This window comes from Taudactylus pleione, unplaced genomic scaffold, assembly GCF_031769625.1.
Source record: "Taudactylus pleione unplaced genomic scaffold, aTauple2 ptg000039l, whole genome shotgun sequence".
NCBI lineage: Eukaryota > Metazoa > Chordata > Amphibia > Anura > Myobatrachidae > Taudactylus > Taudactylus pleione.
Window position 1 is genome coordinate 78075 of NW_028284441.1, and position 144179 is coordinate 222253.

Sequence of the window (144179 nt, forward strand, 5' to 3'; positions counted from 1 at the left end):
TTTCCACTCTCGCAAACAGGACACAAGGTGGCTAAGGACAAACTACAGCCGTGCCAATCCAGAGTAAAATATTTGGGACACTGCCTAACCCAGGAGTTACGACATCTTACAAATGATAGAATCCAGGCCATACAGAACATGACACTGCCGCAGAATCAACAGCAAATACGTACCTTCTTGGGAATGTGTGGATACTGTAGAATGTGGATCCCAGGTTTTTCTATTTTGGCCTTGCCTTTACAGGAATTAGTATCTTCCTCAAAGCCTGATCGTGTCATACACACAGAGGAAACTGTGCAGGCTTTTCTTAATCTTAAGGATTGTCTGAAAAAAGCTCCTGCATACCTGATTATGAAAAACCTTTTGATTTGTATTGTACGGAAGCCGATGGTTGTGCTGCAGGTGTCCTTACACAAAAACATGGTGATGCCAGTAGGCCCGTAGCATACTACAGTGCCCAATTGGACACTGTGGCAAGATCACTCCCCACCTGTTTGAGAAGTGTAGCAGCTACCGCTTTATTGGTGAGTAAAAGTGAGGACGTAGTATTGGGTCATGATATGATTGTCTACACTCCCCATGCTGAATCTGCTCTGTTGAACTCAGCTCAAACCAGACACGTCTCTTTGGCTAGGTTTACCAAATGGGAACTAGCTCTAATCGCACCCGCAAACATCACTGTTAAACGTTGCAGTACGCTGAATCCAGCAACGTATTTACCATATGTACAACATGATGTACAAAGGGTGGAAGGAGGTGAGTTGCTGGCAGGAGGTGAGTTCAGCGGACATAATGATACGCACGATTGTATGGAATATCTGAATCAGACCTTTACTGCTAGACCTGACATACACGACACACCTTTAGAGAATGTGGATGTGACTTTTTATATGGATGGAAGTTGTCATAGACAAACAGACACAGGTGAATTATGTACAGGTTATGCTGTTGTAAATGACACAGACATCATAGAAGCTAAACCTCTTGGTCCTCCTCCCTCAGCCCAGGTGGCAGAGTTAGTAGCACTAACTAGAGCGTGTGAACTGGCAGCAGGCAAATCTGCTAACATTTACACTGACTCGAGGTACGTGTTCGGGGTGGTGCACGATTTTGGGGCTCTACGGCGTCTGAGAAATTTTATGACAGCAGCAGGCACACCAGTTGCACATTCCCGACACATAAAACATCTTTTAGAAGCAATCCAACTGCCCAAAGCGGTGGCAGTAATTAAATGTAAAGCCCATACATGTGAGGATGATCCGGTGTCACTGGGCAACAAAAGAGCTGATGAAGCTGCAAAATGGGCAGCAGAATTAAAAATGTTTTCTCCCACTGAAAAAAATTATGTCTTTCCAAACAATTGATATGCTGAAATTAATTGAGATGCAAAATTTGTGTTCAATTCAGGAAAAGTCCATTTGGAAGTCCAAGGGATGTGGGCAAGAGTCCTCCGGGTTCTGGAGGGACGGACAAGGTAAACCAGTAGCCCCCAAGGTATATTACCCCAGCCTGGCTGAGGCAGCACACTGTCTGGCTCATCTGGGAAAACAAGGTATGTGCAAGTTGATGAGAGCATACTGGTGTGCACCAGGTTTTTCTTCACAAGCAGAAAAGATAGCAATGTCCTGTCTGACCTGCTTGAGGAAGAACATAGGGAAAGCGATCCCTACCGAAACGTCCCACATTCCACCGACTGACGGACCTTTCTAGGTGATACAAATTGATTTCATCCCATTACCACCCTGCAGGAACCTTAAATATGTATTAGTGTGCACTGATGTATTTTCTAATTGGGTTGAGGCCTACCCAGCGGCCACTAATACTGCTGCGTTTACTGCCAACAAAATAGTTCAGGAATTTGTATGCAGGTACGGTATCCCTAAAATCATTGAGCGTGACAGGGGTACTCATTTCACAGGTGATGTTTTTCAAAATATGTATAAGCTGATGGGTATTAATAGCCGACTTCACACCCCCTACCAACCGCAAGCCAGTGCCAAGGTAGAGAGGATGAACGGGACTATTAAATATAAGTTAAGTAAAATCATGGCAGAGACTGGAATAGGATGGCCAGAAGCGTTGCCTTTGGTCCTACATAGCATAAGGACCACTCCTAGACCCCCTCTAAATCTGTCCCCATTTGAAATACTGTTCGGTAGACAACCTCATTTGATTATAAGTCCACAGGAAGACTTGAAGGGTAACAACGAGGTAACTGTAAAGTATCTTATATCAATGAGTAAGCAGTTAAAGCAACAGCAGCTGAAACTGAAATTGTTTCCCATGATATGCCTGAAACTAACTGTCATGATGTTGAACCAGGAGAATATGTTATGATCAAAAATTTCTTGCGTTCAGGTTGTTTGACTGATCGGTGGGAAGGTCCGTACCAAGTGCTGCTGACAAGTACTACATCTTTGAAGGTGGCTGAGAGAGATACTGGGTCCATTCCACTCACTGCATAATGGTCAATCAACCGGTGGAGAAACAAGACAGAGACAAGGCTGATAGCATGGACGTGTCGCTCGCGAGCTTGTTCCGGGAGGATTGAAAAGGTCGTAGTGAGATACCTGAACTAAGAGAAATTTGCAGGTCTTGTTATGACAATGGACAGGCCTGCTGTGTTCATTTTCATATTCTCTTTTAGAGTGTTCACCATCCTGGTTGGTTCGGGAATATCCAGTTTCTGTGATGGGAGACCGATTGAGGAAATGGGAGCTGATGGCAGTACTGATGGAGTGGAGACAGGAGGAGTGCAATGCCAATCAGGGGAGTGTCTGACCAATCTTAGTACTGTTATTGTTAAGAGAGCTGTCATTCCGGATACTCGGGGACGGTGTGGAGGTTTATCGTCTGAAGATTCCTGTATTTGTGAGCTTTGTGGGTCCCTAGTTGATGAGAACTGTATCCAATGGTACCAACCTAAATATAACCCATACTGGGGTGGGTATCATTTAGAGGATTATCATAGCATGGTAGGCAAAGTGTTAAATCAAACTGATTGCTGGGTGTGTTCACATGTGCCACAGGGACAGCATAATGTAGGGTTGGTGCCATTTCCGCTGAATATCACGGAAATTTTAGAATTGCAAAAAGAGAAAACATTGGATGGAAAATTTCTCTCATCCAAACCACCTCATTTCAAACTATATCAATTCCAAGTAGATAGATCACTTTTGTGTTTAAACATAACCAACTCCAATAAACCCGGGAGTTGGGAAGTGATGGGGAATAATCAGACGATGACCTTCTCACAAAGAGCTGATAATGAGTCCATAAAACATGATCTGTTACGCTCAATTAAATCTAGTGGGAAACATTTTAGGTATCGGTACACATTGAGTTCCACCAAAGAAATTATTGGTAAGGTGCCAGATGGTTATTGTTCTAAAATAATACAGCCAGATACTTGCATGTACCAGATGGAAGACCCAGAAATAGCATTGTTTGCAAGGGAAATGTGCTTAAGGATAATTATGCATACCATTCCTTATGTTCTCCCTGATAATGTATATTTTATATGTGGAAGAAAAGCGTATAAGTGGCTCTCCCCGAGTTCCGAAGGTTTGTGTTACCTGGGAAGAGTAGTCCCAGAAGTTATGACCCTCACACATGTTGAAATGCTTGGTATACATAAAAACACACCGTCACCATATCTTCACACACAATATGAACACAGAGGCAAACGAAATATGATACCTGGTGATGAGCACAAAGCTACTCAGTTAATTAGTGAGACAACTGGCTTTCAAGTTTTAGTCGCATTGGATCCCACCAGGATCGCTCGGGGTACATTAAACTTTAGATATATTCAGGAACTTGCTAAATTGATAAATAATATCACCGAGATGTACGATGACACATTCAGGTATACAGGGAGAGAATTGAAAGCGTACAAGAAAGAACTGTTGCAACACAGGCTAGTGTTAAATTATTTAACTGCTGTTACTGAAGGGTATTGCGTAACGTTGGCCACACAATTTGGAGTAAAATGTTGCACCTATGTCACCAATGATACCAGCGACCCCAAGGAGGTGATAGACCGGAAGATGGTTGAAATTCTGCAGCTAAAATGGGATTTTCGTAAGAACCATAACACTTCAGTGGCTGAAGTAAGGGAGAAGATAGAAGGATGGGTTTCATGACTGAACCCAGTGAAATGGTTCTCAGGTCTAGGCGAATAGGTCCAGGAAATGATCGCCAGTATAGGCAAATTCTTAATCCTTATACTGATTGTCATCATAATAATTGGCATACAGTCAGGTGCATAAATATTGGGACATTGACAGAATTTTCATATTTTGGCCTCTATTCACCACCACAATGGCTTTGAAATGAAACAAACAAGATGCGCTTTAACTGCAGACTTTCAGATTTAATTTGAGGGTAATTACATCCAAATCAGGTGAACAGTGTAGGAATTACAATGGTTTCTATATGTGCCTCCCACTTTTTAAGGGGCCAAAAGTAATGGGACTATCAACTCAAAAGCTATTTCATGGACAGGTGTGGGCTATTCCCTCATTATTTCATTATCAATTAAGCAGGTAAAAGGTCTGGAGTTGATTCTAGGTGTGACATTTGCATTTGGAATCAGCTGCTGTCAACTCTCAATATGAGATCCAAAGAGCTGTCACTATCAGTGAAGCAGCCATCATTAGGCTGAAAAATCAAAACAAACCCATCAGAGAGATAGCTAAAACATTAGGTGTAGACAAATCAACTGTTTGGAACATTCTTAAAAAGAAAGAACTCACCGGAGAGCTCAGCAACATCAAAAGACCACGGAAAACAACTGTGGTGGATGACGGAAGAATTATTTCCCTGGTGAAGAAAAACCCCTTCACAACAGTTGGCCAAATCAAGAACACTCTCCAGGAGGTAGGTGTATATGTGTCAAAGTCAACAATCAAGAGAAGACTTCACAAGAGTGAATATAGAGGGTTCAACACAACATGTAAACCATTGGTGAGCCACAAAAACAGGAGACCAGATTAGAGTTTGCCAAACAACATCTAAAAAAGCCATTACAGTTCTGGAACAACATCCTATGGACAGATGAGACAAAGATCAACTTGTACCAGAGTGATGGGAAGAGAAGAGTATGGAGAAGGAAAGGAACTGCTCATGATCCAAAACATACCACCTCCTCAGTGAAGCATGGTGGTGGTAGTGTCATGGCGTGGGCATGTATGGCTGCCAATGGAACTGGTTCCCTTGTATTTATTGATGATGTGACTGCTGACAAAAGCAGCAGAATGAATTCTAAAGTGTTTCGGGCAATATTATATGCTCATATTAAGTCAAATGCTTCAGAACTCATTGGACGGCGCTTCACAGTGCAGATGGACAATGACCCGAAGCATACTGCAAAAGCGACCAAAGAGTTTTTTAAGGCTAAAAAGTGGAATGTTATGCAATGGCCAAGTCAATCCCCTGACCTGAATCCGATTGAGCATGCATTTCACTTGATGAAGACAAAACTGAATGGAAAATGCCCCAAGAACAAGCAGGAACTGAAGACATTTGCAGTAGAGGCCTGGCAGAGCATCACCAGAGATGAAACCCAGCGTCTGGTGATGTCTATGCGTTCCAGACTTCAGGCTGTAATTGCCTGCAACAAAGGATTTGCAACAAAGTATTAAAAAGTGAAAGTTAGATTTAGGATTGTTTAGTATGTCCCATTAATTTTGGCCCCTTAAAAAGTGGGAAACACATATAGAAACCGTTGTAATTCCTACACCATTCACCTGATTTGGATGTAATTACCTCAAATTAAATCTGAAAGTCTGCAGTTAAAGCACATCTTGTTTGTTTCATTTCAAAGCCATTGTGGTGGTGAATAGAGGTCAAAATATGAAAATTCTGTCAATGTCCCAATATTTATGCACCTGTCTGTATGTGTCCGGTGTGTTCCTATTGTGTTGAAGTGTGGAAAATGTAAAAATAGAGTAAAACGAAATAACGAAATTATGATGGTGGTCAGTATGAATACAATACAGAACTGCATTACAACCCTGAACTAGGAAATACCATCATTTAATGTATTATATTTAGACATGCATAGAATGTATTATTGAAATGTTATTTTTAAAAACACCACAGATAATGTAAAGTCTCAATTCCCCTTCAAGACTGCCTTTATAGGACTGGTGTATCCCCACACCTTTCACATGATCTTCCAAGATCTGCGGTGTGCGTATAATAGTAGTTTTATGTCCCCACTTAGAGACACATTATTGATGGATTAAGAACCACCTTGTGCCATCCCATAATAACACTAAATAGTATATAAATGTAAGCCTAAATTATATTTTAAAATCAGATTGTGATGGCATGTTGTTCGCTATCAAAGGGTGGACTGTCGAAGCTGGATTATTGGCTGAGACAAGATCAGTTTAAAATTGAATCGCAGGGACACCATCTTGCGACTGATCGCAAGACGCCATTTTGCGAATGGCCACCTAAGCGCCATTTTAGATAAACTCACACTTTAGTACATGTGGCGATATTACTATTAGCATCATGCGATTGCATCTGTGACCATCGCCATAGGTTACAGCGATTCATCAAAAGCCCATTTCATGACTTTACATAGTTTGGGTGCTCTGGATAAAGTGTATACTATTACAGTATGTCAAAATTGGATTGCATTAGCTAAACAGAGCAAATGGCCACGTGACAACTAGCTTGTGTAGACAAGCTTCCTGGACATAATGTCTGCTCTCACTCCAGGTGGCCCTGCTCGAATACAGCAAGAGGGTCATTTGTAGCACCTTACATTAGCAGGCTTCCTGCAATAAAATACCTTCAAAGCCAAGAGTGTTATCTGAGGTTTGGGTCTTGTAGCTGTTCTAATTTGCATTTACACAAGAACCTGGGAGAACAAAGGACTACACTTTTGAGCCTGGGAAGGGTGGGGGCTGCTGATAGAGGGGGGCGTGTGGAACTATAATGCTCAGCATTCCACATTGCTAGGTGTTCACTTAGTTTAAGTGAACATTTAAGTGCACCATTTCTCATACACACATTAATACGCACAATTGCGCTATTAACTAATCGCATATTAGTTATGCATAAGATCCTGTATGAAAACGCTGTTTATTAGCTTTATGCACACGCATCTGCCCCAAGTTAACTAGCATCTTTACATCACACCCCGCATACTTACACATTACATATTCACATAAAAGGTTTAATAAGCTTAAAGGTATAAGATTCAAGTATGCACATTTACTATAATTGCTATTTCGTAACTAAGGTTTTATACGTGATAAGTAAGCCATGTTTGGAATTGTACTGATGCGTCCTCTCTCAACAGTATTCCGGTACCATCGGTGTGGAGATCGCATCATGCATTCTCAACTTATGGACTGCAGAGACTTCAAGCAACAAAATGTACATTATATGAACAACTGTTAGGATGATTGCATGAGGCAGGAAGCCAGAGACCCTCAGTTGTTAGAGGCTGGGTTGTGTATTGAAATCAACCTGTTAAATGCCTTGTAACATATGCCCTCTCTGTTACGACCAATGGTATTAGCAACAAACTTCTCTATTGTGTTGTTTATTTCTGGGGTTTATAAATATGCTCTGACCCTGGGTTCCCAGTCTTCGTGCTGAATGCTGATTGATGAGGGGTTTCTTGCTGATGCCTAACATCTGGACCAGAGAGCGCTGCGTATGTATAATTGTACTTGGGTCTGTATAATCTCTTTGCACTAAGGTTATATGAGGATCATAGCGTGTAACTGCTGTACTTTTACTTTAAATAATACTTTGTGCTTTGGAACCACATGTTCTAAGTCTGGAGTCTTTATTTACTGGATGACTGCGTACGCAAATTAGAGTCATCCTTAGAGGTTTATAGGAAGCATATTAGAAGGTATAGGCAGGGGTATATAGAGGTTCAAAGGCAGTATCCTTAAACATTACACAAAATATGGGGGGAACTTGTTATTATAATGATTATTTAGTATGTGGAATGTTAGTAGGAGGTTCTACTAGACAATAATTTCTAAAATATACCAATTGGTGAACTGAAAGCTATTTTTAAAAACATTTTTTTAGAACATGTCACCATGAGGTCATTTATTGCAGACAGTTAATTTTTTATTTGAATTACCCAATAAAGCAAATAAGTGTTGAGGATGGATAGATAGATAGATAGATAGATAGATAGATAGATAGATAGATAGATAGATAGATAGATAATTATTGAACGTTAGGGTAAATGGACAAACTTCTCCATCTAGTGGCCAACAAATTGTAGTAATTACTGTCTGGTGTATGGTAAGAAAGTAATCTTTGGTGTGAAATAAACTTTAGCAATTTGGCAATGTATTTATCCATATAAACTAGAAACCAATTTCATCTGCCGTTGTGGTGTGGCCTTGTTTATAAAGTCTAAGGGGCTAATGAGACTAAACACTTATGACATACAATAGATATCTAGTTTTCAAATTAACAATACAACAAGCATCAGTTCACTAAAAACATCAATAATCTATTACAATGATGTATCTAAAAATGGTTTATCTGTATCGAAAGTTTGCATCTCATTAGTCAGTTGTTCACATAATTAGTAGCTTTTTGTAGCTCTGTATTGAATTGTGTCCAAGATCATAGACCAAAGTAACATGCAGCATCCTTAGATCTTATTTATATCAAGGTAAATTCCTTAAGAGGGTCTAGATAGATGCTACCTGCTCCTCTATGGAGTAATGACCGGGTTCCGGGAATTTGTTGTAGCGCTTATAAGATGTATGTAGCGTGTTGATCCAGCTACACTGAGTCCGGATCTCATTGTAGCGTGGTGACAGCTGTCAGATTTTTAGCCGTGCTAGCCTCTGGTCAATGTGTGGATTGCTTCACATTGGAGACCCGCTGGTTAACTAGTGTGCGGCCACGGCTCCGATCCTCCTCACAGTTTAGTCAAGGTTGCAAGGGAAATTGCCACGATAAATCACAGAAAGTCTCACGCTGGAGGGCAATTTGGGTTCAGAAACTTACTAGTTAGTTGAAAGGAGCCTGTGATAAGTAGCCGGTAATGAGTAGAGTAATTAGTCGGGGTGGTAGCAGGACACAGCACAAAACACCGGCAGCAACACATTTCGTCCCTAGCTTGGGACTTTTTCAAGCTTGAAAAAGTCCCAAGCTGGAGATGAAATGCGTTCCTGGCCATGTTCTGCTGCCATCCTGCTAAATACATTAGCGTCTACCTCTGAATCAGGCCCTGTATCTATTGTATCGTTTTCATTCTAGCGCCCTACACCTGTCACAACTCGTGCAGTTCCTTTTTCCTGCCTGGGGTGTCACTCTCTGCTCTGCTGCTTCTAGCATTATAAACCAGTCTTATTAGATAGTTGGCACAGTTTGTCCAGTCACCTTCATTGACAAACTTACAATTATAAGACCTCTGTACTCCCACTAAAGTAAGAAAGAGGGTTTCATTGAAAAAATACATTGGGTTGTTTTACTTCATTCTATATAGTCCATTTGATTATTATCTTCTTGCATAGTAATTTCACCAATTAAAGGACTAGCCTGTTTACCCAACCTTAAATGCAAATAATATCAAGCTATAAAAACGCCTGCTGAAACAGTCTGTTCCTTCTCATACGGGGAAAACTGACATAGTATGCAGTCTTGTAAAAATTATAATTAAAAAGCTGGGTACACAATAAACTATGTGTCTACCCAGCGATGTGCAACACGACATCCCTACCGACTGGCCGACATATCAGGTGGTCTGTACACATTAGGGGATCCGGTGCCCGATCGCCCGATATGCTGGCACCCGCCGCCTAGCGCTGCATGGGATAGTCAGCCACATCGCCTGATTTGACTGCATTTACAAAAGATCAGGGGATGCGGCTGACGACCCCACAGAAGCGCGCAATGCACGATATAGTGCATACACACTGGACGATTTTAACGATTTGTCGTACCGATGCGTGGGAATCGCCTAAAATTGTTAACAAAACCGCCTAGTGTGTAGGGGCCTTTAGATATAGCATGTTGCTGAATTGGGCATAGTTGTATTCCAGATGGAGCAGCGATGCAACCACCCTGACACTGATCATGTCAATTATCCCTACACAGAAAAGCATGTTGTTCCCATGGACAGAAATGAAAATAGCAGGACAATAGAACATGCTGTAATTAAGACTACTCCACTAGGACCACTAGACTCCACTAGACCACTTTCTGCAATGTTTCCACCTCTCTGGGTTTTCAGGTCTCAACTACTCCACTTTCCATACACCATTATGTATGTACATCAGGGATCCATATGCTTGCAGCAGTAACTCTCTCTTGTCCGTAGCTTGCCTGAATCAAGAATGTAAACAATACTATAATGTAATGTGCCCACTTGAGGATTGAACTGCACGGTGATAGGTAGACATGGGAAAACTTTCAAAACAATGCTGTAATATGTTCACTTTGTTCTACATTTGACGGTGACCTTTCCCACATCTGCTAAAATGGAATTTGTTCTTAATTATTGCACACAGATATCCATTTGTCATTACCGTTACATGTGGAATTCTAAGTCTTACATAATCAAGAGAGATTTTATTTAATTATTTTGGTGTAATGGGGCCAGATTCAGCAAGGATCGCAATTGCAAAGATGCACGCAGGCTATAGATCTATGATGTATGCACGCAGGCAGCTTTGCAATTGCGATCCTTGCTATTATGCAAATGCAGCAGGGGGGGGAATAACACCCCCTGCTGCATTTGCAATCCCAGCACTGCGACAAGGCTGGGATCACCATCACGACCATCGGTGTTTGATGGTCGCGATGGTGGATGATGCCAGGCCTCCGGGCCAGCTGAGTAAGCCTCAGCTTACACAGACTGGCCAGCTTGCGAGCCCAGGACACAGCGTTCAACACAGATCCTGGGCTGGCCACTCACGGAAAACGGGGCAAACGCGCCTCTGTTCCGGAACGCTGACTGACCCCGTTCCCGCACCGCCCCTTAAATGCCAGAGGCATTCAAGGGTCTGTGCGCGACTACGCAGGACCCATTCTGCACACTAGCAAAATGGGTCCTGCGCACGCGCAGATTCCCGTTAATCGGGAATCTGCGATCAGCAGTGCATGCAATCAGTCCCTCTTGTCCATTATACTGTGACCACTGGGGTGGCATAGTTACAATTCAACTCTGTGAATGGAAGAAAATTTTTGGACAGTACAGTATATTGAAATACTTTAGACATGCCAGTATGTCTGCTTGGACATGCCCTAATAATCTCACAAACAATTTAAAGTTGGAAAATGAGAGCAAATAGTGTTATTTTCAGGGGTGCAAAATATGGTGATTTATGAAGATGCCCAAGGTATTTTTCTCGCTATGAAAGTCTGTATCAGACATCGGGCTCAGCTCATAGGAGGAATTCAATTCTGCACATTGCATCCATCCACATCACTTGCAATGTCAACAGTACCATAACTGGCCGACATAGGAGCAGCCAAGCAACTTTAATTTAATTCCGCCCATGTGTTCAATGGAAGGCCACTTCGACTTTCCTGGTGCACTTTATATGGGAAGGTGTATTTATAAGAGCAGTCCTACTAGTTTTATATAAACATACAACTGTAGCAACAGGTAATGACATACTTGATGTCCTCTCATTCTAAAACTTAGGACTGTAACAAGTAGTATTTTATGAAAACAATAGAATAGAATAAAAGGGAAGTGGCTACAGGCTGGGCTTTAAAGTGATTTTTATTTTTTACTCTGCAAAATACACATTTCCAGCCAGATCCAAAACCCCTTAGGTGTAGTGTTGAATTCAACTACAGAAAAAGAAGAATATTATTGTGCAGTTTCTAAATGATGAATATAGGGCACATTTCCAGGGGGAAAAAATTATTATAAAGGAAACATTTTAAAATCCTAGCCATCACCCTAGCAGATGTGATTCCTGATGTCACTTGGTATTCAAATTTATTAACAAAGCATCCCTATTTTATTTGCAACAGTGTCACCTGTAGGCTTGAAAAAGGTACTGCACCCAGTAAAAGCAAATTAATTCAGAGAACATTTTTCAAACCAATAGAAAAATACAGAAATGTTTACTTTATCTCCCATGAGATTTACTGATACCACCTCCATAATATCAGTGCCAGTACTTTTAAATAGATGACTAGTCAGGAGAGGTAGGTTCTGTAATGATCGTCAGACTTATCAATGGGATAAGCAAAGAGCCATACTTTTTTCTTTGGTTCTGAATTATCAATGGGAGTGTAGGAAATGATGATGATGAATTGAGTGGGGCAAAAAAACTTCCCTAAAAAATAAATTAGCAATCATTTTCTTCAAACAGCAGGTTTACCCAGACTATCCCATGTAATAGGTGAACAGCTGCATGTCAAAATCTCCATAGAGAAAGTTACGCAGAAGTCATCTCAATTTTCTGACCTAGTTGAGTTTGTTGCAGCCCTCATTAACAAGAAATCCAGAAAATTGGCTCCCCCTCTTTACTCCTAGTTTAATGTTGTACATTAGGGAGATTATTTTCCTAAATCTATGTTCAAAGCTCAAATTGTGGTAATAACCAAAGGCATCCATAACTGTGCAAGGTTTAGGCGCATCTCCCTAATTAACTAATCACGTAAACTATATGCAAAAATCTTACCAGTCTTAATTTAATCCTCCCTAAACTGATGCTCTATGATGAGGTGGAGTTCATTCTGCTATGAAGGGCAGAGCAATACGGAAAGAGCAATAGATCGTATGCAGATTGTAAATTCTGCAGCAACAATTGTCTTTAGATGCCAAAAAAGAATTCAACAGAATTTCTGGGAAATTGATTCTAAAGCTGGGTGGGTACACACTAGACGATGTGTGCACTCAGCGATGGCAGATGCAACGGCAAGATATATCGGACGGTCCGTACAAACATAACGATCTGGTGTACAACCGCCGGATATATCGTTCCCCCGCCGCATCCAGAAGCATGATGTCAGCCACCAGATCCTCTGCATGCACAGCAAATCAGTGGACACACTGGACAATGTGGACAATTCGTCGCTCAAATTCATTCTCAAAACAACAAATTGTCCAATATATCCTCTAGTGTGTACCCACTTTCGATGCGATGTTACTATTGACTACACTCACTGTTCAGAAGTCCCGCCACATGCATACACACCTATACGATCCTACTTGCGATTCCTGTCTACCCAAAATATTGGAAGTAATGATTGCGCAAACTGCACACACTCTCACGCTTTCTGCTAGAGGGGGATCGATAGAACACACTTTACTTTTGGTCCAATACAGCACCATGCTATTGAATGTATCGATAACCAATTAAAACCTCAATACGATCCTGCCTATACCTTCTAAATCCTGCCTATACCTTCTAGAATTGTCGCAATTTAGCGTAATGAGTCGCACAGTAAATAAATGCCTTCAGACTTTGAATGTGTGTCCAAAGCACAAAAAGTTATTATTCAACATAAAAACAGATGGTTACACGCTGTGATCTAAAGACAATTAGCGCAAATAAATTATACAGACCCAAGGTACAGTTGTTACATACGCTCACGCTCTGGGCCCAGATACCGGCATCGGCAAGGAACCTCCGTCAACAGCACAGCAAGAAGACTCCAGATTGGGGACAGAGAGCGCACATATATACTCTTTCCGGGATTGGAAATACAATAGACACATTTGGCATGATTCCATTGGTTCTTCTTAAAGGTGTATTGGGTACAGGATCATTTATTGGACAATTTCAAATGGACACAATGGCCTCCAACCACCCTTTGTATCCTTTTCCCCGATGCATGTAAATCTAAGCTGCTAACATTACAGAGTACATTTTAATGTTTTAACTCTCTATAGTCCATAGTTTGCAGACGTCTGTTCCGATCTTCTCACCGATGGTACCGGAAATCTGTGGAGACACAGTGGATCAGTACAACACCAGACACGGTCTGCTTACCATGTACTAAACCTTATTTGCAGAAAACAGTCATTTCTTTACATGCTGGCATTGTGAATGAATCGCGTAATAATCCTTTTGCGCTACAGAACTATTGCTTTAAGTGTATGTATGCAAGGGAAAACGCTAAATAGCGTTGTGTGTCTGTGGGGTACTTAGCTAGCAGCACTAGGCTGAAAAGGTATCTTTGAGTGTGTGGGACTAAGTCAGTATTGGTTGTGTAGAGATTGTATAAAGTGTTCTGAGTTCAGACGCACAGCACAGTTTAACTATATTACACTCTCTGCGCTATGAGATTTGTGTTAACCTCGCTGCTAGGTGTTTTACTGAGAGTGCAGGGAGAACAGCGTTAACTAGCGCTGTGTAAGTATTGCAGTGTGCTGGAATGTTATCCTTAGGTGTCTGACTACTGACAGTATGATTTTGAGAAGGATTAAAAGTGTTCTAATGCTAATGATTAGCTATTTTGCACCGTTTAACATCGCATGTATGTGTTAATGTGAATGTTTGGGGAAGATTGTTAAAAGTCTTGAATTGCTATTAATTAGCAATTTAGCGTTGTATTTTTTGTACTATGTGGATTTGACAAAATGGTGCTGTGTGACCTATTTCTAAGATGGAGCCTTGTTGCCATTTGCAAGATGGCATCGCGCAAACCCGGTCTGCTAATCATCTGGCTTCGACAGATGAAAATCAAACAGCACATACAGTCAGGTGCATAAATATTGGGCCATTGACAGAATTTTCATATTTTGGCCTCTATTCACCACCACAATGGCTTTGAAATGAAACAAACAAGATGTGCTTTAACTGCAGACTTTCAGATTTAATTTGAGGGTAATTACATCCAAATCAGGTGAACGGTGTAGGAATTACAACGGTTTCTATATGTGTCTCCAACTTTATAAGGGGCCAAAAGTAATGGGACAAACTAAACAATCCTTAATCTAACTTTTTCACTTTTTAATACTTTGTTGCAAATCCTTTGCAGGCAATTACAGCCTGAAGTCTGGAACGCATAGACATCACCAGAGGCTGGGTTTCATCCCTGGTGATGCTCTGCCAGGCCTCTACTGCAAATGTCTTCAGTTCCTGCTTGTTCTTGGGGCATTTTCCCTTCAGTTTTGTCTTCATCAAGTGAAATGCATGCTCAATCGGATTCAGGTCAGGGGATTGACTTGGCCATTGCATAACATTCCACTTTTTAGCCTTAAAAAACTCTTTGGATGCTTTTGCAGTATGCTTCGGGTCATTGTCCATCTGCAATGTGAAACGCCGTCCAATGAGTTGTGAAGCATTTGACTGAGTATGAGCATATAATATTGCCCGAAACACTTCAGAATTCATTCTGCTGCTTTTGTAAGCTGTCATATCAATAAATACAAGGGAACCAGTTCCATTGGCAACCATACATGCCCACTCTATGACACTACCACCACCATGCTTCACTGATGAGGTGATATGTTTTGGATCATGAGCAGTTCCTTTCCTTCTCCATACTCTTCTCTTCCCATCACTCTGGTACAAGTTGATCTTTGTCTCATCTGTCCATAGGATGTTGTTTGGCAAACTCTAATCTGGTCTTCCTGTTTTTGTGGCTCACCAATGGTTTACATCTTGTGGTGAACCCTCTATATTCACTCTAGTGAAGTCTTCTCTTGATTGTTGACTTTGACACATATACACCTACCATCTGGAGAGTGTTCTTGATTTGGCCAACTGTTGTGAAGGTGTTTTTCTTCACCAGGGAAATAATTCTTCTGTCATCCACTACAGTTGTTTTCCGTGGTCTTTTGATGCTGCTGAGCTCTCCAGTGCGTTCTTTCTTTTTAAGAATGTTCCAAACAGTTGATTTGGCCACACCTAATGTTTTTGCTATCTCTCTGATGGGTTTGTTTTGATTTTTCAGCCTAATGATGGCTTGCTTCACTGATAGTGACAACTCTTTGGATCTCATATTGAGAGTCGACAGCAACTGATTCCAAATGCAAATGTCACACCTAGAATCAACTCCAGACCTTTTACCTGCTTAATTGATAATTAAATAACGAGGGAATAGCCCACACCTGTCCATGAAATAGCTTTTGAGTTGATAGTCCCATTACTTTTGGCCCCTTAAAAAGTGGGAGGCACATATAGAAATCGTTGTAATTCCTACACTGTTCACCTGATTTGGATGTAATTATCCTCAAATTAAATCTGAAAGTCTGCAGTTTATTTATTTATTACCAGTTATTTATATAGCGCACACATATTCCGCAGCGCTTCACAGGGAATAGTTGGCCATTCACATCAGTCCCTGCCCCAGTGGAGCTTACAATCTATGTTCCCTACCACATGCTCACACACATACACACTAGGGTTAATTTTTGTTGGGAGCCAATTAACCTACCAGTATATTTTTGGAGTGTGGGAGGAAACCGGAGCACCCGGAGGAAACCCACGCAAGCACAGGGAGAATATACAAACTCCACACAGTTAGGGCCGTGGTGGGAATTGAACCCACGCCCTCAGTGCTGTGAGGCAGTAATGCTACCATTACACCATCTGTGCTGCCCACATCGGGCCAAATGTAATAGGGTGAGAGTTTAGAAAATGTGAGAGTTTAGCAGTAAACTCTCACATTGGTTGAGTTTTATCTTCAAAATGGGAAAACATCTGAATGAGATTTTAAATCGTCAGAAACTCTCACTTTTCTAAACTCTCACCCTATTACATTTGGCCCATATTGTTTGTTTCATTTCAAAGCCATTGTGGTGGTGAATAGAGGCTAAAATATGAAAATTCTGTCAATGTCCCAATATTTATGCACCTGACTGTAAGACGCTATCTTACGACGTGACCAACTGTGACTTGAAAAAATATTTATCAAAGGTACGTACACAATATTGCAATTTTGCATGGAAGGTTCAGGAATCGCAGGAACGACCCGACAATTGTACAGGTGTATATTTTTGGACATTTCTTCAATACTAGATAATTTATATACAATGAAAATATTTTTTCCTTGATGTATTCATATTGCATATGGGGAAAGCTGTAGTAGTGTGCTGCAACAGTAACGTAAAACCCCATAAATGCATTACAGCTCTGGGCTGGCCTTACAAGTTAATTTTTTGCATTTCTGCTCTGCTAAAACAATGGGGGAAGTGTATCAAACTTCCGAAAGAGATTAAAAAAAGAGAAGTTGCCCACATGAATCATTCAGCTTCGAGCTATCATTTATCTAGCAGAGTCTATAAAAGGAGTTATGCTGGGTACATACTTAGCAATGTGTACCCAGCACGACATCGCCGGTGACGGTACCCGGCATGCGGTACCCGTCAGAGACGTGTCATGCTGCATTCTGCAACATGGCATTGGTAGCAACATCCCTAGTCGGCCCTACAGTAGGGCCAACGGGCAATGTTGCTAGTGACCCAAAGGAGCGTGCATATCATACTAGACTATGTACCAGATACATCGCTCAGATCCGCGGAATTGAACGATAGTGTGTACCCAACTTTAGAAGCTGATTGGTTGCTATGCGCACCTTTTCCACTTTATCTCTCTAGAAGTTTTGCTACATCTCTCCGAAAAACAGATCATAAGGCTCATTATATATTTATATTAGGGATGAGCGGGTTCGGATTTCTGAAATCCGAACCCCCCGATCCGAGTCAGGCACGACTTTTCCCGCCTGTCTCGGATCTGAAATCGAGGCAAAACGTCATCTTCCTGCCTTCCGGATCTCGCGGGTTTTGGATTCTATAAAAGGTCCCCGCGTCTGCACCATTTCTCACTCCGGCTGTGGACAGTGAAGGCGGGTGGGAGCTAGGGCTGGCTGGGCTGTATTGTGCTGCTGTTGTCCATAGGGGCTGTGAACACTCAGTCCATAGGGGCTGACTGGGCTATGTTGTGCTGCTGTTGTCCATAGGGGCTGACTGGGCTGTGCTGCTGTCCTACGGGCTTGGTGGGCTGTGTTGTGCAGTCAGTTGTCCATAGGGGCTGTGTCCACTCCAAAGTCTATAGCGGCTGGCTGGACTGTGTTGTGCAGTGTCCCATAAAGGCTGTAGTCCTAGAGGGGTGCTGTAATGTTGTCCAGGGGGTGATCTGTGCATCAGGGGTGCTCCCCCCCCCAAAAAAAAAATTTTCTTCTGTTTGTGAATTGTGTGCACAGTAGCCGCACGTGCATCAACAAAGTAGCATCAAGCGTGCGCCTGTGTCATAAGTAAAGGGCTGGCTTGACCGTTAAAGGGTGCTGTAACCCCCAAAGTGCACTCCGAACAAAATAAAAAATTATTGTCTGTGTTTGTGAATTGTGTGCACTGTGGCTGCACGTGCATCAACAAAGGAGCAGCGCCAAGTGTGCGCCTGTCTCCCATAAGTAAAGGGCCGGCTGGCTCATGTCTTAAAGGGTGGTGTAATCCCCAAAGTGCACTCCAACAAAAATAAAAAATTATTTTCTGTGTTTGTGAATTGTGTGCCTGATTCTGACCCGCTCGCGAGCGGGACGATGGTGCCCAAGTGCACGACGGAGGCGGCTCCGTCGTGCGTATGCACGAGACCCGAATAACGACGGCCAAGCTGTTGATTGACAGCACGCCCCCCTTGGTGGGCGTGGCTGCCCAGACAGAGGCGTTCCCATGGGAACGCCTACTGTCTGGGGCCGGCCCCAATGACATCATGATAGAGCCAAAAGCACTCCTGGGCTTGCGGCAGCGAGACCCTACCACAGGGTCTCGTCGCAACCCCGATGGTCGCGATGGTTTTGACCATCGCTACCATCATTTTGGCGGCTCGCATAAGCTGTGGGTGGTCACCCACAGCTATACGAGCGGCTAGGAGGCCGCTCCAATATTAGGTAGGAGGGCCCCGATTCAGAGCGAGCGCTCTTGTCAGAGTGTCCGGCTCTGAATCAGGCCTTGTGTGCGCTGTAGCCACACGTCCATCAACAAAGGAGCAGCGCCAAGCGTGCGCCTGTGTCATAAGTAAAGGGCCAGTTGGCTCGTCCATTAAAGGGTACTGTAACCCCCAGTGCACCCCAAAAAATATTTTTCTTTTTCTGTGTTTGTGAATTGTGTCACTGTACGTACATCCTCAAAGCAGCAGCGTCAAGCGTGCATCTGTCTGTTAAAGGGTGGTGTAACCCCCAAAGTGCGCTCCACAAAAAAGAAAAAATTCTTTTTTTTCTGTGTTTGTGAATTGTGTGCACTGTAGCTGCACTTGCATCAACACAGTAGCAGCAACAAGCGTGCGCCTGTTTCATAACTCAAGGGCCGGTTTGTACATCTGGTCCGGACTGAAGGACGTGCCAACAATTTCTGACATGTCTACGGTCACTGCATATGATACTGTCACCACTGACAGAATGGTGGAGGATTACATTGGTGACAGCATCCAAGTAGGGATGTCAGACAGTCCGTACCTGTACTGGCAGGAAAAAGAGGCAATTTGGAGGCCCCTGTACAAACTGGCTCTATTTTACCTGAGTTGCCCCCCCTCCAGAGTGCACTCCGAAAGAGTGTTTAGTGCAGCCGGGGACCTTGTCAGCGAAAGGCATAGGAGGTTGCTTCCACAAATAGTGGAGAAGATGATGTTCATAAAAATGAATTATTAACTCTTCCAGGGAGACCAGCCTCCAGAACGTACAGAGGGACCTGTGGTGGTGGATTCCAGCGGGGACGAATTAATACTCTGTGAGGATGTACACAACACTGAAGAGGGTGAAGAATCGGTGGATGAGGACGACATCTTGCCTCCGTAGAGCCAGTTTGTGCAGGGACAGAGTCATTGCCAGCTTGTTTTGTGGGGGCCCAAATGAACCAATCATTTCAGCTACAGTCGTGTGGTAGACCCTGGTACTCAAATGATTGGTTTGTTAAAGTATGCATGTCCTGTTTATACAACATAAGGGTGGGTGGGAGGGCCCAAGGACAATTCCATCTTGCACCTCTTTTTTTTCTTTGCATTATGTACTGTTTGGGGCCTAGTTTTTCAAACTGCCATCCTGTCTGCCACTGCAGTGTCACTCCTAGATGGGCCACATGTTTGTGCAGCCCACTCGTGTCGCTTAGCATAGTCATCCAGCTACCTCGGTGCAACCTTTTGGACTAAAAACAATATTGTGAGGTGTTCAGAATAGACTGGAAATGAGTGGAAATTAATGTTATTGAGGTTAATAATATCATAGGAGCAGAAAAACCCAGAAATTCTGTGATTTTAGTTGCTTTTAAGCTTTTTTAAAAAAAAAATACAGATCCAAAACACAAAACCCAAGGCGGAAGGGTGGTTTGGCAAAACCAATCCAGATCCAAAACACAAAGAAAGATCCAGATCCAAAACACGAAAAGTGGCCGGTGCACACCCCTAATATATATATATATATATACACATACTTTCAGATATGCACACATACATACACACACACACAGAAACTGAAAAATGCCATTCCCCCTTTGGGCTTTTCCACGTTTTGCTGTTAAGAACATGCAACATTGATAGAGTTAATTAAAATTTATATCCACTGATTAACACGGTTGATGCTAGATCCAAGTGCGCAGAAGGACTTCCGACATCACAACCATGTGACCTGCGACGGCAGGGGGAGGGACAAGGCTGGTGACCTAGCAATTTTACTATCCACAGAGAGAACAATGGGCCTGATTCAGAGCAGGACGCTATTTGCGCTCGCTCGTCCAGAAAAAGGGGGTGGCTATTTAAATTAACCGTTCGCTCTTTGCGGTCTGTTGACACCTCTATGTCTGAACGAGCGAACAAAACATGCGAACGTAATTTTGAAAAAAACGCCCCTTGGCCGCACGCATGTCATGTCCGCTATTTATTAGATTAATCGAGTACATCGGACGGCGTATGAACTGCTCGCTATTCTTGTGGTTGGTTTTACCTACCACAATCATGCGAGCAGTTCTAACTATAAAACTACCAAGTGACGTGATCGATGACGCTGCTTTAGTAATTATGCACACCCTTAAAACGCACGTTTTGACCTTTAGGCACGCCTGCGTTCTGATCTCCACTCCCCATTTTCAAGCACCTTCCCGTTACCACCCACAAACGCCTCATTCTGTCACTCAAAATAGCAGGCATTCGCTATTTAGCGAGCACAAGATTTTCGGCCGCACTGACTGGTTCGTGCATGCGTATTAAAATCCGTACGCATGCGCAGTTGTGCGAACATCGGTCGGAACGAACGAGCGGCCGCTTACGAGCGGCTCTGAATCAGGCCCAATGTTCCCTCTCTGCCATGCTAACAGGGAAATCCATCTCTAGTGAAGCTCACATAAGTTACCAAGTAAGATGGTACAACACGTACAACATGGTACAAACACGTAAAACAGGACAAGTGAAGACGTTGTCCATAACAACCAATCTGCTTCTTGCTATCATTTTATAGAACGTACTAGATACATTTGATTAGTTGCTATGAGCAACTTATCCACTGGTTCTATTTAGAAGTTTAACTACATCTCCCCACCAGCAAGTAACTTATTTTCTGTTTAAATGACACACAGAAAAGCTGGGAAATGTATATGATTACTAAGGTACTAAATACCTCTGTGTAAATAGCTAATTAACACCCATACTAATGACCCGCATGTCCAAAACCAAGTCAGTTTTCTTCCACCATAACGGTTTGCGTTCCAAATAATGTTGCGCACAATTACTAGCCGTCCTCCATGCTGTGGTTGGCACTGGCACGCATTGGCTCCAGAAGTAGCAAAGGCTTTGCCCTAAAGCATAAACACAGCGCGTTCTCTCATTGATTCATTTTATAGGCGGTCCCACTCCCTGTCACATAGCTCCCTCATTTGATTGGTTATATTAGTTTATGGTTGGCAAGAACCATACCATGATTGGCTGCAAGTCCAGACGCCATAGCGGGATTAATTATTGGCTGCCGACAGGATACGCCCCTTGCTGCGATTCGGTGAGCGCTCCAGTGCCTCTTTCTGATTGGCTGGATCTTTCTTGCTAGCTCATACTGGGTAGCCGCAGTCATCTCAGCCATGAGCTCCGTTACCGTTCGTTCGTCCCCGGTGGTGACCGTGCGGATTAGCAGCAGCCTCAATACCTTCACAGCGGAGAAGAGGCTGGACCGAGGGCTCACTCTTGCAGAGCTAAAGGTTGGAGGAGGAAAGATAGAGGCCCTGGGAGGGAACACGTGACCGTGGTGTGGGTGGGGTCTGCATGGAGTCCGGGGCTCAGCATGATGTTCCAATACAATAACTGTACTGTGGGTCTATCTATATCTATCTGTTTTAGTTTTGCCACACCCAGTGACACTGATGCAACTGGAAGTCTTCAACTGTTTGTTTAAATATTGGCTGCTGTAATATTTCTGGCTTCCAATGCTTCTGCCTTTTAGTATACTCCTGTTTTTCCGTAGATCATACTTGACGACTTTCTAGCAGCCAGATAGGTCGGCATGGTAGTGGAATGGGGGAGAAGTAATTGCGTTATTATACTGTGCTGAGATCACGAGCAGTGAAGGGGGGGGGGGGGGGGGGGGGGCGCTACGATGCAATTCAGAGTGAATCGCGTCTCACCACCACCTGGTCTGCCCACCTTTGCTCAGTAAGTGGGTGGCTTTGGGAGACTTGCTCACTAGGGATAGCAATTGGTGTGGTTACCATCGATGGCGAATTAGCAAGTGGCCATTGATGGTTACCAACTATGCAATAGATGACCATCGATGGTTTTACCAACTGATAGCCATCCCTGTTCTTTGACTGACTGGCCCGTGGGCCAATCATATCATGGGGTGCGGGGCTTCATGGGTGTCTGGGGCGTTGCTATACTCAGTGTCTCGGCACCTTGCAAAAAATAACCCACTCTGTTATGCTTTACCAACGATGGAAGGAAACCATATGGTTCTCCCCCATTGATGGTAAAAGCATTCAACATCGGCCATAAACCATCAATGATTATGATTTATCGATGGTCGATGACATCCCTATTGCTCAATCTTGCGGGCAGCCAGAAGAACCGCCCAATTTTCAGGAGCCTCCCAGCCGTTTTGGGAAAGTAGGCAAGTGTGTTGTACACTAGCAACACAGACCCTACCCGCTTCACCAGTGTAATTGCCAGGGGGTTAATGATGCAATACAGGGTGCGCTAGAGTTGCACAGTGCTGCAATCATGGCATTGTACTGGGGGAGAGTGGGGGTTTGTCCCCCACTTTCAGATGAGTAGAGCTGGCAGATGGGAGAGAGCAGCCTATCTCCACCATGCCGGTACCTACACACTGGGAAGTACCCTCATTTGAAAAAGGATAGTAGTAGTTCCTTTCAGTACTTTTCTGTTAAAGGGATTGTCTTTTATTGCCATTATTATTTTGCATGATTTAAATTTTTTTATCACGCTATTCTATATGTTTCAATAACATCTTCCCAACAAAACTAACATTTTGATTTGTAGCATTCAAATTTGTCAGACTGACAGACAATTAATCTGAAAGCCTGCATATATCTGAGGCATACATTGTGAGATGTCTCACAGTGTATTGGTCCCGATATATATTTGCTTTCCGCCCCTGTGGAGGAGACCTTTTCCCCTTCCTTCCCTGGGAAGGAACAGGGGAAATGTCTGTCGGCTGCTGCTGGGCATACACTGCCCGATGCGGCCGACATTTAATTTTCAAACTATCTAATCGGACGGGCATGCTGGACCGATCGATATTTAACCCTCAGTCTCCCGCACACACACTACAATTATCCGCAGATATCCGGCAGATCGCCCTGATAATTGTATAGTGTATACCCAGCTTAAGTAATGCTTTCTTAGTACTGTATATATACCAGAGCTTTGAATTGATGGATTGCGCTACGGATGTCTTCGAAAGGATCTTTCTCTCCAATTTTGGTCCACCACAGAAACTCAGGGCCTGATTCAGAGCCGCACGCTCTGACCAGAGCGCTCGCTCTGAATCAGGGCCCTCCTCCATGAAAATGGAGCGGCCTCCTGGCCGCTCGCATAGCTGTGGGTGACCACCCACAGCATATGTGAGCGGCCAAAAAGATGGTTGCGATGGTCTTGACCATCGCGACCATCGGACTTGCGACGGAGACCCTGCGGTAGGGTCTCCCTGCCACAAGCCCTAGAGTGATTTTGGCTCTATCAGACCCAAAATCACCGGCCGGCTTCAGACGGTAGGCGTTCCCATGGGAATGCCTCCGTCTGGCCGCCACGCCCCCGGCACGCCCACCAAAGGGGGCGTGCTGTCAATCAACATCGACACCACGCCCCCTTTGGTGCGAGACCCGGAGCGATGGAAAGCCCGTCGCTCCCCGGGTCTCGCGCATGCGCACGACGGAGCTCCCTCCGTCGTGCGCATGCGCAGTGGGGAACATCGACCCACTTGCGAGCGTACTGCCGCTCTCAAGTGGGTCTGAATGACCCCCTCAGTTAGGTAGGATTAACATCGTACCGCAGTCATTACCAGCAAAGGACCAACATATAACTACACAGCTAATGGGGGAGGAGCCAGGTAGCACAATAGATCAACAGTCAGTTTCTTGCCCCATTAAAGCAACAGATCATTATATGCATTAAAAAAGACCAATAACATGTCCCTTTGATAGCAAAGTACCTGATGGTTCCTAGAATACAACACCTATGTTACAATACAAAAAGCATTAAGAACAGAGATGTGTGTGTGGGGGGGGGTCTTTCTAATGCCCAGAACTCGCCCCATTCTGACATCAATAAGCACAGGGGTCCCCTTCTTTGATGTTCTATCTACATTGTCTAGTTTTCATTATGGTATGCCTTGTTGGTCTAACATATTATTCCTACACATTTCATACGTTTCATTCAAGAACGTAATAAAATGAAAAAGCACAATCATTTTCAAGTGCAGATTGGATTCTGAAAACCTATAAGTAGAACCTGCATTTTTGCGGTTTTGTGAAGGTGCATTAATGCCGAAGTAAGAACCACAAACTATTTCTTGGTGGTGGTCAGAAAAAAAAGATGACACTTCCTGTTAGATCACTCTCTTGCAATTTTAATGAAAAGGAAGAAAAGTATACGTTGAATTTGGCTCATTTCGGTAGACTGATTTTGGCGTGTGATGAAAAATAAGCAAACTAACGCGTTTTCTTTAAATTCAAAGTAAAAAAAAAACAAATAGTATAATTTGTGTGTTGTATAAATTATACTTTACGACTTTTGAAGAATCCCCCGGAGGAGATTCCCAAAGGGGGCAGCCATGTTTGAGGGAAGGGCATCATCATGGCCTCGCCTCCTGTTGTACAAATTTGTGGCATTCTAATGAGGGGACGGTGCAATGACGATGCAATGCAAGTAATGTCCTCATACCCCTTTGCCTTTCTGCTCCACAGGAAGGTTTCTGTCCTCCCTGAGCTCGCCTTAGAACACCTGCGTTATGGTTTGACAGGTGTACCGCCCTAGTCAACCTCCCCACCTCAGCAAAGTTTTTGCATACATTGAAAGTTCTATTATATTTGGGGCCCTGTTCCTGGAGTCCCATTTAGGTTCCAGTCTGTCCTACTATACTGTATTCTTGGATGATGTCTGTCCCACCCACCTCACCTAATAAAGCCCCCATCTGCATTGTATTTGTGGGCACTATTAAATAGTGCAGTTTGATATAAAGATAGAAGATTACGTAGCAGCAGCAAACAGTACCCTTAAATTTGACCAGCAGTTCAGTTCAAAATCTGATCAGGACTGATGGGCAGGTTAACCCTAATTCCAGCATTCATTACTTAAGAACAAGTTTTTATTAAAACAAACTGGCAACAGTTCAGTGCACTCAGAATTGCTATTATGAGGCTAAGCTGCCTTAGCATTGTAGCCATGGGTTAATTTCCAACCAGAACTCTGGTCATGTAGTTTGCATGATTTCCTACAATGCTGCTGTTTTCTCCCACACACCAAAAACATACTGCTAGATTAATTGTCTTTGAAAAACATGAAATCTAGTGTGTGGCATTAAAGTTAAGGTGCGTACACACTGAACGATATCGTTCTATGATAAATCTTTCATATCGTTCATTTTTATGCAGCAAACGACCAACGCTGCGTGTTCCCGCATGGACGATAACTATATCTATTGTCGTCCGTACACCCAATATTGTGCACTACAGAAAGTTCAAGGGAAATCGTTCAGCGATATCGTTGGTTGTGCAGATCGTACCGTGTGTACCCAGCTTTAGACTTTAAGCTTCAATGAGTGATGTGAATAATTTAATATTTTGTAGAAATAATAGGTGGACATAATTCAGGACTCCAGCAACCCTCCCCTCTTCCTCAATGTCCGTTTGACATGTTTTGCAGAAGGCGTTCAAGAGTGACATTATGGTCACTTAGCAATTCTTACAGTCCACTGTTCTAGCAATGTTACATACATGCATTGCTTCATGCATGTATGCATAAGACCTATGCATTGATAGACATAAGATTGAGTCCTAGGGATTTGATAGTGCCAACAAGCATGCCTGGTTCTTTGTGCCACTATGTGATCTTACGTTACTGGTTAATATCTTAACATTAAATTTCATGTTGGTGACCTGAGATTTTGTAGTGAAAGAAGTGAAAACACTACGACACAATGGTGACACTTACATGTTCTTCTTATTGCAGTGTAAACTGGAGCTGGTGGTGGGGTCTCCAGCCTCGTGTATGGACTTGCAGTTATACAGTACGGAAAATAACTTTATCCAGAACCTGGACCAGGATGATGCGCTGTTAGGCTCCTACCCTGTGGATAACGACTGCAGAATACATGTTAGTAAACCTTAACAGTTCCTCAGTGAGGAAATAACCCCTTATGTTATAGTTGTACTTTGGAGTGTATTTAAGATTGTTTTGGAACATTTACAAATCTGAATGAACTAAATGATTGTGTAATTTACCTGCAGGTGATAGATAAGAGTGGTGCCAAGGTTGGGGAGTTTGAGGATCTGTCAAGAGTGGAGAAATATGAAATATCACAGGAAGTCTATGAGAAAAGATCAGGTATGTCCTTTACTCTTGGGGTTAAATTTACTAAAGTGAGCATTTTTATAAATGGAGATGTTGCCCATAGCAACCATTCAGAGGCTACTTAATATTTAACTAGCACCTTCTAGAATAGGGGTGGGCAATAAGCGGCCCTTCAGCTGTTGTAGAACTACACATTCCAGCATGCCCTGCTCCAGTTTTGCTATTTCACCATTCTAAAACTGTTGCAAGGCATGCTGGGATGTGTAGTTCAACAGCTGGAGGGCCACTTATTGCTGACCCCTTTTCTAGAAGTTAATAGTTAGAATCTGATTGGTTGCTATGGGCAACACCTCCACTTCTAAAAACTCTCACTTTGGTAAATATACCTCTTAATCCCTTTTGCTGTCCTGTAAACTGCAATACGCTGAGGAATAAAGAGGGAGCTGACCGGCAGGATGTGAATTCAATTGTTGAAGATCAGCACAATAATGTGACTTCATGTATATACTGTGTTAGTGCTAGATCACATTGATCCTGTATCCTTCAGCATTTAATTCATGGAACTACTGCAGAAAAAAACCCCATATATATGTAGAAAGGGAAAGGCGGCACTCACAGGTCTGATGAAATGAAAGAATCACACTTGACAACTGTGTCTACCTTGTTCAATGTTTCAGTCTCACATGACTTTTATCAAGTTCTATATATTATAAAGTTATGGTCTGTACTCTTGTAAAGGTTTAACATGGTATGTGATATGTCTTTCTGTTGCCGAATCACCCCTGGAGAGAAGTACCTGTGAATGCACTGTTGGGACACCTTGAAACAGTAAGGCTGAGTACACACTAGATGGTATGTCGTCCAATCCCGCGGATCGGGCCATCATATTGGGCACATAGTCTAGTGTGTACCCACATTGCTTGTTCCCATTGGTCGTTCATCGGGATCGATCCATCGGCCTGCATGCACGGTCGATGGAGTACCCAGCTGCCGACGCTGGCAAAGTCAATGGTGCCAGCAAACGATATATCGGGAAGTCATCCACTGGATCATGCAGTGTGTACCCACCGCCCCAATATATCGTTCATCAGCATCAGACATCGCATTGGCGAGTCGCTAAGTGTGTACCCATTTTAAGAAGAAGAAAGTTGATGGACTTGCATTAAACAATGGGAGCTATAAATTCAGTGTTTAAGGGTTACAGTGTTGTAGATAGTTATTATGTTTGCCCCATCTTTTATACAACTTGTTACCTCACAATGGTACATTAGTGGTGCTAAAGATTTTGCCCAGTGGTGGTACCTCCCCTGGAGTCCAGTGTCCTGGTACTTACTGTGACTGGAGAACACTGCTGAATGATGTCTGTAATGATTTGTGAGAACTACTAGAGGTAGGAATCTGATGCACAGGCTGAACTAACACCCGATTCCTGATTGTATGATTGTGACATGTGTGGAGTCAGTAGCCTCAGAATCTTCTCTCCCACGTACATAGTAAACTGCATTCAATCCCCTGAGTCATCCACGGTACATAAAGGAGTTCAGTTTGCCATAGCAAATATTGGGGTAGATGTATTATAGTGGCACGTTAAGTGCCGCTATAAAGCTTCCTACTTCGCCTCTTTACCGAGGCGAAGCAGGAAGCACTACCGGTGAGATGTGTGAACATCTCACCGGCCGGAGAGGAGGAGCGTTAACTCCCCCCTCCGGCGCTACCTGCTACAGACCACATCGCATCAGCCTAGTGCTGATGCGATGTGTGTCAGGCCCGGCCGGCTCCAATGAGCATGCGCGGGATCTCGCAAGTATCGCGAGATCCCCGCGTGCAGCCCTGGAGCCGGTAGCCGCCACAGCAGGGACAGCGCTGTCCCTGCTGTGGGTATAGGCTAACGCCAGGCTGTAGCTGTTGATAACGACAGCTACAGCCGGCCGAACGGTCAGACGATCTGACCGTTCGTACATAGCCCAGGCTGTCGGCGCTGCTATCTTGTAGATAGCAGCGCCGATAATGACGGGCGCATAGCGCCCCTGTCATTTACCGCCCAGACCCCGATCATACATTGGGGAGAAACGGTATCAGCGCACTTAACGTGCGCTGATACCGTTTCTGGGCTTCATACATCTACCCCACTGTTTCATACTGAATCCCCTGACACTGGGCTGATGCAGCAGTATGGGAAAGCACTCTCTCTTTTATAGGGAGCAGCAGTCAATACCATGTAAATCATTTTGGCAGTTACCTGTTGGTATTGGTTAGGGCACCCGTGATTCCTAGTTTTACCAGAACAGACTCTTCAACTCCTGATAACAAATTAACAGGACAGGTGTGGATGGGATTGGACATAGCAGGAACAGTGGAGTGCAAACTTCAGGTCCAATGGGTGTAGCCTTATGTTTTTTCAGTGTTTCTAACTAGACAGTTACACCTATCCTCATTGTCAAAGTCATTGTCGTAGACGTAACATTAAGGATCATTTGCTGTTATCCCATTGAAAGCATTATATTGTTCTTATGGCTCAAATGGGGACATTTCAATGAGAGACGCTACAGATTATGGGCTAAACTTATCAAAGCTTGGAGACAGATAAAATACCAACCAATCGGCTCCCAGCTGTCTCTTTACGGGATGTGTTTGAAAAATGACAGGAGCTGAGTGGTTGGTGCTTTATCTCTCCACTTTATCTCTCTCCAAGCTTTGATAAATCACATTGGGAATCAGTATGATTCACCGCTGGCCGCATGGCTGGCGGTTCAAGTCTCGGCAGCGACAGCCCAACACAGGTGGAAATCCCGAACAAACTAACCTATTGTACCCCCTAACCCTCCCTTAGGGGTGCCTAACCTTAACCTCCCCCTCCCTCCCAAGTGCCTAAACCTAAGTACCCTAGGGAGTTGCCTAACCTCCCCCGGGGGTGCCTAACCCTAATCCCCCAATTCCCTAGCCTGACCCTAACCTCCCGGGGGGATGCCTAACCCTAAGTTCCCCCCGGGAGCCCTAAACCTAACTCAGCCCGCAGGCTGTCCTCGCCGGGCATCCCTTCAATCGTGATGCCGGCGCCAATCTCCAGGCGTAGGTAAAATGACAGGCGTTGAAATTTCGACTCCTGTCATTTAACCCTTGCCGGGATTCAGCAGTCGGGAAGCCGGCGGTCGGTATTGCGTCCGCCAGCTTCCCGACTGTTTCCCATTTCATTGCATGTCTTAATAGTCATTTTTATTTAGCCCACTGGGTGGCACTAGTTATTTTTATTTTGTGAGTAGGTAGTTCAACAGGAGTAGTTTACACTCCTATTCTAAATGTAATCCTATAAATAGAGTTTATTGTGAATAGAACTGCTTGTATTGATGTGTAATAGTGATATAGTTAAAAGCAAATTAAAACCCTGTGCATTCACCTCTCGGCGGGGGTCACCCGTATTGGGAACCGGTTCATGTAATTTACTAAACTAGTGCAAATAACACACAGATCCTATAACCCATATAAACCAATCAGATTGTAACATTCATTAGTGGTGGTGCAAGTTAGGTCATCTAACCCACGGCGCACAGTTTGGGAACCACTGGTCTAACCTAATGATGCATTGCTATGCTTTACTGCTATCTCCCAATTTCCGACTCCACAACATTATAACAGTGATCAGGGTTTTAATGATTGGAACATGGACTTTTTTGTTATTCCTAGTATATGCAGGAATGTTCCCAAAATCATGCTGTCTGTTCCCTGCAGACTCCGTGCGTTCCTTCCTTAAGCGGAATAAGTTGGGGAAGTTTAACCAAGAGGAGGCGGCACAGAATGCTGCAGAACAGCAGCTTAAGCTGGAGGCGGAGAGGTTGGCAGCAGAATCAATCACGCCAGGAGGCCGATGTGAGGTGCGGGTGGTTGGACAGCCTACCAAGCGGGGCGAGGTTATGTATGTAGGTGAGTCCCCGTAATAGAGTGCATTATTCCCCTCATTTCCTTCATGCTGTCAGCCTATGTATTTAAAAAAAAATGTAGATGTCCAGGGTATTTCCATTGAGGCTTTTCTCCATGTCTTGTATGCAGATTTGGTGCTCACCTGTATTTGGGGGCGAACAAAAATCTGCGATGAGGGTGCAATGTGACATCAAGTTCCAGCCTCACTGAATTGATCTCTCTAGATCAGGGGTCTTCAACCTTTGGTCCTCCAGCTGCTGTGGAACTACACATCCCAGCATGCCCTGCCACCGTTTTAATATGACAGAAAGCTAAAACTGGGGCAGGGCATCCTGGGATCTGTAGTGCCACAGCAGCTGGAGGGCCAAAGGTTGAAGACCCATGCTTTAGATTGTATGCAAAGTGACATCATTGTACAACCCCCCTCCCTTGTTGTTTCCTGCTTGTAACTTGTTTTTGTTGTGTATTTTAGGTTTAACAGACTTTAAGCCAGGATACTGGGTTGGTGTGAAGTATGACGAGCCTTTTGGAAAAAACGATGGAAGGTGAGGAGGGATTCTGATGCAGACCTGGGGAGGATGGGGGCTAGCTATTGTTCTGACCTCAGATTGGGTCCTGGTCTGACAGTGTATTGTTCTCTGTAGGGTGACCAAATGACATGAAGGTGGAGATTCAATTAGCTGCAAGGTTCCATCAGAACGTCACTATATATTGCAGGTTTTTGCTTACATTCCTTATACGTGCAAGCAAAACGAGTGATGTTTTCCCACCTGCAGCGTGCTCAGCCATATTGTCTCAGAACCTCATGCATCATTGAATCTGCTCCGAGCACTCAGACTGATGAAACCTCTTCCGTTGTCATGATTCAGTATTGTGTTTTTTTTTTCTTTTCCTCTTTATTTTGTGCAGCGTTGAGGGGAAGCGTTACTTCACATGTACACCAAAGTACGGTGCATTCTTGAAGCCGCAGTATGTGACAGTTGGTAACTTCCCTGAGGAAGACTTCGGTCTAGATGATGAAATGTGACAGCCCTGTGCCATATCCATCCTTCACGCCGCCTCTTCGTTCGATCTCCAACTTTCATCGCTGCGTTCCATTCAGTGTATTAACAATGTGAAAAAGTAGATTTTTATGTTCGTTTTTTTTTTTTTATGCTCCAAATTGATCAAATGCCTCGATGTTCTGCTCTACTTCAAAAACCGTTGTGCTTTGGTTCTGGAGACAATTGGAATCAACAAATTAGACACTTTAATGACTGTCTCCATATACACTGTGGATGTGTCTAACGTATGTATGTTTGCACGTATTATTGGTGATTTATGTAGACCTGACACTGATTTGGTAACCTGGACTTAACACTTCCTTGGAGTCATGTTGTCGACTTAGGGTAGGGGGTAAGGACACCCATTTACTCCCCGGACATTCTAATTCCTAATAGTTCTTGTGACGTTTCTCCAGAATCTCAGTATATAGGAGCTGAGTGAAAGTCCCTTCAGTTATTTTTCCAGGAGAATTAAGGGCTGCACAATCTAATCCAAGCAGAGAATGCAGACATTACGGGGCAGATTTAAGTAGCCGCAAAGGTCTGTCTGCGCGTAGTTCCAGTTACTACAGTTGGAAAACCCTGCTTGTGCTTTTGTTTTTTTATATTTGCTTACACTTTTGTGGGATGTGAGCAAACACTAGTGCGATTTACCTGACAGAATAATCCGTGTAGTATTGGTGTGCAAGATTCTGATAGATCTATTAAATCTGCCCCTTGCACTTGTAGGTGTATATAAGTATACATATGAGTATGTGTCCTTTTTATATATTACATTGTTGAGACGATTTTTCATTTTCTTTGTGACCAAACGTATAATGTGTTAAATAATTTATTTTCATCACTGCAAGTAAAGGCCGTCTTACCACCGAATGACTTTATTTTATTGGCAAGCACGTGCACTTCTGCAATTTTGACTAAACACATTTATTTTTACCTTCGTGCTGCGTATTCCAACCACAATGTTATATCATAAAGCAGGGGTCTTCAAACTTGGCCCTCCAGATGCTGTGGAACTACACATCCCAGCATGCACTGCACATAGTTTTAGCATGCTATTATATCAAAAAGGTGGCAGTGCATGCTGGGATGTGTAGTTCCACAGCAGCTGGAGGGCCAAGTTTGAAGACCCCTGTCATAAAGCATTGTTTTATTTAGTTGCTTAGGGCTACAATGCAAAACAGAATTGAGTCAGTTTGTGGCACAACCAAACATTAAAACAGCCTGATCACATAAAGAAATGATTGAAGAGCACAGAAGCAAGCCAGATGGTAGGAAGCAATGTATTCTGTAAAAGTTGCTGGTGAGAATGTGTAAGCCAATAAGATGAAGTCATTATATGGTGGGTGGGTGGGTTGAATGAGGAGGTGCTCTTTATGCCAGACCTAGACTAAGGGCTGATCTTTTTGAATGTTTTTTTACTTGTGTTTTTAACACCTGTATATGGGTCTCACTGGAAACCATTGTTTCTAGTATTACCATAGCCATCGGCCTTTCACTTGCAGGAGGGTTTTTCAGGATGCTGCTCGTTACTTTTTGTAATTACCGCATATGGGAAATCTCTAAAATGCTTGTAAACACTATTGAGTTTTCACTAGTGTTAAAACCGCAAGTAAAATGTCAGCGAGAATCAGGCCTAATAATCTTTGATGGAGGTTGGCGACCTAGCAAATTATAATGTTTTTTTATTGCTGGGCTGGGTAGGGAGTTAGACTGAGCGTGATATTCTAGTACAGATAGCTCGTTCAGACCGTATTGGTTCCAGCTCTCTTTTTGTTTGTCAAGTACTGTGTATACATTGCGCAAAGTGCTAAATAAATGCATACTGCAGTAATCATCAGCACAATCTGGCTTTACATAATCATTTCAAATGGGGTACGTATGCCAATATCACAGACCAAACACACATTACTAGCCGTGATGCCCTTTAACTGATTTGACCAGTTGATAGTGAATGTGTATAGCAAGCCAAAGTGTTTTCCATATATAAGGTACTTTGATGGTTATTTAACATGGTACAGAATATTCAACATTTTGGATTTTAATGTTTTTATTATCAATAATAGAATAATAGTGCTACAACTGACTATTACAGTGAAAAAAAGTCACATAAACAAGTTATGATTCTTTTAAAAGTGCTTTTATGACATAATTGGAAATAACAATATATTCATGTGTACACAAAACTCAAGAAATAATACATAAATTATAGATATAATTAAAAATATTATTTAACAAAAATATATACAGTATTATCTGTGAATCCTGTTCAAGGTAATAACTAGGAAGGGTGTCTGACTTCGACGCAGGCTTACTAAAAATGTAAGATGGAAAAGTTGTTCTGAAAGCAATAACCATTACTAAAGTTAAAACCTGTTCAATTTTTCCAAATTTTGTCTCTATACTCCTGTTTAGAAGTCAAAATATGTTCCAATACCTGGAGCTTACACTGAGAAATCCTGTGTATTTAAATTCTATTATGTATAATAACCAACAGGTTATTATACATAAACTTCCATGGACATTTGATTGCATTATGGACATGTCACATTTGATTGCATTATGGACATGCCACATTTATAAAATCCTTAAATTGGAAATTTCTGGAAGGTATGAAAATGAGAGGAACTTTCTCCTCTTAAAATTTTGGTTACAATGTAAACAAGGGAAAGTATTAGTGGTATCTTAATTATGTTCTCAAACAGAGCTGTTTCCACTTTTATGTTCATAATTGTAACTGATAACGTCTATTCCTTACCGTTTTAGTCATTACAGGTGTCTATTCATTTTATCCATTTAAATGCATGATTTAGCTACTATTTTTTTTTTCTTTAAATTTGTTTAGTTGATTAGGTGTGAGCTACCAAAGTGGAGGAGCAGTTTACAGTCTCTCTGTTAAACAATGTAACCCAACTGACTCCACATTTCAGCCTGAATATAACGTAACAAAAATAATCATTAGGGCAAAAAATTAAAATGGTATCTAAATAGTAATGGGTCACCCATATAAGCACACAAATATAATCACTTATATGCACCAGCAGGGGATATGTATTGATATCTGAAATTCTATTCAAAGAAAGACAGGAAACAATTTTTAGGCGCGACAGTGGACCCCGTTACTGTTCCCTGCTCTCTCCTGAGGAATTTATTATCAAAAGAAAAAATATTTGATGCAATATTGTACAGCTTTAATAAAAACTGACTGCACTTCAGATTATTTGGAATTAAGATTTATTGCAGGGGTGCTCAACCTGCGGCTCTCCAGCCGTTGAACTACACATCCCAGCATGCCCTGCCACAGTTTTTTTTATTAGGTAATGTTGAAACTGTGGCGGGGCACCCTGTGATGTGCAGTTGCACAACAGCTGGATGCCTGTAAATTGAGCATCCCATGCTCTGTTGTAATGTCAGGTATAGAGGCTGTTGACCTCAAAGGCGATAAAATACTGACCACTAGCTCTATCCAGTCAAGATAATTGAGACAGGAAATCCTATGTATCCAGAAGAGATGTTATCCAAGGAGCTTAAAACTCTCTAAATATGTGGATAATAGTGTCAAAACCAAGTCTATATAAACAACTATATGTCCTACAGTGTTATTACATTTTTTGTGGTTGCTGTGGGAGACCAAACATTGTGTTGTAATGAGAAATTCCTTCAATGTTGTTATAATGAGGCCTGATTCACTGTAATGCTTCAATGTTCTAAAAATAACTGAATCGTAGAGTAAGTTGAAATTTATAAAAGTTCTATTGATAGTATCTGTCTCTTCATAAAAACCGTGCCTTTCTTGTCAGCTGAAGTACAAATCCGTGCCACTCACCATTCTCCCGCGGTTTCTGCCGCCGCTGAGGTTACCCCTCGGCTCCGGCGGCATCGGCATTCACCGCGGGCCAAAACGTACCACATTCAAAGTACTGTTAGCGGTGGGTAATGTGAACCCTGAGGGTTTCTCACATTTATATGACATATGTATTTGTGGAAATTGGTATTGCACTCTGCCATATTTATGCAGTAAGTTCCTGCGGCTTGACAAGCATCAGGACTAGTATTTTGCTTTGCTACTATAATGTGTGTGTATATACTGTGTGTGTGTGTATGTATGTATGTATGTATATATATATATATGTGGTTGCATTGTACCCAGTGCATGCTGTGTGTGATTACCATGCGGTTGGGCCTGCTGGTATGACGTACACCCTGCTGTTCCTCTCTACCTGTTACGAGGCAGGTCCGTGAGAAGATACAGCTAATGCTCCTTCCCTGGTGGTTTACACGGTGTTCACAGTAATGTCTCTCTCTCTACCTTTGTACAGAGACTGACGGCTACCTCCAGTCCATGTTGCAGGGATGGATTTCCCTTAAACCAGCATGGCAGAATCAGCCTTTTCGCCTACTCTTCACTTCGGCGATGTAGTTTCCCGTGTAAGCACACTAGGTAAGCGAAGCTTTTTCGCTTGCGCGATACTTTTTTGCCAAAGCGAAACTTGTATGTGGCAATGGTATTCTGCGGAATTCCCTTCGTCAATGATATCACAGGAATGTTAACTGCAGGTTATCCATTTCCTGTAGTTCATTACATGTCTACTGAGTACTGCACCCTTACCTATGTTCTCTCGAATGCTACGTGTCGCAAAGTGGTACCTTGTTGGAAGTCCATATACTCCCTTACAGGAGGGGGGGGGGCTTCCAGACCAGCTAAGCTGGGTAGCCAGGGAATGGAACGGGGGCAGATGCCTTGGATCCATATTTGTTAATGAGGCAGCCTTGGTTATAGGTCTCCTCACTTCTAGAATTTCTTCGGCAGCAGTGGTGGTGCGCTTCCTGCTGTGGCGCTAATGGAGAGCTGATGCAGACTCCAAGAAGGGGTTGGAATGCTTACCCTTTAATGGTGAGGTCCTCTTTGGCCCTAATCTGGACAAGATTGTGAGCACTTTGGCAGCAGCTAAATCCGCATGTCTACTATCGGCCAGGGTTCCTTCAGGATCTGGGTCCTTATTGGCCCTATTGGGCCCAGGGTAAGTCCAAAGAACAGTCCTTTCCTAGACCGTCAGGGGCCAGGTAGTTTACCAAGCCAAAGAAACAGGCACATCTGCTGGTAAGCCTGACGGGATGGACCTCCCCCTGGGGACCCCAGGGTGGGAGGCCAACTTCGTCAGTTCGCCCAGTGCTGGTATCAGACTACTACAGACACTTAGGTAGGAGAAGTGGTCTCTCATGGGTGCGCCCTCTCCTTCTGCAGAAGGCTTCCCTGCCGATTCTTCACCACAGGCCTTCAGTCAGTCAAGACAAGGCCCTGAAATTCCAGAAAGTAGGGCACTCTATGCTCCAAGTGGGAGTTATAGTGCCTGTTTCGTTGCCTCTGGGAGGAACAGGGTTTCACACAACCCCTTTCTGGTTCTGACACCCAATGGGTCCTACAAGGCCTATTCTCAACCTCAAGTCCCTCAACAAGCCTTTTGAGGGTCCCTTGGTTCAGGATGGAGACCTTGCGTTCCATCATATTGGCTATGGAACCTAGGGATTTTATGGTGTCCTTGGACATGCAGAATGCCTCCCTGCATGTCCCAGTTGTTTTAGCTCACCAGCGGTTGCTTAGGTTTGCAGTGATCAATCCACGTTTCTAGTTTCAGGTACTGCTCTTTGGCCTCTCCAGCACCTCGGGTGTTTACCAGGGTCACGGTAGTTATGGCAGCCCACCTGCGTATGCAGGGAGTCTGCGTGTTACCCTATCTGGATGACCTGCTCTTAGCAGGGTCTAGGGGGGTACTTCAGGGCCATCTGCAACGGACAATATCTGTGTTGCAGAATCACGGCTGGCTGATAACCTGAAAGTGGTTCCTCACACAACAAAGGATCTTTGTGACAGAGGAAAAGATCTCTGTGTTACAGGCAAAGATTTAGATTTGTCTTCAGAGTCGCCGAGTGTTCGTTCACTCGGCAATGAGCAGACCTCTGCAGAAGTTAATCTGATGAAATGCGTTGCCCCGTTGGATAAAGACACTGACAATGGTGCTTTCTCTAGAGGTACGGCTGGCTCTGGCCTGGTGGTTACAGATGTCCCACCTCAACAAGGGACGCCCCTTTTGGATCTCGGACTGGGCACTCAGAATGCCAGTTTCTGAGGTTGGGGGGCTGTGACAGGTTCACACTTTTTTGGGGAAGTGACCGACAACAGAATCTGCTCTTCCAATCAACATATTGGTACTTTGAGCGGTATTCACAGCTCTTCAGCAAGCTAGACTGGTTCTTCATGGAAAATCTGTGCAAGTCCAGTCAGACTACGCCACCACAGTGGCTTACATAATCCTCCAAGGAGAAACCAGAAGTCAGGCGCCCTGACACAGGTGTCCCGCATTCTGGCTTATGCGGAAGGCAATCTCCCAACTGTCTTGGCAGTGTTCATACCAGGAGTCCTCAACTGGGAAGCAGACTTCCTCAGCCATCAGGACATGCATCCAGGGGAATGGTCTCTTCACCAGGAGGTGTTGTTATAATTCCTAGTGAACGAGTGGGGCATTCCAGAGATAAGCCTCATGGTCTCACGGTGTACGGGTCAACAACAAGAAACGAGGAGGCACTTCTGGTGGACGCTCTGTTGGTCCAGTGGACCTTCCAGTTTGCGTACCTCTCCCTCCGTTCTTCCTTGAGTACTTCGGAAGTTCAAGTAAGAAGGAAGCACGCTCCTGTTGATGGCTCCAGCGTGGCCCAGACGTCACTGGTACTCAGATCTTCGGAGTCTCTCCATAGACACTCCGATGCTGTTGCCTCAACGTCCGGACCTATTATCTTAAGGTCCTTGCCATTAACTGGACCTGGGTCGTCTGACTTTGACGGCGTGGCTGTTCAGACAGCCCATTTAAGGTCCAGGGTTTTTTTCTAGCTCTGTGGTTAACACCATGCTCAGAGGTCGGAAGCCGCCTTCTACAAGAACTTAGCACAAAGTGTGGCATACTTTCTTTGAATGGTGTCGCACTAGAGGCTATGATCCTCAGGTGTTTAGCATATTCAGGGTTTTGGCTTTCCTGCAGGCAGGCTTAGATCACAGTCTTCGCCTTGCTTCCCTGAAGGTGCAGGTTTCTGCCCTCTCAGTGTGATTTCAGCGTAGGTTTGCTACTCTTCCTGATGTCCGCACCTTTATGCAAGGTGTACTTCGTATTCAATCTCCCTTTGTTCCACCAGTGGCTTCTTGGGATTTGGCTGTGGTCCTAATGGCTCTCCAAGGACTGTCATTTGAACCACTGGGCTCAGTGGATTTAACATGGCTTACAGCTAAGACTGTGGTTTGTTTCTTCTGGCCATTGCTTCGGCCAGAAGGGTGTCGGATTTGGGGGCTCTCTCATGTCACCCTCCCTTTCTGATTTTTCATAGGGATAGGGCAGTGCTTCGCACTCGCCCTTTCCTGTCTAAGGTGGTATCTGGTTTCCACATTAATGAGGAAATTATAGTATGGGCCTTTAATTCCCCAGACCTCTCAGCTGGTGAGGCCTCCTTGTATGTGGTACGGGCTCTAAGGATTTATGTTGACCATACCAATTCATTTCAGAAGTCCAACTCCTTGTTTGTCCTCTATGGTTTCCGTAAGAAGGGTTGGCCTGCCACTAAGCAAACTTTGGCAGGATGGATTTGCATGGTGATTTGAGGCTTACATTCATGAGGGCCTTCCTGTACCATCCTCTGTTAAAGCTTATTCAACTCTGTCTGTGGGGCCTTCGTGGACAGCTCGCCGTGGTGCCTCGGCTGTTCAGCTTTGCAAGGCAGCCATGTGGTCTTCTGTCCATACCTTTGTGAGGTATTATGCTTTTGATACCTTCGCCTCTCAGGATGCTTCCTTCGGGCAGCGGATTCTCCTTTCAGCACAGAAGCGTCCCCACCCATAAAGGATACTGCTTTGGGACATCCCCACGGTATCCTGTGGATAACCTATGGACCCTAAAGTAGAAAATATGAGATATGGTAAGAACTTATCCTTGTTATCTCTATTTCTACAAAGTCCATAGGGTTCCACAGGACTCCCGCCCTGTCACACCTGCAGATGGGCTTTGTTCTGGTCACCGTTTTTTCCATCTCCTTCTGGTGAGAATATGATTCTTATGTGTTCCAGACTTTCTTCTCTCTCCTCCTCCGGCCTATGGCTTGTTATGTAACAGAGATGCCTTGGCTCAGTGGCGGGGTATAGGAGAGGGACCCCAGTGCATCCTGGAAGGCTGAAAACTTCCTGTGGAACCCTATGGACTTTGTAGAAATAGAGATAACAAGGGTAAGTTCTTACCATATCTCATATTTTTATAAGCTTCATTCATTCGTTATTGATCAATTGTACCCTCCCCTGGCCTTCACGTGTCCACCCCCCTTTTCCCAGTGTGTATACCATTCATCTATTGTTACTATAGTATTTAATTCTATTTTAATAACATTATCTGAACAGTGTATTATACTTGTTTTTAACCTACTACCACTTTGTGGGATTAAATAACCTGTTGCTAACCAATTTCTAGGTTGACCATTACTTATTCTAATCTGCACTTTACATTCATTCCATCTATTGGTTAATGCTGTTTGCCACCCAAGTAAACTATAACAATTAATATAGTCGGTTTCATACTGAAAAAACATAGCATCCTACTGCACATGATTTGAGCGCTCGCTGGTTTAAGCATTTAGATGTTTATCTTTTATATATTTATCCCTCAGGTTAAGTGGTGACCCTAACCAGTAAACTGCTCCCATTGGTACCACCAGGACTGCTTATTAGACCGCACGTAACAATCTTCTTTTCATTGATGTACAAATCAGCAATGGATTTTTTTTTTTTATTTGGCTCGATGTTTAAATACAGTTTCTATATAGACACATATCCATTTAGTATTTATTAGAAAAATTATATGTTTCTGAAAGGAGATAAAAAGGAATATACAAAAGCATACAAAGCGGCTAATTTTGCAAAACATCAATAGATACCAAAGAGATATTAATAATGAATAAATGGAATCTGATTCATGACAAAACTGTCTTCTCTGACTTGACCAATAAGAAGTTGTATATCGCCACCTATAGACTCGTACTGTGGTATACACCTCAGAATACATTTACATGTGCTCATTTCTAAATCCTCCTGAAAGTTCTCCAGATCTCAGTTTCAAAGACATCTTCACCTAAATCTAATTGGTGTGCCAGGTATAACAGAAGTGTAGAAATATATAGTAATTACAACATTTTACATAAAGGGAAAATAAACTATTAAACTAAATTTAACAGGTGCAAATGGTCAGACACCTTAGTAGTATGTATTTAGCAATATGCCCTTTTGCTGAAGTTTGGACACTCACTCTTTAGAGGTATAAGTATGACAGTGGAATATCATGTCCTGCGGTGGTTGCGTGAGCAACATTAAATACATGTAGATGTGTCGAGCTTAGTGTAAGTTCAAAGCTCAAGAGAAAAAGGTGGATAAGGATATAGTGTGTAATGTTTTTCAAATCAATATAGTACATTTGAAACAAATTTTAAACTCACCCTTTGTCTGTTGGGTGAGTCCTTTGGACAATCTCACACCCTTGTCCTGGGGTGATTGTCCAAAAGCATTTGCCAAACTGTCAAAGAGTGAGTTTACAATTTGATTACAATGGGTGAGATAAGCAATATGCATTGATATGATTACACTTTGGAGTAAAAGTACGATACAATATAGGAATAACAATATACCTACACAATCATTAGTTCCATGGCTTGTTCAGCCTGCCTATAAAGTATCAGGTGATGCAGCTATCTAAAGCTGCGTATCTACTAATAGATATAGAAACAAGAGCACGATTACGACATTGTAATCGTGCAGTCGTTTCTATGTCTGTGATGTGCCTACACTGTTCAGTCGTAGGCACATCCATCATCCCTGTATAAGCTGAACCTGACGTGATTGTCAGGATGACCAGCATGTACTGGCGATGATAGATGTAAAAAATGACCAGCGGGCACGCGCATCGCTGGTCATTTTTGACATTTACCTGGCCGATTTGCGGGCGATTAACCGATGTTGATGTGGAATAATCTGTTCCACATATTGTTCATCCTACCCACAAAAAAGTACCAGGCGATACAACCTTATTACGCAGGTAACAATAGGTGGGATAAGCAGTACCTGGAAATGTGATACACACTGGGGGACTATAAGAAATAAGCAGAGTTACTAAAAAAAAAAAAATCGAAATCCGCAGATTGTTCCTCCTACCGACAAATGTACCAGACGAGGCTGCCATCTTTGGAGTACAACAATGTTTACAATGGGAAGGATAAGCAATACATGGAGATGTAATCTATGATGTGGGAATACAAAAAACCCAAAACCTACAAAATACCCACAGAATGAATCAGTCCTACATGTTTTCCATCCTACCAATGAACAACATGACGAGAAGCAATATGTAGAAATGTGATACACAGTGGAGGTAAATAAACCATAACACATATGTCAAAACAGTGGAGAGGGAGGCTGGGCAGCCCAAGTTACAGTAGGGTAAGATGAAGTTGGTCATACTGTGCAACACAGCAGGGGCAGAACTATGGGAGACAATGGAGGTGCTGGCGCCAGCACTAAAGGGGCACCTCCATTGTCACAATATATTTACCCCACTTAGAGCTGTAACTATGTACCTGGAGTGTATCGTCATGGCCGCCCAATACATGGCACCTGAGAAGCCACCATACACTAGTGGAGAACTCCTTGTTAGACCATCAGCTGCCGCCTCCACCTATCTATAGCTTGTCCCTACTCATTGGTGTCGCTTATTATGTCACTGTGACATGTCCGATGCCCCACTCACCCATATCTTCCCACCTCATTCCTCCCTGGCGGCAGCCCTAGCCACAGACCCGTACAGCATTCCCTGCGCACCCCATCACCAAAAACTCCCCAGCCCTAGCCACAGACTCGTGCAGCAGTCCCTGCGCACCCCCTCACCAATAACTTCCCAGCCCTAGCCGCAGACCCGTGCAGCAGTCCCGGTGCCCCCCCTCACCCACAACTCCCTGGCGGCAACTCTAACCACGGAGCCATGCAGAAGAGTCCTGAGTGGCTGGCTCAAGCATAAGTGCGACTGCAGGTCTTCCTGGAGCTGGATGTCAACAGGTATGCACCACACGGAGCTGCGGGTAAGGACATGGGAGGCGGGGGCCTGGGGCACCAGCGACTGAGTCTGGGGGGCAGATCTTTGGTGGAGCAACTTCCTGGCATGTGATGCAGTCGGCAGTAGACTGGGTATTTTGTAATTTGTAGTCCCACCACAGTGGCAGTCTTACAGTATATTGACTTCTTATAAATGTTACATAGCATTAGAATGCGTAACAATTGCACAAAGTTCTAGAATAAAACATGTTGCCATAGAAGGGTACAGGTTACACCAGTGGTTCCCAAACTTTTGTGAATCATGGCGCCCTAGAGTATCAGCATTGTTTTCACGACACCCCTAAGCTAAAAGTTTGTTGTTGAGAAATTCAGAAAAAAATGTGCTTACCTGTCATCCTTAGGCTCAGTTATGTGGTGGTGGACAGGTTTGCGCTTCTGTTTGTCCACATATTTACATTACATTGACCATAAATAATTTGATTTGGTGCTGGACCATCAATCTGAGGCACCCCTGCAAGTGTCCCGAGGCACCCCAGAGTGCCATGGCGCACAGTTTGGGAACCACTGGGTTACACAATGAAATATAAACCAATAGCAAAGAGTGTGCATTGCAGAAGAGAGGGTTCCGGCACTCACCGAGCAGGAGGAAATTGGTGGATCATTAAGAAAAATACGGTTTCGTACCATGAGGTCACACTTAAACTAATGTGGATCTGAGTTTTCATAGAGATAGGAAGAGGGAAGAGATAACTTTCCCATGTATCAAACAAGAGGGCAACCCTCTTCTCATTATCAGAGATCGCCTCCACCCAGCGAAATATGAAATATTTCTCCCTATATAACCGAAAATTGACAGGAGTGGGTTGTGTCCATTCCTGTAAAATGGATTTCTTTTGTATGAGCACTTAACGCCAATAAGAGTTTTCTTCTACCCTTGGTTATTCTTTGCCCCTGGGAATATGCCCAAAATGGCCCATTCTGGGATAAAGGGTACATAGTTTGCAAAATGAGCTTCGGCTTCCCATCTGACCCAACTGCAGAATCCCTGAACCACTGAGCATGCCCAGAGACAATGATAAAGGTCAGCCTCCTCTTGACCACACCTAGGGCAAGCATGGGAATTTGTAAGTCCCATTACGAGTCATCTGTGTGGAGACAGATAGGTTCTATGGTACACATTTAGGAACAATTTATTTGAAGTACTTGATGTGAGAAGGGGACAGGATAGGCCATAAATCAAATCAGATACAGTGAGGTTTGGAAACTTACAACCAGTGGCGTCACAAGAGGGGTGCGGGCCGCACCTGGGTGTCACCCGCGGAGAGGTGATACCAAAGTGTCAACAGGAGCCAGGTGCTGCACTGTAGCATTACGTGCAGCACTCGGCTCTTGGAAACAGACTTGTCCCTGGGGGCAGCCAGCATCTCCCGGACCCCCGTAGTGACTAAAACTGGGGGTGAGGGCCGCAAAGCCATGCCCCCTACCCATGAGGCCATGCCCCTTTTTTGGTGGCATGTGGATTCACAGCGCGCACAACAACCCTGCCCGCCCCTACCCGAACCGGGTGTCACCTCAATGAAGGATACCACTGGCTGCAACCACTGCGTGATTGAGGTCCTTTTCAAGCAGGATGTGCCAACCAGCCTCCAAAAATACCTTCACCAAAGAGCTAATATAATATTGTACTTGGAGCTAAGCAAATGGAAATGCCCATAAAGTTTAACATTTCTCCATAGTCTCTAAAAATGTGAGGGGCCATCTTGCGCGAGAATTGAGATGTTAAGTAAATTCCCCCCACCCTCCATATTGTGAAACGATAGGACACCATGCCATCTTGAAAATCTTTATTACATAAATAGGGAAGATGGATTAATTTGTGAGCATTGATGAAGGCTTTATGTCACAGAATGTGCCACAACTTTCTATTTTTTATTAAGAGGGGATTATTTTTGATCTCAGATGGAACCCTCCTGACCGTGGATATGTAGAAAAAAGAACCATGTAAGGCAGAACTTGTTGTTCCAAGGACGTGTTAGTATATACATCTTGGCCCTGTAAACAAACCACTAAAAATTGCTAGCAGATTAAAAAAAAAAAAAAAATTAGAACAGGTTTGGATAATGGTCCTGCTGGTTGGCAGGTTTATGCAAAACTCAAATGCAAATGACGAGCTTCAAACATATTAGTGTTCTGAGGTTGAATACATTACTTATTATTTACAAATGTAATCGATATGGTTTTTAAAGTAAAAATATAAAATAAAACTAACTTTTAATGTGAATGGTGATTCTCTAACACAATGGGCTATATTTACGAAGCTGTGGCTTGGCGCTGAAAATTTAAAGTGGCCCGCTTCGTACAAATAGCCCTATGATTGAAAACAAAATGCCTATTATTAGTATTAACAAGGAACAGAAATTTCAAACCACAAGCTTGAATCAGGCACTATTGGCATTTGTATCATGGACATGTTCGTGGCCATCAAACCAGTAAATTTGATAGAATTTTTAACTGCTTAAAAAAAATTTGTTTATCTCTACAAATTATGTGAAAAGTGCAGATTCTGTTAGGGTCTGTATAGCACAAGATTATAGCTCTGCATAAGCTATGTGGGCAGTTTATAATGAATGATTTACTTTTCTCTTAAAGGGGCCTATTTATTAACATTATTTTTACTAAAATAAAATGAAAAAGGGTGTTTTTACATTATTTTAGTATCACATAAAAATGGGCAATTGGAGTACAATTTGTAAAATTCGACTCCAAACCCTAATTATCACATATCTTTAGTAAACAGATCACATTTCCCATACTTGTAATGAGAAATGTGATCTGGCCAAAGTTACTAAAAATATATTGAGAAAAAAATACAGCAGAGCCAGCCCCTGTGATCAGCTGTGTGGTCTGAATAGACCACATTACGATCACTGCAATAATAAAACATTTACCTGCATCCAGGGTGATCGGAGCTCAGTGATGTCCTCCGGGGCTCCAGTCAACTGGTCTCCCGGCTCCTGCACTGGGACCCTGGTCAGCTGCTGCATAGAACAGCTGACCGGGGTCACAGTGCAGGATGGGAGACCAGCTGACCGGAGACCCGGAGGACATCACCGAGCACCGCTGAGTATGTATTGCATAGTACCGCTGAGTATGCATTACATATTACAGGTGAGTATGCATACATAGTACAGCTGAGTATGCATTACATATTACAGGTGAGTATGCATGACATACAGTAATACCGCTGAGTATGCATGACATAGTACCGCTGAGTATGCATTACATAGTTGAAAAGGGTAACATACAGGAGTGTAAATAAAATACACAGAAAAAATACAAATACTTTGAGAAATATTATACAAAATAAAGACAATAAAAAGGTAAATGTTCCATGAACAGTATAAAATCTAGTAAAATAATAATGTGACTGGGACACTCAGTAGGTCTTATATAGAAGACTAAGGCCCTCATTCAGAGCCGTTCGCTATTTGCGGTCGTTCGTTCAAAAACAAGGGGTGGCTATTCAAATGATCCGTTCGCACATTGCAGTCTGTTCACACCTCTAAGTCTGAACAAGCGAGCAAAACATACGCTCGTTTATTTGATAAAAACGCCCCCTGGCCGCTCGCACCATACGTCATGTCCGCTATTTATTAGATTAATCAAGTACATCGTACAGCGTATGAACTGCTCGCTATTCTTGTGGTTGGTTTTTTCAACCGCTATTTTGCGAGCAGTTCTGAGTTTAAAAAAACCAAGTGACGTGGTCAATGACGCTGCTGGATTAATTATGCACACCCTTAAAACGTTTTGACCTTTAAGCACGCCTGCGTTCGAATTCCACTCCCCCGTTTTCAAGCACCTTCCCCTGTTACCACCCACATACGTCTCATTCTGTCACTCAAAATAGCAGGCACTCGCTATATAGCGTACAAACGATTTTCGGCCGCACTGACTGGTTCGCGCATGCGTACTAAAAACCGTACGCATGCGCAGATGTGCGAACATCGCTCGGAACGAGCGTACTGCCGCTAACGAGCGGCTCTGAATGAGGGCCTAGGTTATTATTCAGCAGATACTGATACTAAGGGGTAAATTTACTAAGAATCGAGTCTGATCGAGTTTTATATTTTAAACCCGCTTTGCGCCCCCGAGACTCGGGTGATCTTCCTGTTTTTAAACTCACAAATTTACTAAAAAGTGAGTTTAGCTGAGAGTGAGATGGCCGGTTGTGAAGCAGATCGAGATATCTCCCCCAAGTAGCAAGTTTAAATGAGATTACTCACCTGAGATTGTGTTTTTTCTCTGCAAAACTATCCCGAGCAAGCAGCCTGCACATATCAGTGAGATATGTGAAGGCTGCTTCTGTGTTGTACCTGTAAAAAACGGGTTAAATGGCAAAAATAAATGACGTAGGGTTCCCCCCAAAAGCATAACCAGCCCTGGACTGCTCAGCCAGTCCTGGTTCCTAAAATTACGGGGTACAGAACGAGTAGGGTTCCCCCATAATTTAGGACCCAGCAGCAGTGCTGGTTTTAAATATAGGGGGGGGGAAATGCGTAGGGGTCCCCCTATATTTAAAACCAGCTCCGGACCCAAACCGACCAGGGTGTAATGCCACAGCCAGGAGACCCTATCACCGGGGCTCCATGGCCAAAGCATTCACACCCCAAGCCTGTATCCAAGTGTGTAGTAATAAAGAGCTCCCGTGTAGAAGTCTAGGTGAGACAAAGTCGCGGGGATGTAATTCCTTTCAGAAGGGACAGTATTGATCGTCTAGGAAGATCTGTCTGATATAGCAGCAAAAACCCAAAAGCTTTAATGCGTTTCCCCGGGACTTGACTCCCAGTTTATTACTACACACTTGGATACAGAAGCACAGTGGCTGCCGACCACTGACACGCCGACACAGACGCGGGCGCCAGCTCACATAGCCTGGGAGTCTTTAGCGGAGAGACTGTCATCAAGAGCCGACCAAGGCTGAGGTGAGCCACAGGACCGGATGGGTAATTTTCCACGGCACCATCAATTGTCTCTGATTCCGTCAACACTTGTTCACTTTATTCTTCTGCAGCCTACCTTTGAGGCGTAACCACTCAAGCATTACCGCATGCACTGGAATTGACATTCCCAAAAACATTACTGATTAGGTGAGAACATCTATTTGCAGGGATTTGTTACTTTCATTTGTGTATATACACTACCTGGAAAGACTTATCTGAGAGGGATTTTTATGATTAAACCAGGAGTCACATTTGTTTTGATTAGATCTGCAGCTTGCACAAATCTGTGTTTTTTACTATATTCATATTATATTGACCTGACACATTGTGTTTTATATATTTGTCCCATTGCAATATACTATATGTGATATAATAAATTGTTTTTATATTTTGTCAATCAGCGCTGCCTTTTGTTTGTTCATATTTGCCTTTGTATTAGTTGGTTGCAGTTCCCACTTGTGCACCTGTCTCTATTCTTATATCCCTTTGTGGCAGGGCTGAAATGCAAGGGAAATGTTGTTTTTGGGATTAAGGGCTCGATTCAGACCAGCTCGCTAGATGTGTACGCTCGCTGGATACGTATGCAAATTCGGCTAAGTGACAGTAAGGCAGGCGATCGCACGGCAAGGCATAAGCACGCCCACTATGGCTTGGCGTGCGATGGCTCTGTGTATGCAGATGTCCACCAGCCTGTCTTAAGATGCCCACTTGCTCACGCCATCTTCAAGATGTGTATGCAACCATCGGTACCATCGGAAGTGAACGCAGCGCTTGTAGTTGACCATACCCTACTGCAACCACTGCGAGCACTTCAGTGCACTATCCAGCCAGGTGACGTGTACTATGATGCAGCCTCTTAATTATGCACGCCTCTGAAATGGCATTGAGACACTCAGGAACGCCTGCGTTCGGACCTCCACTCCCCCATTTTCAAAGACCAGACCTTTCACCACAGACAAGTGGCTTCTCCTGTCACTCACTTGGCTGAGCATTCTATGCGCAGCGAGCGTATGCTTCCCGATCGCTCGGACTGATTCACGTACGTGCACTGCGTACGCATGCGCACAATGCAAAAATCGTCTGGCTGCATGCGAACGCTTCCTAGCGAGCGGGTCTCAATCGGGCCCTAAGTTCATTGTCATGGCAAAGAGGGACTTTGCAATTAATTGCAATTCATCTGATCACTCTTCATGACATTCTGGAGTATATGCAAATTGCCATCATAATAACTGAAGCAGCAGACTTTGTGAAAACCAATACTTGTGTCTATCTCAAAACTTTTGGCCATGGCTGTACATTAGGGTTAATTTTGTCAGAGGCCAATTAGCCTACCAGTATGTTTTTAGAGTGTGGGAGGAAACCATCATCAGGTTCAGTAGTAACATGTTAGCAGTACAGTCTTCAGTAAGTTCCGATTCCACTCATATTCCCAGTTTGATGTGTGTTGGAGGTTACTTGTTAACTTTGATAAACAAAATGGTAGCTGCCCAATAAATTCATTGGCATGAAACAGGTGCATGTGAAGGAGGGATTAATCTAGACAAAAAAAAGCAACAATACAAGTTCCCCCAGAATACTGCAATAGACCAGTAAAAGAGACATACAGTACATCGTACATGATAATAGTAATGCAGAGATCTCAGTTAGATACATTTGCAAACATATGGTAAGCCACCAACCGTGGCAAGGCGTCCCTGCTCTGGTGGTCCTACACTAGATGATAATGACCCTTACTATGGGTCATATGCTTATGTATTTCTAAACTGAGAACTCAATATATATATCTCAATCCTCTAATTCAGTGACTTTCAACCTTTTTCAACTTGCGGCACACACCGAACAAGATTTTAAATTTGCTAAGGCACACCAAAAAAAGACACACAACTTGGCCCCGCACAGGAAAAAGAACAGACATTGGCCCACACAGAAAAACAAACACACACATTGCCCCCCACAGAAAAAAATACTACACAATGGCCCCCACAGAACAAAAACAAACACATTATGCCCCACAGAAAAAACATAGAACACAATGGCCCCACAGATAATTTTTTTTAAACAAAATGGTTCCCACAGAAAGAAAACACTGGCACCACAGAAAAAAAAACAATCACATTGGTTGGCCAGGGGATGAGGGGCCAGGTATTTAGTGTACTATCCCCAGGGGATGAGGGGCCAGGTATTTAGTGTACTATCCCCAGGGGATGAGGGGCCAGTTATAAAGTGTACTAACCCAAGGGGATGAGGGGCCAGTTATATAGTGGCTGTGACCACAGTGTGGGGGGCTGCCTGACTACTAGAGTGGCTGAGGGCCTAGGTATATAGGACCTCATTCAGAGTCGGTCGTTGAGGCCACACGGTCGTAAGGTAAAAGAGGCCGGATATGCAAATGAAGCGCTTGCAAGTTGCGTCGTTAAGATGGGATGGTTAGCTGGACGAGCGAGGGGAGGATGCAGCCGTAAGACTAAAAATAAGCCCCCTTTTTGTTCGCATTACACGTCATCTCCGGGCATATAAGGATTAATCGAGACCATCGGGAACCATCGGAGCTGCTCGTAGAGCTTAAGGTTGACCATACCCTCTCTTAAGCACTACGATCTAGTCAGTGTAAAAACCTCCCATGTCACATGTGCCATGACACTACTTAGTTAATTATGCACTCCCATAAAACGCTGTTTGCTTAGTCAGGCACGCCTGCGTTCAGATCTCCACTCCCCCGTTCACAAGCACCTTCCCCTGTTACTACCCACAAATGCCTCATCCTGTCACTCAAACTAACGACCTGGCTGTGTTCAAGGAGAGAGCAATTTCTGATTGTAATAGCTAATTTGCGCACGCGCATTGCGAATTTTACACATGCGCAGTTTAGCGAACATCGGTGGCGTACGCCCTAGTGGCTGCAACGACCGACTCTGAATGAGGTCCATAGTGTGGATACTAACCCCAACAGGTGAGGGGCATATATATATATATATATCTATATCACACACACACTCTGGCTACTAAACACAGGTGGCCAGTTATATGTATGGCTACTAACCCCAGAGGATGAGGGGCTAGTAAAATATATAGTGTGAGAGGAAGTAATATATATTTTTTAGTGTGGCTACTAACCCCAGTGGGTGAGTGGCTATATATATTTATGGCTCCTAACCCCAGGGGACTAGTATTTAGGGTGGCTAGGAACCATTGGTAAGTGCACTGATGTTGCACTTTGTAGTTGGCCACGCAATCTCCTGTTGGTGTAGATGTCAGACTGTAGCATGTAACAGTGACGTGACCAAGCTTATAAGACCTATAACAGTTGGCTGAGTCCGTGCCTTCCACACATCGTGCTTATAGGAGACTCACAGATCCTCCTGTAACCGATGCTATCTCTGTGTGAATGCAGCACAAAAGTTTTTATCATAATCCTCTAATGCTACAAATATTTAGCAAGCCTTTTTTTCACCTCAACCCCCCCCCCCCCCCCCCGCAAGTTATTAAATAAGTCTGTGGGCCCAGACTTTTTTTTTTTTTAATCACCTCACTTACCTTATTTACGTTGAGAAGGATCCTGCTTCCTCCACGGTCCCCCAGCACTGCGGACGCGGCTGCTCCTCTTCATCCACGGCTCCGACGTCGACCTCGCCCTCTAGCGGCGCGCCTGGGACATCACACACGCGCACTGTTTTGGAGTCCGACTGTCACTGTAAGCTGGTGGAGGAGCGGGCCCAAGCGGTCCCTGGCTGCCACCTCCAGCTCCCTCCAATGAAGATGTTCCATCCATGTCGGGGGGCAGTAGCAGCGGCAGCCGGGTCCCCGTCTCTTCAAGGGGGTAGTTCAAACTCTGCAGTGGCGGCAGTAGCGGCGGGCGGGCCCCCCCTTGTTCAGCCAGAGGCCAGGCCCGGGACTCCAGTCCCGGCAGTTCACCCCCTGATGGCGGCCCTGTTGGCCCCCACATAAAAAAATAAAATAACCAGCTGAGAAGGCTCAATGTCGTCCCTCTCCTGCCCCTCATTGCCTGGGGTTGCTCAGTCACACTCAGTGACTGAGCACACAGTGCAGAGCTGGGAGCAGTGTGCAGGCGGGCAAGCAACATGGCATATGTGACCTAAGTCCATACTTGCCTACCCTCCCGATTCGGCCGGGAGCCTCCCGAAAATCGGGTGCCGCTCCCAGCCCCCCGGAAAGGTAGGCAAGTCTCCCAGCCCCAGCGACCCACCTGCATAAACCCCGGCAGCGGGGGGGCGATGACGCGATTTGCGCTGAATCGCGTCATCGTAGTCCCGCCCCCTGCATCACAATGCCATTAATATCGGCATTGTGAAGAGGGGGCGGGGCTATGATGACGCGATTGCGCTGTCATGCCCCGCCCCAATGGCGTGTCATCCTCCTGACCACGCCCCCTTATCTCCCGTGACACGCCCCCTTTTTGCCGTGAGACTTTCCCCTGTGATTGCCCGACAGCTCCCTCCCGGAAGGAGGGAGTTAAATGTCGGCAACCCTGCCTAAGTCATGCCACTGCTTCTCCATAGGTCATGGTTCGGGTGTGCCTGAGCCTCCCAGAAGAGCCCAACGCTCACGGCTCAGCAGTGCAAGTAAAGTCAACTCTGACCATGCACCTATTTTCTTTGGTTTCTTCTGACAAGCAGATTTTTTCAGTCAGAAGGTGTGCTTGGGAAATTCATTATTCCTACCTGTTGCTATTCATGACAGTATACACGCTGGTCTGCTGTTACCCAGGAGCATAATTATATGCATGTTGTCGCACCGCTGAGGTTACACCATATTCTGCTCAATAGAGATACTGTATTTATGAGACATGGGGGGGTCCTAGTCGCATCAGAGCCACACTTGGCAGGTCGCAAGCCAACTCCACTGGCCCCCTCATTATTACACATCTCAGTATCTGGAGACCAGCAAGAGTATGCCGGAGGTATCAGGGGATACAATCGCATAGGAGCGTCATCTGGCAGGCCGCAAGCCAGCTCCTTTTGCCCCTTTAATATACCACAGTGGTTGTATACTGGCGGTGAGTGACTGTGTTGGAGCACACGGCAGGTCGCAAACCGGCTCTATCAATCATTTTACTTACATATTTATTAGCAAATACTGCTTTCTGGGTTTTTCTTACATTGCTCTGGACTGAACTTAACAATCATGAGCTCACTATGAATAGATTTTTTATATATTTGCACACAGATTGTTATACACACTGGTTGATGTCATTTTTATGTACACTGTATGTTTACAAATAAGTTCTTGTACAGGATGCTTATGATTATAAGTTGATTAATAGAATATTTTATATATTTCTTTAATAAATTAGGTATTTTACTTATATGTATCTGTGATTAATTTACACCACTATAGCGCTGCTTTTATTTTCCTTGTCAACTCTGACTTAAACTGCGTACACACGGGACGACTTTTGTCAACGATATGAATGATAACGATATCGTTAGATCGTTTATATCGTTATTTTTTGCACTGAACGACCAACGATGCACGTGGCCGTATGGACGATAACGATATCTGAGGCCAACCGTACAGGCTGGCCAATTTGCTCGATATCTATGAATTCTTCATCATTTAAATACCGTCAGAAATCGTTCATCGTTCATAAAATCGTTCATGATCATTGATGAAATCTTTCAATGATATCGTTCAATTTTAAAATAGGAAAAATCGTTCAACGATATCAATAATCGAGCAAGTCGTCCCGTGTGTACGCAGCATTAGCTGACCTTGCGGAACACTTGACAACTGCTTGCCGCACACTAGTATGCCATGGCACAGCGGTTGAAAAATGCTCTACTATATAGACTTGCCATATCATCCCTTTAATTCAGGACACATGTGAATTACACGAGTTCTGTGGCTGCTTAAAACCAGGTGTTGTGGAAACATGAAGTCAGCCAGCCACAGAATCTGTGTAATTCATATGTGTCCCGAATTAAAGGGATGATATGGCAAGCCTATCCAATATAGTACTACAAGTATCAGTGGTATGCAATCGGGAAGCCGACTTCCTAAATACCGGCAGCCGGCTTCCCGACTGTCATATACCGGCAAGGGTGAAGTGCCGGGCGTCTAGATGTAGACACCCGGCATTTCCCCGGCGCCGGGAGACCGGCGACCGGCATCCCGATCGTAGTGATGCCGGGCGTCGCGAGCGGACAGCCGCAGGGGGGAGGGTTAGGTTTAGGGCTCCTGGCTGAGACTTAGGGTTAGGCACCCCCCCGGGAGGGTTAGGGTTAGGCTAGGGGGAGGGAGGGTTAGGGTTAGGCACCCCCGGGGGGGACTTAGGGTTATGCACCCCCCCGGGGGACTTAGGTTTAGGCAGCGGGGAAGGGGGTGGTTAGGGTTAGGCACTTAGAGGGGGGATTAGGGTTAGGCACTTGGCGGGGAGGTTAGAGTTAGGAACCCCTAAGGAGGGTTAGGGTTAGGGGGGTTAGGTTAGATTAGTAGATACTCACCTATCCACGATCATGATTTCCAGCGCTGTCGGGCTTCCGCTGCCGGGATCTCTGCTGATATCGGGCTACCGCTGCCGGGTATTTCATACTGATTCCGTATCAGCACACCCTCCAGCTACTGAGCCCATGCATTATTTTCTGAACAGTGATACACAAATTGGTAGCTGCTCAATCAATTTATAGGCTCTTCTCTGGTGTATGTAAAGGTGCCCATCCACTAGAAGACATGAAAATGACTGCACGATTACGACATTGTAATTGTGCATTCGTTTGTCAGTCTGTGATGTGCCTACACTGAACGAGCAGTCAGGTTGTCCAGCATGTTTGCCCGAAAATAGATGTCTAAACGACCAGCGGGAGCGCGCATCGCTGGTCGTTTTAGACATTTTTGCAAATCATTTGCAAACGATTTATGAACGATAACAATATCGTTATAGTTCAATCGCGCAATTACAATTAAATTGTGTAGTGGATGGGCACCTTACAGGTGCATGTAAGGGAGGGGGGGTCAATCTAGACAAGGAAAAAAAACAAGTTCCCCCAGCACACTGCAAGTAAAAGAGACATACATCTTTCATGATAACAGTAATGCAGATATCTCACTTACATACATTTGCAAACGGTTCCAGGTTCACCGCTCACATCCCAGGTTCACCATTTTTATTAACAGTAATATTTTTGAATATATTATTTTTAATACTATTTAAATAATATTATACAACAGTAAAGTATTTTAACATCTGTTTAATTTGAAACACCACACATTGCCATATTTGACAGTCGAATTTCACAGTTCATGTTCGAGGTCTATAAATCTATCAATTTTAGCTAGAACCTGTTCTACGGGTTTGAGCATCTCTACTGATAACATGACAACTGTGCGTTTGAGCCATGAGTTATCGCTATGCAATCTGATAACAGTCGAGGTAGAAAAGAGGCCACCAGTGATGCGATATTTTACAGAAAAGAAGGACCACAACCTCCTTTGTCACAGGCTAGCACACAGAGGTGATTAAGGCTGGGTACACATTAGACGATATATTGTTTATCTATTGGTTTGAAGCGGATCAGAACAATATATATTGGGCACATCGCCTAATGTGTACCTGCGATTGCAAGCTACTGCGGGTCATCAGCGACGTCATCACATCTGATGTTCTGCACACCAGATGTGATGACCCGGTGCGGAAGGCATGCATTCTAAATGCGGCCGTGAACGATATATCGCTCAGTGTTTATGGACGACCGACGTATAGTTACATCGGTCATCCCGTCAGCCAGGAACCACATCGTTTTGGCGTGTACCCGGCCTCAGGGATTTCATCCTAGACCCCTGTTCCTTTAAGGTCCAGCTGCCACCATTGTGACTCCTGGTGCTACACCATGGAGGATCAGGAATGTGCTATGAGGCCTGGGAGTGCCTACCACACTAAGGATTGAGGTGGCAAGTTAAATGATATTCAAGTCATCCCTTATAAATGTAATAATTATATACAGTATACATTATTTGTATTTATGAAAAGTACATTGTAAATATGTAGTATCACTTTCATCATTGCTTAATTTTTACCCTTCAGATACATCACAAATTGGCGGTATTTTGTTCCTATTATTTCATTTTGTAATGTTGTAATGCACTTTTGTATCAACAATTGTTAAATTGCACTCTACACTCAAATATTTCCCTGTATGTACATACGCTTATGTATATTGCCCTATTACTCAGCCACCTAGTGCCCCATAATCACATTATTTGTAAGGATAAAGTCCAAGCCAGGCCCATGTTGAACTAACAGTGCTTTAGTGTAACCCATATCTATTATACCGTAATCCCATAGGCAAACAGGCAGGGAGTTATTTCCTCTTTCTGAGTCTGTCTGGTAAGTAGACAAATTGTGAACCGGTCACTCTTGTATTGTGGATGTGACTATTGTGAACTGGTCACTCTTGTATTGTGTATGTGACTGTTGGGAAATGGTCACTCTTGTATTGTGTATGTGACTGTTGTGAACCGGTCACTCTTGTATTGTGGATGTAGCTTGTGGGAACCGGTCACTCTAGTATTGATGATGTTGTTGGAAATGCAGTGTGTGTGATTGTGCTTTATGGAAAACTGATGCAGGTCTGTACATGTATACTGATTGTATACTGTGTTTGGTGCAGTTTTTTATTCTCTATAAGTACACTCTCATATTGTATATTAGGGTCTTTAATGTTTGGCTGCTGATGTCTTGATCCCTCAATTGCTAGGGATCCTGTACATACACTATCTGATCACTTTTGCTCTCTCCCACTCTGCATTTACTTTTCTGACTGTTCACTTAGTTAACTATTTATGTGCTGGTTGGCTCTGACTATTATGTGCTTTTTGTACCTAAATACATGCAAATTTGGTATTATTCCCCCAATTGTGCTTGCCTTTATACATTTACAATTTCCTATGTCTGCTATACTGTACTGTGTATTTCAATTTTTTTTGTATAATTGATGATGCAGATGTTAGATTGATGACATCATATCATTGCTTAATTAGCAAGTAACGCCTGTGATCTGTTACTCTGGTAGTTTGAGAAAGGGCACCTGGCTGCAGGAAACGCTGCTGTTTATTTCAAATGCTGTAAATAAACACTTTGGTGTGTGAATCACAACTTGTAGTGCTCTTTTTCATCTCCTAGTACAATACTGTGGCACCCTTGATAAAACATTGGAAACTGGTGTATTCATTTCCTCTATACGGATAGATAGATAGATAGATAGATAGATAGATAGATAGATAGATAGATAGATAGATAGATATTGCATTTGATATGTTCAATAGAAGCAATTGTACTTTGCATGTGGTATTTAAAAATATATATTTATCAAAATATAAAAGGGACAAATCTTTAACTATGGAATGGTCACTGTAAAATATGGCAGTTGGTGACAGTCACTTACTAACACTAGACTATCTCCTAGTAAATTTAGCAAGTGTTCACTTAAGATGACTGAAAGGAACACTATTGGGTATATTTACTAAAGGTCGATTTTGATTGGTTTAAAATCGATCAACATCAATGTTGTGTTTCTGGGGCTAAATTACACATTTGCAAACAGACTTTTTTTTTTTTAAGTATTAGTAAATGTGTGATTAAGCCCCAGAAACACAACATCGTTTTGTATCAATTTTAAATCAATTAAAATTTATTAAAATTTGCCTGCAGGGTGTGTGATGCACACGGACCCCTGGGTTCAGGGGGGGGCATGCCGCACACACTGCACCCATATAGTGTTATACTTACCTGTCCATAATCTCCAGAGTGCACCAGGCCGGCGCTGCAGAGTAGCAAAAATATCTGAGAAAATGGCAGCAGCCATTTTCCTGGTGACTAGCATATGCACAGTACTTATGTCCCCGGGACTAAGGCGTGGGGTGCCATTTTCCCAGAGACCCGCACATGGCATGCACAGTAGATTTTGGCATCAAGCCATAATCTACTGTGCCATTAGAGAGGAGGAGGCCCACACTAAGCTGCACACGCTCGCTATGGACGATTATCGCATGTTTGCACATACGTATGTGTCAAAGTACGCATGTACAAACCAGTCACTGCGGCCGGGAATCGTGCGCTCGTAGTACACAGACTGGCCGCTAACTTTGAGTGACAGATAGCGCCGTTTTATGGGTGGTAACAGGGGAAGGTGCTTGTGAACGGGGTAGTGGTGGTGCGAACGCAGGCGTGTCTGGCCATCAAAATGGAGTTTTATGGGTGTGCATAATTAGCAAAGATGCGTCGTTGTACATGTGGCTTGAGACTACGATTTAGTTTACAGTAAATATGGCTCCGGTGTATTTCTACCATCGCCCATTCTACGCGACCATGTGAACACTCAGAAGTTGGATGTTCGACTGATGTGCGTCCAATGGTTGCGTCCTCGTGCACAAGCGGTGAATCTGAGACACCGACTGTGGGCGTCTCGGTAAAAATCCTGGAGGTTACATTTGCACATCTGCTGCATACAGGATCACAGCTGCGACTGTCTCTGAATCATCCCTAATGACATTGTCCACAACATTTTTATATTATTACAGTGCTAGTAATAGTAACCACTGTATTTGTATCATCTGTTGGTATTTGTGACACTGACCATAGCATCTGCAGATTATATTTGTGTTAGTGACACTGACCACAGCATTTGTAATGTATGTGAGTGGTATTGACACTGGCCCAGTGGCGTCCCTCCTCGTAGTGTCACCTGGTGCAGGGAGGGATGCTGTGCAGATGGAAAGGGGGCGTGTGCAGGGGGTGGGCCATGTTGGAAGGGATGGGGCCTCTGGGCCCGAACCCCCATGGTTACAGTATAATTAAATGCAGACAGTGGGGCAAGGGGGGTGCGGAGTGACTGCCCTGTGTGCAGTGCCGGCTCCCTCACAGTGTCAGGAGCCGAGTGTTGCACTTAATTATACAGTGCAGCACCCGCCTCCTGTCACTGACGGGGAGTCTGCACCTTGATGTCACCCCTCGGCGGGTGACACCCAGGTTCGGCCTGCACCCCCCTTGTGACGCCACTGCGCTAGCCGCAGCATTTGCGATCAGTGTGAGAGCAAGTGACACTGACCATGTAAGCGGTATTGTGTATGAATGAATAAAACACTTCTGAATGGAGCATTTACTGTACATGGCATGGAAACAGTGTAACCCTCCATTTAACCCCTAAAGGGACACCCGGTTACGTTACGATTATCCTAGGATGTATCTACCATTCACAGCCTATTAGGTGAGGTACCCTTATATCAGTGCCTCCACCCAGATTTATATTTTATGAAAATATTTAGGCCAACCTGGGAAAGCCCATACAGAGTAATGACAAGTTGTGGGGTGTTAGTGTATATAGTATTCATATAATACAATTTTCAATATTTGACAAACCCAATCGATTATTTTCTTTCAGGTCCTGGTTCTAAACAGCTCGTCGACACTACTTCAGGTAAGTGACTCACAAATTGTAAATGGTTTTCTAATATACTATTTATAAAAGAAATCGACATACAGTTACAAATTCAGCATATGCTGGTCAATGTAATCCAAGGTTATTTCATATATCTATAACACATATTATTCTACAATATCATCTTAAACAGTTACTCTAAGCCTGGATTGTGCTGAATAAACTCCCGTATATCAATTAGTTCAGGATTTACATAACTCTGCCAATGTGTGAAAGTCCCGGATAAAGTCTCCTGGCAGCGGAAGCAAATAGTCTATCCCTTATTAATAACTAACTGACTCCTCCACATGAACGGGACGAAGATTGTTGCTCAATGGAGCAATTTCACCTTCTCCTAAACTGAATAAATATACAATCCTCAATAGAGTGGCAGAAGTCACAGTGAGAGATTATAGTTGATATGCTGTATTCCCCTCACAGCCTTCTATTTCACTAGGTTAATTCTTTGTGTTCCTATCTGTAGCTTGTTTCTATTCACGTGATAATCTGTTACAATGTTGCAGCCTATAATCCCCTGGAGGCTGAATTGGTAAGAATTATAAAGTATACTCTACTACAGACGCTTATAAAGTTCCCTGTGAGCCTTAGCCCACACTGCTATCCGTCTTTATCCCTGCACCACTTTCTCTTTCAATATTCTGACTCCTTAGTTAAATGTATATATATATATATATATATATATATATATATATATATATATATATATATATATATATATATATATATTTAGATAGTATACTCTATAGGGCAGCAAGGTATAAAATCAGCCTTATATATGAGGGACAGCATTGTTAATCATTAATCTGGCCTTTGATCCTTCTTCTGTATTAAGCAAAGACGAAGTCTGTTTATGTGAGGTGCATTGGAATGACTCTACTCACTCCATAGGTACAGCGCTCCTGCTGTGCCTCTGCAGGTCCGTTAATGCCAGCAAAGGGAAGAAACAATTGCGGCTCCAACTTCATTCCCCGCGGTTAGCGCGAGACTGAAGTTCGGTATCTGCTGGGCTGGCTATAATACACAGCTTCTCCCCCGATCCCGAGCTCTGCTGCTACCGCTACCTGACCCGGACGCCGCAGTCTCTCTGATCTCCGCCTTCCTCTGTACAGCCATCCACTATGATGCAGCCTATGCCGGACACCTTTCTCTCTCCAACCACTGCTTATCTTCCGAAGTGGGATGCCTCTTCAGCAACTATATTGCCCCTCACTAGTTAGCACGCCTCCGACTCCCAGCAGCAGTCTTCTAGCTCTCAACGCTGCACTCTGAGACCGCACTGGAGAGAGGAACCACAGACCATCCGCACCTCTGCTGTCTCTCTCCTCTCCAACTGACACTTGCCAAGTGCCCACCAACCCCCGCTTCTCCTCCACCTATGGCTCGAGCCTTCAGATCCCCTCGTTCCCCTTCTAGTATTTTCTAAGACACAGACCCTTACCCTGAGTGCTTGTGTTCTTACCATGACTTCTACCACCCTGTACAGCATATACATATCTTAACTATCATCAGTTTACATATATACACATAGTAACTATCATCAGTTTACATATATACACATAGTATTTAATCTCCAATTAATTTACAAAGACTAAAAAATTAAATATATGATGCGCATATATATATATATATATATATATATTGTGATAGGATCACTGGTAAAGTGGTCTGTGGCAGGTACATTTGTCCCAGATTCCTGTCTTTGGTGTTTTAAACCCCCAGGAGAAAGTCTGCAGTGTAGCAGGCTTGAGTTTCGGCTTTTTGAAAAGCCGGTTTGGGACCTGGGGGTTGTGGGTGAGAGGAGAGGGAGGGCTCCACCCACGGCCTCTCCAGGTTTTGGTTCTCGCAGCCTGGTAACAGGCTTGTTAGTTTTTCACCTGAGAGTGGCCAATATAAGCCTAGTGTGTTTAGGGCTGATTGTCTCACCTGGGAGAGCAGACAGGGAGTTTGCTCAGAGACACTTGGATACCTAACTGTGAGTGTTGTGCTGTACATTTGTTGCTGGCGAGGGCATTAGGCCCTGCCAGGTTCTGGTAGTGAGGGAACTACCTGTGAAGTTAGTGCCCCGACAGGGCTAGGATTTATATTTATGTTTTCTTTATATTTCTGACATTGTACAATAAAGACTGGCGCCGACCAGCTTGTACTTACATCCAGACTGGTGTGCTGCTTCCCTGCTGCTGTGTGTGTGTGTGTGTGTGTGTGTGTGTGTGTGTGTGTGTGTGTGTGTGTGTGTAAGGAAGGAGTCCTCTACCCAGGAGAGGGACCCCCTAACCTAACTGTGTCACAATATATATATATATATATATATATATATATATGATCCTATGACACATAGGCACTACCTCCACACTGGCTACAACAGTGGTAAAGTTGACAGAAATATATGTAATATAAGTAAGCTAGCAATGATGACCTCTATTTGTAGTGTATGTTAGCTGTAGTGAGAGCTTTTGTAGTGCATTGTATGTAAGTACTATTGATACTGGTACTAGTGTTGCTAACTGCAATACTTATATATGATCAGTAGTTATAATAATATACATAACATTGTATTTTACCTAGAGCAAGTCTAACACTTAGGTGAAATCTCATGCCAAACAGCCTGGTTTAGCAACTCCTACCAGCTACTGAGGTTTGTCAGAGCAACTGTCAGATGGCCACCTAGATGCCTCATTTGTTGGGGCTTTGGGCCTCATTCAGACCCGCTCGCAAGTGGGTCGATGGTGGGGCATTGCGCATGCGCGGCATGCGCGAGCCCCGGAGCGAGTGAGAAATTCACTCACTCCGGGGGGTCGCTACAAACGGGGCGGCTGTCGATGTTGATCGACAGCTCGCCCCATTTTGTAGGCGGGGAGGGGGGGGGTGGCTGGACAAACTGAGGCGTTCCTGAAGGAACGCCTGCCATTTGTGGGTGGCCCTACTGACATCACTCATGATGTCAGTAGTGAGCATCCTGCTCTATTATAGCAGGAAGCTCACTGGGGCTTGTGGTAGTGTCTCATCGCAAGCCCGATGGTCGCAACCATCACCTGGCCGCTCGCAAAAGCTGTGGGTGGTCACCCACAGCTTAGTGAGCGGCCAGGAGGCCGGGTAAAAAAAAAAGCGGCCGCCCTGATTCAGAGCGAGCGCTCGCTTTTTGTGAGCGCCTCTGAATCTGGCCCTTTGCGCATATTAAAGAAAATCTCCTGGACTTATTTTGCTACTTGCTCTGACCATAAAGAACATTATGTGGGACAGTGAGAATCCTATAAAAAAAGCCATGCAATACAGACATCATCCTAGTGGCTGCCATACAATACACAGAGCATACTAGTGACCATTATACAATACACAGAGCAGCAAATGATTATCATACAATACAGAGAGCAACTTAATGACCACCATTTGATATAGAGAGCACCCCAGCAACTGTTATACAGTTCAGAGAGAATCCCAGTGACTGCCATACAATACAGAGAGCATTCCAGTGAGAGCCATGCTGATCATCTTCCTGTATAGCTGCAACATGTTGCAACTATAGTGTAAGTAGAAGCTCAGTTCTATTTAAAAAAAAAAAAAGATCAGATTGAATAAAAAAAGAAAAAGAAAAACATCTTGTGACCTCCAGGTGGCCTTATGAGCCTATGGACAATCTGCCTTTGTCTCTGAATTTGTCTCTTCATCTTACAGTGAGCTGTTGTGCTGTTACTTTATCTATGTGCACTGTTCTCACAATTTGAGAACTTAAGAACGTTTGCACAATTTAGAAGGATCATAGTTCTCCACCTGAAAAGTATTCTACCTTCAGTATTCACTGTGTCTAAGCTTTCTATAAAAATACCTTTATCCTGCTCTGTGTTAGGGAATTGCAAGAATAACTGTAATATTACAATTCATTACAACTGTGTAACAGACTGTGTAGCTAATATTGTACTTCTAGATCGTAAGCTCTGAAGAGCAGGGTCCTCCTCCCTACTATCTCACAGCCCTCTTCTCTAGCACTTCAATGACAGCCTTCACCTTCCCAGCTGGATTGTGTACTGAGAATTGTTTTGCTAATTGTTACTTGTGCTCTGTTTATGTACTGGTTACTGTATAGTAATGTTCTGTGTACCCTGTACTGTCCTACTGTTGAAGGATGTACGGCGCTGCGGACCACTTGTGGCGCCCTATAAATAAAATGTAATAATAATAATATTCATCTCTTTAATTAGCTGCCATCTGGTGGCGTAATATACCATGCCAAACTTCAGTGAATCCTGTTAGGAGGCGAGTTGGGTTATTTTGGTTGGTGCATAGAACTGAGCTCTGGTTGCAGTAATGTGCCCAAGGTACTGTTCATTCAGTTCTAACTGCCAAGTAAAAGAAAATCGCAAAACCATGCAGGGATACCAGATAAAAAGAAGACAATAAGTCTTTGGAAATACTTCAATAAATTATTAATAAAGAGTATCAGGGCCATAGATCAATAATTAATCAACATTCATTTTAGTGTAAAAGCAGTCATCTGATCGAGTAATATACGTAGAAGGACCTCAAAAAGTTTCTGTATAGACAGCAATGAGGTCAAGCTGTAGCAGTTAGTTAAGTAATAATTCCCAGAGAACAGTTTAATAATTGCTCAAATGCGTAAACATTAGCAATGCGTCCATCTTGAATCAGGCCCCATATTTGTACTGCTGCGATGGAGAGGTTAAAGAGAACTTGTCTACGTCTGTAAAATCTAAGTACTTATTATTTGGTGCATTGTGCACTACACATAAGTACAAAAACAACCAAACAAAACTACAGAATAAAATAACCCGGGTTACTCCACAATGTGAAAGGGCCCAGTTGAAATAACCCGGGTCGACCCAAAATTTCAATCTGGGTAATGAGCAGGGTTGAACCCGGCTCACGGTGCGGTGTGAACAGGTAACTCGGGTCGAGGCGACCCAGGCCACGTTCACTGCACAGGGAGAGCTGGCGCTCGGAGATGATCTCATCTCCAAGAGCCGGCTCAGCAGCGATGGTTGTGACGTCATCAACCCAGCATTATTGCCCGGTCGGGCTGCCAGTCTGAAAGGGGTCTCGGAAAGGTCGCACCAGGTATCGACGCATGTACAAATCCCGGGTGCGACCCGCCAATAGCGATCTGAATTGGGTATAAGCTCCACGCTGCAGTTATTCTACAGTGTGATTGCATGCTGTGCAAGGGAACCGTACTTAGGAAGCCAAGAAAGGCACTCGGTTACAGTATGCTCTATGTTTTACTCTCTGCCAGGCATATACAGTAGGAGTTATGTTTTCCCCAGTATCTAGTATTCAAGGCACCTTGTAAAAAGTATGTTTTACAACATCCAAAAAAAGAACTAATGAAATGTCATGGGATGGTGCACTGAATTCAGGAGATACATCTATCCTGTGCGACTGGAATACCAGTATCTATGTTTTACAACATGACATATTCTCGTAAGAGAGATAGCTATGATTTATTAATATGTAGTCAAGGGAAGAGGTCATCACCTCCTTAATAATCCCCCGATTTACGTGAACAGGAAGATGTAAACCCAGGCAACGCCGGGCACTTCAGCTAGTCATTATATACATATGTATTCTTCTGTTTGCTTGACAACTGCTATGTAGGCCTGTACTTAATATGGCGCCCATTTATCTATAAACGCATACTCAATGCAATGTGGGTGCAATATTAGAGCCCATAATCACTTTGCAGTATGTAATATGGAATATATTAAATTGCACATGCAGGGAGAAGGGGTTCCTGCGATGTGCTCGGAGTGAAGTGACCACATCAGCGGTGTCTTTATTCCTCTCTTGGGACTATTGCACATGAGCGGTCTACTGAACATGCCTAGGCAGTGGCCCTCTCCCGGTTAGTTTTGCGAAGTGTAGCCCACTTGGTAATCCAAGCAGTCGGGGCTTGGTAAATCCGACAGCATTGCATCGCCCATAGAAACCTATTGGGATTGTGGCTTCTGTCGGAAATGGAGGGACCGCAGCAGATACCAACCAATCAGCTTCTACCTATCATTTTATAGAATGTACTTTATAAATGCTAGCTAGAAGCTGATTGTTAGGCAACTTCTCCACTTCATTCTTTAAAAGGTTAAATACATATCCCCCAAATTGTCATATGTCGTCTTATATTTACTGTGTTAAACATCATTATTACTTAAATTTAGATTTACTAAAGCTTCTGAAAAGGCAGAGGTGTAAAGGGGCCTATCCTCTAGGCGACCTGAAAGACTGAACATCTAGCGTTCAGACCTTCAGGTCCCCGAGGTGCGGTTCTGAACGTCATTCAGTGCAGGAGTCCGACCTCCTATTTCTGAACATGCCGAACCTGACCAGCGTTGTCAGGTTGATGGGCATGTTCAGTAGATAGTCGGGATCGGCAAGGACCCAGCATGCACGTGCATCGCTGGTCGTTGCTGGCTATCCATTACAAGACTTTGTGAACAATGCGACCAAAACCTCCTGATGCCCCTGGGCAAACCATGTAGCAATACAAGTGGAGCAAATACATTTATTATTTTGCATGCAGGGTAAATACTGGCTGCTTCTGCATGTAACCCACACATGCTGGACAGGATGGTTCCGTGCGATCACATTGTTGCTGCCCCGAAATACCCAGTTTCCAGGAAAGACAGATCCGGCCGAGTTTCATACAACAGAATAGGACGGACATATACGCAAAAATGTGTAGATTCGCATCTGCCCATGTACTGTATGCAAAAACTCGCCATTTGCGTCAATACACAGAGATCCAACTTAGAAAAAGCCCCAAGACTCTGAATGGTTGCTATGGGTAACGCCTATACTTTTTGTTTAAGAAGTTTTTGATCTACCCCTAAGTTGTCTACAGACATAACCATGTATAGTGTAATGCTGACAGGTGAGTGACATAGAGGGAAACTTTTTCACTTGATTTTTGTTTTAGTTTGTGACATTAACTATATATGAAATTATAAAGCAAAGCTGTTTACAGATATAAGTGTTCTATAAATGGAGCCTTGTGTACAGTATGTACACCAGCTGAAAAATAGACCTTTGACAAATGTAGCAGACATAAAATAACGTAGACTCATACCGTATCGATCAGACTCTCCTCTTGCTTTATAGTATACCATTAAGACATCACAAAAAACATATGTTATCGAAGAAGCTTATCATAACTTATCTCACCTTCCTGTCCTGAGCCTCACCAATGCCTTAGTTACTCCTCTTTTATTTCCAGTGGCGTAACTATAAATTATTTCACACCTTAATGCCCCTTACAACACATTATGCCGCACAGTAATGCCCCTTACACATTATGCCCCTTATAACACATAATGCCACACACTGCCCTCTGTAGTAGTCCCATGTAGTCGTGCCCCTTATGAAATGCCCCCTGTAGCAGTGCCCCTTATGCAATGCCCCCTGTAGCAGTGCCCCTTATGCAATACCCCCTGTAGCAGTGCCCCTTATGCAATGCTCCATATAGTAGTGCCCCTTATGCAGGGCCTTCTGTAGCTGTGCCCATATGCAGTGCCCCTGTAGTTGTGCCCATATGCAGTGCCCCCTGTAGTTGAACCCATTTGCAATGCCCCCTGTAGTTGAGCCCATTTGCAATGCCCCCTGTAGTTGAGCCCATTTGCAATGCCCCCTGTAGTTGTGCCCATATGCAGTGCCCCTGTAGTTGAGCCCATATGCAGTGCCCCCATAGTTGTGCCCATATGCCGTGTCCCCTGTAGTTATGCCCCTTAAAGTAGTGTCCCTGTAGTTGTGCCTCCCCCCAAGTATTTACCTAAATCCATGCGGCCGTCATCCAGGCTGTTGCTCCCACTGCCGCACTGACTGGATCTAACTTGATCCAGGAGGCACAGCTGAGCAGGCTCCTCACGTTGCGGGTGATGTCATGATGTCACCTGCGCATTGCATTACTGGGAATGCTGGCCTCTGAAGTGATCGGAGGCTTCCTTAGCCTCAGATCACTTCAGATGCCAGCGTTCACAGTTGCAGTAACGAAGCAAAGGCCCTCGGCGCCCCCAAGCCACCTCGGGGGCCGTAGTTACGCCGCTGTTTATTTCCCTTACCCCCCTCAACACCACACACCTTGATGCTGTAATATTTCTTCCAACAAGGAAGGCGCTCTACCTCCTTTAGTTCACATTTGTACTTGTACTATTTGTTGCTTTTTTTATTTCAATTGAAAGCACCACATGGAATGCTGGCCTTTTATAAACACTGTATAATAAAAATAACCATAACACATTTCCTGCATGGAATGTTACAACTGTTGCCAAGACAAAAGTGACCATTTGATTGCAGGATAATGAGATCTCACAGTCTCGTTAGTCTTCAGAGATTTGTAGGATGTATGTCTGGTGTGTTAGAACTAATCTGTATAATATATACGCCGCCCTGTACACACATTCGGTATCATGGGAGATTAAATATTACTGCACTGTGTTTTCACAAGAGAACACCAGAGAACAGAGAGAGTGGAAATTAGAGAGAGGAGGAGAAAGGGGAGGACTAGTGTTTATTTCCAAGCACTTTGGTCCTAATATGACTATGAGGTCACATTAACAAGAACATCTCCTGCTCTCAACAGGTATAAGGATCTCTGGTGAAGTCCCTGATATCAAGTGCTGGCATGGTGCTTCATGGTCATGGTAAGGAACTATTTCATCTCTATCTTCCCTACACTCATTTCTTATGTTATAATTTTATTTTCCCCACCTCCTCTGTATATTCTGATCTTTCATCACCCACCTCTGGGGCACACTCCCGCCCAGCTAATTCCCACCCAGTCCAGGTGAGTGTTCCTGTCTCATGCAGCAGAGGAATGTTATCTTATCTATATTACCCCTCACCTTATCTCCCCTCCCTTAATCATTAAAGGCACACTAATATACTAAACACGTATGACTTGTATAATAGTTCAAACACCTGGTTTTACATATTCTCTTATCATCTTATTGGTATTTACTATTTAGCAGTCTTCAAGCCGCATTTTAAATGGGAAGCCGATGGATGGAATCCTGACCGTCGGCTTCCCGGCTGTCTAATCCCGGCAAGGGCTAAATGACAGGCGTCTATATCCCGACGCCTGTCATTTTACCTACGCTAGGAGCCCGACACCCGGCTTCCCGATCGAAGGTAAGCCAGGCGCGGACAGCCGCGGGGGGGGGGGGGAGGGTTAGGTTTAGGGTTCCCGGGAGGGACTTAGGGTTAGGCACCCCGCCGGGAGGTTAGAGTTATGCTAGGGGAAGGGAGGGTTAGGGTTAGGCACCCCTCCCGGGAGTTTAGGCTTAGGCTAGGGGAAGGGGGAGTTAGGGTTAGGCACCCCCAGGGGGAGGTTCTGGTTAGGCACCCCCCCGGGGGACTTAGGTCTAGGCGGCGGGGAAGGAGGGGTTAGGTTTAGGCTATTAGAGGGGGAATTAGGGTCAGGCACTTGGGGGGGAGGTTAGGGTTAGGCACCCCTAAGGGAGGGTTAGGGTTAGGGGGGAGAATAGGTTAGTCAATACTTACCTCTCGACGATCGGGATTTTCACTGCTGCCCGGATGCCACTGTCGGGTAAATCATGCGGCCGGCGGTAAATCATACTGAATCCCTTTAAACTACATGTATTCTGAGTATATTATAATGTTAGGTTAGATTTACAGAGAAATCACTATGACCTATTTAATATGAAGATATTGGTCTGCTGCCATACTTTCTAACACTGACTTTCTGGGCAAAATTGGCGTGGCGTGTTCTAAACTCCTTCGGTTTGGTGGCTGTTTGGCGGCGGTTTTGCTATCTGCAGATTTACTAAGGCCAAAACTTTTGCAAAACCGCAATCAAAACACATTTTAGAATAGAATAGAACAGAGCTAGGGCTAGAATTACTAAACGGCGGTTTTGGTGTCATTTAGAAACCGCCACCAAATCTCCACCAAACCGCTGGGGTTTAGAATTCGTCGCTTTGTAAATTTTGCCCTCTGACATAAATAACCTCAACTTAGTTACTCAGTTGATTAAAGTGACTTTCAAAACAATTAATGAATGGAGTGCATGTTAATTCAGTCATAAAGGTAATGATAAATAGGGAGGAGGACAATAGTCTCCCTCATGAAATGCATCTATTTCATGTGGGAGACAATTTTTAGGTGACAGTACTTAATCATCTCTAAACGGGATACGTTTAGGAAGCCGGCGGCCGCAATACCGTCCGCCGGCTTCCCGAATCCTCAATCCCGGCTAAGGTTAAATGACAGGCGTCTAAAATTTAGACGCCTGTCATTTTCCCGATGCCGGGAGACAGGTGCCCGGAATCCCGATCGAAGGGACAGCCGCGGGGGGAGGAGAGTTAGGTTTAGAGCACCCAGGGGGGAATTAGGGTTAGGCACCCCCCGGGGGACTTAGGTTTAGGCAGCGGGGAAGGGGGGGTTAGGGTTAGGCACTTAGAGGGGGGAGGTTAGGGTTAGGCACTTGGGGGGGAGGTTAGGGTTAGGCACCCCTAAGGAGGGTTAGGGTTAGGGGGGTTGGTTAGGTTAATTTTTACTTACCTTAGGGACGATCAGGATTTCCAGCGCTGTCGGGCTTCCGCTGCCAGGCTCTTCTCTTTTGTCGGGCTGCCGCTGCTGGGAATCGAACTGCCGGCCATGCAGCAGCCGGGATTTCATACCGAATGCCTCTAAACTATACTAGCCAAGGGATTGCATAAAAGCAGGTTTAGTATAACCCTTTCACACTTGCTACAATAACCCGGGTTGCTGCGCATGCACTGTGTGGGCCAGGTTGAAATAAGCCGATTTCAACCATGGTCACGAGAATGGTTGAACATGATGCGACCCAAGTCCTGTTCACTGCATAGGAAGAGCCGGCGCTTGAAATGATCTCATCTCCAATTGCCAGCTCTGTACATGATGGTGGTGATGTCATCAACTCGGCCGGGTGGGGCCGCCAGTCTGAAAGGGGTCTCAGCCGGGTCGCACCTGGGTTGGACCTCTGCACAAAATCCCAGGTGCAACCCGTTATTATGATGTGAAGGGGTATAATTATTAGTGATTCAATGTGAAAGGCATCTTGTAACCTCTATGAATATATAGGCAGGAGTATAACATCACAGCTGGAAGGGGAACGCTGAATTTTGACGCCTTTCAAGCCAGATTTATTGATATGTAGGTACTGTTGTATCCAAATCACAAACCTAAGTATATCTGTTGGCTGCTGCCATATTCAAAGGCAACAATATAATATCCCGGAAAATAAATGTTACTGGATGTAGTGCTGCCTTTTAAAACCTTTGCAATTATATATGGTAATCTATCAAGGGCTCTATTATTAAATATTACACAAACACACATACATGTACAAATCACAGCACTCAGGGCTATCAGCACATACCTCGATTCTGTGCCTCCACAAGAGACATCAGTCCAAATACAAAGCAGAAGGTGAGGCACTCGGATACTACAATTGTACACGATCAGCAGGGAGTATGGTCCGTTTTAACAATATTCAATCATATTTTCATCAGGGTTACAAATAATGTTAAAAGAGGCCTTATACCCCTGTGCACCAAAAGTGAACACACGTGTAGAGCCCAGCGTCCCTGCCGGCATCCATACTCCTCAAGATACCCTTCAAGAAGACATCGGTGTGAGTGGTGGGTGAAGGCACTGCTACCACCAGTCTGTATAGCACTGCTGGTCACGTGGGACACTCCTGCAACAGGTCCCCCATGCAAAGCAGTGCAACTAGATTAAATAAAAAAAATGTTTGCAGAAGCGATTTCATCATGGGCGAAACCGCAGGCAACAGCTAGTATACACACATATACATATATATATATATATATATATATATATATATATATATTGAGATTAAAATGTCTAAATAAATGGCACTGAAATGTTGATTCACCTGATGCTGTTGGTTTGAGAACTCTTTATTCCTTGCCTGGAGTGCCACATCAAGAGGGGTATATATATATATATATATATATATATATATATATATATATATAAATAAACATATATATATACACACACACACATATATATATAAATGCATATATATGTGTATAAATATATATATATATATATATAAATGCATATATATGTGCATATATATGTGTATAAATATATATATATATATATATTGTAAGCTCCTAGGAGCAGGGTCCTCCTCCCTATTATCTCACAGCCCTCTTCTCTAGCACTTCAATGACAGCCATCACCTTACCAGCTGTGTTGTGTATGGAGAATTGTGTTGCTAATTGTTACTTGTGCTCTCTTTATATGTTGGTTACTGTATTGTAATGTAATTTTCTGTGTACCCTGTACTGTATGTACGGACCTGCGGACCACTTGTGGTGCCCAATAAAAAAGTGCAATAATTAAAATATATATATATATATATATATACACACACACACACATATATATATTTATATATATATATTAATAGACATATAAATAGACATACATATGTTTGTGTCACAACTCACGGATAGATAGTAGATGCTAGCTGTACTTCGGGATTGGTGAGACCCAGTATTGAGGCGCTGAGTCTAACTTGCTGGCACCCCCTCAAGGGACCCCTGTAAGGAGGTTTGGACATAGCTGAATCCAACACGCAGGTCGCGGCCCTCAGTCTCGGTTCCCTAGTATGGGTGTTGGCGTGCTCTGGATAGGTGCTGAGTATGATGAAAGCACAGAATGTATCGACAAGCCAGGTCAGAACCAGATGGGCAAAGCGGTACCTGGAATCAGACAATATCGGGTCAGGATCGTAGCCAAGCTCAAAATTGGATTTCCATGCACAGTACCAGGGATAAGACAGAATCAGGTTAGAGGCAAGCCAAAGTTCAGTAACGAGCAGTAGGAGTCACATGCGAGAATGCTGGAATAAGGATTGGGAAACTATACTCTAGAACTGAATAGTGCTGGTAGTGGATAGATCCCCTTCAGTAGATGTACCCTGATGTCATCAGTTACTATCCAACTTCATCAGTTACTATCCATGTGGACATAGAGTGGGAATACAAACCTGTGGTGAGCGAAGCGAGTACGCTAGGGTACAAATTTCATCTTTTGGTGGCCTTTATGGTAACTTCCGCCCTCACTCCACTTCACTTCCAGGTACATCTACTGAAAGGCACCTATACACAACCAAATAGGGAGGGACTTCAATTTAGGCGCCAGTGTGACGTCACACTAGGTGCACCTGGCCCTTTATATTACATTCAGAGTGGTGTGTGCTCCCCTATGAGAGTAGCGGCCGCCCACTCACAGAACGCGGCAAGGGGGATCAAAGGCAGTAGCTGCCGGGACTCCATGTCTGTTGCCCTACCTCTAGCCCCAAGAAGATCACCACTGCGGAAACACAGACCCAACAGGAAGCCAGATCTGATGGACCCAGTAAGAGGGATCGGGAACACGGCACACTGTGACAGTTTGCATATTGTCTTGTGGTACTTTACTTGACTTGGTGTTTGTATTCCTATTTAGGTAACTACATGGCAGAGGTAGGCAACACATATCAGTTACAAAAGCAACTGCTGCCTGAAAGGATTGTGTATACAGAGAGGGAAAACTACTTTCTCGTCCTGACTTGTACACAGTATCAGTCATCACCCAAACCATTTATTTTTTCAATTATTTGCTCTGATATTGTTAAGTAAATGCCAAGAGAAAACCAGAGAGAACACTGTAAACTTACGGTGGAAAAACTAATCCACGCCCAGTGGTATCAGATTGTATTTGGCATGAACACAAAATTATGCTTTTTCTTTATGTTCAATACCATTGTGTTCTCTCACACCAGTCCATTAGCAATACCATTGTGTTCTCTCACACCAGCCCATTAGCAATACCATTGTGTTCTGTCACACCAATCCATTAGCAATACCATTGTGTTCTCTCACACCAGTCCATTAGCAATACCATCGTGTTCTCTCACACCAATCCATTAGCAATACCATTGTGTTCTCTCACACCAGTCCATTAGCAATACCATTGTGTTCTCTCACACCAGTCCATTAGCAATACCATTGTGTTCTCTCACACCAATCCATTAGCAATACCATTGTGTTCTTTCACACCAGTCCATTAGCAATACCATTGTGTTCTCTCACACCAGCCCATTAGCAATACCATTGTGTTCTCTCACACCAATCCATTAGCAATACCATTGTGTTCTCTCACACCAGCCCATTAGCAATACCATTGTGTTCTTTCACACCAGTCCATTAGCAATACCATTGTGTTCTCTCACACCAGTACATTAGCAATACCATTATGCTCTGTCACACCAGTCCATTAGCATAACAATACCATTGTATTCTGTCACACCAGTCCATTAGCAATACCATTGTATTCTTTCACACCAGTCCATTAGCAATACCATTGTGTTCTGTCACACCAGTCCATCAGCAATACCATTGTGTTCTCTCACACCAGTCCATTAGCAATAACATTGTGTTCTGTCACACCAGTCCATTAGCAATACCATTGTGTTCTCTCACACCAGTCCATTAGCAATACCATTGTGTTCTCTCACACCAGGCCATTAGCATAGCAATACCATTGTATTCTGTCACACCAGTCCATTAGCAACACCATTGTGTTCTCTCACACCAATCCATTAGCAATACCATTGTGTTCTCTCACACCAATCCATTAGCAATACCATTGTGTTCTCTCACACCAGGCCATTAGCATAGCAATACCATTGTATTCTGTCACACCAGTCCATTAGCAATACCATTGTGTTCTCTCACACCAGTCTATTAGCATAGCAATACCATTGTATTCTGTCACACCAGTCTATTAGCAATACCATTGTGTTCTCTCACACCAGTCCATTAGCAATACCATTGAGTTCTCTCACACCAGTCTATTAGCAATACCATTGTGTTCTCTCACACCAGTCTATTAGCATAGCAATACCATTGTATTCTGTCAGACCAGTCTATTAGCAATACCACTGTGTTCTCTCACACCAGTCCACTAGCAAGACCATTGTGTTCTCTCACACCAGTCCACTAGCAAGACCATTGTGTTATCTCACACCAGTCCATTAGCAACACTATTGTGTTCTCTCATACCAAGCCATTAACAATACCATTGTGTTCTCTCACACCAGTCCATTAGCAATAACATTGTGTTCTGTCACACCAGGCCATTAGCAATACCATTGTGTTCTCTCACATCAGTCCATTAGCAATACCATTGTGTTCTCTCACACCAGTCTATTAGCAATACCATTGTGTTCTCTCACACCAGGCAATTAGCAATACCATTGTGTTCTCTCACACCAGTCTATTAGCAATACCATTGTGTTCTCTCACACCAGTCTATTAGCATAGCAATACCATTGTATTCTGTCACACCAGTCTATTAGCAATACCACTGTGTTCTCTCACACCAGTCCACTAGCAAGACCATTGTGTTCTCTCACACCAGTCAATTAGTAAAGCAATACCATTGTGTTCTTTCACACCAGTCCATTAGCAACACTATTGTGTTCTGTCATACCAAGCCATTAACAATACCATTGTGTTCTCTCACATCAGTCCATTAGCAATACCATTGTGTTCTCTCACACCAGTCCATTAGCAATACCATTGTGTTCTCTCACACCAGTCCATTTCCAAAGCAATACCAGTGTGTTCTCTCACACCAGTCTATTAGCAATACCATTGTGTTCTCTCACACCAGTCCATTAGCAATACCATTGTGTTCTCTCACACCAGTCCATTAGCAATACCATTGTGTTCTCTCACACCAAGCCTTTAACAATACCATTGTGTTCTCTCACACCAGTCCATTAGCAAGAGCATTGTGTTCTTGGCCACCAATCTATCATATTTTATATACTTTTAACGTAACCCCTTTCAGACTGCAACCCTAGGTTTAGGATGGAGCTTCCTAGGGATATGCAGGCTGGCTCATGCCGTTGCCCTATTTCTAAATTCACATCAGTTGCTGTTAGAAAACAAGTTTTGTAGGAAGTCTCTATAGAGCAGGGTTGGGGAACCTCAGGCCCTGGGGCCGTATAAAGCCCGCAGAATCATTTGGTCTGTCCCTCTGAACTTTTTTCTGCTAGCCTCATCTGGCTTGAAGGGTGCCTAGAATGGCACCCTCCAGCCAGAATCTATGCAGCAGTGCGACTTGGGGCATCTGTAGGACGCTTCAGACTGTCACACCACTGCCCTTACAGCTCCCTGGAGCATCCTCAGGATGCTCCGGGCATTGCTGTAATCACTGGCGATTGTAGCAAAGGTCACAAAGAGGGGGCGTGGCCTTCACCAGGCCTGCAAATAATGTTAAATATATATCAAAATGGCCCTCATCAGACAAAAAGTTCCCCACCCCTGGTATAGAGAGAGCAGTCCCTACGCACTGGCATGTTATTCCTAATAAATAAAATTAAATTAAAAAAAGAAATGGATGTATAGCATTTAAATAAAATTTAAAAACACTTTAATGATATAATAAAAATAATAAATGACATGCTACTTAAAAAGTATAGTAAAGTATAATATAGTAAAGTTTATACAAATACCACTGTGTGTATTCAGGGGAAAGATAGTCGTGCTAGACTCTGGCAGGTCCCAACACCATGCTGAGTAAATAGAGATGTTTTATAACTACACACAAGGATTGGCAGCTGAGAGACACTGGCACCAACCAAAGACGTCACACTCATTGCATTTCGCTGTTGACAATGAGCTTTCTCAGTGCGAAAATGACGCCCATAGTTGGAATCAAACATTTGTACATAAGTCAATAATGTATTTGTACAATTACGTGTTGTATCACCACATATTTATATATTGCATCCATGATAGAAATAAGAACAAAGTGATAAATAGATACTGTATATGGAAGCAGAGGAATCCCATAAACATTCCCACATTATACATAACTAGTATTTTTGTCTCATCTTTTGCCGGGTGCTGGCTATTGGCTGTCCTGTGTCTCTTTCATCTAAGTCTCTCTCTGTCATCCCCCTGTCATCTCTGTCCCTATTTCCCCTATCTCCCTCTGATCTCTGTTGCCCCTTCCCCCTTTGGAGGAGGTGTGTGTGTGGGTGGGGCTTTTTGTTGTTGAGGGGCCACCAGCTCCAACCAGTAACAGGTGTCTTTCCATCTCTGTCCCCCACCACACACACCGCCCCCCAGCCTATCTCTCTCTCTCTCTCTCCTTTCTGTTCCTCCTTTCACCCCTCACACCTATCTCTCTTTCATCTCTGTTCCCCTCCCCCATCTCTCTTTCCTATCTGTCCCCCTCCTCCATCTCTCTCTTTCATCTGTCACCCTCCTCCATCTCTCTTTCATCTGTCACCCTCCCCCATCTCTCTTTCCTATCTGTCCCCCTCCCCCATCTCTCTTTCCTATCTGTCCCCCTCCTCCATCTCTCTTTCATCTGTCACCCTCCTACCCCTCCATCTCTCTCTTTCCTATCTGTCCCCCTCCTCCATCTCTCTCTTTCATCTGTCACCCTCCTACCCCTCCATCTCTCTTTCATCTGTCACCCTCCTACCCCTCCATCTCTCTCTTTCATCTGTCTACCTTCTACCCCTCTATCTCTTTCTTTCATCTGTCTACATTCTAGCCCTCCATCTCTCTCTTTCATCTGTCCCCCTCCTCCATCTCTCTCTTTCATCTGTCTACATTCTACCCCTCCATCTCTCTCTTTCATCTGTCTACATTCTATCCCTCCGTCTCTCTCTTTCATCTGTCTACATTCTACCCCTCCATCTCTCTCTTTCATCTGTCACCCTCCTACCCCTCCATCTCTCTCTTTCATCTGTCACCCTCCTACCCCTCCATCTCTCTATGTCATCTGTCACCCTCCTACCCCTCCATCTCTCTCTTTCATCTGTCCCCCTCCTCCATCTCTCTCTTTCATCTGTCTACCTTCTACCCCTCCATCTCTCTCTTTCATCTGTCACCCTCCTACCCCTCCATCTCTCTATGTCATCTGTCACCCTCCTACCCCTCCATCTCTCTATGTCATCTGTCACCCTTCTACCCCTCCATCTCTCTATGTCATCTGTCACCCTCCTACCCCTCCATATCTCTCTTTCATCTGTCTACATTCTACCCCTCCATCTCTCTCTTTCATCTGTCTACCTTCTACCCCTCCATCTCTCTCTTTCATCTGTCTACATTCTACCCCTCCATCTCTCTCTTTCATCTGTCACCCTCCTACCCCTCCATCTCTCTCTTTCATCTGTCTACCTTCTACCCCTCTATCTCTCTCTTTCATCTGTCTACATTCTACCCCTCTATCTCTCTCTTTCATCTGTCTACATTCTACCCCTCCATCTCTCTCTTTCATCTGTCACCCTCCTACCCCTCCATGTCTCTATTTCATCTGTCTACATTCTACCCTTCCATCTCTCTCTTTCATCTGTCTACCTTCTACCCCTCCATCTCTCTCTTTCATCTGTCACCCTTCTACCCCTCCATCTCTCTCTTTCATCTGTCACCCTCCTACCCCTCCATCTCTCTCCCACCTACCCCTCCATCTCTTTCTTTCATCTGTCTCCCTCCTACCCCTCCATCTCTCTCCCACCTACCCCTCCATCTCTTTCTTTCATCTGTCACCCTCCTACCCCTCCATCTCTCTCCCACCTACCCCTCCATCTCTTTCTTTCATCTGTCTCCCTCCTACCACCCCATCTCTCTCATCTCTGTCCCTCTCCTCCTCCCAATCTCTCTCATCTCATGTCCCCACTTCCCCCTGCGGGTGGGGTGTGTGAGGGTGCGTGTGTGTGGGGGGAAGGGGTTGGCTGACTCCATGCACTGAAAGAACTTGGGTAACAGTCCTGTACATGGTACAGTACATGTAAGATAATGGGCCTATAAACGTTTAATAATAGTCTCAGGTTGGTCCGATATATCATTTAGTTCATACTTATTTGAACAAAAAGCAGTATAGAATATATTTCAATAATTATATATAATTAATTATACTTTTGTATTTCTATTATCATGATAATGGCATTTGCATTATAATTACATATGTTTTTGTGTGATGTATTCTGATCATGTTTTTCATTAAGTTATCGGAAAATTATATATTTACTACAGTATATTATTATTCCAGTGAATCATATACTTTAAAATGGGTGGTTTATAATTGCTTCTTCTATGGATTAACACCAATGAATTTTTGTAACTTAAGTCCCCCTCCACAATAACAATATAATATATATCTTTTTGTTCCTTGTGTTTTATTCTATAGCGTGTACTAAACGTAATGCTAAAACCAATACTGGTTCTACCTCATATGGAACTGAAGCTTCCTCTTTTAAACTTGAAATGTATAAAAACTGTAGTCTTGAACGGGCAGGGATTCTATGTTGATGATTTTATATATATATATATATATATATATATATATGTGTGTGTATTTTACCTGTATATTGTATATATGATTGTTTATAAAGAATAGTAACGTTATGTTACATCCTCTCCATTCATCTTGATATGTTGTTTCCATTTACCCTTCCTTAAGGTTTCAGGACCAAGGATGACATCTATTGCTATTCTCTGGCCAAGGCTCTGTATTACGTTGTCTCTCCCGTGACAGTCGGATTTTACGCACCATGGGGCAGAAGTAAGGATATCCTTCTCAACAAGATTGAATGTGAGTATTAGAAGGGCAATGTTTTGTGTGGCTGTCTCTGAAGTATTGGCTACTATTGGTACGAGTGTATTTCTTCAGCTAGGTGACTATATGAGTATTTCACTTAGATTTCTCTAGATCAATGTGGATACATGTGTTCCTATAATTCACCTTGATATAGAGGAAGCTGAGCAGGATACCTGTGACCAGTTGCGGATTTTGGATAGGTGCTGCAGGGCTGCAGCCCCCACCCCAGTAATATCCGCCACATCAGTGTAGTCATTGTAGTCCGTAACTGCACTGGCTACACTGTGGCTGGCAGTGTCTTCCTATTGGAAGCGCCATCTGCCAGTCACATAAACAACAGGCAGTCTAAGGGGGAGGTGTCTCCTCCCCCTGGAACTGCCAGCCAGGTTGCTATTAGCAGATAGGCTTCCAGTAAGAAGCCGCTTTTCTGCTTTTCCGCCAGCGCTACCCAGCTCCTTGGGGTTGCAGATGATGCACCCCTTTGGAAGCCGGTGATATGTGCATGAGCGGCGCCCCGCAGATAGTGTGCATGCGCCGGTCCCGGTGTCTGTCAGATTGTATGCGCAGGCGCCGGGACCCGGCCAGGAGAAGCCGGGTGAGTAGTTTTCGGTGGTGGCAGCCCCCCTTATCTAAAATGGTAGGAGCCGCAGCTGCCTGTGACCCATCTTGAGATATAGAAAGCTGAGCAGGATACCTGAGACCCATCATGATATAGAGAAAGCTGAGGAGGATACCTGTGACCCATCCTGAGATATAGAAAGCTGAGCAGGATACATGTGACCCATCATGATATATAGAAAGCTGAGCAGGAGACCTGTGACCCATCTTGAGATATAGAAAGCTCAGCAGGATACCTGTGACCCATCTTGATATATAGAAAGCTCAGCAGGATACCTGTGATCCATCTTGATATATAGAAAGCTGAGCAGGATACCTGTGACCCATCTTGATATATAGAAAGCTGAGCAGGATACCTGTGACCCATCTTGAGATATAGAAAGCTGAACAGGATACCTGTGACCCATCTTGAGATATAGAAAGCTGAGCAGGATATCTGAGACCCATCTTGAGATATAGAAAGCTGAGCAGGATACCTGTGACCCATCTTGAGATATAGAAAGCTGAACAGGATACCTGTGACCCATCTTGAGATATAGAAAGCTCAGCAGGATACCTGTGACCCATCTTGAGATATAGAAAGCTCAGCAGGATACCTGTGACCCATCTTGAGATATAGAAAGCTGAACAGGATACCTGTGACCCATCTTGATATATAGAAAGCTGAACAGGAGACCTGTGACCCATCTTGAGATATAGAAAGCTGAACAGGATACCTGTGACCCATCTTGAGATATAGAAAGCTCAGCAGGATACCTGTGACCCATCTTGATATATAGAAAGCTGAGCAGGATATCTGTGACCCATCTTGAGATATAGAAAGCTGAGCAGGATATTTGTGATCCATCTTGAGATATAGAAAGCTGAACAGGATACCTGTGACCCATCTTGAGATATAGAAAGCTCAGCAGGATACCTGTGACCCATCTTGAGATATAGAAAGCTCAGCAGGATACCTGTGACCCATCTTGAGATATAGAAAGCTGAACAGGATACCTGTGACCCATCTTGATATATAGAAAGCTGAACAGGAGACCTGTGACCCATCTTGAGATATAGAAAGCTGAACAGGATACCTGTGACCCATCTTGAGATATAGAAAGCTCAGCAGGATACCTGTGACCCATCTTGATATATAGAAAGCTGAGCAGGATATCTGTGACCCATCTTGAGATATAGAAAGCTGAGCAGGATATTTGTGATCCATCTTGAGATATAGAAAGCTGAGCAGGATACCTGTGACCCATCTTGAGATATAGAAAGCTGAGCAGGATACCTGTGACCCATCTTGAGATATAGAAAGCTGAGCAGGATACCTGTGACCCATCTTGATATATAGAAAGCTGAACAGGATACCTGTGACCCATCTTGAGATATAGAAAGCTGAACAGGATACCTGTGACCCATCTTGAGATATAGAAAGCTGAGCAGGATACCTGTGACCCATCTTGATATAGAGGAAGCTGAGCAGGATACCTGTCGTTCACCTCAACCTAGAGCAAGATGAGCAGAATATTGTTCATTATCCTTGTTATAGCACATATTAGAGAAATGCATCTAGATAATTTTAATATAGTTTATATGTGTTTAATACCTATAATCTTCCTTACTCTATCTTCCTTAACCACTTAACTGTCAATTTTTTTTCCGTTAAAACCGCACAGAAATTGTTGGGGGTTTTTTTCAATTTAATTATGTTTAAAAAGTATTTTTTAAAATAGATTTAAATATTTTATTTAAATAATATATACATAGGGGATGTTTTAGATCCCCTCAATCCCCTGTCCATAAGACCCCATTGTAATATAATGTCCCACCCCTCCTTCAAAAATACCTTCTCCCCCCAGTGTCAAAAGATCCCCTTCAACAGGGCCGGCTCCAGGAGTCGGAGCACCCTGTGCTAGCCCTCTTTACTGCACCCTATCTTCGCATGCGGCTTTGTCGCGTGCAACCGAAATGGAGGCGTGACCTAGTTACCATAGGCCACGACCCCTATGTGACGTTATTAGGAGGCGTGTCCGCCTCCAAATAACGTCAGGCTGGGGGAGCCTAACTAGCTGGGCTTCCCCCAGCCCCTCTCCCATCACTGAATGGATGTCGTGCGCATGCCCACTTTGGCCCACGGGTGGAACAGCGGGACAGTAATGTCCCGCTGAAATCGGGATGTTGGGGAGGGGTGTGCCTTCTATGGGTGGCGCCCCTGTGCGACCGCACAGGTCGAACACCCCTAAAGCCGGCCCTGCCCTGCAATAACACAATAACAACTCCCACACTCCCAGTGGTAATATGTCCCTGTGGAAAAGCCCCCACCCTCACACCCAGGGACAATGGGTGCCTGATTTAGCCACCCCCCTCCCCATATGTCAATGTATATATGTAAAACATTGTTTTAGATATCCCCACCCTTCCCAGCTACAAAAATATGTTAATGCCCTTTATAAGACCACAACAGGCTGCACTGGCACAGACAAAATATTACACCTCCCCCGGTGTGCAGGACCGGTGCAAGGTTTCTCGGCACCCAAGGCAAAACTTCAAACTGAAAATAAAAACACTGATGCTGTGAAAAGGGCCTGATTCTGAGGTGGGAGTAAAGCAAAAAACAGCAAGTAACTGGGCACCTTGGCAATGTTGCACTGCAGGTGGGGCAGATTTAAAATGCTCAGAGATTTAGATTTGGTAGGGAGTGTCCAAACTCAATTATAAATTGAAGTGTAAAAATAAAACTGCCCAGTGTTTGTGTGCTACATGCAAAAGCATCCAGTATTTACCCTGCACACAAAGTAAATAAATAAATAGATAAATAAAAAAAATTAAAAAATGTACTTGCACTCCTTGCATGGTTTGTCAGGTGCAAAGTAACTTGCTCTTTTCTTGCTTTACTCCCAACTCAGAATCAGGCCCTTATTATTTTCTTTAAAATAAACACTCCGCTTTTGACAATGTATTACACACCTGAATGAAGGGGGGGTCCTCTTTGTGCTTCTAAATTTTAATCCATTGGGAATAGAATAAAACACTTGGACAACGGTGAGGTGTTACACTAGCTGCCAAAATGTAGATGACAGGCTAGTCCAGTGTTATGTTGTTTTTTTACTTTATTTTATCCCCATTGGATTGAAAACATGAAGACTGAAGAGGATCCCCTTGGATTCATGTGTGTAATAAATTAAAAATAGCGGGTGTGAAGGGTTGTGGTTATTTTAATAAAAAATTTTTGTTTTTTAACATTATTTTTTTGCTGGTACACTACACTACACTACAGTTCTCAGCAGGCCAACATGCTTTGGCTGCCTAGGGTATGCTGGAACTTGTAGTTGTGTGTAGAACACTAAAGTGACCCAGTTTTCGCTTTGATCGATTTCAATATTGGGGTTCAGCAGAATCATCAGCAGAATAGATCATGGTACAGTTTCTGTGTTTTCAGAATGATACTAGGAGGAGCAGAAGCTAATTATACTTTATTGTTGTTGAAGCATACCTATGTGCCGAAACATGGAGGAAGGAACATGAGGAAGTGGTGAGGAATGGACAGAACACAAGGAGAGCCACAGGAAAAGATCTCATCAAACTCATCTTCCTCATGATATTTCACCATCCTGTCATCACAGAGAAGCACAAACAACGACAGAACATACGTTATATCTTCATCCGTTTCAGTGCATGGGAATTCGCAGGTAGTGACCAACTCTGGGCTGGGCTGGTTACCACGCTCTGTGATGGCATTGAGAGATGCTTTGGATTGGCGCCCATTAGTGTTTATCGAGCAGTGGGCAGGAAAACCAAAATTATAGATGCTCCACTTAAACAGGAATGGGTTAGTAAGAAGTTTTTATGTATCCCACTTTGGCTTGCTACCTTGCTGGTCATCACCATTGGGATCACTGTGGGTGTTTTGATTCTCATATTTGGCTTTCCATTTGGTGATCCCAAAGGAGATATGCTTGCTGCTGCTGAAGGTGTCGGGGCAACCGTGGTTGGCATCTCGGCAGCAGGAATGATTAGAGTAGCTGTTATGGTGTTAAGAAATGCTGTTGTTACCCAGAAGGGGAAAGTGGCGCGAAAACTGAATCGGACAGACATGAGCTCTCAATTGGGTTTTATGAGCGATGTGAAGAGGGAGGTCAAGATAATCACTTGTTATCTCCAACTCATAGAGGTCTTCCAAAGGCAGAAAATTAGAGTCATCCTAGAGATTACAAACTTAGATAAATGCATGCCAGACAAAGTTGTAGGAGTATTGAATGCCATGAATATTCTTCTCTCTGATCCCAATGCTCCATTTATTTCCATCTTGGCCGTTGACCCCAGTATCATCGTGGAATGTGTTGAAAACTCTCAGATGTTAAAAGGCATGGCCAACAATGGCTATCAGTTTCTAAACCGGATCATAACCTTGCCATTTTCTATCCCCAAAATGGACTGTGAGACTAAATTATTCTTCCTGAGAAATATACTTGAGGGAAAGGGTGAGGTACTTCGAGAAATGGAGGAAGATGCCACAGTAGATTTTGAGATGCCAACTGAAAAAGATCAGCTCCTGCTTCGGCAACGAGCTGCCCCACACAATGATTTTGGTGTCAGTGACATTCCCTTGATTGTGACCAGTTCCAGTGAGCAGGGACAGTCCAACAGCTTTCTGCCAGATAAAGGACCAAAGACAAAAACCTTAATAGATGAAGCCTTCAGATACATGTTTGATGAGAGGATGAAAGATTATGTCACTGACAATGTTGTCCACATCAGGAGGGTGGTAAATACAATCACCATAACCATCAGACTAATGATTAGGGATGTGCCAAAAAAACAGATAAAGCCTCACAAGGTGACAGAGTGGGTGCTTCTGGCTACCCAATGGCCCTGCCGCCTCAGTTGGATATTGCAGTGCATTGAAGATGAACAACAGAGGAGATGCTTTGATGAACAAGATGCGGCTGGTGAATATTCTATATACTCCAGAACTTTACTCTGGGATGTTTTTGAAAAGTCCCTGGAAGAGCTGGATGCGATTAAGTCAAGCATCACACGTCTGCTGGAGCTGGACGGGGATCCAGAGATTTTCCATAAACTGTTATTTGACAACTTCACTGTGAAAGACGCTAACTTTTTTTTGCCATATACTGTCAATTTAGACTACTCCATTAAAAGACAAATGGAACTTCTACGAGGCAGTAATAACATGTGGGAATCAAAGAAGAGCAACAGACTGACCATGCTGTCTTTGCTGAACATGAGCATAGAGGAGGTCAGCAAAGAGGTAAGTCTGCACGGTTCTTACTATTTCTGACAACAATTCACAATGGTTTTTTATAGATATTCAAAAATGAAAACAAATTAATAATAAATAAATTAATAATAAATTAAAGTCAACATAGCATTAGTGCATCTTCTTTCATATCATATCTTACGTTTATTTCATTTATGACTTTTCAGTTTTTCCAAATTTTGTACACAAACATTGTGGGGCAGCGCGATTGCATAGATTTGTACACTTTAGAATGTGCATATAGTCGCAATCATGTTCCATTTGTATTTCACTTGCATTCTATTTACATTGGTCTTTCACAGTTGCATTCACTTAAGCCACGTATCCACTAGGCGATTAAAGTAAGCGATTGAATAATAATGACATCGTTATCGTTCAATCGCTCATTAATCGCTCACATATCGGGCATGAAAATTTCGAAAACGACCAGTGATGCATGCTCCCGCTAGTCGTTTTCGACATCAATAATCGCCTGAACATGTCGGTCAATCTGCCGATAACGACAGATTGGGCATGATCGGGGATGAGGGAGGGTGCCTGCACTGAACGACATATCGTTAAGTGTAGGCACTGCAGGGGAAGCAGAATGAATGTACGATTACAATGTTGTAATCGTACTATCAGCCCACTATCTACTAGTGGATACGCACCTTAATACTCAGGCCCATTGATTACACAAATTAACAATCTGTGACTTTTACCAAGAAGGACACAATGGGGTATATGTAATAGGTTGCGATTTTTGTGAACCAGCCCGATCTCGACAATTAAGCCTGTAGATTTAAATTGGAAATCATTGTATTTATTGCTGCTTTAAATCTACATTCCCCAATATGTCCAATGATCAAAATGTCTGGGAAGCAGACTCCCTCCTCACGTGTGTTCCTATCTCTGCTAAGCGCTGGTATGTGCAAGGTCTTCATACGTCTTTGCCCTTTACAGAATTTTCTTTATGTACAAAACCTTTCCAGTGTAATACACCTTCATGTCTCACATGCATTTTCCTTCTCCTCCTCTAGATGAGCAAGCTAGGTTTTCGGGAAGACAATCTTGAATTGTATCGACAGAAGATAAAAGAGCACAACCTGAATGGTAGAGCACTTGTCTACAGTGATAATAGTGAGATAAAAGATGTCCTGGGTATGGGCCTGGGAGACTGGACACTGTTCAGTGTATACTTCTTAGGAGTTCTTCCACCGCCTCCTGCTGCCCCTGCACCAACCCAAGTTTGTGCCAAGCAGGAGGCTCAAAAACTTGGTACTGGATCTAGGGAGAACCTCTTAAAAGGGAGCAAAATTTCTCTATACATCTCAAATGAAAATCTCTGACAAGTGAACAAAGCAACAGAAGACTCCTCTCCTGCTTTTCTCCCAACATTACCGACAGCCCTTGAATACTTAACATGTGAACTAATGTACTTTTGCTTGTACTGAAACCATGAGCTAAGACACATGTTCATGCCCCGGCGGAACACTGTGATATATATTAAAGACAATTATTTTTTTTTTTCTTTGGAAAATCTTTTTATTGACAACATTTTTCAATAAATTCACAAAATGTTCAGATACAGTATTAAACAGATATAATATAGAAAGTCCTCTACAAAGAGTTTGACATAAATGATCTTTATATGAATCGGATGTTACGTCTAGTGAGATACCAGACTCACCATGTTATATGAAACTGAATATAACATAGGTACACAATATAAAAACTGCAAACATGAATCCTCCGATAGGGTTGGAGGAGTCAGTATTATAGATTGTCAGGGTTGGACTGGCCCACAGGGGCACAGGGGAAATCCCCAGTGGGCCCCACTGCATGAGGGCTCCACCACTTGCTCTAATGTCAGGTTTCAGACTGCACTTGAATTATACATTGTTACTCTTTTAGAAGGTCAGAAACATGATCTCTAATGTCTTTCCAAGCATGTGGGGCTGGCCTCATCCCTTGTGGTAACTGATCACTCCCAAAAGCATGGGCCCCACCACTGCAATCTCCCGGTGGGCCCTTCATGCTCCAGTCCAACACTGTAGATGGTATCTGCACAACAAAGAATTTCAGGTGAGTTAGACCCAAATTGAGGACCATAATTGAGTTTCATAAGCCTACAGAGAATGGGGAACATATACGAGACAAGACAAAGGTATGACACAAAGGAGGAGGAGGGAGGGACATAGGGATAAGAATAAGACTGACATTTTACAATAGCATTAGCAGGAAGTTTAGTCTGATAAGTAAATGAGAATGTTTTTTTTTTTTTATTTAAACATATATTTTACCATATGAACACATGGTGGCATACACCGGAAGAGAAGAACAAGATAGTATAGCGTTATTGCTCTCTGTGTAAATAGATAGTTACTTATCTAATAATAATCTTCTATGAAGAAACCAATCTGTGGAGTGGAATACTTTAAAAATATGATCTTGTGTCTGGAAATTTAAAGTATCTATATTTATAAGCCCCATTTCTTATAAAATGTAACAACCCCATTCTCAATGTCCGGGATAGCGGATCTCCTGTCAAAGTATAAAATTTGAAAAACCTTCTGATTCACTTCATTGAGGGACGGAGTAGAAGAAGATACTAAATGTTTAAGTATTATTATTTTAGCTATGGTTAGAATAATCGTCAGAAGAGGAATCAGAGTCTTCTTTCTAGATCCTAGCTCCCAATTTTTAAAATTGGAACAAAGACAAGCTAGCCAATTCAAGGTGAAGACGGAATGAAAAACAAGAATTTTTTTGATCCAAAATTTTCACATTTTATAACAATCCCAAAAACAGTGGAGAAACAGAGCATTGTTCATATGGCATTTTATACATTGACCAGATTCTGAAGAGACCATATGTTTCCGCTGAGCAGGGGTCATATAAGCTTTAAATATAACTCATGTATGCACTTCTTGAAGAAGGGGTGAGAATGGGCAGCCCTGCCTTGTTCCTTTATGAATGGAGAATAATTGGGATGTATACCCATTACATACTATGTGGGTGTCACGTCTGAAACTGGAGAAGAGGACGTGGTGGGCCTCAGTTGGGGAAAGAAACGGAGATGAGGGGACTGGATGTATGTTCTCCTCATCCACAGGTCTTGAGTGTTGGCGAGACCTGGGCAAAGGTGCGGAGTCTAACCCACAGGATGGTTTTCGCCAGTGACCCCCCCAATTGGGATATGGGCTTAGCTGCACCCCGTGAGCAGGTCGCAGTCCTTTGACCAGGTACCCAAGCCCTGCAGGGATAGAGACACTACACCCGTGGCCCAGCGAGGATATGCCTGTTAGGCACAACCCAGTCCCTGAAAATACTGTATAGACAACAACTTGACATGAGGATCAAAAATGTCAGTAAGGCTTTCAAAGTGGGAAGCGACTCACGGTTACTTGAGACGTCACCAGAGATAGAAGGCACATGGGTAGAGGTGGTAAATGTTGTAGCACGGATGTCCACGGGAGACGTGAGGCACAGAGGTAAAGGTGGTATCACTGCTGCACGGGTACTCACCAGAGACGTAAAGGCACACAGGAAAAGGTAGTAACACTGCTGCACGAGTATTCACCAGAGATGTTAAGGCACACAGGTAAAGGTAGTAACACTGCTGCACGGGTATTCACCAGAGATGTTAAGGCACACAGGTAAAGGTAATAACACTGCTGCTGTACGATGAATAGGAACCTGGACCGGGAACTCACTAAGGCACGCTAGGAGACAACCATTGTTCAGGCAATTTCTCATAACCTGGGGGACAGTTTTATACCCAGGGGAACCCTTAGACAGGTGCACAGCATCAGCTGGAAATGAACCAATCAGGAGGAAGGATCCAGTCACATGGGCCGACTGTCATGGCGGCGCCCATGTCCGGATTTGAGATGCCGGACACCAGCCCTCCAGGAAGCCACAGCAAGTGGGGAGAATCCTCAGCTTCTCCCCCGCCGTCGCGCAGGCCGACCGACCACCCAGGAAGAAAGGGGAAGCTGGTGGTGCGGTAAGCGGGCGCCAATCCCCGGCTGAGCCCTGACAGTACCCCCTCCTTTAAGGGTGGGCACTGAACACCCACCAGGCTTATCTGGGAATCGCCTATGAAAACTCTGGATTAGTCGCGGAGCGTGTACATCAGAGGCTCTGATCCAGGCCCTTTCCTCGGGGCCGTAGCCCTTCCAATCGATGAGATATTGAAGGGTGTGGAATCTGTGTCGGGAATCCAAGATCTTTTCCACCTCAAATTCAGTGCCTTGTAATGTCTTGACTTGAGGCAATTTAGGGGAACACTTCTGAAAACGATTGAGCACCAGGGGCCGTAAGAGAGAGACGTGAAAAGTATTTGAAATCTTCATTTGAGGGGGAAGTTCCAATTTATAAGTTACTGGACTGATTATCTTAATGATACGATATGGACCGATAAAACGCGGAGCAAGTTTCATGGACGGGACTCTTAAGTGGATATTTTTGGAAGATAACCAGACCCTGTCCCCGACTCTCAACAGGGGAACCGCCAAACGTTTCCTGTCCGCAAATTTTTTGTAATTCCTAGAAGATTGCTTTAGGGATAAGTGAATTTTATTCCATAGAACTGAGAAGGATTGAATCTCTTGATTCACAGCTGGAACATCTATAGAAGGAAGCTTCTGGAAATCTGGAACTCGTGGATGTCTACCAAAAACCGTAAAAAAAGGAGTGGATTTAGAGGAAGAATGAAATTTAAAGTTATGCGAAAACTCTGCCCATGGCAGGAGGTCCACCCAATCATCCTGGGAAGAAGACACAAAGAGCCTAATGAAGGTCTCCAGCTCTTGATTGACCCTTTCCATTTGGCCATTTGACTGTGGGTGGTAGGCTGAGGAAAAGTTCAGTTGATTCCACAGGTACTACACAGGGCTCTCCAGAATTTGGCTGTAAATTGAACACCTCGATCAGAGACTATTTCCCTGGGGAGACCGTGTAATCTGAAGATGTCTCGAATAAAAAATTTTGCCAATTGAGGAGCAGAAGGAAGGCCAACGAGCGGGATAAAATGTGCCATTTTAGAAAAGCGATCCACGACCACCCATACCGTGTTATGTCCCTTGCACCGAGGTAATTCGGAAATAAAATCCATTGAGATGTGGGTCCAAGGAGCAGTTGGGATAGACAAGGGATGAAGAGGACCAACCATCTGTCTACGCGGAGTTTTATGTTGGGCGCATTTGATACAAGAGCGGACAAACTCCGTGACATCCTTCTTCATGGTCGGCCACCAGTACGATTGAAGTAAAAACTGGTAGGTCTTGGTGATTCCAGTGTGACCTGCGAATAAGGATGCATGAGCCCAAACCAGCAATTTTTACGTAACTTAGGAGGTACAAAAATTTTCCCAGGTGGCAAGGACACTACTTGAGTAGGAGCAAATACAATTGGGTCAAAAATGGAACGAACTTGAGAACACTCCTCCTCCTCCAAATTAGTCATGAAGGAGCGAGATAATGCATCGGCCTTCTTGTTCAACACACCAGGACGAAACTGGAGTTTTAAATCAAACCTAGAAAAAAAAAGTGACCATTGCGCCTGTCTGGCATTTAACCGGTGTGCAGTTTGTAGATAGATCAGATTCTTATGGTCTGTAATAATTGTGACAGGAAATTTGGCCCCCTCCAGAAGATACCGCCATTCCTCTAAGGCTAGGCGCATGGCTAGAAGTTCTTGGTCGCCAATAATATAATTTCTCTCGGCGGGGGAAAATTTACGGGAGAAAAATCCACAAGGATGCATCTTCCCATCTTCAGCAGACTGAGATAATACCGCGCCTACTCCAACGGAGGATGCGTCCACCTCCACAATGAATGGTTTGTCTATTTGAGGCTGACAGAGAATGGGAGCTCGAGAAAAGGCATCTTTTAGGTTTTGAAAGGCTTGTACTGCTGGAACAGCCCATTTAGAAGGATTGGCTCCCTTCCTTGTGAGGGAGGTAATGGGTGCTACCAGTGTAGAAAAGTGTGCAATAAACCTCCTGTAATAGTTTGCGAATCCTAGAAAACGCTGAGTACCTTTTAATGACGTAGGCAGGGGCCATTCAGAGATTGCCTTTAGTTTATCAGGGTCCATCTGGAGAGTCCCCCCGGAGATAATATGGCCTAAAAAAGGTACTGAAGTTTGGTGAAACATACATTTGGAAAGTTTCCCGAAGAGGTGATGAGTGCGAAGGCGGAACAATACCTCCCGTACATGAAGACGATGACTCTGTAGATCTCTGGAAAAGATTAAAATATCATCGAGATAAATCACAACAAATTTATGAAGAATATCCCGGAAGACCTCATTGACATAACCTTGAAAAATAGCTGGTGCATTACAAAGACCGAAGGGCATTACGAGGTACTCAAAGTGTCCGTCTCTGGTATTGAACGCGGTCTTCCACTCGTCCCCGGTCTTAATTCGAATCAGATTATACGCACCACGTAGATCCAGCTTCGTGAAAACCTGAGCCCCTTGAACCTTGTCAAACAGTTCTGAAATTAAAGGTAGCGGGTATCGATTTTTTATGGTGATTTGATTCAACCCTCGATAATCTATACAGGGCCGGAGTCCACCATCCTTCTTCCTTACAAAAAAGAAACCTGCCCCTGCAGGAGAAGAAGAAGGCCGAATGAATCCTTTAGCAAGGTTTTCCTTAATGTATTCCTCCATGGCCGCGGTCTCAGGTACGGACAAAGGGTAAACACGGCCTTTCCCAGGAAGCAAATTAATGGCACAATCCCAAGGTCGATGCGGAGGCAGTTTATCTGCGGCTTGTTCACAAAATACGTCAGCGAAGTCTTGATAAGCCTCGGGCAAGCCCGGCTGGGGGGGATGTTTAGAAGACTCTGGTCGAAGGGACTTCTTAGCCGAGTTGGCAATCAACGCTTGGTTACATACTGGAACGACCTTGGTCAAACAATCTTGGAAACACTGTGAACCCCAGGATAGGATTTGCATAGCATCCCAGTTGAACACAGGATTGTGTTTTCTCAACCAGGGCAGCCCTAATACCAGCTCATAGGAGGATTCGGGTAACACAAAAAATTCCAGCATTTCATGATGTAGGCACCCAATTTGGACAGACACCGGATGAGAGAGTGAAGAAATGGGTAACCCCACCAGAGTTTTACCATCTAGACCAGACAGTAACAATTTATTAGGTAGGGAAACGACTGGAATACCCAAGGTGTGAATCTGTCTCTCTGCAATAAAATTACCAGCAGCACCAGAATCAATTAAAGCGTGAACCTTTCTTGTCCTGGACTTATGGGAAAGCGACACTACTAAAAGACTTTCGGATAATTGGGATGGCTTGAGAATAACCCCCAACTGAATGCTCCCTACTTCAGTCAGGGTTTCGCATTTCCCGCAAGTAAAGGACAATTCCTCAGAATGTGATTAGGTGCAGCGCAGTAGATACACAATTTATTTTGGAAGCGTCTATTGCGCTCTGCCGGGGTGAGTTTGGCTCTGTTGACCTGCATTGGTTCGTCTTCACTAGCTAGGGTGGGTATAGGCGGACTAACAGCTGAAGAGCGGACTGGTAGACGTTCACCTCTCCCCCTACTAGCCCATCTTTCCCGATGGCGAAGGTCAATTTTGATACAGAGAGAGATAACGTCAGCGAAGGATTCTGGCAAATCTCTGGAGGCAAGCTCATCTTTCATCCTCTCAGAGAGTCCATGAAGGAAGGACGCTTTAAGAGCTTCCTCGTTCCATTTTAATTCAGATGCCAGGGTCTGAAATTGGACTACATACTGCCCCACGGACCGTGTGCCCTGTCGCACTCGGAGGAGGTCAGAGGATGCAGAAGCAGACCGGCCTGGCTCGTCAAAAATTCTCTTAAATGCGGAAACAAATTCCTCGTAGGTAGATACGATGGGGTCGGCCCGTTCCCATAAAGGGGAGACCCAGTCTAAAGCTGCTCCTATCAATAATGAAATCACATATGCTACTTTGGCCCGAGACGTGGGAAAGTTCTGGGGAAGGCATTCGAATTGGATTTCACATTGGTTGATGAACCCGCGGCACCGCCTGGGGTCGCCATCAAACCTTTCTGGAGTGGCAAGCTGTAGTCGGGGTTTGGGAGTAGGAACCACCGGTGGAGGACCTGATGGAGAAGGTACAGGAACCGCAGGCGGGGGAACCGGGAGAATAGAAGCCAACGTGGTTTGGATCGAAACCAGTTGCCTCGAGAGCTCCTGTAAGTACTGAGCCACTTGTTGTTGTTGCGCCTCCTGGTTGTCCATCCGAGAGGTCAACTCTTGCAGAGACCCAGTACCTTGGGATCCTGCAGCCTCCATTGGGCCTGAACAAACTGTCACGTCTGAAACTGGAGAAGAGGACGTGGTGGGCCTCAGTTGGGGAAAGAAACGGAGACGAGGGGCCTGGATGTACGTTCTCCTCATCCACAGGTCTTGAGTGTTGGCGAGACCTGGGCAAAGGTGCGGAGTCTAACCCACAGGATGGTTTTCGCCAGTGACCCCCCCAATTGGGATATGGGCTTAGCTGCACCCCGTGAGCAGGTCACGGTCCTTTGACCAGGTACCCAAGCCCTGCAGGGATAGAGACACTACACCCGTGGCCCAGCGAGGATATGCCTGTTAGGCACAACCCAGTCCCTGAAAATACTGTATAGACAACAACTTGACACGAGGATCAAAAATGTCAGTAAGGCTTTCAAAGTGGGAAGCGACTCACGGTTACTTGAGACGTCACCAGAGATAGAAGGCACATGGGTAGAGGTGGTAAATGTTGTAGCACGGATGTCCACGGGAGACGTGAGGCACAGAGGTAAAGGTGGTATCACTGCTGCACGGGTATTCACCAGAGACGTAAAGGCACACAGGAAAAGGTAGTAACACTGCTGCACGGGTATTCACCAGAGATGTTAAGGCACACAGGTAAAGGTAGTAACACTGCTGCACGGGTATTCACCAGAGATGTTAAGGCACACAGGTAAAGGTAGTAACACTGCTGCTGTATGATGAATAGGAACCTGGACCAGGAACTCACTAAGGCACGCTAGGAGACAACCGTTGTTCAGGCAATTTCCCATAACCTGGGGGACAGTTTTATACCCAGGGGAACCCTTAGACAGGTGCACAGCATCAGCTGGAAATGAACCAATCAGGAGGAAGGATCCAGTCACATGGGCCGACTGTCATGGCGGCGCCCATGTCCGGATTTGAGATGCCGGACACCAGCCCTCCAGGAAGCCACAGCAAGTGGGGAGAATCCTCAGCTTCTCCCCCGCCGTCGCGCAGGCCGACCGACCACCCAGGAAGAAAGGGGAAGCCGGCGGTGCGGTAAGCGGGCGCCGATCCCCGGCTGAGCCCTGACAGTGGGATTAGGAACCGGAATATAAAGTTTGAATTATGTCGATGAAATGTTATGGGAGACCAAATTTATAGACAGTATTGAACAGGTGAGGCCAGAGAACAAGGACAAATGCCTTCTCGGCATCAAGTGAGATAATGAGGCTAGGGTCTGAAACTTGAGAGGATTTTAGATGTTGCATAATTCCCAAAACTTGTCTTACAATCACCACTGAGTGGCGATCATATATAAATCCTGATTAATCCCTATGTATTATACTAGGTAAGAAAAGCTTGAGTCTTTCTGATAATATTTTTGTTAAAATCTTATAATCCAGGTTTAAAAGAGAAATAGGCCTATATGAGCCTGGTATTGATAAATTGCGTCCTAACTTGGGCAAAACTTTTATGATAGCCATATTGAAGTAGAGTGTAAGAGATTTGTGTGATATAATATGATTAAAACTTTGCCCAGGATTTCACCTACATCTTGGGTGATAGGAGCTTGTAAAATTCTCCACTTAGACCATATGGTCCGGGAGCTTTAGCAGATTTGAGACCTTTTATTGCGATATTGACTTCCGTTAACGTAATTGGTGTAGAGATTGAGCCGTGTCAGATGATAGTTGAGGGTATGTGATGGTTTACCAAATATTAGGGTCAGATGTAGAGGACATAGACATGTTCCCTAAATCTAGAGAAGAGGAAGTGTGTGAATAGAGGTATATGTAAAAGTTACGCATGATATCAGTGATCTGGGAGTTAGATGAGGTAAATGAACCATCTATCATTTTTAGTTGACTAACTAGCATGGGAGATTGAGTCCCTTTTAGCAAATTAGTCAAAAGGCGACCTGTTTTATTGCCGAACTTGTGAAACATATGATTAATTAAAAACAAATATCGGTGTGTAGGAACTCATCAAAGTTATTTTTTTCAGTTTGGTAGTTGTGTTTATTAGTTTGTGATGGTCAGGATTTGTAGTTCTGGAAAGCGTTAGAGAGAGCAGATTTCCTTTCAATGTATCAGGAGGCATATTTTTTGTGTATGGAAGAAACATATGAAATTATGGCTCCCCTAATGACTGATTTGGCTGCTTGCCAGAAAAGAGGGGGGTCGGGAGAGGCATAGAATAGGTTATTAGTTTTGTAGTCTTCCCACACGGTTTCTAATCTAGGCTTGAATTTAGTAGAGTGAGCTAGGTGGGAGGGGAATCTCCATGAGGAATAAGGGCCCTTCTAAAGACAATTATTTTTAATAAAACTTAGGGCATTGGAGAAAATGAAGTAATTTGTGGAAGACAAACCTTTTAAAGGTGAGACCTATGACTGTATGGACTATACACTGGGAGTATTCCAAGAATGAATGTTTATGAAACTTTCCTGAGTCCTACTATTGCCACCTCAACTGCCAACGGTAGGACCCACATCATCTCTTCTGTCCAATTTCAGAGTATAAATGCAATAGTTGTTCTGATCCTTCTCAGCTGTTCTGACTAGCCTACGGCAGGCCCCACAACATCTCTTCCATGTCTGTCTGTCCCATCTCAAAGAATGAATGGAACAGCTGGTCCTGAAACTGTCCTATAGTGCTGGATTACCAAATAGGCAGAGTAGGAACCAGCCTATGGGCCCCGCGCCTTTTAGGGGCCCCGCGACAATGGATAAAAATAATGTTGATTTGATCTTGAAAGAAAATTACTGTCAAGCTTTCTTAATTGTTTCCAAAAGATAGAAAACAATGAATCAACTCAAAGAAACGAAAAAACTTGACATCAAAAACTCTATAGAGAAAATACTGTTGGTTGGTAAAATTAAAAACGTATTAAATAACTTGCGGGGGGGCCCGATATTTCAAATGCCTAGGGGCCCCAACAGGGTTTAATCCGGAACTGCTGTCCTAGTATATCTTGGTATGAAATGCATGACTGTAATGGGTGCCTTTCAAATGGGCCATTTTGTGAATGGGTACTTCTCTTTATAAAGAACTTTGAGGAGTAATGGTAGAAGAGACACCTGCATCAAGCGCATAAAGGCGTAAACTACAATTTATTTTATCTTGTAGCTTTATGTCTGTCTATAAATCTGTGTAGAGTTATACTCCATGGTACCTACCTCCTCTTACTAGCCCCCAGGTTTTGCCGAGTCCTCTTCATCCGAGTGTAGTGAGTAGTTACACAGAGAGGTGCCTCTGCTCAAGAAGACAGATGTGGAGCTGAAACACAGCACATTACAGCTGACCAACAGGCACCAGACTATATTGCAATTCACATAGAAAACCCAAGCAACCAATCAACTTGTAGCTAGCACTTTATAGAATATACTGTATAATTAATATCTACAATCTGATTGGATGCTATGGCCAACATCTCCACTCGTCCGCTTTAGAAGGTGTGATACATAGGACTGAAGTTTGTTTCTTTGCCTTCCATTACTAAATAACTTACCCAGCAGTGAGCACTGGGCCCGATTAAGAGTTGTACGTTATTCAGATATTCACCCAGTTGAGCGATTATCGGTGACCTGTGCATGCGTCCCAGCTACAAGGCGATTAAATTGCAGTTATGGTTGCAGTGAGGATTCGATCGCAAGCGATTGTTAAGAAATTGACATTTTGTGGCAGGTAACAGGGAGTGGCGGCTAAAGTAGAGGTGTGTTCTGCCCGTTTTTGGGATGTGGGTCCTGCAGCGCCTGTGATCCTGGATGCAGAGAACATGGCTCCAGCGTCTCAGGTACGGTGGCAATACTGCGCAACCACAGACTCATTCAGGCAGTCGATGTTTGCCTGACCAGTGCCCGATGCTATGTATGTGTATGCAGTTGCAGACAGCTACGAAGGCTCCGGTGGACGTCTCAGTACAAATTTCTGCGGCTGTTGCATTAGTATATTTTCGGCCAGCCACAAAAATCGCAGCTGTGGCAGCAATAGCGTACTGCCCAGAATCAGGACCACTGTTCACATATACAGAGTGCTGTCATCCTTGTAGCTTGTAATGGTAAAAAGATAAGAAGAGGAATTCATGAGAAAGTTTATTTACAAAAACTATTCACCCAAATATTACCAAAACAAAAAACACAGAAATCAGAAAGTAAGTCATCGAAAACCATTTGCACAAAACTCCCTGTATTTGTACAATTCCTTTACATAGCAATGCATTCTTTATATGACTAATTGCATCCTGTGTGGATTAGGGATCATACTTCCATTTGCAGGCATTTAACATTCAGTGTCCGGATCGTGGGCCTGATTCAGCTCTGGACGCTAGTGTTTGGCTTAATGCAGTTTTCTGATTATTGGAAAACTGTGCATGCGTAGGCCCTGTCCGACACATGTGCAGAACGAGTCCTGCAATCTCGCCGACAGTAAGACGCAGCAAGATTGACATGCTACTATGTTTGGGGGGGCAGAGTGGGGGCGTGCCTGGCAGCATTCCTGGAAATAGGGGTGTGTAGCCCCCGTTTTCTTCTAGTGCTGAAGCCAGGGTCTATGTCGGTGGATGCAGATATCCTGGGCTCACAGTTTGCCAGCCTGAGTAAACTGAAACTCACTCAGATTGGCTGGTGCTGCCACCATTGATGCAGGGTTGCCGACTTTCTGGCTGCCCCTTCCAGGAGGGGGCATCCAGATTGGCATCGCAGGTGGCCGTGGCCGGCATTTAGAAGTGGAGCGGGTGTGTGGCCACGTAATCACGTTATTGGCCTCACCCCCGCTACACAATGTCGAGATTACGCTAAATTCATTGTGAATCTCGTAACCACGCCCCCACCTGCTGCGGGGGATTGTCTTGTAATTGCCGGGGGGGCGGAGGGAAGGAAAGTATGTATTGATGGTCGCGATGGTGATCTGAGGCAACATTTACAGACGCTGCACTTAGATCGCTATTGCTATCTGCTGCCTATAGACACCTCCTGCAGTATTTTAATAGCTGTGCAATATATCCGGTCCTGAATCAGGCCTCTTATCTCACCAGTAAACACTGACACTTTCCAAAAAACGAAATAGATAAAAATATAGCAAACTGTAGGCCTGATTCAGAGATGTACGCTAACCCGATGGTTAGCGCACATCTCCGATGTGTCGCCCCTGTTTTTTGGGAGGGACGAGGCCAGGATCTGTGTGGGTGCACGCAGACTTACTGGCCTTAGAAGCAACCAGGATCCGGTCAGGCCGCAGTCTGGCCAAAGGGACAACAATCGAGACTGATGGTGATCCCAGGCTGCGACCTCGGTCACAGCGCTGCGATCACGCAGATGCAGCAAGGAGGTGTCTGACACCTCCTTCTGCATTTACAATGGATGTAATTGTGTGTGGTTGTGCAAATCCGTCAATCTGTGAATCAGAACGGAAATGGTTCAATTCAACATTGTGAGAAGTATAGGACTGGGACATCTACTGAACAGGGAGTTTCAAAAAGTTCCATGGAATCTCCAAAAATAATCTCACTGGTCTCTGAAACAGCCTAGATCACCTGAAAACCAATAAGATGAGAGACATTTCTTATAATATTTAATGGGGTCGGGGGACAGGGATGAACGACGACAGAGAAAGGAGTCTGTGAGGGACTTTGGCTATAATATTCAGGAAGCAAGAAAAAGTGGTCCCTATATAGGAGTGCATCTATTATTGCATAGAAATATTTAAAACTTAACCTTTATTAAAGTTTTCTAATAAACATACAATTCTAAACAAATTCAGCGAAATAAAATGGGTATAGATAAGTAAAGAGAGAAATATTAAAATAAATGCTATGATTATCACTATGTCTCGTTATTTATTATGTTGCTTATATAGAAAAATGCACTTATATCTTGCCAATAATTGTATTTGGCTCTGCACATACAGGAGCGTTAATGTATCAGGGAATTTGTTAGATTACAAATATCCCCACAGGTTTTCAGCAATGTATATAAAAAGAAACACTGTCTCATGAACCAACTCATAAACTCCTGAAACAATGTATCTAGATATTATTGAAACTTCTCAATTATTGCACATATTCAGCTCTGTGTAACTTATTAAATTCACAGTACTGTTTGTTTCAGTATTTATCTATGTATTCACTCTCATACAATACAAAATACTAGATGAGGGAACTCAATTTACTATTTTTATTGATTAAACGCTGCCGTTTGTACTGACAGCTGTTTAAAATGAGAGCTATACCCTGGTTATATGAATTGACAAAACTATTGCATACACCCTTTCATTACCAGCTCTGTATGACAACTAGTTAAATAGATTGCAGCAGGCTGCTTCATTCATACTATATTGAAGTAGTTTGTTAAATAGATGCTACAGCCGCAATCTATCAATAGTACAATACTAGTCCACCGCTATAATGTATATATTAACATCGCTCTGGTGTCAGTCTCCCACAGTGTTTGGTACAATATATGCTTTCACATGTTACATTCACCCTCTTAACAGTCCCGTATAATAACAGTACTGTTAGTGAGTAAGTTGAACCACTGCAGTGATGATTATATTCACAGCATGTCTCATATCATTACATCCCGGCTAGGTTAGGCATGTCAGCATCGCTTAAATACAAGCGCCCAGCCGAGGTCAATCAGTATGTCATGCGCTAATACGCGCTACAGTTCTATGGCTACTAATACATCTATAGCAACATATATATATTCATTTGAGCATAATTTAGACAATCACAGCTAAACGCCGACGTGCATTTCGCTGTAGCTTTTTCAAAAGAGACAAACCGACCGCTGCCTTTCCCGGTTCTTTTATAGGTTGAACCTCCAATCCCTGCATAGTATTGTTTTGAAAAAAATGCAGTCTATTTAATGATTGGTTATCCTATTGTTTATAGTGTTTCTATTTTATTCATTCTGTATTAGTATTATCCAGAGTCAGATAAATCTAAATTAAAGTTAATCACTAAACTTAAATATATATAAAGAAATAGAGAGATTCATGTTTTATGTTTCTAATTCAAATTTAATATGTAATATAATCAATAACCTATACAATATAAAAAATATAAAAAATATATCCTAAATAATTAGAATCCTATATATATTATTATAAATTATTAAATGATATAAATGAATAAACATATAATCATTTATTGTGAGAGCCACAATACAGTGAATAAATTCAATATTATATTAGTGTATCCTAAAATTGAGTAGTCTACTTCTATATATTATATTATAAACCAATTTTCTATATAGTATAAAATAAATATATGTAAATAAATAGTGCTTAATATTTAATTAATTCAATAATAAATATTACAGTGATTTAAATATTAATATTAATCTATAAATTAAAATAAACCGATGCGATGCTGACATGCCTAACCTAGCCGGGATGTAATGATATGAGACATGCTGTGAATATAATCATCACTGCAGTGGTTCAACTTACTCGCTAACAGTACTGTTATTATACAGGACTGTTAAGAGGGTGAATGTAACAAGTGAAAGCATATATTGTACCAAACACTGTGGGAGACTGACACCAGAGCGATGTTAATATATACATTATAGCGGTGGACTAGTATTGTACTATTGATAGATTGCGGCTGTAGCATCTATTTAACAAACTACTTCAATATAGTATGAATGAAGCAGCCTGCTGCAATCTATTTAACTAGTTGTCATACAGAGCTGGTAATGAAAGGGTATATGCAATAGTTTTGTCAATTCATATAACCAGGGTATAACTCTCATTTTAAACAGCTGTCAGTACAAACGGCAGCGTTTAATCAATAAAAATAGTAAATTGAGTTCCCTCATCTAGTATTTTGTATTGTATGAGAGTGAATACATAGATAAATACTGAAACAAACAGTACTGTGAATTTAATAAGTTACACAGAGCTGAATATGTGCAATAATTGAGAAGTTTCAATAATATCTAGATACATTGTTTCAGGAGTTTATGAGTTGGTTCATGAGACAGTGTTTCTTTTTATATACATTGCTGAAAACCTGTGGGGATATTTGTAATCTAACAAATTCCCTGATACATTAACGCTCCTGTATGTGCAGAGCCAAATACAATTATTGGCAAGATATAAGTGCATTTTTCTATATAAGCAACATAATAAATAACGAGACATAGTGATAATCATAGCATTTATTTTAATATTTCTCTCTTTACTTATCTATACCCATTTTATTTTGCTGAATTTGTTTAGAATTGTATGTTTATTAGAAAACTTTAATAAAGGTTAAGTTTTAAATATTTCTATGCAATAATAGATGCACTCCTATATAGGGACCACTTTTTCTTGCTTCCTGAATATTACTATTACAGGTCCTGGAGGAGCACCCCATAGTACCACATAGACTCAGTTGAGCCACATATGCACTAATAAGGGTTATATTGCATAAACTGACAAGTGATATTCTTTCTTTGGTGCGACCTTCTATTGTGTTGTTGTGAACTTTGGCTATAAATATTAATATGTATATTTACTAAAGTGCTGGTGTTTAGAAGTGGATTTGTTGCCCATAGCAACCAATCAGATTCTACTTTTCAATTATCTAGCACCTTCTAGAAGATAATAGCTCAAATATGATTGGTTGCTATGGGCAACAACTCCACTTCTAAAAACCCTCATTTTAATAAAGATAACCCTAATTGTGCATCATTTTTAATAAAGCAGTGTGTGTGTGTAAATTTGTGGACACTATCTCTCTATCATAAACACACACTGACACATTTCTTACATGCTGACTCAAGCGCATACATTTCCCATATATATAGTCCAGATTACATCCATTTAATATTAAGATAACTGCGAACAGATGATTCTATAGAATTATGTGAACATTGTAGAGCTATAAATTAGTTGCATTAGATGCTTATGGATGCAGATTGAATAAAATAGTTTTTTAAATAAATATGTTTTTTACCTATATATAATTGCGGAATTATTCACTCGTAGCACACGTCATCTCCGGGAAGAGTCTGATTAATCGTGAACATCGAGGGCCATCGGAGCTGCTCGCAGCGCTTGGGGTTGACCTAACCTACCCCAAGCACAGCGAGCAGTTCAGGCTAAAAGACAACCAAGTCACGTGTGCGATGACACTACTTTGCTAATTATGCACACCCTTTAAACGCTGTTTTGGTGGCCAGACATACCTGTGTTCGTACAACCACTCCGTTTACAAGCACCTTCCCCTGTTACCACCCACAAACGGCGTTATCTGTCACTCAAAGCAGCGACCTGAAAGTGGCTTGTGAGCTAGCAAAATCATCGAATGACTTACGCACGCGCACTGCGAATTATACGCATGCGCAGATGTGCGATTATCGCTCCCTGAAAGCGAGCGTGCCCTAACGAGAGACTCTGAATGAGGTCCATGGTGTAGCAATTACACAACCAATCTGTGGGACCAATAAAAAAACTATTATTGTGCCATCAATCTACAAATATAAGAGAGTCTGTTACCTATTCCTAGTGTATTAAGTGGAATACAGATTTTATTTAATAATAAGATAGTCTGATATCTATTTCAAGTGTGTCAAGTGGAATGCAGATTGTGGGCCTGATTCAGACCCACTCGTGAGCGCTCGCAAGCGGGTCGATGTTGCCCAAGTGCGCATGCGCACGACGGAGGCGGCTCCGTCATGCGCATGCGCAAGACCTGAATAACGACGGCCAAGCCATCGTTAAGGGTCTCAAACCAAAGGGGGCAAGCTGTCGATGGTGATTGACAGCACGCCCCCTTTGGTGGGTGTGCCGTGGGCGTGGCTGCCCAGATGGAGGCGTTCCCATGGGAACGCCTACCGTCTGGGGCTGGCCCCACTGACATCACTAGTGATGTCAATGGGAGTGCTTTTGGCTCTGATAGAGCCAAAAGCACTCCAGGGCTTGCGGCAGTGACACCCTACCGCAAGGGTCTCATCGCAAGCCCGATGGTCGCGATAGTCTTGACCATCGCGACCATCATTTTGGCCGCTCGCTATAGCTGTGGGTGGTCACCCACAGTTATGCGAGCGGCGAGGAGGCCTCTCCAAAAAGTAGGAGGGATGGCCCTGATTAAGAGCGAGCGGTCTGTCAGAGCGTCCGGCTCTGAATCAGGACCTCTGTTTAATATTCTCGCCATAGAAATCTTGGGTGTTTCATGTAAACACCTGTATGTTATTTTAAATCTTATAACGTATATGGATACCTCCTAATTTTTATGGATATATAATAAAAGTTACATTTTAATGATTTTCTATATGAATCGTCATTTAAGTGTGCCCCAGCAAATAGCCATTCTTTTTCTTGTTTGTTGTTCTATGTTAAATTGTAGGCTTTGGGAGCACCACCAACATCACTACATATGATATTTCAGAGATGTATGATGGTTGGTCTATATATGAACAAATATTTATTTATATCTGGTTCTGTGCGGAATCTCACTTCTTTTCTGTCCTAGCTTTACTGGTCTTGTAACTGGCAGTATTGTATCTTGTGAGCCAAATTATGGGCCTGATTCAGACCCACTCGCGAGCGGCTGTCCGCTCGCAAGTGGGTCGATGTTCTGGACTGAGCATGCGCATGACGGAGGGAGCTCCGTCGTGCGCATGCGCCAGACGCGACGAGCGAAGGAAAGTCCTTCGCTCGTTGTGTCCGATCAAAGGGGGCGTGCTGTCAATGTTGATTGACAGCACGCCCCCTTTGGTAGGCGTGCCAGGGGCGTGCCTCCCTGACGGGGGCGTTCCCATGGGAACGCCTCCCGTCAAAAGCCGGCCCACTGACATCACTAGTGATGTCAGTGGGAGTGATTTTGGCTCTGATAGAGCCAAAATCACTCCGGAGCTTGCGGTTGAAAACCTCAACTGCAGGCTCCGGCTCGCAATTTCGATGGTCGCGATGGTCTCGACCATCGCGGCCATCAAAATGCACGCTCGTATAGCCTGTGGGTGGTGACCCACAGCTATACGAGCGTCCAGAAGGACGCTCCATTTTCATGGAGCCCGGCCCTCATTCAGAGCGTGCGCTCTGCTCAGAGCGTACGGCTCTGAATGAGGGCCTATATTTGTAGTAGATTTAGCTTTTTTTTTTGGCAGAGTGAATTAAGGAGGGAAATGGGGTGATGTCATTAAAGATTAAGGGCTCTATTTATTAACATTTTTACAAAAATTATGTGAAAAAAGGTGTTTTCACACCCTTTTAACATTATTTTAGTATCACCCACAGTTACTAAAGGGCAATTGGAGTAGAATTATTACAATTCTACTCCAACCCCTAAGTATCACTTATTATTAGTAAGCAGATCACATTTCCCATAATTGTAATGGGAAATGTGATCTGGCCAAAGTTACTAAAAATAAATTGTGAAAAAGTACCTGGAAAAGCCCTGTGATAATAACGCCATCTGGAGGTGGCATTATCCAGGGTCTCCCCCGGTTATCGGACTCCTGCTCTGCTCTGACGGGGGGAGCAGAGCCCGGAGCCGGCCCCAGTGATCAGCTTTGTAGTCTAAACAGACCACATGCTGATTCACTGTAAAAAAAAAGTAAAAAAAAAAGTAAAGAAAAAAACAAACCTACCTGACTCCAGGGACCGCTGGTCGGGGCTCTGGTGATGTCCTCCCTCCAGTCAGCTGGTCTCCCATACTCCCATACCCAGTGCAGTATGGGATGTCAGCTGACCGGAGGACATGGAGGACATCACCGGAGCCCGGATCATGCAGGTAAGTGTAATTAAGGGAGAGGGGGGGTCGGGGGGGTCCGCTATTGCGGGGGGTGGGGCTTAGCGACAGGGGCAGGGTTTTGCGCCGGGGGGGTAGCAGCAGCGGCCGGTCGGAGCATGCGCGGGGCACTTGTCACGGTATTTTTTTGCGAAAATACCGTGACTAGTGTGCGGAGGGGATTCGCAGGGACAGAGCTTTCTCGCAAACTCTGTCCCTGCAAGGGATTTGTAGTAAATCCCTGTGATATTGCCTGAATTGGCAATACAAATTCACTCGGTAATATCACACTACAATCTGCATTACAAATGCGGATTGTAGTAAATAGAGCCCTAAGGGGCCTATTTACTAAGCAGTGTTAGGAGACAGAGTGAAAAGTGATAAGAAAGTGATAAGGTGCTAGCCAATCAGCTCCCAACTGTCATCTCACAGGCTGTGTTTGAAAAATGATAGTTGGGAGCTGATTGGCTGGCACCTTATCACTTTTTTATCACTTTTCACTCTGCCTCCTAACACTGCTTAGTAAATAGACCCCCTAGTGAGTGGTAGATATCATACAGTACTATAAAGTCCAGCAAGGATGCACACTCAAATTTTGTGAAATAATATGGGTGCGTGATCATACATAAATTGATTGCAGCACAATCCAATAAACACCAGGAGACCAGCACCATAATAGTAATTGAAAAAATATTTTATAAACTACAATTTAGCATGAGGTGATCGGAATACCTGTCTGCTGTAGCATGAAAGTAGATGTTTTACAATCTACAAACATTATCACCGTTATATCTCAGTGAGTAACTAAATTTGACATGTTTCCAATATATATTCATTTTGCATTGCTGGTTTAAGTGCATTCAATATTTTACGCCTTATTTTAGGTCTTCAATATCCCAGCAGGTCCAGTGTTTGCAGCTTAGCCTGTTTGTGCCCTTTTCTTTTGTATTAAAGGGTTAATAGAATGAGTTTGAATAGAAGCATGAGACTGAGCTGCTGAAGTCGGCTTTTTATTGATTAGAGATAGGTGAGTTGTAGGTATATCAGTTTTATGTGTTGTCACTCTGGTTATGTTGCCCTTGGGAGAAGGTGTCTCTGGACACTGAAACAGCTGTCGGGCTTCCAGTAAGATTTGTCTCAGATCGTTGCCAGCATGAATGCTTAATTGAATGTCTGCTAATAAGTATATTTGCTGCTTTATGCCACTTATGCTAGTTTTGCACATTCAAGCACTATTTTTTGCACTTTTTGTGAACTGATGTTTTTCTAGACATGCTATATTGTGGTTTCTAAATATATATTTTTTAATTACTATTATGGTGCTGGTCTTCTGGTGATTACTGGATTTTGCTGCTATCAATTTATGTATAATCATGCACCCATATTATTCTACAAAGTCTGCATGTGCATCTTTGCTGGACCTTTCTATGAATTAATTATGAAATGCTTGCACCTCAGTTCACTTACAGACTTTTAACCACTTAACTGACGTTTTTTCTCTCTAAAAACCACTCAGAAATTAAGTGAAGAACATGTATTTCAACTTATCCAAAATGTTTTAATAAAAAAAAGTGTTTTTTTTTCTTTTTTAAATATTTGTAAAAAAAAAATACAAATCATTCCCCCCCCCCACCCCAAAAAAAAAAAAACCATCGGAACAATGGATCGCAACCAACTACCAAGTACACTGTAGGGGGAGAGGGGGGGTTCATTTACTTTTTTCCAGCGGCTGCTAATCTTTGAAGCCGCTGGGTGGGGGAGTTCTGCTGTGCTAAGCGATAAGCAGTGATCAGCAGCACGGCAGACACTGGGGGAGGAAGCAGGCAAGCAGAGGGACCGGAAGGTCCCTCTGAGAGCAGCAGCTGCAGGAAGATTCTCTTCCTGCAGCCGCCCACACTGTCTATCTGACTGGTCGCATTGTCGGCGACAAGATTTGGTAACGCACAGCCTGGTGTGGTCGCAAAGGATGCGACCATACCAGGCAAGTGGTTAATGTACGAAACAAAGGGAATACACAACAGGTGGTCACTTTGAAGCATACCATAAGAAAAGCCCAGAAATATAAGATTTAATATTAAGAGGAGGAAGAAGAAGTCAGGGACAGAAGATGATGCACCTCAGAGGGATACAGTACACATGATGATGGATATGTATCATTCCTCATGGTGTTTATTGGCCTTAATGTATTAGTTATGTAATCCATGCACCATGCAATCTTCTGTCCTTCACATACCCCATAGCACCCTCACACCAAATTCTATCATCTCTCTCACTCAATATATTTCCCCTAAAGGTGCCCACACACACACCAACTTTTCATCCAATTTGGTCGATTTTGACGAATCGTGACGACAGATCATGTAAAAAATGTCCAAATCGTGAGTTTCTACTCTTGATCACGATGCCGATGCTCGTCGTACATCGCATCTTCAGATCTGCCGTGCTGTAGGGCAGATTAGCCAATCTGGGATACAATGCACTGGCTGCAAGATAGATCTTAAGTCAGATTGGACATTTTTAACTCCAAATCGTGACCACGACTGCCTGGGGAGAGTTCAGGGGAAATCGTGTACATCGGCTGATTGGGAGAAAGTCGGTATGTGTGTGTGGGCACCTTAAGTGTTTTTCTCAGATAGACTGCATCCCACAATTTATGACTAAATCCCGGATTTGCTGTAAGTACAAGAAGAACACTTCTACCCTACTCTTTCTACCTCTGTATTTCTCTCTACCTCCAGAAATCAACACTCACACACATACATACATATATAGTTAAAACATATTGATATATTGGATAGGAATTGACAATGTTATAACATGTGAATATTATTGAAGACCGATTGTCAATAAAAATACACTCTATTTCACATCTTGTGTGCCATCTTTCTTGAATAGAATTATTCTAATGATTTAAAAGTATATTTCCTGGGTAAAACCTTGTGAGAAAGCTATTAATGGTGTATAATTAGTCATTAATTATGAGAAATTATTAAATGATAAAAATAGAATATTTCCTTTAAGAATATGATATTGATAAGATAAAGATAAAAGAAACAACAGCCTTGTACAATCTCATTAAGTTAAAAAAGAGGCATGTCCAGCTGACACTGTGTGGTTTGACTTAGTCTCAGTATCATAAAGAGAACTAGATCCCACGTGGGGTCAGAATTAAGAATCATCCAACATTGGGCCATAATAGCAAAGACTTTTGTTGCCAATAATGTATGATATAAAACCAGTGCTCATTTGAGCAGACGTCCCTGGAGGGCAGAACAAATGATTCAGGCAAATCACGTACTAGAAGTTCTTTATTTTACTATTGTACTTGTATTATTACAAGTACATACCTTCAATAGAAAATTTGCAGGAGGGGAAGGAAGAGACTTCAATCAGACCAAAGAAAAACCAGCCAGAGGCAGGAACAGGGGAAAAATGAAGTAGAGATGGATGTATTGATACTTTGGTACAAACTTACCAGCAGAAACCATTTGACTTTGAGATTGATTTGTACAAATTTCAGAGACAGTTAAAGTTTAAGTATTTTTTAAGACAAAAACAGCAGTAAATGAAAACAGTAGCACCTAGGAGAACATTTGAACTAGGGATGAGCGGGTTCGGATTTCTGAAATCCGAACCCCCCCGATCCAAGCCAGGAACCGAGTCCGACTCGGGTTTTCCTGCCAGACTCGGTTCCCGAAATGAGGCAAAACGTTATCATCCCTCTGTCGGTTTCTCGCGGTTTTTGGATTCTATAAAGGTCCTGTGATCGGCGCCATTTTTCATTACGGCTGTGGGGTGTGCAGAGTTAGGGAGCTGGGAGCTGTTGGCTGCTATTGTCACTCAGTGTTGTGTGTTACTTATTGACTGTTATTATAAATAATAAAGTACTGCTGGCTGGCTACTGTGAAGAGGGAGGGAGCTGGGAGCTGTTGCTGACCCTGAATATAGGGGCTGGCTGGCTGCTGTTGTCCATATACATAGGGGCTGGCTGGCTACTGTTGTCCTTGTCCATATAGGGGCTGGCTGTTGTCCTGTCTATAGGGGCTGACTGGCTGTAGTGCTGTGTAGTCCAGGGGGTGCTCTGTCCTTCAGGGGTGCTCTCTTCACCCACCCCCAGTGTGAAAAGCTGCCCTTCATCAAAATAATTTTTACAGGGGCTGTCCTGTGTGTTGTACGCTGCCCTTCATCAAACTAATTTTTACAGGGGCTGTCCTGTGGGTTGTACGCTGCCCTTCATCAAACTAATTTTTACAGGGGCTGTCCTGTGTGGTGTACACTGCCCTTCATCAAACTAATTTTTACAGGGGTTGTCCTGTGGGTTGTACGCTGCCCTTCATCAAACTAATTTTTACAGGGGCTGTCCTGTGGGTTGTACGCTGCCCTTCATCAAACTAATTTTTACAGGGGCTGTCCTGTGTGGTGTACGCTGCCCTTCATCAAACTAATTTTTACAGGGGCTGTCCTGTGTGTTGTACGCTGCCCTTCATCAAACTAATTTTTACAGGGGCTGTCCTGTGGGTTGTACGCTGCCCTTCATCAAACTAATTTTTACAGGGGCTGTCCTGTGTGGTGTACGCTGCCCTTCATCAAACTAATTTTTACAGGGGCTGTCCTGTGTGTTGTACGCTGCCCTTCATCAAACTAATTTTTACAGGGGCTGTCCTGTGTGGTGTACTAATTTTTACAGGGGCTGTCCTGTGTGGTGTACGCTGCCCTTCATCAAACTAATTTTTACAGGGGCTGTCCTGTGTGTTGTACGTTGCCCTTCATCAAACTAATTTTTACAGGGGCTGTCCTGTGGGTTGTACGCTGCCCTTCATCAAACTAATTTTTACAGGGGCTGTCCTGTGTGGTGTACGCTGCCCTTCATCAAACTAATTTTTACAGGGGCTGTCCTGTGTGTTGTACGCTGCCCTTCATCAAACTAATTTTTACAGGGGCTGTCCTGTGGGTTGTACGCTGCCCTTGATCAAACTAATTTTTACAGGGGCTGTCCTGTGTGGTGTACGCTGCCCTTCATCAAACTAATTTTTACAGGGGCTGTCCTGTGTGTTGTACGCTGCCCTTCATCAAACTAATTTTTACAGGAGCTGTCCTGTGGGTTGTACGCTGCCTTTCATCAAACTAATTTTTACAGGGGCTGTCCTGTGTGTTGTACGCTGCCCTTCATCAAACTAATTTTTACAGGGGCTGTCCTGTGGGTTGTACGCTGCCCTTCATCAAACTAATTTTTACAGGGGCTGTCCTGTGTGGTGTACGCTGCCCTTCATCAAACTAATTTTTACAGGGGCTGTCCTGTGTGTTGTACGCTGCCCTTCATCAAACTAATTTTTACAGGAGCTGTCCTGTGGGTTGTACGCTGCCTTTCATCAAACTAATTTTTACAGGGGCTGTCCTGTGGGTTGTACGCTGCCCTTCATCAAACTAATTTTTACAGGGGCTGTCCTGTGGGTTGTACGCTGCCCTTCATCAAACTAATTTTTACAGGGGCTGTCCTGTGGGTTGTACGCTGCCTTTCATCAAACTAATTTTTACAGGGGCTGTCCTGTGTGGTGTACGCTGCCCTTCATCAGCAAACTAATTTTTACAGGAGTGATTCACTCCATAAAAATAATGCACTCCATAAAAATAATGGAGGACAAAAATTTGGAGGATAAAATAGGGAAAGATCAAGAACCATTTCCTCCTAGTGCTGAAGCTGCTGCCACTAGTCATGACATAGACGATGAAATGCCATCAACGTCGTCTGCCAATGCCGATGCCCAATGTCATGAGACACAGATGACAAAGCAGAAACACTGGAGCCATTAGGTTCAAGGGAGTTAGCTCAAGGATGCTGTCCAGTAACACAAAAAAAGGAGACACTGATGAGACCAAATGAGAGGCATTGTTAAAGGCAAATTCTGCCAGAGGCAAATGTGATACCCAATCCGAATTACATTTTGAGACAAAACAATGTAAGTACTGTTCTAAGGATTGGTTAGCGCGTTCCGTCTGTCCATTAGCCTGTGGGTGATACCCTGAAGAGAGACTGAGAGCAACACCCAAAGAAGCACAAAAGGCTCTCCAGAACTGTGCAATAAACTGTGGTTGTCGATCAGAAACAATATCCAGAGGTAAACCATGGAGTCAAAAAATATGCTGGAGAAATAGAACAGACAATTCTATGGCTGATGGCAGCTTAGGTAATGGAATAAATGCACCATCTTGCTAAACCGGTTGACCACCATCCAAACGACCGAACAATGAGCAGAAACTGGAAGGTCAACAATGAAATCCATGGCAAGGTCTTCTAGGAATGGATAATGGAAGAAGCACCCCTGAAGGCGCTGTCTGAAGTGTCTTGTTTCGGGCACAGGTTTCACATGCCAGGACAGATTCATGGACATCCTTGGCCAAGGAAGGCCCCCAAACCGAGCGAGAAAGCAATTCTACAGTCTTAGCAATGCCTGGATGACCAAAAGCCTTCTTGGAATGTAAATCTTGGAGAATAGCCTTCCTAACTCTCTGTGGAACGAAAAGAAGATGAGCTGGAACATCCGATGGCACTTTGGACTGACACTTCTGGAGAGTCTCAGCCAAGATCCGAGTAAGAGTGAACTGAATGCTCCTCTTAGGAATGATGGGTTCAACAGGCACAGAAATAGGTTGTTCCGAAGAAAAACTGCTAGAAAGCGCATCAGCTTTTACATTTTTGGAGACAGGGCGAAAAGAAATTACAAAATTAAAACAAGGCCTATCGTGCCTGTCTGGAGTTAAGGCGCTTAGCAGTCTCGATGTAAGCCAGGTGTTTATGGTCAGTGAGGACAGTGACCTGACGTTTGGCACCATCAAGCCAATGGCGCAATCCTCAAAAGCCCACTTTATGGCCAACAATTCTCGGTTACCCACATCGTAATTGCATTCAGCAGAAGAAACTTCACAGAAAAAAAAGCACACGGGTGCAATTTACAATCAGAAGCATTCCTTTTGGAGAGAATAGCTCCAGCACCTACTTCTGAGGCATCAACCTCCAAATCTTCCTGCATTGGACATCCCTCTTGTCATCTAAGCAGCACCCATCACACCAATCTGCAGGCCTGTTGTGCCACACTTCACTCGTCGCCTATTCCTGGGCTGGCTGTGTGCTCCTACCCTGAACACTCCTTCCTGCCTCGCCTGGGCTTCTGTCTCCAGGACTGCCTCTGACTCCCAGTGCAGCACCTGCGCTGGTGTATGCTGGGTCTCTAATTTGCTGGACTCTGTTTTCTCATCTCTACTGCTCTCCTTATTGCCCATAATTCTGGATCTTTTAATCGCTTTTTGGCTCCTACTGAGAGATTGATATAGTATATGTTACGGTTCACGCACAGTTGTGTAAGACCTCTAGAGCTAGGGAGAGGATCTTCCACCAATAACAGCCACCCGCTGTTTATTATTATCATTATTTATTTATTTGGCGCCACAAATGTTCCGCAGCACCTTACAAAGTACATAAACAAGTTGTAGACAAGCGACTTACAGAACAATACACTACAGGACCAGGACATGGATAATATATATTGCTACATTAGAGACCATTACACCCAGATAAGCAACAGAGCATAAGCAACCAAGTGTTAGGTGCCCTAGTGGTGAGTAAGAAGTAGATGAAACTAAAGTAGGGAGAAACACAAGAAGGTAGAGGGACCTGCTCGTAAGAGCTTACATTCTAAAATGTTCCCTTAGTGAATTATTTACACACCGGTACTTAGGTGGCCGTCTGGATTTATGCCTCCAGCAGTGGAGGCTTGCACAACCAACGAGAGACCGCAGGACTGCAAACTAGGTCAAGACAGGACGGTGATGTGGCAGTCCTTCCACAACTGGCTAACTGGAGTGAGACTGCATGTAATGGTATTAAAACAGGCATAATGGACAGGATACACCAGCAGCGACACATAATGGGTCTCAGGAATGTCCAGGGACAGTGATGCAGCTGGGTAGTCAGGCAATGAGTGGCACAACAATACTAATTGCTGCAGGGCAGGAGCGACCTGGACTGATATGTAGCGGGATTACAGACAAGCCTGGACTGGACAAGAATAGACTATGACAAGACTGACTATGACAGCCGAGATGAAATGCAGGCTATGATGCGGCCTTTCGGGCCGTGGTGCGGCTATGACAGCCGAGATGAGATGCAGGCTATGATGCAGCCTTGCGGGCCGTGGTGCTGCTATGACAGCCAAGATGAGATGCAGGCTGAGGTGTGTCTGGAGCAATATGGCAGACAGGTGATCTCTGGCACGACAGGAACACAGGCAGGAAGCAGACTGACATGGTTTGGCTGGACTCTGGAATGAAAGTGCCACAGGCAGCAGCAGGGTATATTCCACAGGCTAATACTAAACAGACAGATAGGTGCAGGACACTGGAACTGTGGAACTTGGGGAGACCGGCAAAAGTTCAGACTTCAGAGAGACATGCATACACTGGTTGTCAGACAGTATAATCGGCATGGAGTGCAAGGCTGGCTGAAACTTAAAGGAAGCAGGGTCCAATCAGAACCAATTCCTGGAGAGAGCACTTCCTAATCAAAGGCATGTGTACGCCTGAGCTCTGAACACAGGGCCTGATTTAGAGCCGCTCGTAAGCGGCCGCTCATTCGCTCCGAGCGATGTTCGCACATCTGCGCATGCGTATGGGTCATAATGCGCATGTGCCAACCAGTCATTGCGGTCGAAAATCGAGCGCTCGCAAAATAGCGAGTGCCTGCTAATTTGAGTGACAGGATGAGGCGTTTGTGGGTGGTAACAGGGGAAGGTGCTTGAAAACTGGGAGTGGTGATCCGAACGCAGGTGTGCCAAACGGTCAAAACGGACGTTTTAAGGGTGTGCATAATTAACAAAGCAGCGTCATGGACCACGTTACTTGGTTGTTTCTTAGCCTGAACTGTTCGCATGATTGCGGTAGGATAAACCTACCACAAGCACTGCGAGCAGTTCAGATGCCTTGCGATGTACTCGATTAATCAAATAAATAGCGGAGATGACGTAGGATGCGAGCGGCCAGGGGGCGTCTTTACAAAATAGTGAGTGTATGTTTAGTTCGCTCGCTCAGACATAGAGGCATCAACAGACCGCAAAGAGCGAGCGCTCAATTTAAATAGCCGGCCCCTTTTTCTGAACGAGCGAGCGCAAATAGCGTCCGGCTCTGAATCAGGCCCACAGACCGCTAGTAATTAGTGAAGCACATGAGACAAAACACACCAAAAAGCCAGAACAAGGACAGGACATGATGCAGTATCCCAGTAACAACTATGACTGGGAACTGCCACCAAGATGATTTGCTAACTGCAAATCCTAACAGCGAGAAGGTCTTTTTCGGACGGGCCAACTGGCGACTAGATCAGGTGTTGAAGCATTTACCCGATTCCAGGAAAGGTGGTCGATTCCACACTCTGACTTTTGGAAGTATCTACAGATTCGCCACTCTCTGACCTCCGGGGATAGACTGAAAATTTCTAATAGAGATCTTACTTCATTTGAAAACTTTGTATCTCACCAACTCCTCCCTCCCACACAATTTCTGCCATTTACCAGATACTCCTAACCAACCCTACCTCTTCCATTCCTCCTTGGGCTAAAAAATGGGAATTAGATTTAGGGATCTCCCTCACAGAGCAAGAGTGGCAAACTATTTTCCTCAAAACTCATTGTAGTTCAGTCTGCTCGACTATCAAGCTATCTCAATATAAGATTTTAATGAGATGGTATTGTCACGATTTGGGCTATCAGGCTGCCAGGATCGCGACTCTTACCTCGCCGGGTGCTCTGGCCTGGTCCCTCCATCGGTGGAGCAGGGTCCCGGAGAGCGGCGCTGGGCACAGGGGGTCCCCACAGACTAAGGGGGCTCATCTGGAGGGAGGTGTGAGCAGGTGAAACTGACAGTGCATTGCACTGGAGACTACTGGGTGCGGCCATGTTGGATTTTGTTCAGGTGTCTGGCGGGAGCCAATCAGGTCACAGCTGTCCTGGGAGTGTTTTGCAGCCAATCCTGCACTACCTGAGGGTACTAAAGGGCTGTCAAGAGGTCCTTTAGTTGCCAGTGCAACGTTTATTATAGCATAGCTGTGAGCTAGTTCCTGTGCTCCCTTGCTCCATACTTGCTGCAGTTCCAGAATGTCTCAGTGTTACCACTTCTAAGCTCCGTACCTCGCCTGTTCTGCATACCAGCTTGCCACACGTACCCGCTATCCACTGCAGACCAACTGACCCCAGTCACTGAATATAGTCTGCATTCCTTCAGCGGCACCTCGCCCTCTGTGTACCCACTCACCTCATGAGTCATACTCTGTTAAGACCAGCTGCCTTCCAGTATCAACAAACAAGCCTCCATTCCGCATCCGACTCCACTCCGGGTCCAAGCCCACACCATACCATGACAGTTTGCACTGGCCAATGGATTTGACTAGTGGACATGATCCGAGGGCTGACCTGCTCCAAAGCATTGCCAGCCGTTTGGAGGGTCTAGAGGCTTCACAGCGGCAAATGGCCCAATTTCTACAGGAGATGTCTGCTTGTCAGGATATCTTGCAGGCCTCTCTGGTCACAGTGAATAACGAACCAACCAGCGGTCCCTGTCATTCCTGCACCATCCGCACCACCCCATCTGCACCTCCCGACGCCTAATAAATTCGATGGGAATCCTAAATTTTGCCGTGGGTTCCTGAACCAATGCGATGTGCATTTCACGCTACAGCCTATGAACTTCCCATCACCAAAATCCAAGGTGGCCTATATTGTGTCCCTATTGTCCGGCTCGGCTCTAGACTGGGTTTCACCCCTTTGGGAAAGGTCCGATCCTCTGTTGGATAATTATTCCGAATTCCTTTCAGTTTTTCAAAGGATTTTTGACGAACCAGGAAGAACTACGTCAGCAGCAGCTGTGATCCTGCGCCTTCATCAAGGGAATCGCCCAGTTAGCCAGTACATCATCCAGTTCCAGACGTTGGCATCTGAGCTAAAATGGAACGAGGAGGCCCTAATTTCCGCCTTTTGGAGCGGGCTGTCGGATCGCATTAAGGATGACCTTGCCACACAGGACCTTCCTACTACCCTAAATGACCTCAGTTCTCTCTGCAATAAGGTGGACTTATGCTATTGGGAGCATCAGAGCGAAAAAGAATAGGGGAGATTGTTTCAAGTTCTGGCCCACTACTACTACCGTTGCCCCTCCGCCTGAGCCAACTAGCGATGAACTGATGCAGATTAATCAAGCTCGTCTCTCTGTTGAGGAGAAAATTTGTGTATGTACTGCGGAGAGACCGGTCATCTGGTCACTGCCTGTCCTACCCGTTCGGGAAACTCCCGCTCCTAACCGGTTCCGGAGACACCAGGTTGGGAGTTATATCTTTGTCTCCACTTAAAGCTGAGTCTGCCTTGCCCATTACCTTGGAATTAATGCTCGGTCCTAAAATTGTTCTCTCTCTCCTTGATTCAGGGGCTGCCGAGAACTTCATCACTGCTGAACTCGTCCAGAGACTCCAAATTCCGGTCTTCTCCCTCGAATATGCACGTACCCTATCTGCCGTGGATGGTACCCAAATTACTAATGGGACTGTATCCCTTCGTACTCAACCTGTGCAGGTCCGTCTGGGTGCTCTCCACACGGAAGCAATCCAGTTTTTAGTTATACCTAAAGCATCTCACGGAGTCATTCTTGGATATCCCTGGCTGTGCAAGCATTCTCCCAGAACAGACTGGGGTACCATGCAAATCCTGTCCTGGGGAGAAGCGTGTCATGTATCCTGCCTTCCTTAGATTAAACCAGTCAATAAGCTCTGTATGGCAGCAACTACGCAAATACCCCCCAGTACCTCTCTTTCAGTGACGTCTTTTCTAAAACAGGTGCCGATACTCTGCCTTCGCATCGGGAGTGGGACTGTCCTATCGATTTGGTTCCCGGCAAGGATCCTCCTCGTGGTCGTACATATCCGCTGTCCTTACCTGAGTCTGAGGCCATGTCGGCCTACATTCAGGAAAATCTTCAAAAAGGATTAATTCGACCAACCTCCTCACCAGCCGGTGCAGGGTTCTTCTTTGTGGCCAAAAAAGATGGAGGTCAGCGTCCCTGCATCGATTACCAGGGCCTAAACGACATAACTATCAAAAATCATTATCCGATACCCCTCATCTCAGAATTGTTCGATTGTGTAAAGGGTGCCATGATATTCACCAAATTAGATCTACAAGGGGCCTATAACCTCATCAGGATCCGGGCCGGAGATGAATGGAAAACCGCATTTAATACCCGAGACGGTCATTTTGAATATTTGGTGATGCCCTTCGGTCTCTGCAATGCCCCTGCTGTTTTCCAAAACTTCGTAAATGAGATTTTACTTTATGTCTCTGTGGTAGTATATTTGGATGACATCCTAATATTCTCCTCTAGTATTGACAAACACCGGGCTCAAGTCAAGGAAGTCCTGACTCGTCTACGCAAGAATCATCTGTACTGTAAGGCAGAGAAATGCTTATTTGAGGTACATACCGTTCCATTCCTTGGCTACATTCTCTCGGGTTCTGGCCTTGAGATGGATCCTAAGAAAGTACAGGCTAATCTGGACTGGTCTCGCCCCAATTCGCTGAAGGCGGTACAAAGATTCCTGGGGTTCATGAATTACTACCGGAAATTCATCAAGGGGTTTTCCACCCTTACGGTACCCATTTCCTCATTAACTCGAAAAGGGGCGACCCCATCGCGATGGCCTCCAGAAGCTGAAACTGCCTTTCAAATCCTGAAGCAAGCCTTTATTTCGGCTCCTGTGCTGAGACAACCGGACGTTAACAGCATTGCACTGGAGACTACTGGGCGTGGCCATGTTGGATTTTGGTCAGGTGTCTGGTGGGAGCCAATCAGGTCACAGCTGTCCTGGGAGTGTTTTGCAGCCAATCCTGCACTACCTGAGGGTACTAAAGGGCTGTCAAGAGGTCCTTTATTTGCTAATGCAATGTTTATCACAGCATAGCTGTGAGCTAGTTCCTGTGCTCCCTTGCTCCATTCTTGCTGCAATTCCAGAGTGTCTCAGTGTTACCACTTCTCAGCTCTGTACCTCGCCTGTTCTGCATACCAGCTTGCCACCTGTACCCGCTACCCGCTGCGGACCAACTGACCCTGGTCGCTGAGTATAGTCTGCATTCCTTCAGCGGCACCTCGCCCTCCGTGTACCCACTCATCTCATGAGTCATACTCTGTTAAGACCAGCTGCCTTCCAGTATCAACAAACAAGCCTCCATTCCACATCCGACTCCACTCCGGGTCCAAGTCCACGCCATACTGTGACAGGTATAGACGTCTGATAACGCGGTGAGTTCTAGGTTTACTTATCAAACCTTACTTGTTATAAAGGATAATGAAATAATTCACACAAATACAGATTCTAAAATAAATTACAATGCTTTTACTTTTAGACTGCAGTCTTATACATGTATTTTGCCAGTGCATAAGTTCTAACTTATCCATGTCTCCATAGTTAATCATACCTTCATAGAAATAAACACTAATCTCTATATACTTATTAATACATCATTTAAGATACGTTTGGATACAATATTAAACAAAATAACTGGTGTAACAGGGACCCATTCATTTACTTTGAAGGGGGGAGGGTAGGCCTCAATCCTCTCCAGGGCTGGAACCATTCAACAAATGTGACCCAGCTGCACCTCACAATACTGAATATCATCTTAAACATTTTTTATATATTTTTCACTGCAATATAAGGGAAAATAAAGGAACAAAGCATGCATATATTCGTGAATTGCTGAGGAACATGTACGACCACATATTCCTGTGTTATCACATCCTACTCTACTCCATGCCATGTTCCCAATGAAATCTGACTCTTGCTGGAGATGGCTCAAAGCCCCAGGATCACTACGACACATATGGTGGGATTGCCCTCAGTTAGCTAATTTCTGGTCAGAGGTTATCTCCATCTCACAACAAATTATAGGTACCCCTGTCCCTAGTGATCCAGTATTCTGGCTTCTAAATTACTCACACACATCACTGGGATGTTATAAGAAATCCTTGCTGCGCCATCTAAGTAATGCAGCAAGAGCGGTTATCCCAATTTTTTGGAATTCCTGTGTCCCACCCACACATAAAGATTGGTTTCAGAGACTTGATTATTATTTATCAATGGAGGATCTTTTACCTCTTTCCACCAATAGGCCTTCTTCTTTCACCACTACTTGGCTGCCATGGTTAGAGTATAAATCCTATATGTCTCCAACCATATCTATCCCATAATATGTCTTGGCTTCCTTATTTTTGACTAGACTTACTCTTTTACCTCTTTCCACCAATAGGCCTTCTTCTTTCACCACTACTTGGCTGCCATGGTTAGAGTATAAATCCTATATGTCTCCAACCATATCTATCCCATAATATGTCTTGGATTCTTATTTTTGACTAGACTTACTCTTTTAATATAAGATGACCCTCCCCTACCCCCCCATCTGATACTTTTTCTGTACTTTTTTCTCTATATTTTATTCTTTTTGTTATTCACTATAGTTATTGTGTCACAGCTCGGGTAATTGGGATTGGTGAACCCGAACTGGGTTGATGAACAGAGACACCTGGACCAGTGGGTAGTTGGAATTTAGATGGTTTAATGTAATTCTTGGTCATACATCTGAATGAGGACTTTAATATGAGATGTAGAATAACGTCCTCTATGCAGAGATGCGCAACAAAAGATACTGAATAAAACTATAACACAAAAGTCTCTGGAGTACACAAAGTAATGTGTTGACAAGGACTGTAGACTTGGAACCGTAGAATTAGACGAGGGATATTAAAGCTTGAAATAGAGTCCGGGCTGAGGTTTGCTGAATAAGAATTGGATACTTGAATGTGACTCCAGGGTGGAGTATGCTGGATTGGAGTGAGAACTTGAGTCTGACTCCGGGATGGAGTATGCTGGATTGGAGAGAGAACTTGAGTCTAACTCCGGGATGGAGTATGCTGGATTGGGTGAGCACTTTGAATAGGATTCCGGGATGGAGTGTGCTGGATTGGGTGAGCACTTTGAATAGGACTCCGGGATGGAGTGTGCTGGACTGGAAACAGGAGTACTCCCGACTGGAGTATACAGGAACTTGAGGCAGGCAAACTGGAAAGGAAACCAGCGGAGCTCAGGAACAAAGGTCTTGCTGTAGCAAAGAGCACTATTGTACTGGCAATGAGACAGAGTCAGGGAAGGGCTTTTATACCCCTGGTCGGATGCTGATTGGCTAGAGCAACTGGAGAGTGCTGCTGACTGGATGGATCTGGACTACCTGACTTGATCCAAGATGGCCGCGCCCATGATCCGGAGGTCTGACACACTGAAGTGCATGGAAGTGTGGCTGGGACACCTAGGCAACAGCGGGAATGCAGGAATACGCCTTCAGGCATAGGCCCCACTCTGGATTCCACTGACAGGAGCGGCCGGCGACTCAGCAAGGCGCGATGACATAAGTGCATGGGGAGATGCAGGGGGTCTCATCCGGAGGTCTCTAGCACGGTTTGTGACATATTGTTTTTTATATAACTTTTATACTGGTTTCCAATTGGTATACATTTTGACATGGATTTACTAGTTTTTTCATGATTCTGTATATCTGTATGTTGTCTTTTTGGAACCTTTAATAAAAACAGATTGCACAAAAAAACCCATCCCCAACATGATTGACCACGCCCCTCTAAGTCTGGGGACCATTACTTTTCTTGGCGCCTCTGTGGATATTGTAACTTATTATACCAGGGGTCGACAAATTTTTGTAAAATCTAGGAACCAGCTTAAAAGTTTAGGGGCCATATTATCATGCCCGACCAAAATATATGAAAATTGTACAGACATCACACAATGCCGTTACACTACCACACTTGCCCCTTGTAGTGGGAAAAAGAAGAAGTGTCTCCGCACAGGTAATTGGATATAATTATAGCCAGATTGTATGATTTCACCACATAAACAGAATATAAAAATTATAATACAGGTCCAATATAACTAATGCCATCAGCAAATAAAGCTGGCAGTGCTCCCCTAGAGTTTGAAAGCAGTATTATACAGAAAAGAAAAAGAAAACTCTATTTACTGAGGGCACAAACTTAATTTTGTCTGTTAAAAATAGTATTTATTCAATAATATATTAAAGAAACAAAGGGCTCAATCCAATTAGGTGTGAATTGCAAATAGCGAGTATGTTTCTTTAAACTCCCACACTTCGCTGCGAAGCACGCTTCCGACAATTCTCCAATCCAATTGAAAATGCCTATTCACACCACTCGCAGTGGAGGGGTGCGAATTGACTGCCAAATGAAATTTGTGAGAAATGCATGAAAATGTGGGGAGACCATCCTGGACCCCCCCAAAATGGATAATTTCATTAGCAGGATTGTATAGAAGGCTGTTTGTGGGCATTAGGAAGTTACTGTAGGTTTTGAAATGGTGTCAAATGGCTGATTTGTGATTTTTTTTTTTTTTAACGAATTAAACGAAAAATGAAAAAAAAAATAGGAAAAAGGGCGATTTTGAGGTAATTTGAGGGCACATTGAAAAATGGTAAAAAATGATAAAAACAATTATTTTTCAACTAAAAAATTATTGTAATTAAATTTGGGGTGCCTAAACTAACAAAAAGTTGATTTGGGGGTAATTTGAGGAATTTTTTTTTTTTTACCTCAAAAAATGACATGCAATTATTGGACTAATTAAGATAATTGAAACGTCCAATTGCCTGATTGGTCATTAGGGGGGTGTCCAAGGGGTTCAGCATGGTGTCCCCACATTTTAACCTTAAAATAAAGATTTTCATTTCCATCTCTCACCCTCATGGAGGTGCGAGTGGAAACTTGCGAATTCAGTCTTACTGATCGGTGCGAGTTGCTAATTGGATTGCAAAATGAATTCACTATGCAAATTCGAAGTGAAAATCGCAACTCGCACTTCGCACCTAATAGGATTGACCCCAAAGAATATTTTCAAACGATTAAAGCACATAAGATGTTTTACAAAAGAGCAATCATAAAAGTCATTAAAAATTGATCATCTCAGTATTCAAGGGTATTATTTCTCATAATTCACCTTATCATCCCAGGTATCATCAGTGTGATCATAATACTATGTCGAAGGGCGAAAAAATTATAATAATAGATGTACATACATAGATTTTTCGGTCCTACAGGTAAGGTATATATACTAAATAATTTCTTCACTTTTCTCATTGGTGATAGATATATATATAATCAATACAATCTCTCTCACACATGACATGATAATGAAAGAAAAAGCCTGGTCTAAAAGAACGGCTTATAAAGTGGGGTAAGATGCTACTTTTTATCATCTGCTCAATTGGCATCCAATGACAAAAATGAGTGTTCCACATCCATAGTGGCTGTTTTTGCAGAGTGAAAAACGTAAGTAAGCAGTAGATATGATGAAAAGAGAGAACTAAGTGAAAACATGCATCTGCTTTCAAATCTCTTGCTTCCAACCTCCGTGCAGAGGAGATATGATGAGAGTACATACACAGACTCCAAAGTTCAAAGTTCTGCTGTCGGATAAACTGTATCTGGCTCCTGCAGATCAGTACCGATGAGAGTGCGAAACAAAGAATAGAAGCTATTTTATATCAAATATCAAGAGAGAGGAAAATAGTATCCAAAAAAGTGTCTTAATGTATCCCAAACCATAGAGAAACATATTAAATCCTGTAGGTCCCGTAATTAGCCATGTTAGGTCTAATTAAGCAAGATATTGTTATTTTTAACATTCATAATGCATAATTCGTGTACACATTAAACACCATGTTCTCCAAATTCTCTAGGCACATATTCTTATGTCATAGTTATAATGACATATAGGTTGTGTCAATCAACAACTAGAGAAAGATCATAATCAGAGGTAATAAAATTTACTTGATTGCTCCTTAATTATAATTTATAATTATAATTATAATAACTAAAGCAGTGAGTCTAAAGGGTGACCATCCATTTCTCATGTATATACTGTAGGTGGTTGCCAATGTATACAGGTGATCATAAGGCCACTAATAATACCAATTTTGACCAAAGCAGATTAACTAAAACATTGCAAAATGGAGAAGAAAGTAAATAGACACATGGGTGATAGTTTCAGTCTCCCCGTATAGCAATTTGCCACATAATAACTAATCTGTATCCTAGAGATCAGTATGACCGCACTAAATGGACAAATAGTTATCAAACTTCCCTTGTGTCTTACAGACGAGACAAGGTGAGAGCAGTCTCCCCACAGAATACTGAGAGATATAACTTACCCGCACCAGTGTGTCTCAGTCTCATTCCCCCAGCACCAGTGTGTCTCAGCCTCACTCCCTCAGCACCAGTGTGTCTCAGCCTCATTCCCCCAGCCCCAGTGTCTCTGCCTCATTCCCCCAGCCCCAGTGTGTCTCAGCCTCATTCCCCCAGCCCCAGTGGGTCTCAGCCACATTCCCCCTGCCCCAGTGTGTCTCAGCCTCATTCCCCCATCCCCAGTGTGTCTCAGCCTCATTCCCCCAGCCCCAGTTTGTCTCAGCCTCATTCCCTCAGCACATGTGTCAGCCTCATTCCCCCAGCCCAAGTTTGTGTCAGCCTCATTCCCTCAGCCCCAGTATGTCTCAGCCTCATTCCCCCAGCCCCAGTGTGTCTCAGCCACATCCCCTCAGCATGTGTGTCTCAGCCTCATTCCCCCAGCCCCAGTGTGTCTCAGCCTCATTCCCCCAGCCCCAGTGTGTCTCAGCCTCATTCCCCCAGCCCAAGTGTGTCTCAGCCTCATTCCCCCAGCCCAAGTGTGTCTCAGCCTCATTCCCCCAGCCCCAGTGTGTCTCAGCCTCATTCCCCCAGCCCCAGTGTGTCTCAGCCTCATTCCCCCAGCCCCAGTGTGTCTCAGCCTCATTCCCCCAGCCCGTGTGTCTCAGCCTCATTCCCCCAGCCCCAGTGTCTCAGCCTCATTCCCCCAGCCCCAGTGTCTCAGCCTCATTCCCCCAGCCCCAGTGTGTCTCAGCCTCATTCCCCCAGCCCCAGTGTGTCTCAGCCTCATTCCCCCAGCCCCAGTGTGTCTCAGCCTCGTTCCCCCAGCCCCAGTGTCTCAGCCTCATTCCCCTAGCCCCAGTGTGTCTCAGCCTCATTCCCCCAGCCCCAGTATGTCTCAGCCACATTCCATCAGCATGTGTGTCTCAACTTCATTCCCCCAGCCCCAGTGTGTCTCAGCCACATTCCATCAGCACGTGTGTCTCAGCCTCATTCCCACAGCCCAAGTGTGTTTCAGCCACATTCCATCAGCACATGTGTCTCAGCCTCATTCCCCCAGCCCCAGTGTGTCTCAGTCTCATTCCCCCTGCCCCAGTGTGTCTCAGCCTCATTCACCTGCCCCAGTGTGTCTCAGCCTCATTCCCCCAGCCCCAGTGTGTCTCAGCCTCATTCCCCCAGCCCCAGTGTGTCTCAGCCTCATTCCCCCAGCCCCAGTGTGTCTCAGCCTCATTCCCCCAGCCCGTGTGTCTCAGCCTAATTCCCACAGCCCAAGTGTGTCTCAGCCTCATTCCCCCAGCCCCAGTGTCTCAGCCTCATTCCCCCAGCCAAAGTGTGTCTCAGCCTCATTCCCCCAGCCCCAGTGTGTCTCAGCCACATTCCATCAGCACGTGTGTCTCAACCTCATTCCCCCAGCCCCAGTGTGTCTCAGCCTCATTCCCCCAGCCCCAGTGTGTCTCAGCCTCATTCCCCCAGCCCCAGTGTGTCTCAGCCTCATTCCCCCAGCCCCAGTGTGTCTCAGCCTCATTCACCTGCCCCAGTGTGTCTCAGCCTCATTCCCCCAGCCCCATTGTGTCCCAGCCTCTTAGTTAGGGGGCAATCTATTTTACCTTCACCCTTATCAAATAGTGGCACCAAGCCTGTACTGACCAGTCCTGGGGCGCTTTATTATTATAATGAGGGACCCCATACTGCTGTTTTCTCCAGAATAGTGCTAATCACCAAGGTTGGCCAGCTCTGTATTTGCTTATAGAATAATATTAGTAAAATGGACCCAGCATATGCAGGGACCCCTCAGCAGACCGACAGCTTTGCCAGAATTAGCGGTCCACCTCTGGTGATCTGTCCCATCCATCAAGGTGAGAACCATTGGTGAGGAGGAGGGGGCACTTTCAATGCACATGATAGAGGCGGGACCAACCTCTCTCAATTATCATACAGATTTAAAAATGTAAAAAAAATCTTAAAAACATTTGTAATAAATGTCATATATAATATCATCTGACAACTAACAATAAATTAACCAAGGTTTTCAAATAGCCAACTTACAGTTCAGAGGTTAGTTTTAAGATGCGGCGGCTTTCAGCCTGAAACAAAACTTTAATAAAATAATAATATAAATGCAGAAATACCTGGTTTAGTATTTCATATTATTGCAGTTTTACATTTTGGGGTCAAAACCACTGAGAGTCAGTGACTTGCAAAAGTCACCGCTTAGTAAAGCGAGCACCATTGTATTGCTGTGACTGGACACAAACAATAAACCTCAATGGGATGAAGCAAAGTTGGCCACAGAAAATTATTATTTTACGTTATTGCTGCTATGAATACCTTAAGGAAGAATAGTTTTACAGTTCAATCGTGTGGTTCCAGAGCACAAAAAATTATTTATGTAAAAACAAAGGTAATACCATGCAAGAGTTAACAATTAGAGTAAAAAGCAATTATATAGTACAGTCGATACATACGCGTGCGCACTGGTACAAGTATACAGTCATCAGTCCAGATGTCTGTGGTCACAAAGAAGATACCTGTACACTGAGGTCAGGACACAGCCTGTATACCTTACAGGTTTCAGAGTTAACAAAGAGACAAATTTACAGGTTCTCATTGGTTCTTGCTTCTGGTCAATATGGTCATTGGTCAGGTCATACGGTGTCATCAGGGGTATGGCTCAGTCTTCCAACGGTCACATTGTGTAGCTTCCCGCCGAAGAACTGGTTAATACTGGCTACAACACTGCATACAAGTTATAACATTCTATGCAATAACTCCCTATCATCCATAACTAGCGGATGCATGATGCGACTTCTTTGCCGATGGAAACGCATGTCTGCAAATAAACAGGGATTTAGTATGATACCAAACATGACATGTAGACTGTATTCTGAACCTTAGATCTCTTTTAAGTACATCTCACATCACAATTATTAGATAACAATACCTTTAATAACTGTGGTTATTAACTATAATGTGTGGGAACCATTTTATATGTATGCGTTCGCATATGTGCGTCTGTGTACTGAAATAGCAAATATGTGTCTGTATGTATGTGAATACGCATATGAGCATCTATGTGTACGTATGTGAATATATATACGAACGTCTATGTGTATGTATATATATATATATATATATATATATATATATATAAAAATGTGAAAAAATGGGGTGCACTCACCAGTCTTCTGAATAAAACTCCTTTATTAAATTATGACATAGCAGGTTTCACATCAAATCAACGTTTCAGTCCCAAGTTTGGACCTTTGTCTGTCAAGATATATGACTGAGTGCTACAAACCTCTACAAATACCCTGAGAGCACCTACAGACACCACCAACTCTAATTAATAAACCCACCCCTAGCTAACTAGCCAAGTAGGTTAACCCAAAAGTCTCAAAAGTAAACATATATGATGTAAAAAATGTACAACAATATACAACACATCCACCATAACATTTATGTAACATAAACATTAAGTCTATAAATAAAATTAGTAAAAACAAATAACAAGAAACCTGTAGCTGCTATGACGCGTGGTCAATCGATCAGCCGCGTACACTCCACCCAGGAATCATTTCCTGTCCCTGGAACGCACGCCCGGCTCCAATGTATTCATAGCAACCGCGCTGATCCAGCGTCTCACATGGTCACCTGACACACGCGGCTAATACAGCAGCGCTACCCCCAACACATGAGGAAGCTGACAATCTGCGTTCCACCAGAGGCTAGCTTCCTGCTGGTGAGACGCAGTGTCGGCTTAGTTGTCACCATAGTAACCACCAATCCCGGATATAATATAAGTTGATGTGTAATAAGCGATCACTGGTACCTCAAAGTAACCACTGTCCACAAGAAAGCACTAACTATAGGGTTATTCAAAATGGACACAAATCTAATACACCATATAGCAATAATATTTCTAAATGTTTGTTTTTCAATTTTAAGCCATATAGAAAGAAAAAAGACTGCAAAAAATTTTTTGATGAAAAAGTAAATAAAATAAAATAAATTAAAAAATATGAAAAAATGTGACAAAAATAATAAATAAAAAATATACAAAAATCATCCAATAGAAAGTCCACTGACATAAATCCAAAGTGGTGCACCCCAAAGAGAAAAACATATTAGAAAAATACCATAATGTATTGCTTCATTAAGGCCCCAAGGCCAAATGGTATCTAGTTTATTAATCCAAACCGCTTCTCTCTACAGGAGCATTTTTGCTCGGTCACCTCCTCTTCGTGGTGGAGGCACCCAATCAATAATCATGCATTTTAAGGATGCTACTGGATGGTGAGCTTCAAGAAAGTGCCTGGCCACTGATTTGTCTGAGTCCCCATTCGCTAATGCCCTATGAATGGAAGACCTGTGGTTTGCCATGAGCTCACGAAAGGACCGGATCGTCTTACCCACATAGACCTTAGAACATGTACAGGTCAACGTATAAATAACATGGTCTGTAGTACATGTGACCCGATATTGAATTTTAATCCTCCGCCCTGTGTGAGGGTGGTGAAATTCTTCACCTGCAGACATACTTCAGCATGTTTTGCAATTGGCACATCTAAACAGCTGTTTTTCTGATAGGATAACCATGTGTGATTTCCTTTCCTTTCACAGGAACCAAATCCAGACGCATCAATATGTCCTTCAGGTTGCGTCCGCGTCTATAGCCGATTAACGGTTTGTCCGATACTTTATTACTTAAGTTTGGATCTGATGAAACCAGGTGCCAATGTTTATTAATGGCTTTACGAATATCCATCCCTGCTGGTCGTAATGACAAAAGGATTTTGAAGTCTCTTCTTACTGGCAATTTTCTTGTCACTTGAAAAGATTTTTTGTGCTCTGGCTAAGCATCTTTTGATTATTGATTTGTTATAACCTCTTTCAAGGAATCTCAATTTCATCTCTTCAATTTGAGATACTGAGTTGAATGGATCCAAATTATTATGGAGTACTCTCAACACTTGAGACACGGGTAAATTAGATTTTAAAGATTCTGAGTAGTGACTCTCAAAAGATAATAATGTGTTGCAGTCAGTAGATTTTCTATACAGCTTATAACCATAGCCAGAGCTGGTGGCATAGATGGTAATATCTAGGAAATTTATTTGTACATTACTTTACTGCATCGTAAACCTAATCGGTGAATCAATTTGATTGAGACACCGAACCATCTCAAGTAGAGCATCTTCTGCTCCACACCAGATCAGGAACACATCGTCAATGTAGCGATGATAGAAAGCGATACTATCTCCAAATGGCGGCAGGATGTGAATTCTCGTAATTATCCATATAGATATTAGCATATGACGGGGTGATATTACTACCCATCGCTGTGCCAGCCGTTTGGAGATAGTATCGTTCCCCGTAACTAAACTCATTGCATGTCAGAGACAGTTCCAAGAGATCTATCAAAAATTCAACTGGTGGCATATCATCATGAGTCTTAATTAACGCATCCCTAACTGCAGAAATACCTCCCAAATGAGGTAGTACGGTATACAAGGACGAAACGTCCATAGTAACCAAAATGCCATGTGTCAATGGGGGTAAGATATTAATCTTATCAATCAAGTCCTGAGTGACCTTTTAAATAACTATCTATACGTCTCACTGCCTTTTGTAAGAATGTATCCACATATTGCCCCCACTGGTGAAAACAATTAATTACGGGCTGAAATTATGGGACGCCCAGGCGGCTTGTCCAAAGTCTTGTGGATTTTGGTAAGTAGGTATAGAATAGGACAAATAGGAAAATCAGTTCTCAGGAAACCCGTGATATCATCATTTATCCATCTATTGAAGACGGCAGTTGATAATAACGAGTCCAATTTGTTCTTAAAGCCCAACATGGGGTCACCATGTAATGTTTGATAAGTATTAATGTCACTTAGCTGTCTTAATGCTTCAGCATCATACTCTGTAGTGTCTAGTACCACTACTGCACCACCCTTATCAGCAGATCTTACAGTGATAGAGGTGTTGTTTTTCAGATCTCTAAGAGAAGCTCTCTCTGAAGGCGTCAAGTTATATCTGACCCTTCTTTGTTGTTTAATAGATTCATGCACACTCTGGTCCAATAGTCTGTTAAAAGTCCTGACCCTGGGGTTTTGAGATGGAGGGTCAAAGGTACTTTTTTTCTTAAATTTGGTGACTGTGTCTTGTTCTCCCATATCATCTTTAAACTTCTCTTTTAGTCTTAATTTGCGATTCAATTTGTATCTGTCTATAGACCATCGAAAGTCATTAAATTTAGTGGTGGGGACAAAGGTCAAACCCTTTGATAACAGACTCATCTCAGAGGTACTCAATATATGATGAGACAAATTGATTACCGCCCCCTCTGTGTCTTTGTCTGAGTAACTTTTTCTTTCCTTTTGAATTTGCCCCACCTTGTGTGGGACCTTCTGCGTTTAAAGGAAGAGTACCCACCTGAGACCTAGTATTGGCTCTCGCTAAAGGTGGTCGTGAATTACACTGGGGATCTGAGGAATTGTGATCAGGAGAGGTATAACTCTCAAATTGAAATGACGGGGTGCGGAACCTTTGATTTTTAAACCTATAGGAGTAATTATGATTACCAGTCAACCATCGATAAACACGATGGTCCTGGTAGTCCCGTGTTACCTTCTCTAATTTAGCTCTTTTAAAAGATATTAAGTCTTTACGGTATTTATCTACCTGTTGCTTCGATTTGTCTAACCACTGCTCTGTATTATCATTTTGTAGAGTACTAAGGGCCTGATTCAGAGCCGGACGCTCTTTTTTTAGAGCGGCCTCCTGGCCACTCGCATAGCTGTGGGTGACCACCCACAGCTATAGCGAGCGCCAAAAAGATGGTCACAATGGTCAAGACCATCGCGACCACTGGGCTTGCGACAAGACCCTTGTGGTAGGGTCTCGTCTGCCACAAGCCCTGGAGTGCTTTTGGCTCTATCAGAGCCAAAAGCACTCCCACTGACATCATTTGTGATGTCAGTGGGGCCGGCCCCAGAGGGTAGGCGTTCCCATGGGAACATTGACAGCACGCCCCCTTTGTAGCGAGACCCATAGCGATGGCTTGCCCGTCGCTAAGCGGGTCTCGCGCATGCGCAAGACGGAGCCGGCTCTTTCATGTGCATGCACACTTCGCCAACATCGACCAGCTTGCGAGTGCTCAGCGCTCGCGAGCAGGTCTGAATCAGACCCTAAGTACTGTAGGATGTAAAGTAGCAATATCGGTTCTAACCTTTTTCAGATCCACCCCCACCTCTTCAATGCAACAACAAATCAAATGAGCACTTATTGAGCACAGAACACCACCTGCTGCAGAATTCTGGATTATTTCTTCCAATTGTTGGTATGTTTTTTAATCTAAATCCACGAGGGATTTGTTTATTTCGGAAATAATCCGACAAAAATTGACCATGTAACAAAAGATCAACCTCTTTTTTTCTAGATATAGGATTTTATGGTATATATCCAATGCATTCTCAGCAGGTAGTGTCTCAAACTCATTAGTAGCAAACAGAACACGTTCAGCATCTTCATCAGTTACAACTAATTGCTCATGTTCCGCATTAAAAAAAAGTGCAGCAGACACCAAATTATCCATTTAAAAATGGACTCTGGGCCTGATTCAGACCCGCTCGCAAGCGGATCAATGTTGCCCAAGTGCGCATGCGCACAACGGAGGCGGCTCCATCGTGCGCATGTGCGAGACCCGAATAACGACGGCCAAGCCGTCATTATGGGTCTCGCACCAAAGGGGGTGTGCTGTCGATGGTGATTGACAGCACGCCCCCTTTGGTGGGCGTGCCGGGGGAGTGGCTACCGTCCATGGGAACGCCTACCGTCTGGGGCCGGCCCCACTGACATCACTAGTGATGTCAGTGGGAGTGCTTTTGGCTCTGATAGAGCCAAAAGCATTCTTGGGCTTGCAGCAGACGAGACCCTACCCTACTCCGTCCGGTCAGTGCTACACACGAGGTGCAGCTGTGTCACAGAGACACAGTCTGCACCGCGGCCTGCATGGTACGCTACTCGGCTGCGTACCATGCAGGTGTCACTCGAGTATAAGCCAAGGGGGTGCTTTTTTAGCACAAAAAATGTGCTGAAAAACTCGGCTTATACTCGAGTATAGCAATAATATTTCTAAATGTTTCTATATTATTATTATTGCTATATGGTGTATTAGATTTGTGTCCATTTTGAATAACCCTATAGTTAGTGATTTCTTGCGGACAGTGGTTACTTTGAGGTACCAGTGATCGCTTATTACACATCAACTTATATTATATCTGGGATTGGTGGTTACTATGGTGACAACTAAGCCGACACTGCGTCTCACCAGCAGGAAGCTAGCCTCTGGTGGAACGCAGATTGTCAGCTTCCTCATGTGTTGGGGGTAGCGCTGCTGTATTAGCCGCGTGTGTCAGGTGACCATGTGAGACACTTGATCAGCGCGGTTACTATGACTACATTGGAGCTGGGTGTGCGATCAAGTGACAGGAAATGATTCCTGGGTGGAGCACATGCGGCTGATTGATTGACCACGCGTCACAGCAGCTACAGGTTTCTTGTTATTTGTTTTTACTAAGTTTATTTATAGACTTAATGTTTATGTTACATAAATGTTATGGTGGATGTGTTGTATATTGTTATACATTTCTTACATCATATATGTTTACTTTTGAGACTTTTGGGTTAACCTACTTGGCTAGTTAGCTAGGGGTGGGTTTATTAATTAGAGTTGGTGGTGTCTGTAGGTGCTCTCAGGGTATTTCTAGAGGTTTGTAGCACTCAGTCATATATCTTGACAAAGGTCCAAACTTGGGACCGAAACGTCGATTTGATGTGAAACCTGCTATGTCATAATTTAATAAAGGAGTTTTATTCAGAAGACTGGTGAGTGCACCCCATTTTTTTACATTTTTGTCTTTTAAGAGTGGTTCTGTGACTCCCTTTTGGGTAAACTACCCCAGCAAAATGTTTGTGAAGACGTGAGTGTGGACCTATCTGGAATTGTACTACACATGCAGAAGGTGTAATTCTTTCTGTATGGTTGTCCTGCGCCCGTGATGTTTTGAAGATACTGTGTTCATGTGCCTGAACTTTGCTTTCTTTATATGGAATATAGAGTGGATTATTTCTATTTTTCTACTTATTGCAAGATATTCACTATAATATCATTGCATTTATTTTTTTTTTATAATTTTTTTCACTTTATCATTTTTTTATTTTTTATTTTTATATTTATTCTTGATTTTTTTGTTGCTAATGTCACACTGGAAGGTGGGTTTTTGAAAGCCGAGGTCTGAGGCTGTGGGAGGAGGCGAAGGCGAGGGGCCTGGACCTATGATCTCCGCATCCACAAGTCTTGGTCGCTGGCTAGACCTAGTCAATGGTGCGAAGTCTAACTCACAAGGAGGTGTTCGCCAGTGACCCCTCCAAGCGGGATATGGGCTTGTGCGGCTCCCTGTAAGCAGGTCGCGGTCCTTTGACTTGGTGACCAAGGCCTGCAGGGAAAAGAGAATCAAAACACCCGTGACCCAAGGGCAATGCCTGGAATAGGCACGTGGGAAGTGGGATAGAACTGCTGGCTGGAGAAAGGCACTTGAGGTGCTGGCTAGAGAGGTGTGGAGATTTATTGGTAGGCTGAGGTAACAGCTGGATATCCCACGAAGTATATACCGGATTGCCGGCCAGAGATCATGCACTAGGGTGCAATGAGACAAAGGGTTAACCTGCACACAGGCTGTGATGGTAAAAGCACTGCAATGAGATGAAGGGTTAACTTGCAAACAGGCTGTGATGGTAAAAGCTCTGCGATGAGATGAAGGGTTAACTTGCACACAGGCTGTGATGGTAAAAGCACTGAGGTGAGATGAAGGGTTAACTTGCAAACAGGCTGTGATGGTAAAAGCACTGCGGTGAGATGAAGGGTTAACTTGCACACAGGCTGTGATGGTAAAAGCACTGTGATGAGATGAAGGGTTAACTTGCACACAGGCTGTGATGGTAAAGCACTGTGGTGAGATGGAGGGTTAACTTGCACACAGGCTGTTGATTAGTAAAGGCACTGTGGAGAGATGGAGGTTGAACTTGCACAGAGGCTGTTGCTTAGTAAAGGCACTGTGGAGAGATGGCGGTTAAACTTGCACACAGGCTGTTGATTAGTAAAGGCACTGTGGAGAGATGGAGGTTAGCTTTCACACAGGCTGTTGATAGTAAAGGCACTGTGGAGAGATGCAGATTAAACTTGCACACAGGCTGTTGATTAGTAAAGGCACTGTGGAGAGATGGAGATTAAACTTGCACACAGGCTGTTGATAGTAAAGGCACTGTGGTGAGATAGCTCAGAAGCTCTGGAAGAAACACACTGTAAGCACGGGAACCTGGAACGAGACTCCTCTAGTTACACTAGCGGCGACAATGATTGTTCAGGCAACTACCTGGAGCACAGGAGCCGGATATATACCCCTGGAAGCCTGCTGATAGGCCCACAGCGTCAGCTGACCAGCCGGGCCACTCAAGGAAGGAAGTACTGACATAGGGAAAGTGTCATGATGGCGCCCATGACGGAAACTGTGATCCCCACTCACCGGGTCGCCTGACACCACAGCTACAGGGTGAATGCTCAGCTCCTCCCACGTCACCGCGCCAGCCGCCCGACTGCCCGGGAAGTCAGAGGAAACCGGCAGGACGGTAAGGAACGGCCTATCCCCGGGTGAACTCTGACAGCTACATACTTAGGAGCTGGTGGTATAGAGTCCATTTTTAAATGGATAATTTGGTGTCTGCTGAACTTCTTTTTAATGCGGAACATGAGCAATTAGTTTTAACTGATGAAGATGCTGAACGTGTTCTGTTTGCTACTAATGAGTTTGAGACACTACCTGCTGAGAATGCATTGGATATATACCATAAAATCCTATATCTAAAGAAAAAAGAGGTTGATCTTTTGTTACATGGTCAATTTTTGTCGGATTACTTCCGAAATAAACAAATCCCTCGTGGATTTAGATTAAAAAACATACCAACAATTGGAAGAAATAATCCAGCATTCTGCAGCAGGTGGTGTTCTGTGCTCAATAAGTGCTCATTTGATTTGTTGTTGCATTGAAGAGGTGGGGGTAGATCTGAAAAAGGTTAGAACCGATATTGCTACTTTACATCCTACAGTACTTAATACTCTACAAAATGATAATACAGAACAGTGGTTAGACAAATTGAAGCAACAGGTACATAAATACCGTAAAGACTTAATATCTTTTAAAAGAGCTAAATTAGAGAAGGTAACACGGGACTACCAGGACCATCGTGTTTATCGATGGTTGACTGGTAATGATAATTACTCCTATAGGTTTAAAAATCAAAGGTTCTGCACCCCGACAATTCAATTTCAGAGTTATACCACATAAGCCCATAATTCATTGTTTTCACCAGTGGCGCAATATGTGGATACATTCTTACAAAAGGCAGTGAGACGTATAGATAGTTATTTAAAGGACACTCAGGACTTGATTGATAAGATTAATATCTTACCCCCATTGACAGATAGCATTTTGGTTACAATGGACGTTTCGTCCTTGTATACCGTACTACCTCATTTGGGATGTATTTCTGCAGTTAGGGATGCGTTAATTAAGCCCCATGATGGTATGCCACCAGTTGAATTTTTGATAGATCTCTTGGAACTGTCTCTGACATGCAATGACTTTAGTTACGGGGAACGATACTATCTCCAAATGGCTGGCACAGCGATGGGTAGTAATATCGCCCCGTCATACGCTAATATCTATATGGATAATTACGAGAATATTCACATCCTGCCGCCATTTGGAGATAGTATTGCTTTCTATCATAGCTACATTGACGATGTGTTCCTGATCTGGTGTGGAGCAGAAGATGATCTACTTGAGATGGTTCGGCGTCTCAATCAAATTGATTCACCGATTAGGTTTACGATGCAGTAAAGTAATGTACAAATAAATTTCCTAGATATTACCATCTATGCCACCTGCTCTGGATATGGTTATAAGCTGTATAGAAAATCTACTGACCGCAACACATTATTATCTTTTGAGAGTCACCACTCAGAATCTTTCAAATCTAATTTACCCGTGTCTCAAGTTTTCAGAGTACTCCGTAATAATTCGGATCCAGTCAACTCAGTATCTCAAATTGAAGAGATGAAATTGAGATTCCTTGAAAGAGGTTATAACAAATCAATAATCAAAAGATGCTTAGCCAGAGCACAAAAAATCTTTTCAAGTGACAAGAAAATTGCCAGTAAGAAGAGGCTTCAAAATCCTTTTGTCATTACGACCACCTATGACACAGCAGGGATGGATATTCGTAAAGCCATTAATAAACATTGGCACCTAGTTTCATCAGATCCGAACTTAAGTAATAAAGTATCGGACAAACCGCTAATCGGCTATAGACGTGGACGCAACCTGAAGGACATATTGATGCGTCTGGATATGGTTCCTGTGAAAGGAAATCACACATTGTTATCCTATCAGAAAAACGGCTGTTTTAGATGTGCCAATTGCACAACATGCAGAAGTATGTCTGCAGGTGAAGAATTTCACCACCCTCACACAGGGCGGAGGACTAAAATTCAATATCAGGTCACATGTACTACAGATCATGTTATTTATATGTTGACCTGTACATGTTCTAAGGTCTATGTGGGCAAGACGATCCGGCCCTTTCGTGAGTGCATGGCAAACCACAGGTCTTCCATTTGTAGGGCATTAGCGAATGGGGACTCAGACAAACCAGTGGCCAGGCACTTTCTTGAAGCTCACCATCCAGTAGCATCCTTAAAATGCATGATTATTGATTGGGTGCCTCCACCACGAAGAGGAGGTGACCGAGCAAAAATGCTCCTGAAGAGAGAAGCGGTTTGGACTAATAAACTAGATACCATTTGGCCTTGGGGCCTTAATGAAGCAATACATTATGGTATTTTTCTTAACTAATATGTTTTTCTCTTTGGGGGCACCACTTTGGATTTATGTCAGTGGACTTTCTATTGGATGATTTTTGTATATTTTTTTTTTATTATTTTTTTCACATTTTAAAATTTATTTTATTTTATTTACTTTTTCTTAAATTTTTTTGCGGTCTTTTTTCTTTCTATATGGCTTATAATTGAAAAACAAACATTTAGAAATATTATTGCTATATGGTGTATTAGATTTGTGTCCATTTTGAATAACCCTATAGTTAGTGCTTTCTTGCGGACAGTGGTTACTTTGAGGTACCAGTGATCGCTTATTACACATCAACTTATATTATATCTGGGATGGGTGGTTACTATGGTGACAACTAAGCCAACACTGCATCTCACCAGCAGGAAGCTAGCCTCTGGTGGAACGCAGATTGTCAGCTTCCTCATGTGTTGGGGGTAGCGCTGCTGTATTAGCCGCGTGTGTCAGGTCACCATGTGAGACGTTGGATCAGCGCGGTTACTTTGACTACATTGGAGTTGGGTGTGCGTTCAAGTGACAGGAAATGACTCCTGGGTGGAGCGCATGCGGCTGATCGATTGACCACTCGTCACAGCAGATACAGGTTTCTTGTTATTTGTTTTTATTTATAGACTTAATGTTTATGTTACATAAATGTTATGGTGGATGTGTTGTATATTGTTGTACATTTCTTACATCATATATGTTTACTTTGGAAACTTTTGGGTTAACCTACTTGGCTAGTTAGTTAGGGGTGGGTTTATTAATTAGAGTGGGTGGTGTCTGTAGGTGCTCTCAGGGTATTTCTAGAGGTTTGTAGCACTCAGTCATATATCTTGTAAAAGGTTCAAACTTGGGACCGAAACGTCGACTTGATGTGAAACCTGCTATGTCATAATTTAATAAAGGAGTTTTATTCAGAAGACTGGTGAGTGCACCCCATTTTTTCAAATTTTTGTCTTTTAAGGGTGGTTCTGTGACTCCCTTTTGGGTAAGATACCCCAGCAAAATGTTTGTGAAGACGTGAGTGTGGACCTATCTGGAATTATATATATATACATATATATATATATATATATATATTTTAAACAGTGAGCTTGATAAACAGCGACAATAGTGCTAATAAAAATATTAATAATGAAGGTAAAAAATAATAAAATTATATGGAATCTATAAAGTGTCAGTGTCAATAAATATAAAAATGCTTGTGCAAAAAAATTATTCAGAAGATACCATCTAAAGGAACTAAATATACCATTCAAGGATCAAATATAATTGATAACACACCCAATAATGATCCTTAAAACAACATAGTGAAAAATGACTTGTGCAATAATAAAGTGCTTACTAGATCTCCATTTAAATTATTAGATAAGAAGTGAACATTCAATATAAAAAAAGGGGGGGTACAAAATTTATTAAACTGAAAAACATATATATAAAACACAAGGGATAAGGGACAAGATAAATAGTAAATTCATATATATAATCTCCTAAAAATTCATGGAGAATTATTTAAAAGCATTTTTAAAACAATAAATAAATTTTTTGCAAAGGGAAATTTTGAAAAAATAAGAGTAAAGTGCCAAGTGCTTATCTTATTTAAAATTTCCCAGCAAGTTCATGTAGGGCAGGACTGGAGCTTCCCAACGCGTTTCGTCCTTCACTTAGACTTCTTCAAGGGTAGTGTAGCTCCATACAGGTTTTTAGAGCTATATATACCTCACTAATGAGGAGTAATTGTCATCAATCAGGGATCTCACTTCCTGTGATTCGTTTACCCCAATAGTTACTAATTCATGTGTATATACATAGAAACTAAATTATTGGACATAAATTCACATATAGTGGCCATTAAATATTCAGTTTTAAGTTTGGCTAAAAAACTTTGTATTGATTAGCGTTAGTTCTGAGACTTCCGCCCTTAGTTCGGTTCTCCATGGGACTACTTCCGCCCTCTCTTCAAATAACGTCATTTCCGGATCATGTTTCCTCTGGTTTCTGTAATACACGTGGTCCTCCAAAGAAGTACTCCTATCTATCGATCCATCTTCTCCCCGACTCCGTACACCGTGCTTCCGCCCGCTCTCAATGTAACCAGCCGCGTCACATCACCAGACATTACCTGGAACTCCTCATTCATCACTTCCGTCAATACACGCTTCTCTGGTCATAGCAGGATGTTGTCACTCTCCTGATGGGCGCCATTTTCTAGGTTATCCACGTCCTATCTCTCCTTCTTATCTCCATAGCCATAACGGAATTGTGTCGCGTTCCTGGTGGGCGCCATTATGGTGGTTATCTAAAAATAAAACTGAGATATATTTGCAACTGTGCATACTTGTTCTTTTTTTTAAAAACATATTATGAGTGATAGAACATAAAAGATCCCAATTCTTATAAGATCTTTATCAGATTTAAAAAACAACAAATATCACATATCTTTGCCTTCAACACACATAGTCAGTATAAGAGGAATTGTATGAAAGATCAAAAACTAAATGATAATGGGGATACTTCAGTGTAGAAGTGCCCTCACGTCTTATATTAGGTTCATATAACCGAGTATCTTCAATATCTATCTATAGGGTTGTTTATAACAGAGGAATGATTATTTGTAGATATTCTAATTTTTAGTATTTTCTCATTTTAATTATACATAAATCATAAGTCATTGTTTCTTAGTCCAAGAAGTCTTTTTTAGAAAAAATGTGTATATAATGTATGTAGACACTCTAATCCATAATTGCCATCAATTTTCACATAAAAAATGAGAGTTCTGGTCCTTCTAGACTTAAATAGCCATAAGGTACTTTTTTGGAGGAGGTCCTGATGTTTCAATAGTTTCTTCTTGATGAAGATATCCTCACTTCTTTAATTCTCCTAGATATAGAGGCCAAGCCATATCTCATAACCGAATATAGTTTACTACGGCACTTGGACTTCCTAGGAGGTCCCCCATCCAAGCACTATCCAAGCCCGACCACTCTTAGCTTCCAAGATCAGACGAGTTTGGGCGTTGAGAAGTCGGTATGGCTGTAGACAACAGATGGATAAGAACAAAACAGGTGCCTAGGCACAACCTTTATTTATTTCTTTTTTCAAAAGGATAGCAGCTCATTGATGGATCCATCCATCCATTATAAAAGAGGAGTAGATTATTTCTTCTGATGTTGAGATGTTCTTGATAGTAGATTATTCTTTTTTCTTATTTCTTTTTGGTGAATGTGCCAATATCTTCGTATACCTCCAAGAAGATTAGACTACAGCACCTGGACTTCCTAGGAGGTCCCCCATCCAAGTACTATCCAGGCCCAACCACACTTAGCTTCCAAGATCGGACGAGATTGGGCATTAGGAGGAAGGTATGGCTGTAGATATCTAAACAGGTATACTTACCTAGGTCAGTCCATATAAAATAATTCAAGGTTTCCAATATTCATAGAAAGGGTGCTATTTCGTAACTGTCGTTAAATCCATCCGGAACCATAGTTTTTAGTTGAAAAATCCAATACATCTCGCGTTGTGATAATTTGTTAGCGAGATCGCCTCCTCTTTCTCCCATAGTCACTTGCTCTTTGGCCTTGAAGGTCAATTCCTCTGGATCTGAGTCATGATGTAACATTAAATGTTTGGAGACCAAGTGTCCTTCTACCTTATTTTTAATGTTTCTAATATGCTCTTGAATCCTAAGCTTCAAAGGTCTTTTAGTTTTACCGATATATTTAATACCGCAAGAACACTCTAACATATAGATAACGCATGTTGTAATACAGTTCATGTATTGTTTAATTTTGTATTCTTTACTGCCTGTAGAGTCAAGAAAGGTCCTTCTTTGTGGGTGTACATATTTGCATATGTTACATCCCCCACATTTGTAGCACCCTACGCATTTGGGCAAAGATCCTCTTCCCTGTGTCCCTTTGGTCCTAATCATACTAGGTGCTAATATCTCCTTTAGACTCCGAGCTTTTTTAAAAACCACAGGAGGTCTGGATGGAAGGATATCCTTCAGAACTGGATCCATCAATAATATACTCCAGTGTTTAGTAGGAACTCTCTTAATCTTTTTCTCGTGTCCATTGTATGTCGTAATAAAAGGCATCACTTCATTCCTGGTACTCTTTTTATCCTTGTAGTCCAGAAGTGTCGCCCTTTCCAGCCTTTTAGTTTTTTCAGCAGCTTCGCTTCATAATTTCTCCGGGTATTCTTTAGATCTAAATCTCTCTGTGTATGACTTTATCTGTTCTTCACATGCTTCAATAGTGCTACAATTACGTTTGATTCTAAGGAATTGGGAATAAGGTATATTGTCCCTCCATTTCTTCAGATGTCCACTTTTATAATGTAAGTAACTATTAGTGTCCACACCTTTAATAAAATTCTTTGTAGTTACTCCATTGTCTTCTCCTATTAAAATCAAATCCAGGAACTCAATAGAATGTTTGTCCATTTTATGTGTAAATTTTAGATTCATATCATTTGTGGCAATATGGGTTAAAAATGACTTAAAAACATCCTCTGAACCCTCCCATATTATTAAAATGTCATCAATGTATCTTTTATAAAATATGACATTATTCTCAAAAGGGTTATTGTTATAAATAAAAAAAAATTCCCACTGTCCCATAAATAGATTCGCAAAACTAGTAGCGAAGGTAGTCCCCATTGCCGTACCATATATATATATATATATATATATATATATAGCAAGCAAGTCAGGGTCACTCTCCGGTCTTCATGTATAAGAAGTAATAGCCAAAAGCCAGTCGCTGGGTCTTGGCTATTACTTCTTATACATGAAGACCGGAGAGTGACCCTGACTTTGCTTGCTGTTCTTGATTCCTTTCAGTGTGCACCACGGCGAGTATATTCCTTGTTATATGAGTGCCTACACCTTCTGTATTGTGATATATATATATGTATATATATATATATACATATGTGTGTGCGTTATGTGCGTCAGTGTGTGTGTATTGTGGATTCGCATTTGTGCGCATTGGATTGCACCAACGCAAAGTAGCGTCCTAGTAACACGTCATCTAACCATAGATGACTATATCGTCAGATAATAATTGTAAAGCGATCATATCCAATTATTTGACTTTGACACTGCTAAAGGTGATTCCAAAAGCTAGTGAATTATAGGGTACACTTCTCTAATTATGGCTTCTTCATTTTGGTGCTTGGTAAAGAATAAATGGCTATAAATGATGTTCTCATATGTAAAAACACAGGATGTAAAGAGGATGTACTTTTATTTTCACATAAAATACACAAGTGATATTAATGTGTGTACAAACTCCTGACCGCGAGTTCATCACTACAGCCTTCACTAGAAACACTGGTGTATTATAAGGCATGGATCCCCGACTGTACATTATTACATGTTACCATAGAATTCCATGACTATATAATCACTCAAATTGTTGTCTCCTGCCTTTATATGGCCAAAGAACTCAAGAGTCTAATGACAAAACGTTAAACAAGGCACTCCATTAACCCAAGGGGCGGATTGGGATGGAAAACCAGCCGGGGAAATTTCTGGAAGCAGCCCTAAAGGTGGCGGGTGTGTTGACTAGGTGGGTCTGTTGAAAGGGCGGAGTCTATGGAGGAGGGCAGGATACTCCCTCGTCTTAGGGCCTGGAGCTGCTTTTGCAAGCCACTGATGGGAGCAGGGCCGGCAACAGAAATCTGGGTGAATGATACCCTTTTATTTGTGTTCCCCCCATCCCTAGTACTAGTTACAGGCCAGTCAGTTTGAAAGTCTTTTCTTACCTATATAGTGGTTTCTCTGCAACAGGGAACCTCTGAAGAATTTGAGCCTCACTGGGCAGCATCTTCAGCCAGTATTCAATATTCATGTAGAAGATCACATTGTCTAGAAGATACCTGTTTATGTAGAAATATAACTAATGTAATCATCATAATCTACAGTAGAAGTTTTTGTGCAGGGCAAAATTAATTTCCCTGATCAAACAATTTCTTTGTCTCCATATGCCTGTACGTCTCTCCATCCCCAGGCTCCCTCTGTCTCTCCATCTCCAGGACCCATTGTCTCTCTCCAGAACCTGCTATGTCTCTCCAGGACCCAATGAGTTTCTCCATCCCCAGGAACCCCCGTGTCTCTCCATCCCCAGGTCCACTTGTGGCTCTCAGTCTCATTCCCTCAGCACCAGTGTGTCTCAGCCTCATTCCCAAAGCCCCAAGTTTGTCTCAGCACCAGTGTTTCTCAGCCGTATTCCCTCAGCACCAGTTTCTCAGCCTCATTCCCCCAGCACCAGTGTGTCTCAGCCTCATTCTCCCAGCACCAGTGTGTCTCAGCCTCATTCTCCCAGCCCCAGTGTGTCTCAGCCTCATTCCCTCAGCACCAGTGTGTCTCAGCCTCATTCCCCCAGCACCAGTGTCTTAGCCTAATTCCCCAAGCACCAGTGTGTCTTAGCCTCATACCCCTAGCACCAGTGTGTCTCTCAGTCCCATTCCCCCAGTCCCCGTGTGTATCTCTTGGCCCCATTCACCCAGCCCCAGTGTCTCTCAGCCTCATTCCCCAAGCCTTATTCTCCAGCCCAAGTGTACCTCTCTCAGCCTTATTCTCCAGCCCAAGTTTGTCTCTCATTCCCCCCCAGCCCTTGTGTATCTCAGCCTCATTCCCAGAGCCCGTGTGCCTCAGCATTATGTCCCTGCATTAGCTCACCCCCCTCCCACCATGCGCTGTCAGCTCACCCTCCCATCTCCCCCTGCAGCCAACACTTACCTGATGATGCTCTGGCTGTCCGCTGCTAGCCCCTGTGGCCAGCCTTTGGCATCACCTGCTGCTCCTCTGGCTGCCCGCTGCTTGTCTGTGCCCGGCCGACGGTGTCACCTTGCAGGCTACCTGTGCATGCAGCAGCTCCCCGGCCATAGTAGGGACCGGCCCAGCGGGTCGGTTAACAACACCCATAAATTCCCTTGCAGAGGGTAAAAAAAACCTGCAAAATGAGGCATGCCTCATTTTGCAGGGTTTCATATTGATTATCCAAGCAGTAAATACAATGATATACTAGCATTGATGATACCATTGAATGCAAGCCAATCAGCTTTGCTACCAGCTTGTTCCATGCATAAAAAAGTATTTGATAACCCTTGTCTGAGTGAGCCCTCAGGTCTTATGGCGCCTTTGACCTATCAAGCAAGTATTTTTTATTTATTTACTTTATATGTGTGCGATTGGCTTCTCCTCTTTTTGTATGTAGCACCAGGAATTCACTTTTCGTTTGTTAACGTGAAGTGTTTTGTGCAGGGGCGGATTGGGTTTGAAAACCAGCCCGGGAAATTTCTGAAGCAGCCCTATATGGGGGGGTGGAGTATGTGGAGGAGGTGAGGTCTGAGGACAAGTTCACTTCACTGTTCTAAGTACCTAGCATAATCCTGATGTGAGAGGCTAGGGGGTAGATTTACTAAAGCTTCTAAAAATGAAAAGTGGAGGTGTTGCCCACAGCAACCAATCAACTCCTATCATTTCTCTATTGCATAATAGAAAATTATAAACAGAATCTGGTTGGTTGCTACCCTTAAGTGTCCCTTCTCATAACAATACCATGAATCCTATAGCTCTGCAACCCACGTCGCCCCCTACACTTTCATCTACCTCGAAACATCGGCTCTCGAAACCAATGTAGCATCATACTTTATTAGTATTAACTACTTTACATAAAACTCCATCCTATGCGCTCTGCGGGGTCTATGTACTAAGCTGTGGAGAGAGAGAAAGTGAATGGAGATACAACCAATCAGCTCGTCACTTTGTTTGAAAAATGACAGTTAGGAGCTGACTGGTTGGTACTTTATCTCCATCCACTTTATCTCTCTCCAAGGCTTAGTCAAGAGACCCCTGAATCTTCTTTACAGTCCAGATGACAGCTCCTCTACACTGACTGGGTACATGTCAAAGTTGTCCAAGATTGCTCAGGCTATACCCCAATAAGGAGGGTTGGTGCTCACTTAAGCCCTAGGCTGCAG

At 43.6% G+C, this 144179-nt stretch overlaps 2 protein-coding genes and 1 pseudogene across 2 annotated transcripts; 2 read left to right on the forward strand and 1 right to left on the reverse strand.

Annotated features, from left to right (window-relative positions):
* Positions 1-21909: 21909 nt before the first annotated feature.
* Positions 21910-33719, forward strand: TBCB (tubulin folding cofactor B). Its single transcript, XM_088452572.1, has 6 exons — positions 21910-22090; positions 26574-26717; positions 26852-26948; positions 30642-30833; positions 31303-31375; positions 31740-33719. Exons 1-6 carry the CDS (start codon positions 21974-21976, stop codon positions 31855-31857), a joined length of 741 nt encoding a protein of 246 aa, XP_088308698.1. The 5' UTR covers positions 21910-21973; the 3' UTR covers positions 31858-33719.
* Positions 33720-52521: 18802 nt separating this feature from the next.
* On the forward strand, positions 52522-86337 carry LOC148538547 (NTPase KAP family P-loop domain-containing protein 1-like). The gene is made up of 9 exons (XM_088453078.1): positions 52522-52581; positions 59395-59430; positions 59915-59980; positions 64345-64518; positions 66553-66671; positions 72767-72828; positions 78940-79071; positions 83172-84952; positions 85981-86337. The coding sequence occupies exons 1-9, from the start codon at positions 52522-52524 to the stop codon at positions 86287-86289; spliced, it is 2739 nt and encodes a 912-aa protein (XP_088309204.1). The 3' UTR covers positions 86290-86337.
* Positions 86338-139441: 53104 nt separating this feature from the next.
* On the reverse strand, positions 139442-139560 carry LOC148538548 (5S ribosomal RNA; annotated as a pseudogene).
* Positions 139561-144179: the final 4619 nt, after the last annotated feature.

Bases quoted from the DNA above. Each gene is read 5' to 3' on its own strand.
- TBCB (XM_088452572.1), top strand. From the start codon at position 21,974: ATGAGCTCCGTTACCGTTCGTTCGTCCCCGGTGGTGACCGTGCGGATT. The intron at 26,718-26,851 runs GTTAGTAAACCT...ATTTACCTGCAG, and splicing joins ATAACGACTGCAGAATACAT to GTGATAGATAAGAGTGGTGC. The intron at 26,949-30,641 runs GTATGTCCTTTA...TGTTCCCTGCAG, and splicing joins AGTCTATGAGAAAAGATCAG to ACTCCGTGCGTTCCTTCCTT.
- LOC148538547 (XM_088453078.1), top strand. From the start codon at position 52,522: ATGGTTCGGGTGTGCCTGAGCCTCCCAGAAGAGCCCAACGCTCACGGC. The intron at 59,431-59,914 runs GTAAGTGACTCA...TCCTATCTGTAG, and splicing joins GCTCGTCGACACTACTTCAG to CTTGTTTCTATTCACGTGAT. The intron at 72,829-78,939 runs GTAAGAGGGATC...CCCTTCCTTAAG, and splicing joins AGCCAGATCTGATGGACCCA to GTTTCAGGACCAAGGATGAC.